The following is a 143400-nucleotide window of genomic DNA, read 5'->3' as shown; positions in this document are numbered from 1 at the left end:
AAAAACTTAATAAATGGCGAAATCAATATGAATATACAATTATTATATTTCAAAAATACTTGCTATTTATTTTTTAGTGTCGATAAATTTTGAAAACATTTTACGAATTGGATTTTTTTTTACTTATGTTATGTATTGATGGTTAACCAAGCATTTGAAAAAAAAACAATTTGTTTGTTTTGTTATGTCTCTTCGACAATTTAAAGTGGTACGTTTCAGCTTGTAGCCTATTTTGTTGTTATTGTTCGTGGTCTAATCATGTTCTATTTTTCGTCAACTTGAACTAAAATCATACTGCTAGTGACATCTGACGGATTCAAATAGTTAGGAAAACCTCTACTAGATGGCGCTGCCTACACCAAAATAATTCCTATCTAAAATAACAAAAATGCACTTGAAATATTAAAAATTAATGAAAAAAACTTTGCAGCATTTATTAATTTATAGATAAACTTATATTTATATTTGTTAAAATTCGAAAAAAATGTATTTGTGAACAGTTTGTGATTATAATCTGTCATAGTTCGTGATTGGCACGGCAGTGTGCGCCAAGCTCTCGGTGCGGGCAGTTTCGTTAGGGAGTGTAATTTCGGCCTAAATAAAAACAAACACTACGTAACCATAAATATATGGCTTCAGTGCGGAAAAGTGTTGAAGTTTCAAAATCTGTTTGTAAAAAGTGAAAATCTAAAGGTATGGTGGCTTTTTTCTTATTTTGTCGTAAAAATATTCATAGCTTTTAATTTTATTAAATAAAAACTAGGATCAAACTTTTAGTAATTTTATAAAAATAAGTTAATTAATATTAATCAAAAAGCTAAGTTACATAATAAAATTATTGTAAATATTAGAAAGTATTTTAAAATTTATTAGGTAGGTACAGTAAAAAAAAATATATAAATCCTTTTACAAAAAAATATTATGGAGGTACCTAAGTAATCTTCTACATTAAGTACCAAAAAATATAAATGTAAAGCTTAGGTTAAATTTTTTTTCTCAGCATAATATTTTTTAATGAATTTTTAATAAGTTTATATTTTCATTGTATTTCAGTGCATTTTTCGCATGCAAAATGCTAGCAGCGCCATCTACTGTGATGTTCAACTCAAGCTGTAATGTTTCTACGTTTCAGTAAAGAACCATTTAAAAACCTTTGCACTATTGTTTTCTAAAGTTTTCATAGATGGCGCATTATAACAGCATAGAAAATTATGCCTTGACTTTGGCGGCCTAATAATAGGGTACTTTCAGCCCTTGTAAACGTATATGAACTTGTGTTGAAATGACTGTTTTTGGCGTGTAAACTACTGTAAAAGGCTTGTACAAAAAACATTAGAAATGCCACGATATGAGTAAAATAAAACAATTGTTTATTTTTTGCAGATTAAAAACGCAGGCAAAAATCATTAAAAATGGTAAGATTTAAACTTCATTAAAATGTTTTTTTTTATATAAATATTGGACCTTACAACCAAACAAAGATTGAGAGTAGACTCGAGTATTTAAGAAAACTTAATTATGGACTAATACAATTAACATAATGAAGTAACCTAATCATGATTATTCTAAAATAATGATAATAATGAATAAATAGGTTACGTGAAACATTTTAAGCAGCATAATTTTGACATAGTTTATTCATATTAGTTAAGCGTACGACAAATGCATTCCCAAGTAAATGTTCACACGACAGCGTTTTAAAACATGACGCTTTTTTCTAGCAGTGTTGCATTTTAAATTTTGGGAGTTGGAAATCGAGCTACATTTAACTTCATAATACGCTTTTTTCTAAAGCATTTTAGTTAAAAAGCATGAAATTAATGGAAGATTAACAATTTATTACAGTACGGTTTTGTAAACTATGCCTTGGAGTTGTTGGTGACAAAGACTTATGGCGAAGAAATATGGGAAAAGATCAAGTGAGTTTAAACTTAATTCGATAATAAATACACTTGTAGTAAAAGATCTGAATTAGAATTGACCTTCACCCATGGGTAGAAAGTGTTTTAAATACCTTTCAAAGCAGTGGCGTAGCGTGCTTTGGATTAAAATTAGTTGGGGGAGAGGAGAAGGTAAAAATTTCTTACAAAAGAAACCAAAATGCTTGCTTAAAGTAAATATGACAGTGACTTAACATTACACATGTACGATGTTTCCATTTTTTGGCTACAAGCAAAACCCGAAAAAAAAATATTGCTCTTTTTGAATATTTTACTTTATACTTTAAGCTTAATTACTTGCATTATTTTCTGTCTGCTAAGGTATGGTGATATAATACAAGAAAACTTATTTTTTACTATTCGAGAAAATACGCAGTCTGAAAAAATATAATTTCCATTTTCAGGAAAAAGGCAGAAGTAGCTATGGAGGGATCTTTCCTTGTACGACAGATATACGAAGACGAGATCACTTACAACCTGATCACTGCAGCTGTGGAGATTTTGGGTAAGAATCATATCAAAATCGGTTCATAAATTTTGTTTAAGAAAACTGTACGTTTTGGACGTTTTGTCACAAAAAGTTAAAGATAGGGGGTGGCTGGGTAATGAACAACGTAAGAGTTACTTTTATCCCGGAAAATCCATGGTTCCCGCGGGATTTGTGAAAAACTGAAATTCAGTATTCGTGTATTTCATTAGTGTATTATAATTTGAAGTAGAGGAAAAGCACCATGTTTCTTTAAAAATAAACATTTTTGTTGTTGCAATATCAGAAACTGCTCTTTATAGCGCGTTCTGGAGATTCGTAGTTGTTAAGTTATCCATTAGCATTCGCTTTTAAAAGAAACATAACTTTACAAGAAGAAAAATATTCTGCGTAATTTTCAGAAAAACCTGCAGATGCTATTTTAGAGCTGTTCGGAATGACATTTTTCGAATTTTGCCAAGACTCTGGCTATGACAAGATTCTTCAAGTTCTTGGTGCAACACCGCGCGACTTCTTACAGGTAAGCAAAACTATACTATATCTTTATTACTCTTTTACCTACATAAGTTCAAATTCATATAGTTTACAAGCACTTTCAAAATGTCAGGTAATCAGGTAATAATATCTATATCCACCTATCTATAACTTATAATAAAATTGGTCGAATTCTATACATTTATTCGCAATTTGAGATTTTACTTATACCATTTGTAACACCAAACACTACTGTGGCATAGAGTACCTATTAATTAACAATAAACATTTGTATACCTATTAATGGTGAAACATTGTTACCTAATACATAAGAACATCTTTGTATAACTAAATGTAATGTTTCTTGCAAATAAATGATTCTTATTCTTATCCTTCTTACCTTCTACTAGCGCCATTCTGTACATTGAAGATGTTTTGAAAATTTTTGTTGGGGGGGCATTATATAATCAATACTAAAGCTAAAAATTTTTTTTTTCCATTTTTTGTCCGTGTTTTTTGTAATTCGAGCATCACGCTAAAACTACTCAATAAAAGTGGTGAATTGAATGTTTAAATACTGTCATTACAGCAAAATATAGCATCATTGAGATATGACGTAGAAGATTAATCCTTTGTGAAAAACCTATACTAATTAAATATTGATCAACAGAACTTGGATGGTCTCCACGATCATCTGGGTACATTGTACCCTGGTATGCGGGCCCCATCGTTCCGTTGTACCGAAAGACCTGAGGACGGAGCCCTGGTGCTTCACTACTACTCCGATAGACCTGGATTGGAACATATTGTCATCGGGATTGTGAAGGTTCGTGTATATCATCATAATCATCATCATTCACCATCATCGTCATCGTCATCATAATCTTTAACCTTTGTATGACAAGGGACTGCTTTATTGGTCCATTGGTCAGGAGTCAGGACCTCATAGTTCAAAGCATAATGGGCTACCATTAGGCTTTGAATTATGCGGTCTTGACTCAGGTCAGGCTTAACAATACTGATATTTTTTTTCTACCAAAATTTTTTCAGTAAAACTTCTCAGATCGGAGAAACTATGTCAGGTTACACCCGCGTACCTCGACTATGCTGCTTCGATTGGTGGACATAGGGCTGTTGTCTCGTGTGATTCTGTTACGAGCAATCTAATTATCAACCCACATTTAGCTCACAGATGAGCACGAGTCTCCTGTTAGAATGAAACGGATTAGGCCTTAGTCCAAGTGACATGATAGGGTACTACTTTTCTATATTTCTTGATTAACAGCTACTATAATTACTAGTATTAGTAAATTGATTGAAAAGATCTTTATACTGCTAACCATGAAAATTGTATGCTTTACAGACAGTAACCAGCAAGCTTCATAAAACGGAAGTAAAGGTGGACATCTTGAAGACTAAAGAGGAGTGTGATCACGTCCAGTTCCTCATCACCGAGACATCTACTCCAGGGCGAGTTTCCGTACCTGAGATTGCTGAGATTGAGACTTTGTCACTTGGTAAGCCTATTAATCTTGCAACTCCATCTTAATTAATCCTTTTTGACGGCCTCCGTGGCGCAGTGGTATGCGCGGTGCATTTACAAGACGGAGGTTCTAGGTTCGATCCCCGGCTGGGCCGATTGAGGTTCTTTTTTGGTCCAGGTCTGGCTGGTGGGAGGCTTCAGCCTAGTTACCGACAAAGACGTAACGTCAAGTGATTTAGCGCTTCAGTACGATGTCGCGTAGAAACTGAAAAGGGTGTGGAATTTCATCCTCCTCCTAAAAATTTAGCCCACTTCCATCTTAGATCATGCATCATCATTTCAGGTGAGATTATAGTCAAGGGCTAACTTGTAAAGAATTTAAAAAAAGAATCCTAGCATACCTATTAGACAGAAGTAAAAATTAAACTAATCCTAATATATAGCTTTTTATAATTCACAGAACCGAAAGTCAGTCCCTCAACATTCTGCCGAGTTTTTCCGTTCCACCTGATGTTTGACCGCGAGCTGAACATAGTCCAGGCTGGCCGCACCGTATCGCGTCTGCTGCCTAGAGTGACACGCCCTGGATGCAAGATCACTGATGTATTGGAGACGGTAAAGCCACACCCACAGATTTCTTATACCGTCCTTAGGATATAGGTTTAGATGAAGAGTATGTACCCATATAAATATGCTTCTAATGCCGAAAGTTTACTCTCCGAAGTCCTGATGCTGGATCCCTGGAAAGAATCATGGGAAGGCGATCATTTTCTACTTTAGACTACCTAACTTGTTGGTCATTAAATAAAATAAAGAATTTTTTTGTGACTTCCAAGGTGACTCTCATGCTAAGAAAGCAGCTATCCTTAGCCTTCATTGAGATTCGGCTGCACCTTTTATATGTTTTAAACTACTCATTCTAGATTATGTACCTCCGATAAGTAACACCTGATTTTATTTTATTCATCATCTTATTTCAGGTTCGTCCGCATTTGGAAATGACATTTGCGAATGTTCTAGCACACATCAATACTGTTTATGTATTGAAGACGAAGGCAGAGGAAATGACTGTCACTGACCCTCATGAAGAAATTGCTTCTTTGCGTTTAAAGGTAGGTACTGCAAGAAGCCGTGAGCTGTCATAGCCCAGTGGATATGACCTCTGCCTCCGATTTCGGAGGGTGTGGGTTCGAATCCGGTCCGGGGCATGCACCTCCAACTTTTCAGTTGAGTGCATTTTAAGAAATTAAATATCACGTGTCTCAATCGGTGAAGGAAAACATCGTGAGGAAATCTGCATACCAGAGAACTTTCTTAATTCTCTGCGTGTGTGAAGTCTGCCAATCCGCATTGGGCCAGCGTGGTGGACTATTGGCCTAACCCCTCTCATTCTGAGAGGAGACTCAAGCTCAGCAGTGAGCCGTATATGGATTGATAACGACGACTGCATGAAAGAAAATCAGAAAAAGATTCGCAATTTCCTTTGTATGTTGATTATATTGGGTAGGTACCTGAAGAGTACCTTTATCAAGCAAAGTTATCAAGTAATGTTACAATTTAAACACTACATTCAACGACTTAATTGTAGCTACGATCGTTGCTTGTATTACATTGAAATTCTATATGTATGGGTAAGGCTTAAGCGTTTATGACTTTACTGTTCTTTTCAGGGTCAAATGTTATACATACCAGATACAGATGTGGTTGTCTTTCAATGTTACCCCAGTGTTACCAATCTTGATGATTTGACACGGTAAGTTTTTTTAACACCTTTTCTTAGTCTTTCTTTATGCCTTTTCAGCTTTGGTTTGAAAGAAAAGTAAAGTTTAGAGGAATTTGTCAGAATTTGGTATCGCCATAAAACATGTTAGTCAAATGTATACAAAATTAACAGTATGAATTTAAAGACTAGCGGCGTAGCCCGAAAAATGTTTTTAGTTTTTGATGTACCCCGTTACCTTTTGAACCAATGTAGAAATGGTACGAAAATGATTGCTGTGACAAACTACATACGATGTAATAATAGGTCGAAATATGTAGGTATGATGAAGTTGTTGCCCTATTAAAGTTCATATCTCAAATAGTCTTAGGCCTCAAAACAATTATGATTATTTGACTCAGAAGTGGTTACAAAAATAAGTAAACTAATGTCAAACAAAGGTTATGATTCACAACACTTGTCAGGACAACTTAATTAACAAATCAAACTGAAATCAAAAGACATTACAATGGCAGAGAATGACCTTGAGTGAAGTCACGCACTTGTGAACGGCATGTGTAGGGTTAAAGGCGCCATTGACTGTTAACAAACACTCCCCTTTTCCACTTAAGTCACTCTCCTCGCCTAACCCAAGTAACCCATAAAGAATTACACAACAAGAAATGTGGACGGCTCCAACGCCACGAGCACACTGAAGCCGTCCGTACTGCAAGTCGTTGCAATGCGGCGATAACAATTATCATTATCAATATCAATAAAATAAAAATTAAAGGCTTTTTTGTAGACGTGGACTATGCATTTCGGATATCCCCCTTCACGATGCTACAAGGGACCTGGTGCTGATGTCCGAGCAATTCGAAGCTGATTACAAGTTAACCCAAAACCTGGAGGTCCTCACTGATAAGCTTCAGCAAACCTTCCGAGAGTTGGAGACGGAGAAGCAAAAAACTGATAGGTGGGTATTTAAAATCTTACATATTATTTAGTTCTGACCAGTTTATCATCATCATTAGCAACCCATATTCGGCTCACTGTTGAGCATGAGTCTCCACTTAGAATGAGAGGGATCAGGCATTAGTCTGCCACGCTGGCCAAATGCGGATTGGCAGACTTCACACACGTAGAGAATTAAGAAAATTCTCAGGTATGCAGGTTTCATCACGATGTTTCACCGATTGAGACACGTGATATTTAATTTCTTAAAATGCACACAACTGAAAAGTTGGGTGTGCATACCCCGGACCGGATTCGAACCCATAATAGGTTAATCCATACAAAGCGTTGCTTTTAGCGTTAGCTGTTCTGTGTGTAATGCATCTTCATATCAAATCCCAGTCAAATAATTTCAGTAGTAGCTACACATACAAACACACACACACAAACTGTCGCTTTAATAGTATTAGTGATTAGCGAATGGCCGCGACTGCGTTTGCATGGAATTCCATTTTTCACTAATTCCGTGGTAACCATGGATATTTCCAAAATAAAAACCTATATATAAATAGTATCATGATCATAAAACATATTTTGTGATGTTTTCAGACTCCTATACTCCGTACTGCCAATCAGCGTGGCTACTGAGTTACGTCATCGCCGCCCCGTGCCAGCTCGCCGATACGACCCCGTCACGCTTCTCTTCAGTGGCATCGTGGGTTTCGCTAACTATTGCGCCAGAAACATTGACCATAAAGGCGCAATGAAGATAGTGAAGATGCTCAACGATCTATACACAGCGTTTGATGTGCTGACTGATCCGAAGCGAAACCCTGACGTTTATAAGGTTTGTGGCAATATACTCTTAGCTCATTGTAAGGTTTCGTTGGTCAAGAAGTTTTTCTATTTGGTTTTAGTACTTACACGAGATCCTTGGCCTTATTCTTGATTTGCGTTATGAAATATTGAGTATTTTTTGTCCATGAAATCTTTTTTTTTTTATTCTCTACAAGTTAGCCCTTCACTACTAACCCACCTGATGGTAAGCGATGATGCAATCTAAGATGGAAGCGGGCTAACTTGTTAAAAGTAGGATGAAATCCACACCCCTTTCGGTTTCTACACGACATCGTACTCGAACGCTAAATCGCTTGGCGATACGTCTTTGTCGGTAGGGTGGTAACTAGCCACGGCCGAAACCTCCCACTAGCCAGACCTGGATCAGTTAAGAAAACCTCAATCGACCCACCCGGGGATCGAACCCACGACCTCTGTCTTGTAAATCTGCGCCATGTTGGTTATGCCCAAAACATATTCTTTGTTTAAAAAAACAATGGTTTCAGGTGGAGACAGTTGGTGACAAATACATGGCAGTATCTGGCCTTCCGGAGTATAAAGTGGCGCATGCTAAGCACATTTCGCTCCTCGCACTTGAGATGATGGATCTGTCGCGAACCGTCACTGTGGATGATGAACCAGTGGTAAAAAAACATCCATCCATCGAACTATCACAATAATTGACTCATCATCATCATAATATCAGCCGTTGGACATCCACTGCAGGACATAGAACTTTAGTAGGAACTTCCAAACATCACGATCCTGAGCCGCCTGCATCCAACGAATCCTAGGGAGTCCCAGCGAGTCGCAGGGATTCGCTGAAATAATTGACTATCTGCGTATAATTAGATTTTACCCAGATACTACGCTCCAAATCCCCCTGTCCTATAAGAGAGATGATATCTATTTATTGTAGGAGCCTATTAAGTAAAATAATATGGTAATTAAAATACTTTTTTTTATTGCTTATATGGCGAGCAAAGACGTTTAGTGATTACCGCCATCAAGGCACTGTTACCACTTGCCTCTCTTTGAGGGAATTGTTGGCCGGCCCTTTAACTTTCATCATCATCATCACCATCATCATCATCATCATCATATCAGCCGATAGACGTACAATTCAGGACATATGCTTTTTGTAAGGACTTCCAAACATCACGATACTGAGCCACCTGCATCCAAGTAATCCCTGCGACTCGCTTGATGTCGTCAGTCCACCTGGTGGGTGGTCGACCAACACTGCCTTTTCTAGTGTGGGGTTGCTATTCCAGTACTTTGGGACCCGAACGTCCATCGGCAACTTTGTGCCCCGCCACTTTACCTTTAATAAAAATAAATCCTCTCAGGGAATAACAATCGGTATCCACTCTGGCGAGGTGGTGACTGGTGTGATTGGTCATCGCATGCCGCGCTACTGTCTTTTCGGCAACACTGTTAACCTGACGAGCCGGTGCGAGACAACTGGCGTGCCTGGCACTATCAACGTCAGCGAGGATACTTACAGGTTTGTTTTGACACTTTTTCTTAGATTTAATTACAGTCTAAGGGTGCACTAGGCGGTGACGACCACGGCTACTCGTTGGTGGTCGCAAAAGCTACAGTCTAGCTGTCGTCAAATCGACCACGACAGGTACAGAAGCGGCCAATTATTGTTGGAATACTGCAACGTGTTATTCTGCCAGCCCAATTCGGAATGGGCGCATTCAATATCACAGGCACTAACGCTTATAGCAAACTACGAGTACCAAGTACGCTACGGCCAGTCGCGCCGGTTCAGGGATTTAGAGAGGGGTAGCAATCGGTTGGCAGGAACGACTTGCGATATGAGGTGCTCGTCGTATGGTCGGCTCCATTATGCTCGTGCGTTTGAACCGTTTACAGTTCTTGTTGTGTAATTCTTTATGGGTTACTTGGGGTAGCCGGTGAGAGTGACTTGAGTGGAAAACAGGAGTGTTTGTTAACTGTCAAAGGTTAACCCAGGATTTAACCTTTGACTTTGACACTTGTGAACGTTGTGTGTAGGGTTTAAAACCCTACACACAACGTTTACACTCAAGGTCATTCTCTGCCATTCTAGTTTCTTATTTTGGTTACAGTTGGATTTGCTATTAAGCTGTCCTGCCAAAATATTGTGAATGACCTTTTGTTCAACATTGGTTTTCTTATTTTTTAAATTTTTTTTAATTTTTTTGAAGCTTCTGCTAAGAATATATTTACTCATACTTACCCATACATACAATGAGGCGTTAACTTTCAGATCTCCGAACAAGCAGTTTACGCATGTTACGTAATAACTATCTATTTTATATTAAGGATAATTATAACTATCTATTATTATAACTTTATTTTTTTTAATGTTTGCAGTTACCTGATGAGGGATGATAACTTCGATGAGCAGTTTGAGCTAACCTACCGTGGCCATGTCTCTATGAAAGGGAAGGCTGAACCGATGCAGACATGGTTCCTTACTCGGAAGAATGCATAAAAGAAGAGGGAACGTTTACTTCACAAATAACTAAATAACATTGGATGTTTATCACGTCTAATCTATATTCATAGAAAAATAAATGTCTAGATGTTTGTGGATTACCAAAAAAACTGTTAAAGACCAAAAATATATTATAGTTTTAACTAAAGTATCCTAAAAAATTGCCCCCAAAATCATTATTATTAGGTACCTACTTCTTATAATAGGAATGCTGACTCATTTACATATTTTGTTTTTTAAATATTATGTACTGTCTTTTGTTTTATATTTATATTAAAAAAATAGAAGTTTATTGATTAGTGACGTCACTAATTTAGAATTGTGAGAGTTTTAGTAAGTAAAAAATTTAGCATTGATTATTTTTAGTGATTTTTTTGACAAAAATTAAATGTTAAAAGATATATTTTATGTTTTATATATGTAAAAGGTAAAAGCAATTCCAAATTAATCAACGTCCGTACTAAGCTGCGAAAGAGCACCATAACTAGTTATATTTATTTAAATATTTTAACAGTATTGGAGAACTAAAATTTCTCAGTGTTAAAATTATAAAACAATCCAATATTACAGTTCGTCCGCTGTAGCATGGTGCAGGTGACAGTACGTTTTACTCTAGAAAGTTATCCGCGATTCACGATAATAGTGCGTATTATGAACGTCATATGGCAACTGTCATCCGCACCATGTTACAGCGCACATAGAACCGTTATCGAATACTGGCGATATTTCAGCAAACCCTTTTAAATGATACAAGAATCTAATTTATTTGCATTTAGAAATCTGTGATTTGTGTAAATTATCTGTAATAGCGCATATATAAAACTATTTTGAAGGCCTATCTATAAATCTATGGCCTAAATCTTATCGATGTTAGTAAATTAAAGATACTCGTAAATTAATACTTTAAAATATATTTCTAAAAGCAAGCGTTTATTTAAATGGTCTAATAAGTAGTGTTTGTGCTAAAATCGATCAGGTCAAACCCTCTGTAGTTGGTGCCAGATTAAGGTACCTTGACGATCTCAGTGGCGCAGTAGTATGCGAGATTTTACTAGACGGAGGTCCTGGGTTCAATCCCCGGCTGGCCCGATTGAGTTTTCCTTAATTGGTCCAGGTCTAACTGGTGGGAGGCTTCGGCCGTGGCTACCACCCTACCAGCAAAGATGTACCAAGCGATTTAGCGTTCCGGTACGCTGTCGTGTAGAAACCGAAAAGGGGTGTAGATTTTTATCCTCCTTACATGTTAGCCCGCTTCCATTTCAGACTGTTTCCTCACTTACTTACCATCAGGTGAGATTGTAGTCAAGGGCTAACTTGTAAAGAAAAAAAAAAGAAAAAGGAAAAAAGATGTTTCTAACTTAGCTACCACGGTATGTCCTACGTAAACGTAAACAATCATTCATAAACTTCGTTTACAAACGAGCAAACTCTACGTAACGTAAAAAGCTAAATATGACTCGTACTCAAGCTGCTAACGTAAACTGTAAAGTTAACGTGTAGTCGATTTATGCGACGGTGCCGTCGTCGATTTTATTTGGTAAACTCCGACTAAGCACTCTGACTAGTGGCTACCAAACAAACACACTACAAATTTGGATTCAATTTGGAAATTTGGATTTCAAAGGGGTGTGGATTTTCATCCTCCTCCTAACAAGTTAGCCCGCTTCCATCTTAGACTGCATCATCACTTACCATCAGGCGAGATTGTAGTCAAGGGCTAACTTGTAAAGAATAAAAAAAAAAAAAAAAAAAAATATCATACTAGCCGTGTTAAGTTAATTCGTACTAAAAGACCAAGTTAAATAAAAGCTTGTCACCTAATTCGAGTACCTATCTACTAAGTGACCTTTAAACTATGTTACTATTTATTGTTACGTTTGTTTCTCTAGTCATTTTGAATTTATTATTTTATATTAAAATATTATTTATTAAAAATATATATTAATCGTTGTTATAAAAGTAATTTTAAGTCTCTAAACAGTAATTAATAATCACTTTTCAAATACAAATTAAATGAATGTAGTAATTTGGTTGGTTTTATTTGTCCCCCAAACAAATTATGATAAAGGTATGCAGGTTTTCTTCACCGCTTGAGACATGTGATACTTAATAGTATTCTTCAATTCTTTTTCTTTCTACAAATATTTTAAAAATATTTATTACTAGCGGACGCCCGCCACTTCGACGTGCAATTCAGTTTTTCACAAATCCCGCGGGAACCATGAATTTTTACGGGATGAAAAGTAGCATGTGTGTTAATCTAGAGTAAAATCTATTTCCATTCCAAATTTCAGCCAAATTGGTTCAGTAGTAGCGGCGTTATGAGTAAAAAACATCCAAACAAACATCCATACAAACTTTCGCGTTTATAATATTAGTAGGCGATAACATGAAGTTTCTGATAATCTTAAATATTAAACTTTTTTTTCAAAAAGGAGGTTCTTAAGTTGATCGGTATGTTTTTTTTTAATCTTTTAATTGCAACGCCAATATTTATTTAACTTCCATCTTAAAATTACAAACTCAGGCGATGACGTCATAAAATCCCTTCCAGAAAGATGTAACACGTGTACCTGTTACTCATAAAGAGAAAGGCATTTTAGATAAATCTCGAATCGATACAATCTTGATTTTGGCGTGTTCTCGGAACGGTTTGTATCATCTCGACCGGATGGCCGAGGTCGACCGTCGACATTCCTTGCCGCTTATTTTTAGGCTTTTATGTCCAACAACCTTTTGATGGTCTTATGTGTGATTAAATAAAAGAAATATGTTATCAAAATATTTTTTAGTAAAAAAAATATTTTTAGCAGTGGCTTGCCTTGGATCCTTGGATCCTTGTATCCTTGGTTGCTTGAATCCTTGTATCCTTGGATCCTTGGCCCTGTATCAAAATTAGTTGGGGGGCCTAGTATACAAGTGGCAAATCAGGGAAATCTTTAGCTTTTATATGTTTTTTTTCTCCGAGGAGCAACAAATTAAATAAGATTGTACTCATTTTTGCTTTCACACGTGAGGGGCCTGTAGTCCGGGGGCCCCGTATCATTGATACGGCTGATAGGAGGTAGCTATTGCACCTGATTTTAAGTTAAGTTGTAACTCGTTTATTTCATACTAGCTGACGCCGCGCAGTTTCGCCCGCGTGGTTCCCATTCCCGTAGGAGTAATGGGATAATATATTATAGCATTTAGCCTTGCTTCATAAATGGGCTATCCAACACTGAAAGAGATTTTCAAATCGAACCAGTAGTTCCTGAAATTAGCGCGTTTAAACAAACATACTCTTCAGCTTTATAATATTAGTAAATATATAGATTATTTTACGAACAAAAGCAAAAAAATACTATTTTTAAAGACATTTATAGATAGAGATAAATAATATGCTTAATATAATGTCTAGCAAAAACTAAACAAACAATATCACATATACTTTTATTAAGCAAAAAGCCAAGAACAAAGTAGGTACTTACCAGTGGCGGAGGTTGGAATATTGTTGAAGGTAACCCAAATAAAAATTTTAATAAAAAAAATACAACCGACTTCAAAACCAAAAAACGTACCCAGTAAACTAAAAAGCGAAAAATAACATCATAATATGTTCTACCTGCTGATCAGTATGAAGGCGGTGCTAAGCCGGTGATGTATTAATTCAAGCCATTAAGATTTTGCAGACAGTGATGTTTCATGTGGCCCTGTCAGAAATGGCTTAAATCAAGACAACACCGGCTAAGCACCGCCTTCATACTGATCAGCAGGTAGAACATATTATGATGTTATTTTTCGCTTTTTAGTTTACTGGGTACGTTTTTTGGTTTTGAAGTCGGTTGTATTTTTTTTATTAAAATTTTTATTATTTTTCCATTTTTAGTGTAAAATTTTATCTCAAACGAACACATCAGACCCCTAATGACAGTTACAACCCATCTTGGTACAAAATTCTCAGCAATACAAATTAATCAAGCCCAAGCACAAGGTAGCTACCGTACACCGTTAAGGGGTTCCCTTAATTGACCTTGGTCTTCATCATCAGACCCCTAATGACAGTCACAACCCATCTTGGTACAAAGTTCTCAGCAATACGAATTAATCAAGGCCAAACACAAGGTAGTTACTGTAAACTGTTAAGGAGTTCCCTTAATTGTCCTTGGTCTTCATCACCAAACCCCTAAATGACAGTCACAACCTATCTATGTGGAAAGTTCTCATTAAGACGAATTAATCAAGCCCAAACACAAGGTAACTGCTGTAAATCGCCAAGGAGTTCCCTCGTCTGTTTTATGACTCCATCATCAGATCGATTTTAAACCTTCATAATTTTGTATTTCTGAAAGGCACTAAATGGAAAAGTTCACGAACACACTAGACACCCATATAATTTTCGAAAGTTCCCCTCAATTTCTCCAGGATTCCATCATCAGATCTTGTCATGATGGCAATGGGACCAAATGGGGACTATACCGTTTCGAACAAAAAAAGAATTTTTGAAATCGGTCCAGGCGTCTTTGAGTAATCGGTGTACATACATAAAAAAAAAAAAAAAAATATACCGACCGAATTGAGAACCTCCTCCTTTTTGAAGTCGGTTAATAAAAGGAAATTCATACCGCGTGACATGGTTTCTCATATTCAAATAGTAGGTATAATACTCGTACAAACAATATTCATTGCAATGTTAAATACTAGTATGTATGGATTTTTAAACGGTAACCCGACGGGAATCTGTTTATATGGAGTCTTCGCCGCTGGTACTTAGATAATAATTTGACTCAAATCCTAGACCTTAATAATGATCCGTAGCCAAGAAGGCTAACAATTTGGACTAACGAAGTAGATACCCACTTTATGTCTAAAAATTCATATCGAAATATATACCACTATAGGATTTACACATCTATGATTTCAAACGTTTAGTTTTATTAATTGTATCATGTTAATATTTATGACCTTTTAGCTAATCAGAACGTTAATTTTCACAGCAAATTATATTTTAAAATATACGGAAACCATTGCGTAGTAAAAATATACGTGACACAGATAAATACACGGACAGAGAGTCATAATAACTCACAGTTATGCAAACTAAAGGCGAACTGTACAAATGAATTTCCAAGTTACTTAAGTATTTGAGATGTCTTTACCAGGATTCTTACCTTCTAAAATTTATTTAAGTGAGAATTGAGAATGCCATCTCACCGGGCATAAAGTGATAGTGTTTAGTGTGGTGTATTTTCATCCGATTGACTTTGATGCCTTTTGTAGATAATTTCATACACAAAACCAGTGACCAGCGGCTCCTTGCGATAAGTTCAGTGTCGTCAGTGATGATATGTGGGTTTTCTTCTCCCGTAAATCAGGGGGGGGGGGGACGGGCCTCTAGGCTTTGCCTTCCTACTTACTAGTACTACTTAAACCGCGTATACTGTACGACATAGTCTTTTGTAGGGAGTTACAAACATCACGATCCTGAGCTGCCTGCATCCAGCTGCAAATGATACAATAATCTAATTTATTTGCATTTAGAAATCTGTGATTTATTTGTGTGAATTATCTGTAATAGCGCATATATAAAACTATTTTGAAGGCCTATCTATAAATCTATGGCCTAAATCTTATCGATGTTAGTAAATTAAAGATACTCGTAAATTAATACTTCAAAATATATTTCTAAAAGCAAACGTTTATTTAAATGGTCTAATAAGTAGTGTTTGTGCTAAAAACTATCAGGTCAAACCCTCTGTAGTTGGTGCCAGATTAAGGTACCTTGACGATCTCAGTGGCGCAGTAGTATGCGAGGTTTTACTAGACGGAGGTCCTGGGTTCAATCCCCGGCTGGCCCGATTGAGTTTTCCTTAATTGGTCCAGGTCTAACTGGTGGGAGGCTTCGGCCGTGGCTACCACCCTACCAGCAAAGACGTACCAAGCGATTTAGCGTTCCGGTACGCTGTCGTGTAGAAACCGAAAAGGGGTGTAGATTTTCATCCTCCTTACATGTTAGCCCGCTTCCATTTTAGACTGCATCATCACTTACCATCAGGTGAGATTGTAGTCAAGGGCTAACTTATAAAGAAAAAAAAAAAAAAAAAAAGATGTTCCTAACTTAGCTACCACGGTATGTCCTACGTAAACGTAAACAATCATTCATAAACTTCGTTTACAAACGAGCAAACTCTACGTAACGTAAAAAGCTAAATATGACTCGTACTCAAGCTGCTAACGTAAACTGTAAAGTTAACGTGTAGTCGATTTACGCGACGGTGCCGTCGTCGATTTTATTTGGTAAACTCCGACTAAGCACTCTGACTAGTGGCTACCAAACAAACACACTACAAATATCATACTAGCCGTGTTAAGTTAATTCGTACTAAAAGACCAAGTTAAATAAAAGCTTGTCACTTAATTCGAGTACCTATCTACTAAGTGACCTTTAAACTATGTTACTATTTATTGTTATGTTTGTTTCTCTAGTCATTTTGAATTTATTTTTTTATATTAAAATATTATTTATTAAAAATATATATTAAGCGTTGTTATAAAAGTAATTTTAAGTCTCTAAACAGTAATTAATAATCACTTTTCAAATACAAATTAAATGAATGTAGTAATTTGGTTGGTTTTATTTGTCCCCCAAACAAATTATGATAAAGGTATGCAGGTTTTCTTCACCGTTTGAGACATGTGATACTTAATAGTATTCTTCAATTATTTTTCTTTCTACAAAGATTTTAAAAATATTTCTTACTAGCGGACGCCCGCCACTTCGACGTGCAATTCAGTTTTTCACAAATCCCGCGGGAACCATGAATTTTTACGGGATGAAAAGTAGCATGTGTGTTAATCCAGAGTAAAATCTATTTCCATTCCAAATTTCAGCCAAATTGGTTCTGTAGTAGCGGCGTTATGAGTAAAAAACATCCAAACAAACATCCATACAAACTTTCGCGTTTATAATATTAGTAGGCGATAACATGAAGTTTCTGATAATCTTAAATATTAAACTTTTTTTTCAAAAAGGAGGTTCTTAAGTTGATCGGTATGTTTTTTTTTAATCTTTTAATTGCAACGCCAATATTTATTTAACTTCCATCTTAAAATTACAAACTCAGGCGATGACGTCATAAAATCCCTTCCAGAAAGATGTAACACGTGTACCTGTTACTCATAAAGAGAAAGGCATTTTAGATAAATCTCGAATCGATACAATCTTGATTTTGGCGTGTTCTCGGAACGGTTTGTATCATCTCGACCGGATGGCCGAGGTCGACCGTCGACATTCCTTGCCGTTTATTTTTAGGCTTTTATTTCCAACAATCTTTTGATGGTCTTATGTGTGATTAAATAAAAGAAATATGTTATACGCAAAAACGTGTTCTTATCAAAATATTTTTTAGTTAAAAAAAATTTTTAGCAGTGGCGTAGCTTGCCTTGGATCCTTGTATCCTTGGATCCTTGGATCCTTGGATCCTTTTGATACAAGTACAAGGAGTACTTGTATCTATTTTAAGTTAAATCGTAACTCGTTTATTTCATACTAGCTGACGCCGCGTGGTTCCCATTCCTGTAGGAGTACCGGGTTAATATATTATAGCCTTGCTCGATAAATGGGCTGTCTAACACTGAAAAATTACAATGTTAAATACTAGTATGTTTGGATTTTTAAACGGTAACCCAACGGGAATCTGTTTATATGGACTCTTCGCCGCTGGTACTTAGATAATAATTTGACTCAAATTCTAGAATTATGATCCGTAGCCAAGCAGGCTAACAATTGAACCATCGAAGTAGATATCCACTTTAGGACAAAAATTATGTACCATATATAGGATTTACACATCTATGATTTCAAACGTTTAATTTTATTAATTATATCATGTTAATATTTATGACCTTTTAGCTAATCAGAACGTTAATTTTCACAGCAAATTATATTTTAAAATATACGGAAACCATTGCGTAGTAAAAATATACGTGACACAGATAAATACACGGACAGAGAGTCATAATAACTCACAGTTATGCAAACTAAAGGCGAACTGTACAAATGAATTTCCAAGTTACTTAAGTATTTGAGATGTCTTTACCAGGATTCTTACCTTCTAAAATTCAAGTGAGAAGTGAGACTGCCATCTCACCGGACATAAAGTGATAGTGTTTATGATAGTGTGGTGTCATTTCATCCGATTGACATTGATGCCTTTTGTAGATAATTTCAAACACAAAACTATTTAAGCCGCCAGTGACCAGCGGCTCCCTGCGATCAATGTCGTCAGTATTGATGTGTGGGTTTACTTCTCCCGTAAAACAGGTGGGGGTACGGGCCTCGAGGCTTTGCCTTCTTACCCAGGTATATCGCGGGGGTCTTGCTGGGGAGCAAGATCCCCCGCGACATACCTGGCTACTTACTACTTAGACCTTACCGGGGGCGGTAAGGTCTAAGTACTACTAGTAAGTAGTGGCTATTCTTCTTCTTGGCGCGGTCCCACTAGGTGGGATCCAAGTTTTCGGCAGAAACTCGCCCACTTGGGCATCCAACTTCTTCTCCGACTCCGATCCGACTTCTGAGCCAGGCCTCTTCTGTCACCAGCATCTAGCCGCGGTGAAATCATTTGAAGATTTTTTTGGGAGTACGAGTCCATGGTCCAAGGGTCTCCGCGGTAAAAATAACAAATATGTAACTCTCAGTCTGAGAGGCATACTTGTGCCACTTACTGGTTCCTTTTTCTGCTGGGGCTCATCATCATCATCATCATCATCATCATCATCATCATCATCATCATCATCATCATCATCATCATCATCATATCAGCCGATAGACGTCCACTGCACTACATAGGTCTTTTATAGGGACTTATAAACATTACGATCCTGAGCCGCCTGCATCCAGCGAATCCCTGCGGCTCGTTTGCGATGTCGCGTGCGTTGTGGAACAAATAAACTCAAAAATTGATTTAAAAAAGCTACTTTATCAGGAAGTCACACAGGCTTTTTATCCCCGTATTCGCTCGGGAATGGGAACTAAGCGGATAAAACCGCGAGTCATCATCATCATATCAGCCGATGGACGTCCACTGCAGGACCTTTTGTAGGGACTTCCAAACATCATGATACTGAGCCACCTGCATCCAGCGAATCCCTGCGACTCGCTTGATGTCATCAGTCCACTTGGTGGGAGGTCGGCCAACACTGCGCTTACTAGTGCGGGGTCGCCATTCCAGCACTTTGGGACCCCAACGTCCGCGAGTATCTGCTAATAATCTATACTACATTAATACTAGTATAAGAAATCATCAACCAGTGCTTGTTTGACCACTTTTTTCTTATTAACAGTAATTCGGATAAAGTTTGTGCCGCCACCAATACCAATATTGACCTTTTGCTCATTTTTTTATCCATTGCTGATTTGTTTAACAGATTTAAGAATCAATAGAAAAGAAACGGTTCAACGTATTCAAAATAATCGTAAATAAATTTACGCGTTGAATTCTAGTATTTAATTAGTGCGTGGCTGTTTAGGTTACATGACATCATTGCCTTTTTGAATCGTCGACGCTTATCTCATATTATTTGCATGATGTTGTATGTTTTTTTTTGTTTTATTGTTGTCGATTTTGCATTTCGACGAAGGTTCGCGACCGGGCTTAATAAAAAATTCAAACGCAATTTCGGCTTATGGGTTTATGTTAGTTCTTTTTCTTATTTTGGTATTAATTCAGCAGGTATTGTGTAATAAATCTAAACAAAAATATAAAAGTGAAAAATATGCCCAAGTTCTGTACAAATGACGTAAGTACAAGAGAATTCAAAGATTTTATACTATCATCATCATCATCATCATCATCATCATCATCATCATTATCAACCCATATTATGCTCACTGCTCGAATCTCAGAATGAGAGGGGTTAGTCCACCACGCTGGCCCAATCTTTTTCTTAGCATGATCCCACTACGTGGGATCCGCTTACCAGCATAATTCCACACACTTTGCCCGATCTTTGGCGCCCGCCTCCTTAAGTTAATTCTTAAGCTGGCCCAAAGGTAAGTATAAAATGGTTGGGAGAAACAATCATATCCGAAAGTGCTCGAGAGACCGTCTATCAAATTCATTTAACACGATACGTCCTCTCAGAATGAGAGGGGTTAGGCCATTGGCCCAGCGTGGTGGACTATTGGCCTAACCCCTTGGCAGATTATCAGACCTCACACACGTAGTGATATAAGAAAATTCTCAGGTATGCAGGTTTCCTCGCGATGTTTTCTTTCACCGTTTGAGACATGTTTAATGCACACAACTGAAAAGTTGGAGGTACATGCCCCGGACTGTATTCGAACTTTCGCCCTCCGAATCGAAGGCAGAGGTCATAACCACTGTGCTATCACGTCTCCCCACGTAGAAACCGTCATGTATGGGTAAACTAAATTCTACCTCTTATGTCCGCTACCATCTTCTACCTTCATCAAGTGTGATCCCAGCTAAAGTTTAACTTATCATTTAATATCTATACTAATACTAGCGGACGCCCGCGACTTCGTCCGCGTAAATTTCTATGTCAACTTTACTACTACCCCCACTCTACCCTACCCCTACCCTACCACTACCCCAAACCTCCCCAACCCCTACATCTACCCTACACCTACCCTACCTTACCCTATCCTACCCCTACCCTACCCCAAACCTACTCCTACCCTACCCCTACCTTACCTACACCCTACACCCATTAAAGTTTAGTTGTATAAATAATGACGTAAACCTAAGTATATAAAATTAATAATTTTTAAAACACAAAAGGTACTATATCTGCTAATATATAGAAGATAGATATATGGTGTCGCGGACTTTTTTGTAGAACTTTTAAAGATACATAAAGTCTCCATACATTAATTTCAATTTTACACAATAGTTAAGGCAGCGCATTCGAATAAGTCTGTTTAAGAGGATTTCAGTCCGACCTGTATGACAAAAACTGTGATAACTCGGCTAATATATATGATACCAATATAAAATATAGCCTATAGCACTCCCCGATAATGTAGCATTCTACTGGTGAAAGAATTTTTAAAATCGGACCAGTAGTTCCGAAGATTACCCCATTTAAAAAATGTGACAAACTTACAAACTTTACCTCTTTATAATATTAGTATAGATTATAAAGCTGAAGAGTTTGTTTGTTTGATTGAACGCGCTAATCTCTGGAACTACTGGTCCGATTTGAAAAATTCTTTCAGTGTTAGATAGCACACTTATCGAGGAAGGCTATCATCCTTGTAGTCCTACGGGAACGGGAACCACGTGGGTGGAACCGCGCGGCGTCTGCTAGTTAAACAATAAAAATAATAACAATCTTATAAATCCCAGCATCTTATAGTTGGGGCGTCGAAGAGGGAATTTTTAGATGTGAAAATATTAAAATTCCCAGAAGTTTTAAGTTAGTGTGTATGTCTTAGTCATTATACGAAGTCCACCAAGCCATATTGGAGGAGCATGGTGGACCTAATTATTAAATTAGCTGATAATGTGACTGTAACTTGGTTTGTCGTGTAAATAAGATAAACTGAGTAAAAGTACATAGTGCAAGGAGACTGCCAATGGACGTTGGTGTCCCAAGGTGCTGGAATGCCGACCCCGTACTAGACAGCGCAGTGTTGGTGAACCCCCAACCAGCTGGCCTATTCACTAATTTGGTCTTCATTAACAGCCTATTACAATAAACATCAAATCAATTGAGAAATGTCATGTACCTAACTGTATGATATCCACAAACGGTTGTCAGTAAGCACCGGATGACATTTATTACATAGAATCTCGATTTCGTGTACGTCAACAGCCGCGTACTGACTGAGCGAGCAGCCTCGCGAGGCAGCCGCGCGAGGCAAATCCTCGGTCGGTCAAGACGCGCCTCGGCCGAGGCAAACGCACGCGCTGCCTCGCCCGAGCGTGCCGCGACCCGAGCCAAACGTTGTCGGTTTTTGTCCATGCTCAAAGGCGCCTCAGTACGTTTGCCGCGCGCACTCAAGACGGTCGTGTTTTGCCTCGCTTGTTCGACGAATACGGAATAGAGAACATAAGTATAATTATATTATCATGAATAGAGAACAGTGTCTCAAATTAATACATTTATATGGAGAATATAAACTACTTTGGGATGCGCAATGTCCTAATTATACCAACAGAGGACTAAGAGAAGATGCGTGGAATAACATAAATCGTGAAATGAACATTCCAATAATGGATTTAAAAAAAAAGATGGAGTCTTTGCTAGGATCCTATAGGAGGGAAAGGTCACGTGAAAAGAAAAGCCGTATCACAGGATCAGGTATGTTTATGTTTATTATTATGTTTTCGTACAGTCATTACATATTTATAGTCAGTCGTACAAATTTAATTAATTTATTATTTATTACAGGTCGTGGTGACATATATAAATCAAATTGGTACGCCTATGAAGCTTTCAGCTTCCTGGGCGATAGAAACCATCCAGGAAATACTCAAGATACTTTACCTGAAGACGTGAGTATTTACTGATAATTATTCTGCCAAGCAATTGCTCCATTTGTAATAAAATGTCTCCCTAAATGTGAACGTATTTCTTTTAAATCTGTTGGCCCTCGCCGTGGCATAGCTCGAATAGGTAGCATTGATGACATTTCTGTATCCTGCCGCCATCGCCCGGGTATTATTGTTCCTTCAGCTTCGACATCAAATGATCCCGGGGCAGTAAACCTTTGAGAGGCCTCTTGATCCCTTCGCAAGTAGTTATATAAGTATATAGTAGTTAACACGACTTTTGTAGCTTTTTCTGGTTCCAATAGTATGGGCTTCCTCAATACTCTGAACACAGAACTTAAAATGCCAAAAGCATTTTCCACAACTCTCCTTGCTCTGGACAGTCGGTAATTAAAGATCCTTTCCATTGAACCTCGATTTGGAGTACCTTCATAAGGTTTCATTGTGTACTCATCCAATGCAAATGCTTTATCGGCCAAAATAAAATACGGCACTGCAGTTTCATAAGGTATTTGTAAGATTTCTGGCGGAGGAATATTAAGTTCCCTTCTTTCAAGTTTTTTATATAAATTGGTATTTTTAAACACACCGCCATCTGATATACGACCTTTGCTACCAACATCTACATACAGGAATTTATAATTGGCGTCAACTAAAGCAAATAGGACTATACTGGGAAACAATTTGTAACAATCGAAATCATTGCCACTATTTATAGGCGATTGTAATATAACATGTTTCCCATCCATTGCTGCAATAGCATGCGGAAAATTCCATTTTGTCTCAAATTCTCTTGCTATAGTAAGCCACTCTTCTTCGGATGATGGTATCTGTAATTAAAATTATGATTTTTCACCCTACAGAATGCATGTCACAGTGAAATTCAAAATGATGGAAGTCAAAGTAAAACTCGAAATGATGGCAGTGAAAATGAAACTCAAAATAGTGGCAGTCAAAGTGAAACTCAAAATCAAGTCGGTAATGAAAATACAGTTAAAGAAACCAGAAATGAATATACGAGAGCAAAGAAGAGAACTAAAAGAACTGAGCCAAATGATTTAACTGATAATGCTATATCAGAAGCCTTAACACTATTACAACAGTGTGCAAGTGATAGTGCTGCTTCGGAAAAACATGACTCCTACGATGTTTATGGGCAATATGTCGCAAATGAGTTGCGAAAATATGACGCTTTTACTTTAGCACATGTAAAGCATGCTATAAATAAAATTATTTTCGAAGCGGACATGGGAGCATACCCATCATACACTGGTTATTATACTCAATCATACAGTGGGCTAAACAGTTCCAATAATACGTCTTGTCTTTCTTCCTCACCGATGCCTCCTCAATCACCGATGCCTCCTCAATCACAGATGCCTCCTACCTCACCGATGCCTCCTACCTCACCGATGCCTCCTACCCCACCGATCCCTCCTACCTCACCGATGCCCCCTCCGCCTCCTCATCCTCATTGTTAGATAAGTACTTGTTTAATTAAGCGTTTCATATTAATTGTCTTTTTGTCTATTTGTCATGTTGTAATAATTAATAAAAATGTACGAAAAATGGAATAAAATTATTTTATTTTACCTTAACATAATCCCTTAGCACATCGATTAACGCATCACAAACTTCATGAACGATTACTGATATTCTTTGTTTTGATATACGAAACAGATACTGCAAACTGGTATAAGAATCTCCCGTGGCCAAAAATCTTAACGTAACCAACAATCTTTCCCTTGCGGTTATTGCTTCTCGAAAATTTGTGTCCTTCTTGCTTATTTTGGCGTTTATAAGAGAGTACAGATGTTCAAATTCAATTTTATTCATTCTAGTGAAATTGCTTTCTGCGTCATCAAAGCACAGCTCTTCAAATATTCTGTTTCCAGCTTGAAATCTGTTTTTGTATAACGTTTTTATCCAAAAATGTTTAGATTTTTTTCTTTTCTTTTTTTGTACAAGTTGATGAATCAGTATAAAGGCAGTGGTGGCGATAGCCTTCCGAACGCACGGCCTCATGATAATCTTAATCTAAACTGAATATGCGCTACTCGCGCGTGGCTTCTGTTCGACTTGTGAGTAACTACTGAGCGTTCGAGTCTTTTGCTCAGCCTCGGTCTGGCTCGGCTTTGCCGCGCGCGGCAGTCTCATGTGTATTAAATTACAGAATGAGGCTGCCTCGCGCGGCAAACGTTGCGAGGCAAACGTCCGAGGCTGCCTCGCGAAGCTGCTCGCTCAGTCAGTACGCGGCCAACTAGCATACGGTAAAGTTAGTGAATCAGCCTGCGGGTGGACTGGAGACATTAATGGGGATGATGACTAGATATGAATATATTGATTTTTATGATACATTCGGGTAAATAAGGTCAATGTTAACTAATTAATATATAAAAAGCAAAGATTGACTGGATATTTGCAAAATAAATGAGATTTTAAAATTTCTAAATCTATTAAAAATCTTTTGTCGTAATTAGATGAAAATTCATACAGTTTTAGCTTCCTTACATTAAATGTGACATTTTTTAATAAATGAACTATAAGCATAAACGCACAAATAACAAAGATATTAGTAATTTTGTTTGAACGCGCATACAAATCTAACGATCATTACATTGCTTATGACGTCATTATTTAGAGCCATTTTGTATGGGGCGTTTTTCAGGGATCCGCGGCAGCGCCGCAAATCTGACTCTTTAAATCTCTGTAGCTCCGAAAGTAATGATCGCAGATACCCTGTTCCTTTTACAAAATTGCTTTACTATTAGTATACTCTTAATTTATGTACAATTTAAAAAACTGTCATCATCCCTATTAAGCGAGTCACAGAGATTCGCTAGATGCATGCGGCTCAAGATCGTGATATTTAGTGATGGTTGGTGAAGACCCTACAAAAGGCATATGTCCTGCAGTAGACGTCCATCGGCTGCTATGATGATGATGATGATGATGATGATGATGATGAGTATAAAAGCATTATGTATAGTACAGCTAAACCATATTACAAAATGAATATTTAATTCTACTTTACAGTAGATTAAGTAATTGCATAATTATCATAGCAAATTTATGCCATTATTCATATCTCCCGTCATGTACTGATTAGCTAATGCATTCTTAAAATTGTAGCTATCTCTTATTTAAATACATTCGACTTGGGCTGCGTTGCAAAATTTTATCTCCACCATTCTGGTCCTAACTAACGTAGAAAAAAACGGACAAGTGCGATTCTGACTTGCTTACCGAGGATTCCGCACTTTGAAGGTACATATTTGCTTAACTTCTATGGTTGATTACTTTAAATAGGTATGTTTCCTGTGAATTGTATACTTTTTAGATATTTTCCTATATTTCTAGTATAGTATGATGGTATATCTTGGCATATAATGATTTATTTATTTTGCTATCATCCGCGAAAATTCGGCGAACCCATGCGACAACGTCACCCAGGTCCGACAAAATACTCTCTACGTACGTTTCACCCCGAAACCGGAGCATCCTCAGGAGATGTTGACTCTACAACGTGCAATTGCAAAGTGTCGTTTTCGACCTTTGCTTCGTCTTTTATAGACCAAAAAGTAGGTGGGGCAAGAGGTGGGCGTTGCCAAGATACTCATAATATAAGCGATTTATCTTGCATCGCATTCAAACATTTTTATTAATGGTGACTTCGATAACTCTATTTGTTCATTTAATAGGGTAATTCCTGACTTATTATGTTTTACTATTTCTAATTGTTCCAAAACGCATAGTCGTAGGCCTTTATTGCAAGTGTGTAAAATGTCATACATATGATTATCTGCCAGCTTATGACCAGTATCTAGGAGATGCTTTGCAAAGTGCGACCTTTGTGGACGGTCATTTCGAACAGCGGATATGTGTTCCTTGTAACGTGTATCAAAATTCCGACCGGTTTGACCAATATATGTTGCATTACATTCAGAACATTGCAATTTATATACTCCCGATTTATGTTGCTTTTCTAGTTTATCTTTACCATTGCAAATATTTTTAAGAGAGTTATTTGTTCTGAAAGCCACATTTATATCATGCTTTCTAAGTGTTTTTGCAATACGTTCCGACACTGGACCAAAGTATGTTAGACTAGCTTTAAATTTTTTAGGTTTTTCTAATGGAATGCCATAAAGTTCTTTTCTAATCAACACCAATTGTTTCTTATTGATTATTCTATTCACAATATTCGGGTTGTATCCATTCGAAATGGCCATGCGATATATTATATTTAATTCCTTGTTATACTGATCCCTAGTTAGAGGAATGGACATCAGTCTATGAACATAACTATGGAAAGCTGCTAATTTATGTTGCCATGGATGACAAGATGAAGCTGGTATGGTTATATCTGTATAAGTTGGCTTACGATAAATCCCAAAGTGATGTCTATTATTAACTCTAGTGATTGTTACATCAAGGAAATTTAAAGAATTATTCTGTTCTATTTCTAATTTAAATTTAATTTTTGGGTGCAAATTGTTTAATTTATCTACAAAGACATCCAATTGTCTGTCCGTTCCAGTCCAGCATATAATTATATCGTCTACATATCGATAGTAATATAAAATGTGATTATTTTTAACAATATTTTTATTTTCAAAGTCATCCATAAATATGTCAGCCATTAAGGGACTCAAAGGTGATCCCATAGCTAGCCCTTCATTTTGCTGATAGTAATCATTATTAAATCTAAAATAATTTTGTTCCATACATATATGTGTTAACTCAATCAACTCTGCCATTTCAGTAGGATGCGTTTTATTTATTTCTAACAATTTATTTAAAATGTCCAGTGTTTCGTTTACTGGAACATTAGTAAATAAGCTATCGACATCTAATGATATTAATTTACAACAGTTAGGTAAATCTATATCCTTGATTTTGGTGACTAGTTCAACAGTGTTTTTAAGTGCAAATACTGGCCGAAAAGAGGTTTTTAGTTTAATTATATTATTTAATTGCTTTGCTAGTTCATATGCTGGCGCTCCAATATAGGAGACAACTGGACGCATTGGGATGTTATCCTTGTGAATTTTAGGTAAGCCATACAAAAGTGGGGCATGAGTATTCATTACAATAGCCTTTTGTTTAGATGTACATTTGGGGAATATAAATTCTGATTTATTTATAGCTAGTCTAACTATTGCAGCAAACTTTTTAGTTGGATCTGTTGATAATTGATGGAATTCGTCTCCAAGAAGTATATCTTTTACTTTATCCACATACTCGTCCCGTTTCATTATTATAACTGTATTACCTTTATCAGCTTTAGAAATTACAATATTATCTCGTGCAATAGTGCTCTGTAACGATTTCAATATTTTCATGTCCTGATTAGGTATTGTGAGAGTGTGAGTGTTATTTATATCGTGCGCTATAATATTTTTAACAATGTCCCCTTTCTTATGAAGTGTTATAGCTAATTCTGTATCTACTGCTAGTGTTTCAAGCGATTTTTTAGAGTTTACAGTTGGGATATTGAATTTTAAACCTTTCTCTAAAAGTGTCATCTCATGCTTTGAAAAAACCGTATCAGTAAGATTTTTAACACGAGGATAGAAATCGTGATCAGTGTTGTCAGTAACTGCATTGTCATCTATTACTAGTTGGGATCTAGAGGAACTAGTTTGTAAGAATTGTAATTTCTTTTGCTGAGTAATGTATTTTTTGTGGCATTCTATTGAGGCAAAATCCCTTGCTTTGCTATCTAACAGATCAAATTCTACGTTATGTAATTTGTATGTGAGTTCAGAGTACAATATTTTTAAATGTAGCTTCAAATTATCTCTAATTGTGAACCAACTACGTGATTCTTCATTAAGCCAAATTTTTTGAGCTTTTTTAATAGCAATATCGGCTGATCGGCTATGCATATTAGTTGAAATATTAATATATTTTGGTACTAAATTTAACTGTTTACATTGTTGATTAAACCAAACATTTTGGACTGCAAGTCGATGTAATTTGGTTAATTTTATATAGAGTCGTGCCTGCGTGGTTAAGCTAACCTCTTTTAAATATTGGATAGAAGCAGGCGTTACTTTGCGGAAGTTCATCATGATTATATAATGATTTATTTATTTTGCTATCATCCGCGAAAATTCGGCGAACCCATGCGACAACGTCACCCAGGTCCGACAAAATACTCTCTACGTACGTTTCACCCCGAAACCGGAGCATCCTCAGGAGATGTTGACTCTACAACGTGCAATTGCAAAGTGTCGTTTTCGACCTTTGCTTCGTCTTTTATAGACCAAAAAGTAGGTGGGGCAAGAGGTGGGCGTTGCCAAGATACTCATAATATAAGCGATTTATCTTGCATCGCATTCAAACATTTTTATTAATGGTGACTTCGATAACTCTATTTGTTCATTTAATAGGGTAATTCCTGACTTATTATGTTTTACTATTTCTAATTGTTCCAAAACGCATAGTCGTAGGCCTTTATTGCAAGTGTGTAAAATGTCATACATATGATTATCTGCCAGCTTATGACCAGTATCTAGGAGATGCTTTGCAAAGTGCGACCTTTGTGGACGGTCATTTCGAACAGCGGATATGTGTTCCTTGTAACGTGTATCAAAATTCCGACCGGTTTGACCAATATATGTTGCATTACATTCAGAACATTGCAATTTATATACTCCCGATTTATGTTGCTTTTCTAGTTTATCTTTACCATTGCAAATATTTTTAAGAGAGTTATTTGTTCTGAAAGCCACATTTATATCATGCTTTCTAAGTGTTTTTGCAATACGTTCCGACACTGGACCAAAGTATGTTAGACTAGCTTTAAATTTTTTAGGTTTTTCTAATGGAATGCCATAAAGTTCTTTTCTAATCAACACCAATTGTTTCTTATTGATTATTCTATTCACAATATTCGGGTTGTATCCATTCGAAATGGCCATGCGATATATTATATTTAATTCCTTGTTATACTGATCCCTAGTTAGAGGAATGGACATCAGTCTATGAACATAACTATGGAAAGCTGCTAATTTATGTTGCCATGGATGACAAGATGAAGCTGGTATGGTTATATCTGTATAAGTTGGCTTACGATAAATCCCAAAGTGATGTCTATTATTAACTCTAGTGATTGTTACATCAAGGAAATTTAAAGAATTATTCTGTTCTATTTCTAATTTAAATTTAATTTTTGGGTGCAAATTGTTTAATTTATCTACAAAGACATCCAATTGTCTGTCCGTTCCAGTCCAGCATATAATTATATCGTCTACATATCGATAGTAATATAAAATGTGATTATTTTTAACAATATTTTTATTTTCAAAGTCATCCATAAATATGTCAGCCATTAAGGGACTCAAAGGTGATCCCATAGCTAGCCCTTCATTTTGCTGATAGTAATCATTATTAAATCTAAAATAATTTTGTTCCATACATATATGTGTTAACTCAATCAACTCTGCCATTTCAGTAGGATGCGTTTTATTTATTTCTAACAATTTATTTAAAATGTCCAGTGTTTCGTTTACTGGAACATTAGTAAATAAGCTATCGACATCTAATGATATTAATTTACAACAGTTAGGTAAATCTATATCCTTGATTTTGGTGACTAGTTCAACAGTGTTTTTAAGTGCAAATACTGGCCGAAAAGAGGTTTTTAGTTTAATTATATTATTTAATTGCTTTGCTAGTTCATATGCTGGCGCTCCAATATAGGAGACAACTGGACGCATTGGGATGTTATCCTTGTGAATTTTAGGTAAGCCATACAAAAGTGGGGCATGAGTATTCATTACAATAGCCTTTTGTTTAGATGTACATTTGGGGAATATAAATTCTGATTTATTTATAGCTAGTCTAACTATTGCAGCAAACTTTTTAGTTGGATCTGTTGATAATTGATGGAATTCGTCTCCAAGAAGTATATCTTTTACTTTATCCACATACTCGTTCCGTTTCATTATTATAACTGTATTACCTTTATCAGCTTTAGAAATTACAATATTATCTCGTGCAATAGTGCTCTGTAACGATTTCAATATTTTCATGTCCTGATTAGGTATTGTGAGAGTGTGAGTGTTATTTATATCGTGCGCTATAATATTTTTAACAATGTCCCCTTTCTTATGAAGTGTTATAGCTAATTCTGTATCTACTGCTAGTGTTTCAAGCGATTTTTTAGAGTTTACAGTTGGGATATTGAATTTTAAACCTTTCTCTAAAAGTGTCATCTCATGCTTTGAAAAAACCGTATCAGTAAGATTTTTAACACGAGGATAGAAATCGTGATCAGTGTTGTCAGTAACTGCATTGTCATCTATTACTAGTTGGGATCTAGAGGAACTAGTTTGTAAGAATTGTAATTTCTTTTGCTGAGTAATGTATTTTTTGTGGCATTCTATTGAGGCAAAATCCCTTGCTTTGCTATCTAACAGATCAAATTCTACGTTATGTAATTTGTATGTGAGTTCAGAGTACAATATTTTTAAATGTAGCTTCAAATTATCTCTAATTGTGAACCAACTACGTGATTCTTCATTAAGCCAAATTTTTTGAGCTTTTTTAATAGCAATATCGGCTGATCGGCTATGCATATTAGTTGAAATATTAATATATTTTGGTACTAAATTTAACTGTTTACATTGTTGATTAAACCAAACATTTTGGACTGCAAGTCGATGTAATTTGGTTAATTTTATATAGAGTCGTGCCTGCGTGGTTAAGCTAACCTCTTTTAAATATTGGATAGAAGCAGGCGTTACTTTGCGGAAGTTCATCATGATTATATAATGATTTATTTATTTTGCTATCATCCGCGAAAATTCGGCGAACCCATGCGACAACGTCACCCAGGTCCGACAAAATACTCTCTACGTACGTTTCACCCCGAAACCGGAGCATCCTCAGGAGATGTTGACTCTACAACGTGCAATTGCAAAGTGTCGTTTTCGACCTTTGCTTCGTCTTTTATAGACCAAAAAGTAGGTGGGGCAAGAGGTGGGCGTTGCCAAGATACTCATAATATAAGCGATTTATCTTGCATCGCATTCAAACATTTTTATTAATGGTGACTTCGATAACTCTATTTGTTCATTTAATAGGGTAATTCCTGACTTATTATGTTTTACTATTTCTAATTGTTCCAAAACGCATAGTCGTAGGCCTTTATTGCAAGTGTGTAAAATGTCATACATATGATTATCTGCCAGCTTATGACCAGTATCTAGGAGATGCTTTGCAAAGTGCGACCTTTGTGGACGGTCATTTCGAACAGCGGATATGTGTTCCTTGTAACGTGTATCAAAATTCCGACCGGTTTGACCAATATATGTTGCATTACATTCAGAACATTGCAATTTATATACTCCCGATTTATGTTGCTTTTCTAGTTTATCTTTACCATTGCAAATATTTTTAAGAGAGTTATTTGTTCTGAAAGCCACATTTATATCATGCTTTCTAAGTGTTTTTGCAATACGTTCCGACACTGGACCAAAGTATGTTAGACTAGCTTTAAATTTTTTAGGTTTTTCTAATGGAATGCCATAAAGTTCTTTTCTAATCAACACCAATTGTTTCTTATTGATTATTCTATTCACAATATTCGGGTTGTATCCATTCGAAATGGCCATGCGATATATTATATTTAATTCCTTGTTATACTGATCCCTAGTTAGAGGAATGGACATCAGTCTATGAACATAACTATGGAAAGCTGCTAATTTATGTTGCCATGGATGACAAGATGAAGCTGGTATGGTTATATCTGTATAAGTTGGCTTACGATAAATCCCAAAGTGATGTCTATTATTAACTCCAGTGATTGTTACATCAAGGAAATTTAAAGAATTATTCTGTTCTATTTCTAATTTAAATTTAATTTTTGGGTGCAAATTGTTTAATTTATCTACAAAGACATCCAATTGTCTGTCCGTTCCAGTCCAGCATATAATTATATCGTCTACATATCGATAGTAATATAAAATGTGATTATTTTTAACAATATTTTTATTTTCAAAGTCATCCATAAATATGTCAGCCATTAAGGGACTCAAAGGTGATCCCATAGCTAGCCCTTCATTTTGCTGATAGTAATCATTATTAAATCTAAAATAATTTTGTTCCATACATATATGTGTTAACTCAATCAACTCTGCCATTTCAGTAGGATGCGTTTTATTTATTTCTAACAATTTATTTAAAATGTCCAGTGTTTCGTTTACTGGAACATTAGTAAATAAGCTATCGACATCTAATGATATTAATTTACAACAGTTAGGTAAATCTATATCCTTGATTTTGGTGACTAGTTCAACAGTGTTTTTAAGTGCAAATACTGGCCGAAAAGAGGTTTTTAGTTTAATTATATTATTTAATTGCTTTGCTAGTTCATATGCTGGCGCTCCAATATAGGAGACAACTGGACGCATTGGGATGTTATCCTTGTGAATTTTAGGTAAGCCATACAAAAGTGGGGCATGAGTATTCATTACAATAGCCTTTTGTTTAGATGTACATTTGGGGAATATAAATTCTGATTTATTTATAGCTAGTCTAACTATTGCAGCAAACTTTTTAGTTGGATCTGTTGATAATTGATGGAATTCGTCTCCAAGAAGTATATCTTTTACTTTATCCACATACTCGTTCCGTTTCATTATTATAACTGTATTACCTTTATCAGCTTTAGAAATTACAATATTATCTCGTGCAATAGTGCTCTGTAACGATTTCAATATTTTCATGTCCTGATTAGGTATTGTGAGAGTGTGAGTGTTATTTATATCGTGCGCTATAATATTTTTAACAATGTCCCCTTTCTTATGAAGTGTTATAGCTAATTCTGTATCTACTGCTAGTGTTTCAAGCGATTTTTTAGAGTTTACAGTTGGGATATTGAATTTTAAACCTTTCTCTAAAAGTGTCATCTCATGCTTTGAAAAAACCGTATCAGTAAGATTTTTAACACGAGGATAGAAATCGTGATCAGTGTTGTCAGTAACTGCATTGTCATCTATTACTAGTTGGGATCTAGAGGAACTAGTTTGTAAGAATTGTAATTTCTTTTGCTGAGTAATGTATTTTTTGTGGCATTCTATTGAGGCAAAATCCCTTGCTTTGCTATCTAACAGATCAAATTCTACGTTATGTAATTTGTATGTGAGTTCAGAGTACAATATTTTTAAATGTAGCTTCAAATTATCTCTAATTGTGAACCAACTACGTGATTCTTCATTAAGCCAAATTTTTTGAGCTTTTTTAATAGCAATATCGGCTGATCGGCTATGCATATTAGTTGAAATATTAATATATTTTGGTACTAAATTTAACTGTTTACATTGTTGATTAAACCAAACATTTTGGACTGCAAGTCGATGTAATTTGGTTAATTTTATATAGAGTCGTGCCTGCGTGGTTAAGCTAACCTCTTTTAAATATTGGATAGAAGCAGGCGTTACTTTGCGGAAGTTCATCATGATTATATAATGATTTATTTATTTTGCTATCATCCGCGAAAATTCGGCGAACCCATGCAATCTATCCAATATATCTTGGCAGTTATGTGCATTTTTCAAGAAATTAAATATCACACGGTGAAGGAAAAACATCGTGAGGAAACTTGCATACCTGAGAATTTTCTCAATAATTCTCCTAAATCCCTCATTCTGAGATGTGACTAGTCAGCCGAATATGGGTTGATAATGACGACTTGTCAAATTTCACAGTTATAGGTCAACGTAAAGTACCGTAAATTTTTAGAGTGTAGAAATATAAAGTAGATATGTTTTTTCAGCTTTATTTTGACGTTAATTTAGAAGTTATTTCTTTTTTGACATGCAGACGGACTATGAAGTGATCCTAAGGATACCGTTTATTCCTTTTTTAACACGGAACCCTAAAAACTGAACCTATTTATTGTAAAAAAAAATCAACTCGTGCGCATATGAAGGCGACCCAGGTGGCACTTATTTCGCATGATTGAACGTCTCAAGGGACGATTTTACGCTCTGTATAATTGCGTTTGTCACGAAGCACGAAGGTCTATAATAGCTTGGCATGTCACAGTCACTTGTCGATTTGAATGGAGAAGGTGCGGTTTCAACTTAATCGTCACTTAAGAAACTACCTCAGGCAGTCAGTTTGCGTTCGTCACCTGCGCACGTCGCACGCGCATTCCATTGGCGGATTCGAAATTTAAACGATTTAAACGAGCCAATTGCGTTCGATTTCTTATTCGCGACTTTTACATTACATGTACAGAGTGTACCGTTAGTGTTGTGAATGTGACATTGAAAACTGTTTATGACAGTTGATTTGTGCTTTTTTAATCTGGACATTGGATGTATTTTTTATTGTTCTGGTAAGTTGTGTTTAAATGAGTTTATTTATTAGATAATTAATATTAATTTTAATACCTTTTAGTTCCATAGATTTTTATGTCTCCGAAGAAACGTCCATATGTTTCATCAATATATGAATCTACCTGTTTTATAATAGTGAAAATCTGTTAAGTACTTACAGAAATTAGAGTACCTACTCTATTTTTTGCATTCTGTAATTTTTTTTATGTCATCTGAATATTTGTTAATTAAAAATTAATTAATGTACCTCAATAAGTACGTCTACACAACAGTCGGACGGTTACTATTTTATTATTACAGTCTTTAAATAATAAAATTAATAAAAGCCGCATTTATATAATTATACATGTAATTATGCATTTAAAAGATTTATTATAGCGCAATCACGTTCAAGAATAATTACGGAATACAGTCATCGATATAAATATGTTACCTATAACCCGTGCGCATTAACTTGACATTGGCTACCAAACACAACCATACAAACTCAGTACAAACATAACTCGAGCCAGGTGTCAAGCTAATTTGCACGAGCTGTACCTACGTTTTAAGATACATTGACTCAAGCTAGGTGGATCCGGTTACCCGACATTTGCAAAAACTTAATTTTAAAATCAGACGCATTATTTAGCATCATAATAAGGAAAATCTTAATAATCTTAATATAGGAGTTTTAATTCAACCAGCGAAGAAGATTAAAGCATTTTTCCTTGCCACGTAAAACTACATAATGGGAAGTTAGTAAAATAATTAACACATTTGAAAATTTTCTATCTACCCTACCTACTAGATAACAAGGCAATAAATAAAGAGTAGGTTCGAAAGAGTAGGTTCCTATGAAACCACTATGTTGTGTAGTGTACTCTATAAAACACAAGTGCAAAAAAGCAACCTTTGCAATTGTGTTCAGTAAAGAAATATTTTTTTTTAATTCAATAATTTGTACTTTTTTAAATAGGACAATGTTAACAAGGCAATGCTCCTCTGCAAAGAGTAGATTCCTATATAACCACTGTTCTAGTCCTCTAGAGGATGCATTAACTCCAAAAAACACAAGTGCAAAAAAGCAACCTTTGCATTTGTGTTCAGTATAGAGATATTTTTAAAATAATAAAAAAAAAATATTCTTATTTAGGTCCTTACGTGCCTACCTCTCGTATTACTTGTATTACTTTAATATATCTTCGACAACTACGTATTTAAAAATTGGTCAATTGGTTGCAAAAGTGTATAAGAATAGTTTATTCTACAATTTTTGCTCAACAAAACACAATCACTAATAAGATTCTTCGCAACCGTGTCAAGATTTTGTTTAAATATGTATAAAACCTGTAAATCGCTAACACGCCGAGAGAATCTTTGCATTCCTAAGTAGGCCTAAGTTAGTGGCACAAACATTTAACATAAACTCGGTATGTGCCACTTCAAGCTATTTTCACTACCTGCCAAGACAGTAGACACGCTCTGTTAGACACAGAAGATTCCATTTCATTATGGGAAATCATTATTCAATCATAACATGATTGTGTTAGATGAAGTGTAAATACCATTTAGATCTAGTCTTTGATTATTATCTATTGATTAATAATTCATCAGTAAATCTTTCTTGAATTCTACTTTATACTTAATAGACGTGTGCTTGTATATTTTTTTTTATTATTCAAGTAGGCTCAGTTTACAAGCACTTTGGATACGTCACTTGTAAACATTCTACCACCGGTTCGGAAGGCAGGCATTTTTCTTGTACGTCATCTAAAATTAAATTTGTTTTTATTACTAATTGTTAAGAAATAGCCATCATATAATAGTAGGAGTTGTTATCAACCATTGAGATCAATAATTTTATTACAACAGTTGTCTTCAAATTACAAAAGTTGTATCACTTTTGGTTCACTTGTTTTTGCGTGATGCCTACACACAAACAGATGAACAATTAAAGTTTTATTACTCATGAGAGACATGCCTTAAAAAGTTATTTTTCCCAACACCATTAAATTAATCTTCATAGAAAGTGGTGTTTGGCTTTAGACTGATTTTAATGTCAGTTGTAAAGTCATTTAACAGTGAAAGTTTAGAACCTCTTAAAATCTGGTAACTAGCAGTTAAAATTAAATAACATGCAACTTTGATTAACTCTGGCTTAGATTGTTGTATAGCTATAGTTAAAATGCGTTGTTTTATTTTAAAATTAATTCAGAATTCAAAATCAAAAATCATTTATTTCAAGTAGGCTCAGTTTACAAGCACTTTTGACACGTCAGTTGACTATTTGTAAAGATTCTACCACCGGTTCGGAAGGCAGGTTCTGCTGAGAAGATACCGGCAAGAAACTCAACAGTTGCTCTTTTGAAAAAGTCAATTTGTAACTAGTTCACGTCCCCGTGGGAATATGGGAATAAAATAAAGCTTACTAGCGGACGCCGGCGACTTTGTCCGCGAGGAATTTAGTTTTTCCACAAATCCCGCGGGAACTATGGATTTTTCCGGGATGAAAAATAGCTTATGTGTTAATCCAGACTAAAATCTATTTCTATTTCAAATTTCAGCCAAATTCAGTAGTTGCTGCGTTAAAGAGTAACAAACATCCAAACAAACATCCATCCATAAAAAAAAAAACAAATATCCATACAAATTTTCGTGTTTATAATATTAATAGGATGATACTCACAAATACCGTGGCTTTTTAAATGTAAAATAATTTACAAAATCGGTTTGAGAGATTGCCCCTAAAACCTCACATACTAAAAAAATAACAATATTTACCTCTTTATAATATAATAATAATAAGTATACTTTTAGATTCAATATTGACATATTATAATTTATCTAGGTACCTCTATTTTGACATCATAATTTGATATCCTATTTGTAGCTTGTAGCTTTCATTTAATAAAAATCATTATTTTCCATTTTTACTCTACCACGAACGGTTCAGAGATTGGTTGGATCGATTAAAACAAGAATTAGAAAAGAAGTTACAGATACTATTTCATCTAAAGATACTAATATTATAAAGATATAAAGTTTATGGTATTGTAGGAAATCTTTGAATCTTCTCAAAAGCTTTAAAAAATTCTTTCACCAATAGTAAACTACGTTATTTGTGAGTGTCATAGTCTATATTTTATCCTGGTACTCCAGTGGGAATAGGAACCATGCAGGTAAAACAGTGGCGTGTCTGCTAGTTAGTTATAATAGCTTAAAGTTAAGTCAGCAAGTCATTATGCTAGTCACTCACCATCAGAGTCAAAGTCAAAGTCAAAATTCATTTATTTCAAATAGGCTTAGTTTACAAGCTCTTTCGAAACGTCAGGTAATAATAATAAATTTAAGATAATAATCATTCGAAAACTTAAAATTAAAGTTACGAGGGTTCCAAACGCACCTTGGTCCGAGAAGAGCCCACAAAAAACTCAGCCAAGGTTTATTTTTTTTTTATTTATCACCATTTTACAAACTTATTAAAAACTAAGCACACAGTCGTATAATACAGTTTAACACCAAGTTTTTTTATCATTTAAATACTCGTTGACACTATAATAAGACTTTACTAAAAGCTTGCGTTTAATAAAATAACAATATTTACCTCCAATAGGTTTCATATTTTTTATTTATTTATCATGTGACCAACACACGATCAGTTTAGAGGATGTTCTGCTGTTATAAGTCGTACAGATAACTTTAAATAAATAAATAAAATAAATAAAATCTTTATTCACCAAAAAAATATACAAAAAACCATAACATTGCCTGTGGTCTCCACACTAGATTGATCTGTATCGTGGAGACCAGGTAGGATTTTCTAATGCTTTCCGTTGGACTAGGACTAATTACAAAAATTACAATAAATAGGACTACATTACAAAAAGAAAAACATTACAAAAAAGAAAAGTAAAGTAAAACACTAAGCAGAAACATTAGATGGTGTACACAATTATTTTAGCTTATTTCATATTTGCATTGAGTAATTCTTCAGTGTCTGTATAAGTTAAACTTTAGTATTTTAGTCGAATACGAACCATATTTGAAATACTAAAGTATCTAGTCAGAACTTTATTTCAGCCTTTCTTGATGAGTACTGTTTACCAACAAAGAATTTAGAAATGAAGGTAGAAAACGCATGTCATTTCATAACTTATTTATTTAAAATCATGTCATGTCAATTTAGTTATTTCATAACTTATTTATTTAAAAAATCATGTCATGTCAATTTAGTTATGGTTTGATAATAAAATATATTAACCATATTTAATTGTTCTAAGCTTACTTATAAAATTAATTTTCATTAAATTAAGAATTATATATTATTATTTATTTAAAATCATTTCACGTCAATTTAGTTATGGTTTGTTTATTAAATATATTAACCATATCTAGTTTTTCTAAGCTTACTTATAAAATTTAAGAATTAAGTTAATTATAATTATTATTCGGTGTGAATTATCTAGTTATTTATACCCTCATTTTTAATTTATTTGTTGGTGAACAGTACCCATCAAAAAAGGCTGTAGTATAGGTCTTAGCGCTGCAGGCACGTGGACTTATTGGACGGTGAGTGGCTAGCATTAATGATACCTAAAACACTACTACTAGTATGTAGCTACGTATGTCGCATTTATCACGTTTTGTTGTGACACTATCACATATTGTACACACTGACACAAATACACATGGTCATTTTACTTGTAAGCAATTGTGATTCCGTAAAAACAGCGAATACCTACTCTGCGCCAATCACTGACAGTTGCTAAACAAAGAACATTGCTATATGAAGGCTGTATGCGTGACTACTTTATTATAAAAATACGACATACAAATATATAAATTGACATATAAATCTACCTGTATCCTCGTTTAAAGTAGGTATAATATCTTTAAAAATGAATAAATTGAAAATAAAAGGCAAAGTTGTTAGATGGGATTTAGAGAAGTTGAATAAAAGGACTGAAATTACTTACATTAATTAGTGGGGTAATAAGGCGAACGTTAATGGAACACGAAACTAGGATAAGTAAACAATTCATTCATTAAAAGCCATTAAATTGAGAGGTCATGAATTAATAGAATATGAAAGTACATACAGGGGCTTTTTAAACCGGAGAAGAACTATCGCCATGTATCTATCACTAGCTGACGCCTCGCGGTTTCACTTGCGTGGCTCCCGTTCCTGTAAGAATATGGGGATAACATATAGCCTATAGCCTTCCTCGATAAATTGGCTATCTAACACTGAAAGAAATTTTCAAATAGAACCACTAGTTCCTGAGATTAGCGCGTTCAATCAAACAAACTCTTCAGCTTTATAATATTAGTATAGATTCCATTTAGCGTTCCGGCATGATGTCGTGTAGAAACCGAAAAGGGCTGTGGATTTCATCCTACTCCTAACAAGTTAGATTGCATCACCACTTACCATCAGGTGAGATTGTAGTCAAGAGCAAAAAAAAACAAGTTCATAATTCGAATAATCTATTCATACAGTTCGTGAGTTTAGTCACTTATACTATCACCTTATAAGTATGAGTACATAGGGCACTTAGCCAAGTACATAATAAAACGAATAAATATGTATGAAAATGTATGTCTGTATGCATGAGGTCAGTCATACGGCTCTCACAGGTTAGGTGCGCGCGCGCATACCCGAGTGGAAAGTGTTATTATGGCCGCAATTTGAATAAATTAATAAAATAGTAAGTACGAATTATTAGGAAGATGTTTCATGATACTTTAGGTCCACTTGGAACTAACTCAACTGCATTCTACTTCTAGTTCCTGCTACAAAGATCAATTTATTTTGGCATTGCCCAAATAAGTTGATCTTTTTGGAATAATCTTATTATATGTATAATAATATGCTTATTGGTCAGGAAAGTAAGGCCAAAGAAGAGATGGCTGGAGTGTGTGAAAGAGGACATGTGTGTAGAGAGTGTATGATGAGTTGTCGAGTATCAAATGAGATGGTCCAAAATTGTATAGAGCCCAGGATCAGTCATTGTACCCTGGCGGAAATAAAAGAAAATTTTTTTTAAACTATTTTTGTTTAGACAAATCTACGAACTTACTTTAATTCTTTAGAAATAATATTCATTCTTTCCCAAGAAATGCAACACCAATATTGGGTATGATTGGCGGATTGATGACGTTTTCAATGCAGTAGTCGATTTGACGTTTGCTTTCGATTGTCATGTCATAGTTGCCATATGGGCGCCATCTTGATATAACTCAAAAACGTGAGTTTTCATTTTATTTATTTCTTTTTATTTAGTTACATTTATTCACTTATTTCAGTAAAATCCTTTTATTTTTTAAATTTTAATGATACGGGGTACCAGAGTGGACCTGAAATGTACTATGTCCTTTTATCAAGAACGTAATTGAGATATAAACTTTCGACCATGTAAATGTTTGTTCGATTTATAAAAAAAATATATAAAATTAGTCGTCACTAATGAGTTGGGCTCGCGCTGAAAGATCATCATCATCATCTCCATTCCGGAAAAATATTTTCCATTCGTACTTAAAAAATGTTAGGTGTTGCGTGCGGGTCTATAGGTTATTAGTCTAAGTCTTTAGATGTTATCATTCCACTTTGACGAATGTGGGACACTACTCGCTTTCAGACGGCAGTTTCGTTTTATTGTTGTGAGCAGTGAAATTTTATACTATCGCGGTAAACTTTTTGCTGATTCTAGCGAAAGTGTAGTCAAATGCTTACTACGGTGTTTAAATTCTGTGAATAGTTGTTACGTCATTGTTCATACAGTATTATTGATATTCATCCAAAATTGTATATTCAAATTCGTTCTTAAGTAGGCTTAGTTTACAAGCACTCTATTACCGGTTCGAAAGGCAGATTTCATTGAGAAGAAGCCAATACGAAACTGAGAAGTTTCTCTTTGTAATTATTAGTTATTTGTAATTACACATAATCTTTTGAGTACAAAGACTTCTTACTTACAGAGCTAGTTGACCAGACAAACGTCTTGTTACAAATATCTATAAATCTATAAGTTTGTATATGCCTTGAATGTAGATATATTTTGGAATCTTAGGGCGAATTGGATCTTCTTTGAAATATTTGAAACGGGACAGAAAATTGGGATTAATTGTATTTCGATAAGTTTTAATTTTGGAATGCTGCTACCTAAAAAAAATTGTAGGTATATGGCGTTGCAAGTAAAAAATAAAAAGATTTATGTTTTTTTTTTGGGTAAAATAAATCAAAGAGTGCTTTGTTGCCCAGATTGACTAGTTGAAGGGGAATGGGAATATTGGTCATATTATAAAAATAAATATATGGCAAATATTGTTTTAAGAAAAAAAAATTTGAGTCACAAACAAAATTACGAATTTTATAATAATTATTTAATCTACCTTATCGGTTTTGTCAATTTTTTTTAAACCACCTCTGTTTCAGAGTATACAAACCTTACAAAGAAAATTAAACCACTTAAGATTTTGTGAGATTTTTGATAGATAATTATCTTATAAATCGTAATCCCAATTATAATTGGGATCATTGATCGTGAAACGATTTAAACGTTTTCTAGAGCTGTTTAATAAGCCGTTATCACCATTCAGGGTAAAATCTAAACATCCTGTATAACAACGTATCATCTTGCGCCTAATAGCACTATGTCAATATTACAGTAAAACCGATCCATAATGACTTGTGTTTCACAAACGAGGTGAGATAGTAGCCTAGTTCATAATAATTGTAGTAATACACTAACCTAACCACCTGTATCTAGAGCATAGTTCTATATTAACTAGGATGTTGGAATATATTATTATAAGTTTGCGGTCGACTACAGTAAATCTTTTCCCTGTTTTTAAAGGAAGCAACAACCAACCTTATAAAATAAAAAAATTATATTAACCTCAGAGCCGAATTTTGCAAAATGGATAAAGAAATATATTTAAAATCAAGTAAACTTGACTGCCAATTTCTACTGGACGTAATATATGTAATCAAATGCACCGAAGTCTGGAACAGACAGACGTCTGTCTGTCTTCAGACAATAATTTTAAATAAGCTAAATAAGCTTGATTGTGTTAAATCATATAAAGTATCGTGTAAATAACTTTATAACACTGATATTTAGAACACACAGACACTTCAATTTTATTTATGTTTATTGAAGAAATAATAAAAATGATGAAGAAATGATGGAATTATTTCATTTTTCATAAGAAAATGTTCGTTTTTCTAAAATACAGTTTAATAATCTTCATAAACCTGAATTTACTTTATTTCTTGTAAAAAAGTTGGCAACCCTAGAACGAGGAAACGACGCATGACGTCATCATTTTTCGAGTGTGCCGCAATCGAATTATAAGACGTTGTCACGTCAAAAATGAAGTTTTGTCACTTTTTTATAATATATCGGAAATTAACTACAAAATTCTGAGAAAACCGTCCATGCATTACTACAAAACAAAAAGCTATAATAACTCAAAACAAATCATGTAAAATCAACTATAGGTACAAGTAAGAATAATTTAAAATTCCTCTTTGGATTATGGGTTTAAAAGCTTTACCACCGTCTCGCTTGAACCATTACGTGTAAGGTTTCGATGGGAACTTGAGAAAAAATAAAAAGAAAGAAAGGATACGCGCCACCGCCTTTTCTTGTTCCATACAGTGGAGTTAGGGTGAGAAGTAACGATGGATACGGTAGGGACGAATATCGATGTATTGTTTTTACTGTTTTACTTGGAACTGTACTATATTTTAAATTACTTGATTTCGTCTTGTTTTTTTACATTCAGTATATATGTTTATCTATATATTGCTTATACGAGTATTTATATAAATGTTACTTACTTTCTCTTTATAAGTGTACAGCCGTCGCTATTGTATTTATTTTCTATTTTTTTTGTAGTCTGGAAGATATCGCTCATTAGCGATAAGGCCGCCAATTGTACATTAGTTTTAAGTTAATTTCTTGCCATTTATTTCTTATTTTTGGTATATCATCATCATCATCATTATCAACCCATATTCGTCTCACTACTGAGCTCTCCTCTCAGAACGAGAGAGGTCAGGCCAAGAGCCCAATTGGCAGAATTCACACACGCAGAGAATTAAGAAAATTCTCTGGTATGCAGGTTTCCTCACGATGTTGTCCTTCACAGTTCGAGACACGTTATATTTAATTTCTTAAAATGCACACAACTGAAAAGTTGGAGGTGCATGCCTCGATGTATATCATTATGTAGGTGCTAATACATTGGTAGAACTCCAGGCCAATAATACGCAGATAAACCAGCTTAAACTTTATACTCTGTGGTATAAACAGTACCTAGATAATTTTAATGAACGAGAAATATACCATTTGCATTTCGCTAAATGCAAGACGCATCGTTTAATCAAGATGTCAGTTAGATTACACTGACCGAGCAGGCTGCATGTCAACAACCTGACTGAATATGATTATAGGATTACTAGTCCAGTGCGCTCTTTACTGGGTAAGGGAGTGTCTGCACCATAGATCATTAAACACTTTAGAAGTGCTATCTATGATACGTCTGATATTTAACCTCAGAAGAACTATCTTCTTTTTTTGAGAAAGAAACAACAATTAAGATTCTTTTTCTATGCTTTCTCAATAATTATGAAAAAGAATTTATTTTTAAGTCAAAGTAAGTTATCCTAATAATTATACAAATCATGGTATGATTTAATAAGTACTATCTTGTAATAAAGTCACTTACATTTTATAAATTCTTTGACGGTAGGTACTTGGCTAAGCGAACTAAGCGAAGATGCAACCTAGATAAAATACGCTAGCCTACAAGATGCTTATTACCTCTTGATACCCATATTACAGGTAATGGGGAAAATTATATATACATGGATTTTTCCCGGATAAAAATTCTTTGTTGTTTGAATGTAAACCCAGCGTGTGATTTATTTCTATTTCCATTCCAAGTTTCAATCAAATCAGTTCATACTTGCATCGTCGACAACCCACCGCCTTTATAATATTGGTGCCATTAAAAACGTTTTAGAGGTGTTTGATGACGATTTTATACTACATAATAGGTACAAAAACACAACCCTCCTTTATAAGTTGGGTAAAAGTAAGTCAGGGTAGTACAAGTTATTCGGATTCAAGGCGTGGAATGCAATTATCATATCCATCTTGGGCGGCAAATTTATGCATCGACGGAGGTTCAAAGTTATGACTTCGGAACCTGTTTGAGGCTCCAGGGTCCAGCGGAATCAAGGACAGCTATATATTTCAACATTTCTCGATGTGATTTGCAAAATTTAAATCTTGTTTCGTTGTATATGTTTAACATAATATTGAATATTCAATAATATGAATTCGAAGCGAAAAATATATTTTGTTATACTTTTTGGGGTTTTATTACAACATGGTGTCCCGCTGTTTCATCTGTGGGTATATCGAAATAAAGTAGCCTATCTAAACTTATATTAGAAGAGGTAGGATTTAATTGGTTGTGTGTTTGTTAGGATTTAACTCAATAAGTACTCAACAAAATTAAAAAAAAAAAAAACTCCATTAGAGAGCTACATTTTCAATGTGTAACATAGGCTAGACTTCATCTCGGTATTTCTACGGTAATGGGATCTACACGGGTAAAATCGCGAGGCGTCTGCTAATGTGTAATAGTAGCCACCCACCATCCAACAAACCCACATGCCTGCACGTGAAAACTGATCATGTGATGGTCACGATCTGCATAATGTCAAGCATATCGCGACCAACACACCGTCAGTTTATCGGATGTCAAGCCATTAGCGCTGTAGGTAAGTGAGCTTATTGGAAGATTGGTGGCTAGTATAAAACAAATTGGATCTATAGTTTTTGAGAAATACACTGTGACATATAAATATATTATATACCTAGAGCGATTACAGAATCTATTAAGTAACTTTAGTTATATAAAGGTGTAATTACATCTATACTTATATTATAAAGCTGAAGAGTTTGTTTGTTTGTTTGATTGAACGCGCTAATCTCAGGAACTACTAGTCCGATTTGAAAAATTCATTCTGTTTTAGATAGCTCATTTATTGAGGAAGGCTCTAAGCTATATAATATAATATATTATCCCCGTATTCCTACGGGAACAGGAACCACGCGGGTAAAACCGCGCGGCGTCAGCTAGTTCTGGATATCGATGATAGATCATATCTAATACCAAACTTTATCCCCCGGTTTGATTACATTACGAGTAGTCTTTGAATTGCTATCCTGTAAAAGCAATTTTTAAGATGTATTCACGTCAAAAACGTTTCAATTTACTATACTAGTAAATAACACAATTTCTCCAATAATAACAAAATTGAATCAATAAATAATCGAGACAACCCTAAGCTTAACTCATAACTTTAACGTTCCAGACACTCGCGTCTGAACTGCAATTGCTTATTTTGAACGTTTAACTTTAGATAGGTGTTTACTGTTATAAACCTATCATTGTTCAATATATATACATTTTTAATATCTCGTAGGATAGCTAATAGGACACACTTCTTTTTAAACTGCTATGCTGATAAAGTTGCTAGGTATTTTTTTTTAAATATGCTTGCAATGAGTCATAGGATACAGAAAATAATTTAAAAGTATTTAGATTCTCTAAGAAATAATTTAAGAACAGTACTACTTTTGTGTTCTTTTTTATGTTATTATGTAATAGGTTAATAAGAATCTAAAAACACAAAATAACCACTAAATACGTGAGTTTTATTTTATAATCCACTTTGAAGTAGAGTATTCATAGACTATAATCTATTAAATAGACTCACATTTCTTAAAAAAAGATAAAAGCCTCTTTTTTTTCGAAAACGGTACATTTTTGCCCCCTGTAACCTAATTCTAGCTAATAATCCCTACTGTTTATGAAAATTAAAAACTATCATGTAGTTTATGTCAATAACATACCAATTATTCTTTCTCAATAAAAAAATATATCTGCTTAAAAAAATAACTAGAGTTTAGCTAATAAAAGTAGAGACTGAAATCGCCCGCCAAATTAAAAAAAATTCGGAGTAAATTCACAGAATTATAGTGCAAATATTGGAATAACTGAGTTTATTACATATAGTATAGACTAGTAATGTATTCACAAACAATAACATAACTCAAACAAATTATGAAAAATCATGTTTTTTTTAATGTTATTCCATAGCATCGCAAATTAACACTTCGTGCTTCATCACTCTCACCATCCTTCTAGTGTCCATAAAGAGCTTATATGGAGCTTAGACACACCATGCTGCTCCAATGCAGGTTGATGGGTATAGCAAAGTTTCTTTATTACTTTATTTGTTATTTTCCGTACAATAGAATGACGAGTAAAATATATAAATTAAATGATTTTTTTTTAAATTTGGCTGGCGATTTCAGTCTGTACTTTCATTAGCTAAACTCTATCATGATATTTAAGTTAATGACATAGTTGCCAATTATTCAACCGAGGCCAATTCTCGTAATCAAAGTATTTAACCATTAAATAGAGCAAACAATAGGAAGAGAATACCATAGAAAATTTCACTCGCGCCGGTCGATCGGTCGTGCGATTGTCGAAATTTTATCCGACCGCACCTCGACCACCGACCATTGTGTGTGTTTCCCAAACCATTGCGTGCATGTCGTTTGGTAATAAAAGAACGTATTGTTGCCTTTTATACCTACACAATATTTATGTAAAAGCAGAACAAGTTTAATTGAATTAAAAAATGGCGGCTGTTCTTTTATTTGTGCGCGGGAAAATAGATAACTTAGGGTCCAGTTGTACTTTCTTATACATAATATGATAATGAGAGGGGTTAGGCCAATAGTCCACCACGCTGGCCCAATGCGGATTGACAGACTTCACACACGTAAAGAATTAAGAAAATTCTCAGGTATGCAGGTTTCCTCACGATGTTTTTCCTTCACCGTTTGAGACACGTGATATTTAATTTCTTATAATGCACATATTGAAAGTTGGAGGTGCATCCCCAGGATTCGAAGCCGTGCCCTCCGGAATCGAAGGCAGAGGTCATATCCATTGGGCTATCACGGCTTAAACATAGGTCTTTTATCAAATATGAAAATACGATTAAAGGTTTAATTGGTTTTACGAAATTATATATTTTTTTATTCGCTGTACCTATAGGTACTTTATACCTACCTACCTACCTTTAATTTTTTAATAACTCGAAAAGACTACTACTACTAGTAGGTAGAGGTACTAATATTTTGAATACGAATGTAAGTCTGTCTGTCTGTTACCTTGTATCAGCTAGACTACTGAACCTATTTGAACGAAATTTGGTATAGAGATAAAATGCACCTTGGAGCAGAACATTGACTACTTTTTTCCCGGAATAAAAAAAAACAGATTTTACGCAAGCGAAGTTGCGAGCGTCTGCTAGTAGCTAAATTGCTTTAAGGATAAACAAGTAATTTTCTCACCATTCTTATTTATTAACAACAAAAAATATCTTATAGGACAAAAAAATCTTTTTTAACTCAATATATTTTGCTTTGAAACCTTCAAAAACACCACATAACTTGCTCAAGCCAGTTTATTACAGCAGATTGTATAAAAGCTGGACTGGTCCCAACAGGTTCCCAGGTTGTTGACCTTAGGCATCCTGGACTTTCTTTTGCCTCCGTAATTTTAAATTAAGGGTCCGATAACAAAAAACTGGTCATGTAACGATCCGACGTTAACGTCCTAAGGAATGGATGCGGCATTATTTTGTAATGCAGTTTAGCTATAGACTAGCTGACGCCTCGCGGTTTTACCGGCGTGGTTCCCGTTCCCGTAGGAATATGGAGATAATATATAGCCTATAGTCTTCCTCGATAGATGAGCTATCTAACACTGAAATAATTTTTCAATCAAACAAACAAACAAACTCTTCTGCTTTATAATATTAGTATACATAGTAGATACCATAATTGGCACTTATAGTAAAATTTCAACTATTTTTCACATCTTTCAGACTACATGAACCATTTCTTCTATACCTACTTAAAAGTTTAAAATAAAAAAATAATGTCAATTTTTACTTATTATCATAATTGTTTTCTTTTAAACTTAACTAACATTATAAAGGTAAGATTTAATTAATTAGATTTGTGATGATTTAACTCAAAAAAAGAGAGACATAATAGCCTAGTGAATATGACCTCTGCTTCCGATTCCGGAGGGCGTGGGTTCGAATCCGGTCCGGTGCGTGCACCTCTAACTTTTAAGTTAAATGCATTTTAAGGAATAAAATATCACTTGTCTCAAACGGTAAAGGAAACACATTGTAAGGAAACCTGCATACCTGAGAATTTTCTCAATTCTTTGCGTGGGTGAAGTCTGCCTATTTGGGCCCGTGGTGCACTAAGACCACTAAGAAAATCGTGCTCACTAGTGAGCCGAATATTGGTTGTTAATGATAAACTCGAAGTTTACTAGACCGATTTAAAAAATCTTTCAACATTAGAAAGCCGATCGAATAACATAGGCTATATTATCCCCGTGTTTTATCGGAAACGAGAATTAGGTGGGCTAAGTCGGGGTCTGGTAATATCAGATCAGACTAAATACATAAGGACTAATATCGCACCCAAATTAACAAACAAAATTTTCTGCCATTTTCTAAGGAAATCGAGCTTAAATTTCATACATAACTTATACTAAACTAGCAGTTTTTGTTCGTTTTTTACACCATTTAACTACACAAAAAGGTATTTTTACGGAGGTTTCCAACATACAGAGACGATTGTAAACTATGAAACATCGATTCTATAGAGACTGTTTATAATCGCATAAGATCGTTGATCATATACTTTGACAGAAAAATAATGTCTTGTGAGGCAGGTCTTTATCTAATTAGTCTGAGGGTAATATAAAACGTTTCATTTTAAATTCTATCAAGCACAGGTATGCCACGAACTCACCGTTCAAGTTAAATCCCAAGCCAATCATTATGTTAATCATGTCCACATGGAATGGTGCCAAGAATGCTGTTTTTCGACGCTAAATAGGTAATCGCTAAATCCTCCGAAATGACTTTATTAGAGCACAGCCTTTGTGTTACGAAACCTGTCACACGGCATTATTGAGCATTGCTGAGTTTCGGAACTAACAAAGATATTAAACCGAAAGAGCTAGTAGACGATTAATTAAAACAAACGAACTAACAAGAGGTTTCACTAGAGACACTTCTTCGATGTGGTATGGTTATAAATGACTAGCTGACGTCGCGCGGTTTTACCCGCGTGGTTCCCGTTCCCGTAGGAAAATAGGGATAATTTATAGCCTTCCTCGTCAAATGGGCTATCTAACACTGAAAGAATTTTTTAAATCGGACCAGTAGTTCTTGATATTAGCGCGTTCAATCAAACATAACAAACTCTTCAGCTTTATATATTAGTATAGATATAAATTTTTCTTAAAATAATTAGATATTAATAAACAATTTTAGAATTTAAACTATCGTGAGTGTTATTCATTGATTATGAAACACGGCTGGAACGTGATACAACGTCGGAGTATGCTTGACTAGTTTCAAACCCACACGGAGCCCTTAGTCATGAGCTGGTTCTTGCAACGCGGCACGATCCAAGCCGATTGGGGTCGGGTTGTATCACGTGAGTTTTTAATTGTTTCATAATCAATTAATTATTAGCCAAATAAATAAACATTTTTTCAAATATGACTTGAAAGGTCCCCCGGAGGTATCAACGCTGTGAATCCTCCCAGAGGGTATGCCGCCCTCACTAGTCTAGAACAAGAATACCCACTAAAACCCAGCATCCTAGTGATAGTCCAGGATCCGGGAAGCATTTATACAATTGATTCAGTTCAGTTTAATTTTCCGTGAGCAGCTTAATATTGATGAGACGCTCAACTTTTATAAATATGTTTTTTTTTACTGTTGCTTAATTAATAGTATTTCGTAAATATAAAAGTTGAGCGTCTCATTAAGATGAAGCTATTCACGGAACTATTAACTTGTTAGTAAACAATAATTTGTATAATGCTCCCCGGATCTTTACTGGATCCTCTGGACTATGATCGTTCATAAAAATAACCTAAAATATTGTTTTGTAAAAGAAATAAACACGACAGATAAAAAAGAGAACATTATAAACTTAGTAAAAGTATAAAAAATAATGTGTCTGTAACTACAAATGAAACAATCTTTAAGTTTTGATGATACTTATCACTTCATTACTCAACTTTATCAAAATAAGTTACATAAACACTGAACATAGATTAATATCTTCCATTTTATTCATATAACAAAAACTAAAAATCGCAGAATTGTTTTGCCCACAAAAACTTTAAACAGTAACAGACATTTCTTTTGAACGACAAAACGAAATCTTTTCGTTTTAATTCTGTTATAGTTATATATAGTTATATATAGTTATTATATTGTTTTAGTTATAGTTCTGGAGTTATGACATCCATGTTAGCGAAACAATAAATCTATTTCTGTTTTATCCGGCAATTACTAACATAATACTTGGTTATTACGTCGTATGATACATTCACATAATTTGTAGCCTATTTGTCGGCTATTCTATTAGGCCGAGAGCACAAGAATGGTAGATTGTTTGTACAAATTTTGAATACGAATAACGTACACTAGAAAACGTCAAGTACTTCATTAATCTCTAATATATAAAATTCTCGTGTCGCGGTGTTCGACATTGAACTCCTCCGAAACGGCTCGACCGATTTTGATGAAATTTTTTGTGCATACTCAGTAGGTCTGAGAATCGGCCAACATCTATTTTTCAAACCCCTAAATCCTAGGATAGGGTAGTGGTAGGGTAGGGGTAGGGTAGGGGTAGGGTAGTGGTAGGGTAGTTGTAGGGTAGGGTAGGGTAGAGTAGAGGTAGGGTAGGGGTAGGGTAGGGGTAGGGGTAGGGAAGAAGTGCAAAAAAATAAATTAATAAGTCAAAGCGAAGCTTGAGCGAGTCCGCTAGTATTTTTATATTATTAACCAAGTAGCGCAGTGGATAGTTATCCTACGTTCTTCATCCAAGTTGAGGGTTCAATTCCCAAAACTGGAAAAATATATTTTGTGAGATGTATGTGATGAGATGAGAACCGTGATAGCCCAGTGGATATATGACCTCTGCCTCTGATTCCGGATGGCATAGGTTCGAATCGGGCATAAAATATAGCCTGTAGCCTTCCTCTTTATATGGGCTGTCTAACACTAAAAGAGTTTTTCAAATCGGACTAGTAGTTCCAGAGATTAGCGCGTTCAAACAAACAAACAAACTCTTCAGCTTTATAATATTAGTATAGATTACTAAGTCTTATACAGTCGAGTAAATATTAGTGAATACCAAGCCTAATTTGCTCAGTTACGCACCAGCTGGCGGCTCAAAATTCTCGTTTTATTATTCGTTTCTTCAGTGAAAGTAGTCTGTTTGTCATTTTAAAACTTTGTTTACGTGTCTTGTTTACCAAAGGAATGACCACTTTTTGTCACCATAATTGCCTTATGAATATTAATTGCGGAAAGTTTTTCTTTTCACACTCGTTTGTAACGATGTCCCTTGCAGTTGCATACTAGAATGGAGATGCTATTAATGTGAATAAAAATGCAGTTGTACGTAATAAGGAAGTCGTTGTCTATAATTATTATACATGTCCTTACAAAGAATGAACGTCTACATACTCCTTATTGCCAGTAAAGTTTTTTTTTAATATTATGACCAACTAGCCCGCGTGGAATTCAGTTTATCACAAATCACGCGGAAACCATGGATTTTTCCGGGATGAACAGTATGTGTTAATCCAGAGTAAAATCTATTTCCACTCCAAATTTCAGACAAATCACTTCAGTAGCCGCAGCGTAAAAGAGGAACAAACATACTTACACACTTACACACAAACTTACGCCTTTATAATATTAGTGTGAGTGTTATAAGATTAAAAAAACTTCCTTTCAATTACTCGAAAAGACTGTCATAGGGATAGGGCAATTAGTCCAGCGAGTTTGGGTTTTGAAATTTTTTTTCTTTAATTTTTTATCTCAACTTAGTATTTGTTTGTTTGTTTGCTTGGACGCGTTAATCTCAGGATCCTCTGGTCCGATTTCAAAAATTCTTTGAGTGTTAGATAGCCCATTTATCAAGGAAGGCTATAGGCTATATATATATAATATATAGGCTATATATATATATATATATATTATCCCCGTATTCCTACGGGAACGGGAACCAATCGGGTGAAACCGCGCGGTGTCAGCTTGTGTAAGCATAAAATTTCATCCAAATACATAGTTAGCCTAGCTATTTATAGAGAAAATTATTACTTTCGAATCGACCCACAAAATTATCCGTTGCTATTTGCTAGAAATAGACGAATAATTCAATACGTATGATTAGAATTTCCGTCGCGTAACTAGAACAGGCAAATAAATTAATTATTCATAGATTTATGTTTATTGTTATTAAACTATATTGCGAACACTTTCTTTTGATTACTTCCTATGTCCGGTGATTTTAATAATGGCGCAATATAAGTACCTACTTATTTTGCAAACATGTATGTTGTATTTTTATATGAATAAAGTCACCATGATTACACTTTCACACTTCCATCTTCGGTCTCATAGACAGGATAGCGATTTTTTAAGCAAGCGCGTTTCATCTTCGGCCTCACAGATAGGATAGCGATTTTCTTAGCAAACGCGTTTCATCTTCGGCCTCATAGACACGATAGCGATTTTCTAAGCAAGCGCGTTCCATCTTCGGCCTCATAGACAGGATAGCGATTTTCTAAGCAAACGCTTTTCATCGTCGGCTTCATAGACACGATAGTGATTTTCTAAGCAAGCGCGTTTCGTCTTCGGTCTCATAGACAGGACAGCAATTTTCTAAGCAAACGCGTTTCATCTTCGGCTTCATAGACACGATAGTGATTTTCTAAGCAAGCGCGTTTTATCTACAGCCTCATAGATAGGATAACGATTTTCTAAGCAAACGCGTTTCATCTTCGGCTTCATAGACACGATAGTGATTTCCTAAGCAAGCGAGTTTTATTTTTAGCCTCATATACTTACACGATAGCGATTTTCTGAGCAAGCGCGTTCCATCTTCGGCCTCATAGACAATTACAATCCGAAGACGGAACGTGCTTGATTAGAAAATCGCTCGTTCTAAAGACATTAATGTCATGATTATACAAGGATTTATTCTAGTCAGGTATAAAGGTGGAATTTTCAACCTACGGTGAATAGTCCCGAGGATTTCTAGGTATAACGTTTTGTCTGATCTTGATAAGTGCAGGGCTAAGGTCTGAAATACCCTACCGAGGCCTGTTTTTCCTGATTCTTCCAACTTTGCAAAAGTAAATGGGCACTTTTGACGGCCTCCGTGGCGCAGTGGTAAGCGCGGTGGATTTACAAGACGGAGGTCCTGGGTTCGATCCCTGGCTGGGCCGATTGAGGTTCAGGTCTGTCTGGTGGGAGGCTGCGGCCGTGGCTAGTTACCCTTACCGGCAAAGACGTACCTCCAAGTGATTTAGCGTTCCGGTACGATTTCGTGTAGATACCGAAAAGGGTGTGGATTTTCATCCTCCTCCTTACAAGTTATCCCGCTTCCATCTTAGATTGCATCATCACTTACCATCAGGTGAGATTGTAGTCAAGGGCTAAGTTGTAAAGAATAAAAAAAAACTTCATTTTAATTTAAGTACGCGCATAGATTTACACTTACCATCAAGTGAGATAAAAATGAACCTCCACCTCACCCCTATTTGATACCGATTGCGTGACTCATACTATACAGTTAGGTACAGGTAAGTAGAAAAAGTCCCAAATTTGTTATGTGCCAATATTGTTTGCGCAAAAGTGTGAACGACCTGTCGTTGACCGACATGAGACTGTGAAATGAATGCTTCTTTGTCACGATATTATGATCTTATTGTCTCCTTTGTTACTTTTTATTTCTGTAAAATCTTCAACTGGTCGTTATAGCCATCGAGCTCGTTACGAGTTAATAATGAATGAAGCCGATTTATTGCTGTACATAACAATATCTATTAATATTATAATGATAGCGTATAATGCGTGGATGTGTTTACGCGAACGCCGCGCGAAGTAGGCGCGAACCCTTTGTCGCGGGACAAAATACCGACTCCAATCGGGGAACAGGCGTGAACCTCTGGAAAACCGTCGACATTCACGTTCGCGCCTGGAGGCCTATTCTGTAATGATGTTTAGTAGAACTCGCAAGTGCGAGTTTCGAATTTACCTCTATCTCTCTCTGTCTAACACGGTACTATACAAAGAGAAAGGTAGATGTGCATTCGAAACTCGCACTTGCGAGTTATACGAAACATCCTTACAGAATACCCCTCCTGTTCACGGAGCTTCACGGCACTAATGTGGTGCTGGCATAAAGGTTCTGTAACGCCATATCGTAGTTGTCTGGTAAGACCACCGTTAAGTCGGCCACTGACGGTCAAGCGCTGCAGGTATATGAGCTTACTTGATCGTCAGTGGATGAATTTAAAAATTTTGATCGGTTCTATTATTCACTTGACAGCTCAAAATAATTTTTATAGACCCTGATACCCAAAATTCAGTCCACAAATCCCGCGGGAACCATAAACTTTGTGGTACAGGAACTACGCGGAAACCGCAGACGCCTCCGCTAGAATAAATTAGGTTCATAAGCCAACAAGTATACTGTCTAAATGAATAATTTAACTAGACAACGATTTTTTGTGGCATCATTTAATTTACGTATGTTATTGTTCGCAAAAAAACAATATACGAGTAGCGTTTTGGAGTGACAATATCTATGCATAATTCCGGCATTTATATAATACGGTCCATTGCTCTCTTTATGGTAGAATGTTTAGTTGAAAATTTGTCAGGATTTTACTCTGGATTTACACATATTTACATCTCGGAAAAATCTATGGTTCCGCGATTTAACCGGGTGAAACCGCGCGACGTTTGCTAGTAGGTCTACATATGTTATATTAGGTACATGGGAACGGCTGGGGAGGAAGTTTTTCGCTCTGCCACGCGACGTGCTCGCTCCCTGCATGTTGAATCCATGGAATGCTATGATATTCGTCTCTCTCTTTAAAACTTCCATAGGATTCACTATCTTGTGAAAACCCAGTGAAAATCCGTTCAGCAGGTTTCGAATATATCAAACAAACAAACTGACATAGTTTAATAATATGCATAGATATGGTAAAACAAAAACTGACATCCACGGTCTACACAGTTTTTTTGACATGCCAACATGACAACATATCCGCAAATCGGTTACGTTTGATCACCCGTCGCTGCTCACGACTTTAGAAGGCTAACGATTATTATCATGTGTGTTTTTATTATAACAAATCAATTAAAACTTTTATTTTCATCGCAATGTACTTTTTGTATGAAGAACACGTCAATACATGACGCGGTGTGATATAGCCTTATGTCGAGTTCCACTTCCTTGGTTTAATGTGCTTAATAAAAAGTAATGGCTGTTTGGATCTTCAAGTTCATGTACAATACGATGTTTATGAATACTTATTGTCTTGGACTATTTTATTGGAAGTTATAAGTTTATTGCATGTACCTTTGACGGCTTCCACGCGGAATGGGGATGATGACTAGGTTTGAATATACTGATTTTTATGATACATTCGGGTAAATAGGGTCAATGTTAACTAATTTATACATAAAAAGCAAAGATTGTCTGGATATTTACAAAATAAATGAGATTATAAAATTTCAAAATCTATTAAAAATCTTTTATCGTAATTAGATGAAAATTCATACAGTTTTAGCTTCCTTACATTAAATGTTACATTTTTTAATAAAGAACTATAAATATAAACTCAAAAATAACAAAGATATTAGTAATTTTGTTTGAACGCACATACAAATCTAACGATCATTATATTACCTACGACGTAGTTCGTACCATTATGTATGGGGCGTTTTTCAGGGATGCGCGGCAGCGCCGCAAATCTGAAAGTAGCTTCCCTGTAGCTTCGAAAGTAATGATCGCAGATACCCTGTTGTTTTTACAAAATTGCTTTACTATTAGCATACTCTTATTTATATACAATTTAAAAAACTGTCATCATCCCTATTATACTGGAACTGCAGTCGTCGTCGCGTCGGTAGCAGATGCTGCTCGTGTAAATGAACACTTATAAGTACTTATGTAAGTGTCATTGGTTACTTATGTCGGTATTCCCACGGGAAAGGGAAATATAGAGATGTGTGCTAGGTTTGGGTAAATATCGTAGCTTTAATACAATGAAGAAGGTCTAATCATCACAGGCTCATACTCCATAACTGCATTTGCCAATCACTGACTGGCGGTAAATCACAATAAGTGTACATTGTGCAACGTACCATTAATGAGGCATAATTACGAAGTGTGTCATTAATGGCTCCCCCAAGCTTGTCGATGTTGTATAACCGATTTCTTTATCGAGTTTTCGGTGAGTTTTTGAAGAGAAAGCCGATGGTACTTCAGATGCGGTTCATTGGGACATAGCACGCAAAGTTTTGTTAAGAACATATCCATTGGAAAATTGTTCTTTTAATATTGATTGATTTGATTTTTAAATGTCTTTATTATATAATATATTGTAACAGTGTTGTTAGAACAATAGACTTATAAATATTTCTTATTGCTAACATGCTATGGTCATTTGTTTGTACAGGCTTACACACCTTTATAAACATTTAGAATAATGGCAGGAAAAACAATTGGGACATAATTTACAAAGTAATAAACTAATATTAACTTGAGACATGCAGGTACCAACCTACCACTGCTAAGCGCCCGTTTGTTGCAAGCACTTATAATACATGTACATTTCTATTAATTATATTATTACACAGAAGTAATTTTACAGATGGTAACTTATTCTACTATGGTATTTATTGTATATTATTGAAATGAACTTAATTTTTTTTTTTTTTTTTTTTTTCTTTTAATATTAGAGGATCCCAATATAAGACAACGAACACCGAGCTGGTTACTGTATGAAAAGTTTTTCACACCTATTAAATTTTTAATTTTACTAATATTTTATACATATAGACAATTAACAAATTAAATACTTAACGTTTATCTAACAGTGTTTTTTTTTTAATATGGTGATGATATACCATTTTGAAATCCTCATGATTAACCCTTGAATTTGATATCCATATTGCAATATTCGTATTCATATTGAAAATAATTTTTTTTTTTCACCTCAAGTCCCAAAGTCACCGTGTTGGTTTTTTTTAACTTCACCTATCTAAGAACACTCGGGTTATTAAGATAAGATAAGAAAATAAAGAATATTACATACATACTAACACTCGTACAAACAAGATACGCGCGAAAAACAAAACCCTTCTTGCAGTCGGGTAAAAGTTAGGAGAGAAGAAAAGGGGATCGTGAACGGCAATGATTATTTTATACTATAGATATGTAACGTGCCTACAATATCACTGCAAAAAGTGATCCGAATTTAGCTACACCACTGAGCGCACACACGCACAAGTTTGTCTTTAATTCCATTATATATTTATGTATACCTACATGTATAGCTCTTACCCTTCCTGAAAACACAACTCGACATTGTAGACGAGATTTAGCTTTTAAATAACGTTCGTTGTTTAATAACGCAACTAAATGAAATTAAGACAATTATACACATCTGTCCCCTCAGTTTTGATCGCTAGTGCCCTATCTCTAGTAATAAAATTTTATTGGGTATGAATTGTGTTTGAAGATGTATCAGACTTCATATTTGGATACTTTAGATAAGCTCAAATGATTGTTATTAAATACAAACGTACCAACTATTATGCATCTATAACGACGGTCAAAACAAGTTTGAAAAAATCATTGATTACAAAGTTCCGTGCCGTTATCAACTCATATTTGGCTCACTGCTGAGTTCGAGTCTCCTCTCAGAATTAAAAGAAGGTTCCGTGCCAACCAACGAATTAAAGGGAGGTTATAAGGGCCGACGTAGGTATACCTGTCGAGACGAAGTTCATTGTACAATCGATTATTATAATAAATACCTCAGCCTTCTTTGAAGTCGGGAATGTATAAAAATATACCGAATCGTAGAAAAAAATACTCGTACCAAATCGTAAAATCCCAATGATGATTCAAAATTTATTGTCTGGATCCCATGTTTTTGTTGGATAAGTACAGCTGGCGAAATAGATCTGTCTGTTTATAATAAGCTAAACAATTTTGATATTACTGTCGTACGCAATATGGGTGAAATTAGCTTAATATCAGGCGTAATGAAGAGACGTTGTGCAGTGTTGTTCGTAACAATGTCCTGGGAAGCACGGACGGCTCAGGTAGCATTTCCGGTCCATTATTCATTGGTCAGGTGAATACCTTTTGAGTGTAGTAAGCAATTTGGATTTTACTTCGAAGCTAATCATTTAATTTGCTTTAACTTGATGTTAAAGAATTATGAAGAATGAATCATCGATTCATTTTGATGACGTGACAAAAAAATGTATAGGTACGTCTCAAGATGCTCGACAGTGATAACTAACAGTTCGTTTCATGTAGGATGGTGCGGGTGACAGTTCGTTTCACTCTAGATAGTTTGTCGCGATTCACGATAAATGTACCTACGTAATATGAACGTCATACGGGCGACCGTTATTTGAAAAACACTTTAAATGTACCTTATGCGTTAGATAAAGGGACAGAGTGGCGCCGTAACGCGTTACGTTACAAAGCGTTTTACCCTCCCATAAGAAGTTATCACTTCAAAAATAGTATGAGGATTTAAGAAATCAAATATCACGTGTCACAAACAGTGAAGGAAAAACATCGTGAGAACATACCTGAGAATTTTCTTAATTCTCTGCCTGTGTGAAGTTTACCAATCCGCATTGAGCCAGTGTGGATGACTATTGGCATAACCCCTCTCAGTCTGAGAGAAGACTCTTGCTCAACAGTGAGCTGAAAATGGGTTGCTATTGACTTCAAAAATAATCTGCGAAGTGTAGCTCTGACAGACAAATTCTATAAGAGCTACACTTCGCAGATTATTTTTAGCAACCCATATTCGGCTCACATTAATTTATGGCAGCAAAGTTTATTTAATTTACTTGTCTAGGGTTTTCTTTGATCTGTGGTGTTACACGTGAAATTCAGAAAACACAAATCTCTTACCAAAATATATAAAAAATCGGTTACCAAAAAATATGTTGTTGTTTTAAAAATATGTGTCGAAAAGTGAATGTAAATAAAAAAATAACCTTTCCGTTTAAAAACGTGTTTGTCGTGTCCTTATAATGTCGTTGAAACCTGTCAAATGTAACGATTTTATTGTTAAGCGACAGAGCATATTATTATTTAGTTTGAATTGTTAAGGTTAGCTATGAAATTATCTAATTGTTCCTAATTTTCTTATCTATTATCTTGTGAGACTCGTCCCTATCACGATAATATAGAATAGATAGAGACGAATTCGAAACTTACACAGTCAAAATTGTAACCACAGAGTAGCAATACAGATTAAAGTCCTGACAGCTTCTTTTTTCATTATTTACATGTTAGCCCTTGACTACAATCTCACCTGATGGTAAGTGATGATGCAATCTAAGATGGAAGCGGGCTAACTTGTTAGGAGGAGGATGAAAATCCACACTCCCGTCGATTTCAACACAACATCGTACCGGAACGCTAAATCGCTTGGCGGTTTGCTTTGCCGGTAAAGCGGTAACTAGCCACGGCCAAAGCCTCCCACCAGCCAGCCTACAGCCTCCGTGACTGTATTAAAATATGATAAAACCATTTTTCAATACTTATTAACTTCGCCACATAGCTACAGTAAAATAAATAAATAACATCCAGTTCTAGAATAATACTAAAAAACCCGTATGGCAAAACCAGTAACCGTAAACAAGTAAACAGAAACTTATTAATTTTCTTAAAACTGGTCGAAAGCCTTGTTCGCAGCCTTCGTGTACTAAACTTGTTCTGTCGCTTGTCGTTAAGATATTTGTAGCGCTAAAAATATGTTTTAAGCGCAGATGCCTACTTGTTAGCACGTAAGCATTGACAAGTAATATATAACGCTTATTAAAATATCAGCTTCTTCTTCGACAGGAGACTCGAGCTCAGCACTGAGCCGAATATGGGGTGATAATAACGACGATAAATTTCGATCTCGATTTACTAATGAACATCTCCAGAAATGAATGTCAATAGCTTGCACCAATTTTACTTCAAACTTCAGAAAGATAATCAGCAACAAAAAATGTCACTGTTCTCATTGATAAGTAATTAAATTCCTTTGTAATTTCCGTAATTACCTTCGTTCCATAAATATTTTTTTTATAAAAGGTGTGGACCACCTAACTCATTTCATTTCATAAAATGGACCCCGAGCGAAACTAATTAGTAAACCCTGATATAGACCTTCTTCAAATAGTTTCCTTTGCAGATTTTATATTTTATTTTATACTTAAGCAGGTAATGCGATATCGTAAAATTTCGAGATTATGTATTCCAATTTGTGATATATCTACAAAAATAAATAACCTATAAGTACTTATAATAAATCTGTAGAGAGGTCAACTCTATGAAATTATTAATGAAATATATCATCTTAAATGAAATATATTTCCAAAATAACTATCAGGGGGTAATTAGTGATCGACACTGATGCCAAAAATGCAATCAGTAAAATTTTTGTCTGTCTGTCTGTATGTACTTTATAGAAACAAAAAGTACTCGACGGATTTTAACGGACTTGGTACTATTATTCTTCATACTCCTGGGCAGGTTATAGTATACTTTCATCACGCTACGATCAATAGGAGCAGAGCAGTGAAGGGAAATGTTGGGAAAACGGGAGAAGTTACTCCATTTTACAGCGATGCTACTGTAAGGGCTGGATTAAAAAGGTCAGAGGGCGGATAAAGTCGAGAAGTTCTATAACCAAACCACAACGTCATTCAATTTTCAACGGATCCTATTGCAATACAAATCTACTAAATATACCTTTCGTAAGTGATGCGGCATACATTATTACATACATAGATTTCGGCAATTGATTTTAATTTGTGTAGATTACATACAACATACATGTAGAGTTAAATGATTAAACGAAAGCGACATATGGACAAATTGATTGCCAATCACCTTTAATAAGAGATTCGATTCAATAAGCAGTCACGACTTTAATACTTATTGCCGTTTTTGGACCAATAATTTGAACCTTAAATCAATTGTCATAAGTGTCACACTCCAATGACAAAGATCAACATGTATTCTAATGAAACATTGTAAGCTAACTCGAAACGTACAAGCAATTAAATTCCTCCTAACAACTTGTATCTACTCTATTAACGAAATTATGATTCGTCATCAACCCTTATTCGGCTCACTGCTGAGCTCGAGTCTCCTCTCAGAATGAGAGGGGTTAGGCCAATAGTCCACCACGCTGGCCCAATGCGGATTGTCAGACTTCACACACGCAGAGAATGAAGATAATTCTCTGGTATGCAGGTTTCATCACGATGTTTTCCTTCACCGATTGATTCACCGAAATTATGATTAAGTAGGTAAAATACATTTCAAGTAGTGTATAAAGTCATGCTAAAATACAATTTCGTAATTTTTGAAATGTGAAAAAGAAGCTAAGTTCGACGTAAACTTTTTTAGACTTAAAGACGTCAATTTTTAAAGGTCTTGTTTTTAGTATTTTTTTTCAAGGAAAAGGAATATTCTATTAATAAAGGATCCCATTAGTTAGAGTCCACATTAGAGGACCTTTACCCATCTGTTTACTGGATGAAAAGTATTTAATATCAAATTAAATATCTCTATAAATATATAGTCAATGATTTGTCTAATAAAGTTCCGTCTAGAATATGTGTATTAATTATTAATTTCATTTATTTTTTTAAATTTCTAATGGCTTGGTTAAAGTACATTAAAGCTAGTGAACTAGCTCATAAATATATTTCGTATGGTTTGTTTCGGTTAGGTCAATATATAGCAGGAATAATTTTAATTTTTAGAACAATTCTTAAAATTATGATAGGCGTAAAAACGTCAGACGCTCGCCGAGTAATTAATTGGAGCATTTTGACATTTATTAACGACAACTTGGGGCTCAATTTTTGGAAAATTGTGCTCAATGAGTAGTTTGAGATTTGACTTGATACTTTACATTCTGAGATGTGGAGAATACGATTTACAAATGAACGTACATAACGATGTATGTAGAGCCTTAAATATTTATGTATTGTCTTGTGACAGATACAATTTGATATTTTATAAGAATACCCAAAGAGTAAGTGGAATGAATAAAAGTGCTGTAAAGTATATGTTGCCGACACAGCACCTGTCATAGTCATAGTCATAGTCATAGTCATAGTCATAGTCATAGTCATAGTGAATAAACTGTCATCAATAAGTACCATTACATAAACCATTGCGTAGAGTCACAAGAACATAATACATTAACCTATTAATGTTTCATAATCGCATTAGTAATTTGATACTTCTTAATATACTCAACTAGTTGTGTTTAAGCCGAGTTCATATAACGAGACATGCTCGACGAGCATGACGGGAATATTGAATGGTGCGTTACATAATATAAAATCTATTAAGATATACCTTTTTTAAGCTAACTTAGCCTAATCACTGTACAAATCATGCCCACGTGGAATGGTGGCAAGAATACTGGCTGCATTTCCGCGCTGGACAGCCAGGCTGATCCTTTGCGCAAAAAATGAGCCAGCCCTTCTTTCACCAGGCGAGGCAACAAGCCGCGGTGAAATGAATCGGTGAATGTTTTTGGCACTGCGACTCCATGGCCCAAGGGTCTCCACGGCAAAAGGTACAAATATGTAACTCTCTGTCAGAGAAGCATACTTGAGCCACTTACCGGTTTCAGCTTTTTCTGCTGCGGCTCCCGGTCTTGATTCTGTCTCCCTGATATGACACGGTGCTAATATGTCAACGCATGTAGCGTCCCACATTCACTTCACTTCAGATATAAAATATTTGAAGACATAGCAAACTTCATATTTGAACATTTTAGATAAGCTCAGAGGATTGTTAATAAAATCAAAGTTACCAACTATTGCATATTATATGCATGTATACGACGGTCAAAACAAGTTTGAAAAAATATGTTAATATTTCCATTCGATTTTTATGCTTTTATACAAATACAAACTAAACGTAATATTAGGACAACAGTACAAACACAACTTATTACAAATTTTAAATAAGGTAGGTTTTAAATAAATGTTGGTGTAAAAATGGTTCATTCTAGTGTGCTATAATGTCAAAATCACGTATAAATTTAATAATTTTTGACCTAAAATGACTAATCATTTGTCTATTTCCGTCTCTGTCTACGTGATGAAAAACACAAAAATCGACAACTGCATTATGTTTTGTATCTCCCTACTGATATGCAATTACAAGCAAGCATAATAAAGGATATCAAAAACATTTGTACTGTCCATCGATAAGTTTTATTGTCACTATGCCGAGCATGTTCGCTCGTCTAGATGCCATTAGGCTCCGTGGAAAAACAAGTTGACAATAAACTACGTATGTAAAAATTCTTGTGACCAGTTTCTTTATGACTAAGATACGCAATAAATTGTATGTTTATTAAGCTGCTGCTTATATTATGAAAGCCTTAAAAGCTCGATTCCTGTTTCGTTTAATTTTTTGTCATCTAATGTTTATTATCGGACAAATAGGGCTTTCTTAAAATTTTTACTCTAAATATAAGACATGTATGACTTTCGATAAATATGTTTAAACGAGTACTTTTTAAAGTATTATTTTTTTTTAATTTCGGAAGGTTCTACATCCTAGAGCCTTAAAGAGTAAATTAAGCTTCAGATACTTATTTTAAAATAATTCATTATGAGAGTTAGTCAACAAAATGTTCATAGATTGTGAGGCATTTTCATGACTCAGTCTTATCACCAAGCATCTTTTTTTTAGTTCGAAGGTATTTTTATGATAAAGCATACCTATCCTATCATTATGAATATCAAATCATGAGTAAGACAGTGGTAATTGCGGTGAGTTGTCAAATTAAAAAAAAAACTCAAAATACGTTAAAAAATGTGGAATTATAAAAAAAAAATCGTAATTAGGCATCCGTGTGACTTGACCTTTCCGCTAAATGGGTATTATAATAATATAATCATGCCTTTTTATACTCATCGCGTGTCTAAGTAGGTATTAAAGTAGGTATGTCCTTGGCGTGTTTCAAACATTCGTAATCAAATAATGACTTGCTTGAAAGACGTGGAAACTATATTATATTTAGAAATACAAAAATCCTACGTCTACTACAAAAAATATATAAAAAAAAAAATAAAGTCCTGGTCAGATTTGATATATTTCGCACTGAATTTCGAGTATTCACTTTAAGCACGTATGTGTTTTTCCATGTGGTAACGAAAAATAAAATAATAATAAAGAATTTAGACAAAAAAATCTATAAGTATATAAAAAATCATTTAAAATCACAAAGCCATTCAACTTTTGGTTACTATAAGGCTTTATAAAAGGCTCATTTATTTCCTTGAAAGTCTGACTATGTACTAGTATAATCCATTGAAGGACTTTGATGGTTTGATCCATTATCTACTATCTAATACATTAGAACAATAAGACGGAAGAACTTGTTTATTTTTACGCTAATTTTCAAAAATATCCATTTACTGCCCGCGAGTATTTTATCGAAAATCCCGTCTGCGTTGAAGAAGCCGACAGTCAAGGAATGCAGTTTTAATCTACCGTTGTGAGCCATTTAAAAATCTTTATATATTCCTCTATCGCGCGGAGCATGATACTGTGCTCGCCTATTGCCCTTAGTTTACTTTATATTTTTTTACATGTCACGTAACGGATACGGTGGGCGACCGGTCGTCCATTTAGGAGTGGATATTAAGCAAATTTTCGTTCCTTTCATTGTTTATTTAAGCATTGCTGATATCATAGGCTTTCTTTCATTAAGATTGCACTTTATCATTATCAACCCTTATTCGGCTCACTGCTGAGTTCGAGTCTCCTCTCAGAATTTTGTACAGGGTTAGGCTAAGTCCACCACGCTGACCCAATGTGGATTGGCAGACTTCACACACGCAGAGAATTAAGAAAGTTCTTTGGGATGCAGGTTTCCTCACGATGTTTTTCCTTCACCGTTTGAGATACGTGATATTTAATAATTTCTTAAAATGCACACAATTGAAAAGTTGGAGGTGCATGCCCCGGACCGGATTCCAACCCACACCCTCCGGAATCGGAGGCAGAGGCCATATCCACTGGGCTATATGATTTTGCAGATTATGCATCTGTTTTTATACCTGTTAGTGTAAAAGCTGAAAATGATAGTAAATTGCTAGATCAATAAATAGACTGATTATAATCGAGCAAATATCTACCCGTTATAGGATCATTCATACAACCATGTTTCTATACATCCATATACGTAAATAAAAGCTAATAGAAAACTTGTAAACACTCTATATATAGAAACTGGTACATCCGATACGTCCGTACGAAGCAATATGTTAAGGTCGTCTCACATTAGTCGATTTGTCTTTTTATACGTTGTTTTTGTATACAACCTTTTATAGAGCCTTATAAAGAACCTTTCAATACTGTGTATCGTTCACACAGATCTTTTACCTGGAGATGTTTTTTGTAGTACGATTTTGTACTGTTGTTTTTTTTTTATTAATAAGTTTTTATTCTGCTACATGTTTAATAAGTTTTTGTTGAATATTCGCATACAGAATACAATATGGAATATTTTATACACATCCATGGATTGTCTGTAAATGTAGTTTTTGCAAAATAACAAAAAAATATTATTAAAGCAGATAATAGGCACAATTAACTCCAGGTATTAATGGACTTCCAAATAAAAAAAAACACGATGTATTATTTAAAGCATGTGTTTTCCTAAAACGATAATGGCTTTACTTATTAGGTAAATGAAAAAAAAATAATCTTGAAAATTCTTCTTTTTTTGTTTGTATGGAAAAATCAAAATCATAGACTACAGTTAGTATATACATTTTTGCATTAATCTATACTAATATTATGAAGAGGAAAGGATTGTTTGTTTGTTTGCATTGAATAGGCTCTGAAACACTGAACGGATTCGAAAAAATTTTTCACTTTTGGGAAGCTACACTATCTCCAAGTACTATAGGCTATATTTTACCACCGTATTCCTACGGGAACGGGAACCACGCGGTTGAAACCGCACGGCGTCTGCTAGTGATGAATATAATCACATCACACTAATATTTTTAAGGCGAAAAATTGTGAGTGTGTGTAAGTGACTTACTGAAGCGATTTCGCTGAAATTTGGAATGGAAATAGATTTTACTCTGGATTCCTTTCGTCCCGGAAAAATCTATGGTTTCCTTGAGATTCGTGAAAAACTGAATTCTAAGCAGACGTTTAGTTACATATAAATAACGTTAGTATTATTTGTAAAACCTTCTTTTAACTCTAAACAGTATAGCATTGGGCTAAATCATGCATACATGATCACCTTCAAATGACCAAGAGTGATACGATTTCCTTTTAATAGACGCAATTGCGCAACTCAATTTCAATCAATACAACTAGATTCGTCAATGGTTATAAGATTAAAAATATATATTGAGTTGTTGGTAATAATAGTCATTGTGGCTTATTACTGGCAAATTACTGGCAAATGAGGAGGTTGACGAGCGAAAGCGAATGGATACATTGTTAGACACATAGGCGTGCCTTGGAAGATACGGTATTACGCAAAGGTACTGACTTATAATGGTTGTTAACCATAACATAAATTGGGACTTGTTATGTCATTCCAGTAATATTAATACTATCAAACATAAATGTGAATATGGAAACCAAATTTATTATCACAAATGATACCAAATTTCAACTAGGTATCTAGAGGTCATCTAAAATTGGGTAAAAATTTCAATTTATCTATAGGTTGTAACGTTTCAGATAGCCGTGAAAGCCTACTGGATATGACCTCTGCCTCCGATTCCGCAGGGTGTGGGTTCGAATCCGGTCTGGGGCATGCACCTCCAACTTTTCAGTTGTGTGCATTTTAAGAAATTAAATACCACGTGTCTCAAACGGTGAAGGAAAACATCGTGAGGAAACCTACATACCAGATAATTTTCTTAATTATCTGCGTGTGTGAAGTCTGCCAATCCGCATCAAGCTGGCGTGGTAGACAAAGGCCTAATCCCTCTCATTCTGAGAGGAGACTCGAGCTCAGCAGTGAGCCGAATATGGGTTGATAACGAAAGACGACGAATAAAATTTGGTGTTCTAGATAAACTTAAACTTTGTAGTCGTTCTCTCTAATTTGGCTGACACCCTTTAACACCTTTAACAAGCTTATTAGATAATTGCACAATTACAAATATTATCACTTATTTAACAAAAATAACAAATTTTGTCTCGGAAATCTATTACATCAAAATGAAAAAAAAAATGTTAATGTATTCGTATTTGCGTATGCAATTATCGTTAATTAGCTATTTATTCTTATTACCTATTCAACTGACCAGAAAATTAATTAAAGTTCACTTGATTATTTATCATAAAAGTATCTACTTTGTAAGTTGTAACAGAGATCGTCTGTGGTGCTGATTACTATCGCATAACAGCGTTCTTTAGCCATCTCCTATTCAGCTAAAGAGAGGATATAATTTTGGAGTTTAGACCCACCACGCTGCTCGACAGGCAGAAAATTTCTTAGCACAAACCAGCACGGCTATTTTCTAACGATCTTTTATATAACTCGCAAGTGCGAGTTTCAAATTCGCCGCTATCTTTCTCATTCTATAGTATCGGTTTAAACAGAGAGAGATAGAGGTGAATTCGAAACTCGGACTTGCGAGTAATAAAAATATCGTAAGAAATCGCTACTAAGCGATGCCGATCTCTTCTTAATATGTTTTTATTGCACTTGTATTTGTCTTTGTAGTGTGCAAATAAAGTATATCTATCTATATAATATCTAAGCAATCCACTTGACCAATAAAGCAGTAGTAAGACAAATAAATAAATCAAGTCGCAAGGATCATATACCAGTACATTACCGGCCTTGACTCGGTGACTTTTGACGCACCAAAATGCCGGGATCGCTTCGCAAAGGTCACGGTGATTATCATCTCATCACAATAATTATACGGAATACGATCTTGGAATGATGCGACCACATTAGACACCTGTTATAATGTCATTATTCAATTTATGATTATTCACTACCTGATCCATACAAACTGCATTTATATTTGTATAATAATATACAGATTATTAAATAGTTTTAACATAATTAAATAATCATAGTCAATAGTCATTCAAATCTGTAAATTATATAATTGTTTACTGGAAATTTGGGTGCCATATTTACCCAGAAATACGTTGTTTTAATCAACCTGCAGTTGCGGTTACCGATTATAGGACAGTTTAAGTATTGACTTTCTTGAAAAAATAAAATCGTATTATTTCGATTTGGACGCGATTTTAGTAAATTTCTTTAGTTTGTGATTAAGATGTAATATTTTGATCATTTCATTTTTGATTGTTTGACCAATCGAATTTAGATTTTTTTGGCAAATCATATTCTAACATAACTATCATAGTTTTTAAAAACGAAACACTTATATTAATAGATTTTGAGAAATGCAGACATACATTCCAATACAGAACCTCCTTTTTCGATGTCGGGCTATCGAATCGTCATTTCTTATATACAATATTATCTAAGCAAACAATTTCCTTCACAACTAAACAAACAAAACATTGAGGTTATCTCATAATCTCAGCTATCTCACCAGATCTGACCTACATTTCTCCAAGATTATGATAAGTTGATCATCCAGTGAAAATATCTTATCAGGTATTTTCCCATACCTATACAAATACCATCGTTCTATATTATTAAAATTACACTTTAGGCAGGCTACCTACCTAGTTATATGTACTATAGATGTTTTTTCAGCATCTTTATTTCATTTACTCATTAATCGCTTACAGATTATAATCGTTCACAGACTTTCATTTAATAGGCGTTTATATAACCGGCCCGTCAAATATTAAACGTAGTTTAAGCAAGGAGCGTTTTTTTTCCTGTTTCCTGTGCGCTTTTTGACTCTGGTTAGTAAACCGAGCGCTTGAGAATGGCAAGTGAACGATCGAACAATTTATTTATTATCTAGACATCATAGCCGACTTGCGAGGATATCCGCAAATGATGGGAATTTTTTGAGGAATTGAGATAGTTTCCGTTTCGATTTGTGTCCTTAACCGGCATATGGGCTGTATTGAACAGGAAAATTGGACTAAACAGCGTTTAACTTATTTAAACAGTTGATTACTTGTCAGTGAACTCGGACCTTACTCAATCAAACTCTATCACAAAGTTGGTACTCAACTGCTACATGTGAGTATATAGTTTCATTAACAAATTCTTCATCATCATCATCAGCCATCATATATCCACTTCTGGACATAGGCCTCTTTTAAGTAGCGCCAGCCGGATCTATCTTTGCTTTGCTTTTTGCATCCAATCGATGCCTGCCACCTTCCGGAGGTTATCGCTCCACCTAGTGGGGGGACGCCCCACACTTCGCTTACCGAGACGCGGTCTCCACTCAAGGACCTTACGACTCCAACGACCATCAGTCGTCCGAGAGACATGACCAGCCCACTGCCACTTCAATGTACTAGCTACTAGCCCTGAGAGCTATGTCGGTAACTTTCGTTCTTTGTCGAATCACTTCGTTCCGGATTTTATCCCTCAAAGAGAAGAGCATAGCTCTCTCCGTAGCACGCTGAGTGACTTGGAGTTTGTGGACTAGTCTCGCTGTCAGTGTCCATGTTTCGGCACCGTAAGTCATGACAGGCAGAACGCACTGCTGAAAGACTTAACTAACAAATTCTTATTCGATTAGCAATTCGAGCAATATATCAACTAAAATCACGCGAGTCCCTACGTCAAAAGTTTAAAGAAATAGGCATTTTAACAGTAGCCTGTCAGTATATATATAACAGTATAGTTTATGTGAGACAAAATATTAATTTGTACAAACGAAAAGGAGATCTAAACCCACGTCTTACTAGACACGGGCATAAGTTAGTTATTTCTGCATATCGTCTCCAAAGAGTTAAAAAATCTTTTGTGGGTTTGGGTGTACTCTTCTATAACAAGATCCCCAAGACTGTGATGGACTTGCCAATGCACAACTTTAAGCAATGTGTTAAAAAACATTTACTTAGTCGAGGTTACTACACTATTGATGAGTTCCTTAACGACAAAGGTGCTTGGAGGCCATTGGATCAGCTTCCACCTTCACACAGGAAATAAAACTATAAGAAATTGTAATTTAATTGTTATCAAATGTAAATTGTAATACTGTATGACTTTTTCAAAAGAGCAACTGTTGAGTTTCTTGCCGGTATCTTCTCAGCAGAACCTGCCTTCCGAACCGGTGGTAGAATCTTTACAAATAGTCAACTGACGTGTCAAAAGTGCTTGTAAACTGAGCCTACTTGAAATAAATGAATTTTGAATTTGAATTTGAATTTAACTTTGTATTATTAAAAATCTTAATAGCTCTAACAACTCGTAAGTTACATTTTCAAGCTAGCATGTTAATTGCAACAACATTGCCGTAACAACCTTAAACAGCTCAAAGTGACCTTAACATTCTTAACGGCATTCCTTGTGCTATGCATGGTGATTATTATTTGCTAATGTAATTGATCGATTAGATGATTGTTGTATTACTATTGCAAAAGTGTCTCTATTGTCTGCAATTGTCTAATTATTTTGTTTCTAGCGGATGACCTGCGGTTTCGCCCGTGTATTACCGTTATATGATCACGTGAATATAATATAGCCTATGTTACTTTGTGAAGATTGAGCTTTCTAATAGTGAAAGAATTTTCAAAATTGGCTATGTAGTTTTTGACTTAAATCATAACAAACAAAGCATAACATCAAGAATATTAGTTCGTTATCAAATTTTCCATTTTATACAATACTAGCTGACGCCGTGCGGTTTTACCTGCGTGGTTCCCGTTCCCGTAGGAATATGGGGATAATATATAGCCTATAGCCTTCCTCGATAAACGGGCTATCTAACACAGAAAGAATTTTTTAAATCGGACCAGTAGTTCCTGAGATTAGCGCGTTCAATCAAACAAACAAACAAACAAACAAACAAACTCTTCAGCTTTATTATATTAGTATAGATTTACGTATAATGCTTACCCTAGTAAAAAAACCTTGTGCGCGCCGCTAGCGTATAGTCTTAAATAAAACGACAGAGGTCTGACTGTCACATGCTCTCTCTATCACCACCATATTATAGCTTGGCAAATTCGTTCGCAACACTGCCAATGGTCCGCGGGGCGTCGGGAGGGGGGTAGCGATGCCCCGCGCAGTACAGTCCTTCCCCTCCCGTCACCCGCATATCATGGGAGTCTCATCAACGAACTTGCCAAGATATACATATATACCGAAAAGGGTGTGGATTTTCATCCTCCTCCTAACAAGTTAGCCCGCTTCCATTTTAGACTGCATCATCACTTACCATCAGGTGAGATTGTAGTCAAGGGCTAACTTGTAGAGAATAAAAAAAAAGATATCAACATGTTAGTAACAAGTTGAAATATGGAATCTATTCATGGATAGTGAACTCGATATCGTGTCTTATACGCGTTACAATAAATCAGTTTAAAAAAAATGCACATTGGTAATACAGTCATGGCCGTGAATGATAATAAAAACATTTTATTGACATTTTGCATGTCTGTTCGTAGATTTCCCTTCGTATTTTGTTATTGTTTAGACATATACACTAATTCAGCGCATATGGACTAGGATTTTTTGGTGACATCACTCTTGGAAGACGGATTTTTTTTTAATTTAAGTTCACTTTATAAGAGTAGTGTTGCAAATTGTCTATTATCATCATCATCATCAACCCATATTCGGCTCACTGCTGAGCTAGAGTTTCCTCTCAGAATGAAAGGGGTTAGGCCGATAGTCCACCACGCTGGCCCAATGCGGATTGGCAGACTTAACATACGCAGAGAATTAAGAATATTTTCTGGTATGCAGGTTTCCTCACGATGTTCTTCCTTCACCGTTTGAGACACGTGATATTTAATTTCTTAAAATGCACACAACTGAAAAGTTGGAGGTGCATGCCCCGGACCGGATCCGGACCCATACCCTTCGGAATCGGATGCAGAGGTCATATCCACTGGTCTATCATGTATCTAAAATTGTCTATCCTTTGCAACTACTAATGAGTATGTATAAAAATCAAAACTTTATATTTCAACTTATTAATAGTATTTATTATGCTTTTCATCTCAAATCAGAGACCACATTCTTGTACTAACGGAATATTGATTTACTCGTACATGTTAAAATAGTTGATTTGTACAAAATATACCTTTAAGTATATAAATGTTGAAATTAGAATTCTTATTTGTGTTTTGTGACCGCTGAAAAATCTTTCACTTGATGGGTCTTCAAAATAATTAAAACTTATGAAAATGTAAACCTAGCTATAATTTGGAACTCAATGAGTGGGCTAATTTCATGGACGACGCATAAAAAACATAAATTTGAAGTAAAAATTATTATTTTCACAATTCATATTATGATTTATGACTAGATAGTCTGACACTTGACATAAGACACTTACTAGAAATCGCACTCAGTCCTCAGTGTCGCAACATACAGCTACGAGCTCTAATAGCCAGTGAAAGTGCAATTGTCAGCACAGCCCTATCTAATGTGTAAACAAAGGTAAAAAGTATCTACAACTACATGTTCTATATAAATGCGAAAGGTCATTCATCACGAAATCTCGAAAACAAATAAATGTACAAAGCTGAAATTTGCCAGGAAGTAGTTTATAGTTATCCACTAAGAACGGATTTTGCGATAGAGCCGGATTAAAGAGGTCTAAGAATGGACGAACTTGCGGGTGTCCGCTAGTCCATACTAATATTATAAAGCTGAAGAGTTTGTTTGTTTGTTTGATTGAACGCGCTAATCTCAGGAACTACTGGTCCGATTTGAAAAATTGTTTCAGTGTTAGATAGCCCATTTATCGACAAAGGCTATAGGCTATATATTATCCCGGTATTCCTACGAAAACGGGAACCACGCGGGTGATACCGCGCGGCATCAGCTAGTACTTAATATAGGAAAAGTTATTTATGCCACTGCCATGTAATGAGAGCCATTGTAGCATGAGTTATTTTTATGCAATGAGTTTTATATTAGATAATTTACGAAATAGGAGTAGAAAAACGTAATTGTCATACCATACCATCCCAGGCTATTAAGCGCACTTTGGGGATAAATAGTGATGTCTGAATTTAGTATATTTATTTATATTATTTATTCAATCACTGGCAGTACATACCTACGTAGTTTTCCTTACTTTTATGTCAGAGAAAATATTATTTCCATTATATAAAAAAAAATTGCTGACAATTTCTGTAGACGCTTTGCGGTTTAACCCGCGAAAGTATACCGTTTCCGGGGAATACGGGGATAAATATAGCCTTTGTTACTCGCTGATATCTGTAGCTGAAATAATTTTTTTCAGTTTTGTACCCTATTAAACGTAATTTTTTAGGGTTTTTTTATCTCAAAATGATGATATGATGCAACCCTTTTTGGATAACTTTGCTTTCAGTTTGTCTGTCAATACCTGAATCTCTGGTAAGAGTGGAGGTATCAAAAAAAAATTCTTAACTTTTTAATGTACAGCACAAACGACAGACAGAGTTATTCCCGTTTATATCTTAAATAATAAATAAATAAATATACTTAAACAATACACATCACTATCTAGCCCCAAAGTAAGCATACAGAGTAGCTTGTGTTTGTGTTATAGTTACTAAGAAAGTTGATATTATAATATTCATATACATTTATATACTACATATAAATACTTATATAATGCATAAATACACACAGACACTGGAAAACACCCATGCTCATCACACAAAGAAATCAATCATTCAAAATTATGTTTTTGCTACAATTTTTATTCGCGGTGTGGCATCTTAATAAATATTACGTAAATTTTATAGCGATTAATTGGAACTTATTAAAGACAAGAAATTAAGAGCTGAGCATTTGACGCAATCAGTTACAACATTTATCTAAAATGATGTCCGCAAAAATACGTTGTTGTACAGTCCTGTACAAAACTGCTACAAGCATTAACATTTAGCAATTTTTAATTTTGGTTAAAGAGCTCTCGCAAATGTAATGTAACAACTAACCGACCGGTAGACCGACTATTGAAGGATTAAATTGCGTACTTTTAGATTTTTGCTGTACACCTCTTTAATTGTGTGGATTTGAAGGCGAAATTCTGATTGGATAGGTGTCCAGTTTAGATGATTTACTTGCGGAACATGTTATTGGCTATCATATATAACTATACCTTTACAGCCATATTTATAAACATGGAGATTTAAACCTCAGTTTTCTCCACGTGACCTTTTAGTAGTAGTGATTAAGTTCAATTTGCTTTGAAAAAAATTGAAGTTTAAATCTTAATCCATGTTTATTTATATGGCAGTCAAACGAATAGGCCTCAGCAAGTTAATCGGCCAAAAATTTCTCTACTACTTTTGCCATGCTTATTACTGCAGCTGCTAAACGACATTGTTTACGACCTAAGGAGTTTGTTTGATGGTGTAATTACAGGCGTGTGAGTTTAATACCTTTGCCTCAGATCGACAGACGTACGACGCGATTGCGATGTCCACCATCCAGTGGGCTATCTGTTTTTTTCTGTCAATTATTACTGCGAAAGAGAGACGTTGGAGCTAGTAGTTAACTAGCTCAAGATATACCATTTTGTACGCGACGATACTTCGTTTACAAGTTTGGTAATTTCATTGGGGCGTATCGTTACAATTTATTGCATATTTCGGCTATTCGGTAATTAATTATAGCTTGAGGCGAATCTTCACTTGCGTGGTCACACACCTGTGCAAGGTCGGAGAAATATTACCTTCTATTTTATGAGAACTTGTGCTGAGGCGATAATTTATGCTTACCTCAATTTTGTGTTAAGCAAACAGATTTGCATTTATTAATAAATATACCTAATTTTTATTTTATATGTGTAATTGTGTGTTATATTATGAAATCATACCGGAAATGGCTTTCGTTAGTACATGCCTTTAGGCTTTGATTAATATTAGACGATTAGTAGCAATATTAATCCAATTTAGCGTATCCGAGTTACGAAATTTTCACTCTCTTTTTTTTCTATACCTTTTAAATTTTTGCATTTTGTATGATATTGTATATAGAAGTACAATAATTAAATCGATTGAATTCCAATTTCAAATATTAGTGCAATCATGTAGACAATTACAAATTTGTGTTTTGAATTCTTACAGCCAGTTTCTTCATGTAAAGCAAAAGTAACAGTAAAAGTAGTAAGTAGTAAAGAAGACTTTGTTTTCCAGTGAATAAGATCGTCACTTTTGATTTATGACGTTACTTTAACTGTTACTTGCGATGAAGAAACTGGCCGTTAATAGCCGTTTTATTATTTTGTTTTTCTGGTATGTTTTAATATATTTTATGTTTGTCGTGTTGAATTTTTTAGTGGTTTTAGGTGTAGATATTCATTGACACTAATTTGTATCTAAACTAAAAAGGTATTTGGTGTGTTGTAGTAGTAATCTTTGGAATTACTGAACCTTGAAAATTCTTTTACCACTAGAAGGCTACATTATTTATGAGAGTATCGCCCTAGAGGTTTTATAGTTTGGTATAATATTATAAGGCGATTTGGTATATTGATTTATTATTTCACTGATTTATAAATAGTAAAAGAATATAAAATAAAAGGACTATCAAATAGATGATGCGGTGTGGAATGGTGAGCTGACAATCGTGTAATGAAATGGGCAAAACAATTTATCTACGCATGCGCGTTTTACAGCATTCTAAATCTATATATATAAAAGAATGTCGTGTTAGTTACTCAACTGATTTAGCTGAAAATTGGCAGGGAGGTAGTTTAGAGCCAGGAGAAGGACATAGGATACTTTTTTTATATTTTTTTTCGCTAGTATGAAATAAATATGGAATGTGAATGTTGATGTAGATGGCCAAACCTAAAGTGGGCGAACGAAAGAGTTCGTTTGCCACTAGTGTGGCTATATTTATGTGTGATAAAACGCGGAGTATCGGCTAGTCTGCATACATATCCACACCACCATTATCAACCCATATTCAGCTCACTGCTGAGCTCGAGTCTCCTCTCAGAATGAGAGGGGTTAGACCAATAGTCCACCACGCTGGCCCAATGCGGATTGGCAGACTTCACACACGCAGAGAATTAAGATAATTCTCTGGTATGCAGGTTTCCTCACGATCTTTTTCCTTGACCGATTGAGACACGTGATATTTAATTTCTTAAATACATACATATCGAAATTAATGAAATATTTTTCTTGCAGGTAAATAAATAGCGCACAAGAGAAGCAGGGCAGGCGTGCGGATCGCTGACCCACTCTTACCTGCCACCGGAACCATTATGCCTTATACATCGGCCACGATCTAACCGATACACCTGACTCGAATAACTACCGGAAGAACCGTTACTTAATTATGCCAATTTATTAATCAACATGATGGAGGAGGTGACCACTCGCCCCAATGTCGAGTACATCCCCCCTCTGCAGCATACAGCCAAGCAGAGGACTGGATCGACTACTTTTACGCAGATAACTAGCGATGATGCTAGCCTCCGAGTGAATGGATTCGATAGCCGGTCCAACATGGACTCTCTAAGTTCGATGCACTCTCTTGTCCTTAATTCTAAGACACCGACCACAACGGTATTTGTAGCGGCGACCCAGCCAGAGCGATCTGTGAACACGCCCAACGCAGACGCGACGAACGGTCCACACGTGGTGACTATCAGAATAAACACTGACGCCGACAAGCCGAAGGCACCGAAAATATCGAGCGTTCACCTAAAAAGTGACGTCGACTTCGACACTTTCAAATTGACTGAGTCAGCCAAGAAGAGCAGCTTAGTCAGAATAAACGTCGACGAAACGGATGGACGACCGAAAGTTTTAGACAATGAGGAGCTATCTAATAAACCTCCGTACATTTACTGTAACTCGTACGTGAATACAATATCTAGTATGGTAATGTCGAGCGGCCAGTGCTCTCCGAGCGACACTTTGGACTCAGGGACGTGTAGCGACCTTGATGGCACGCCGCCGCCTCTCCCAAAAAAGAAGACATCAAAATCCAGCTCTGCGAAGAAAGCCGTTTCCGTCACGGTAATTAGCTCGACACGGAATCAAAGCGAGGTCGATTTCGAAGATAACGACTCGAACATATCGTGCGACTCGCTAAATAGTAGCGAGTTAAATGGAAGCGTGCATGCCGACGAAAGTCACAGCGACGATGCGAGTAAAAAAGAAAAGAAACAGTCTTCCGAGGCGTTAGCCAAAGCGAACAATAAAGACAGTAGCTTTCTACCTCAAGGTCTACTGCAAGACATTAGAGATCGCTCAGCGAAACTCAACACGGTCGAAACCGAGAGTGAGTTGCAGATTGAGCGGAATGGGGAAGCGAGCCCGACTATCAATGTAAATGCTAATTTATCACAAGAAAGCACACAGCTAACGTCATTCCGTTTAGTTTCTCAGCTCAATAATGAAGTGAAGAAACTTGGTGGCGAATCGAAAAGCGGTGCTGAGAGTCTGAAAAATAGTGTCGAGTCTTTATACAGTGGATCCGTGTCTCTACCAGGTACTCTGAGTAAAACACCTCTAATCAGTGAGAGTACATACGAGGAACGTAAACAAATGGACAAAATGAAAGAACAACAGTTGTGTTACAGCAGCCACTATTTCGATACGGACAAATTTTACGATTTTCACCTGAATGAAAAGGAATTCGATGATGTGTCAGTGAAAAGTGTAAGTGAAAACAAAAGTGTGTGCAACGACCTCACGGAGATGGAGTATTTCGCGGGAATAAAAGACTATAAAAACGAAGAGTTGCCGTCTACGATAAAAAGTTCAAAAGGGACAATTCGCGGTGTAAAAAACCGCGTTCGCGCCGGCATTGCGACATTCCTGCAAATACAAAGCACGACAAAGGTATTTATGCAACTTTGTTCTCCTACTTTTATAACTTCTCTTTTAATTTCTTGGAAAAAGAGATATCCACGAGTGTTTATATATACTGATGCAAGTGCATAATCTTATATTAAAGGTATTCGTTCGTTATCAACCCATATTCGGCTCACTGCTGAACTCGAGTCTCCTCTCAGAATGAGAGGGAAATTAAATACCACTTTTCTCACACGGTGAAGGAAAACATCATGAGGAAACCTGCATACCTGAGAATTTTCTTAATTCTTTGTGTGTGAAGTCTTTCAAATTTTCTTAATTCTCTGTGTCTGTGGATTACTGGCCTAACCCCTGAGAGCAGACTCGTGCTCAGCAGTAAGCCGAATATGGGTTGCTAATGATGAGGGATGAAACAAACATAACAATGACAACATAGTAGTTAGTTCTAGTCTCCAATTTGGATTTGTAGAGCGAATAACAATTTCAGGTTAACCAGTAAATGATTACGAATCTGAAAGTTCTTGTCGACTGTCGCTAGGTTCATTATACACGTACTGATTTTAGAGGTCACAGTCATGCGTTTGAAAGTATTTGCACGTACACATTTTAATGGCTTTCGGGTGCAATAACATTGTAGCGAGTAAGTGTTAGAGTTACATTAATAGTTTTTTAATTCTTACTAGTCATTGATTTTTGTAGTAATAGGTAGAAGATGATCCATCGCAACCATTTGCAAAACCATCATGGTTTCTGTCCAGTGTGCACAGTTGCAGATTTTTTTTTTATTCTTTACAAGTTAGCTCTTGACTACAATCTCACCTGATGGTAAGTGATGATGCAATCTAAGATGGAAGCGGGCTAACTTGTTAGGAAGAGGAGTAGAATCTCAATCTGGCAGATAAAGGCAAAAGTGCCTTTATTGTTTAAAAACATATAATCTTTCTCTATTCCTTAAAGTAACGTGACGGGAAACAGCGACAGTGATTGTACAATTATTATTATTTTTTACGGTCTTTGTGAAAAACAGAGTTTCAAGCGAACAGTGTTGCGGGCTTCTCCTAGTATTACTTTATAATGTAAATAGAGAGAACACTCTAATTAAATAATATGTTAATGATTACGTAAACGACAAAATTGCTTGGAAATTAAATGTATTACATGACAGGGTACTTATATACTGCTATTGTTAAATGGTGATAAACTAAAAAAGGATAATTCTGGCTGAGTTTGTTGTGGGCTTTTCTCGGACCTAGGCGCATTTGGAACCCTCGTAATTTTAATTTTAAGTTTTCTTATAATTATTATCACCATTAACTTAACTTTAATATTATTACCTGACGTTTCGAAAGAGCTTGTAAACAAAGCCTATTTGAAATAAATGAATTTTGATTTTGATTTTTTTTTTTTATTTTTAAACCGTGTGTCAACACTCTTACCAGTTGAACCATAGTTTGACCTTGTCTATGTTATTCCCAGTTTTGAAACGTGAGTTGTAAACCTTCACGGTTGATCTAAAACAATGCTACAAACTATGTACTAATGACAAGAATACAGCAGCTAAATTACATTTATAATTATGTACGGGTGATCTGGTTATTACCAAAGGCGGCAAAACAAAGGCCGATTGTCGGTCTAAGGGCGAATGTAGGCGAACGATTTTATTTCTGTTCATAGTGGAATCCCGCGACTTTACTTAAATTCAGTTTTTCACAAATCCCGCGGGAACTATTAATATTTCGTAGATAAATAAAAGCCTATATGTTGGTCAGTAACCTTTGGAATTGGAAATCTTCCAGTGAAAGTTTCCAAAGATTAGCTCACAACAACAGATAGATAGACACACAGACAGCCAAAATAAAAAAGAATATATGAGACTTAGACTAATAATCTTATAGACCTGCACAAATAATATGTGAATATGTGAGCGTAATTGCCCTCGCCGACACACACACAAGCGTACTTGTCATAGCGTAGAGATGTGTCAAGGGCTCCCATTTCGGGCCACATATAACGGTTTACGAATCCTGTTATAAATCAATGACATATGAATTATGCTTCTGTGTGTAAAAGAAAGCCGATCCCATTGACTCCAAGTAATATTATAAAGAGGTAAAGTTTGTGATGTTGTAGGGAGTAATCTCTGGATCTACTAAACCAATTTCGAAAATTCTTTTTCCAATAGAAAGCCACATTGAGAGTATCGTAAGCTATGTTTTATCCCCGTATTCACACGGAAACGGGAACAACACGGGTGAAACCGGGAGGCATCGACAAGTCGATCCTAAGATACAGCTATGATCCTAAAGTTTAAGTAAGTAAAATAACATTGAAGTTCTTGAAATTTTTGCTGTCAACCATATTAGATCCAATCAGCAAGTATTTGCAAACAAAATTTTGATTGTTGCCTTTTGGCTCGTTACTCGAATAATACCATGTAATTTGCTTGAAAGCAATCAGCTTCGCATACAATGAGGAAAGAAGGTAATCTCTTCAATTATATTGAAAAGCGTAACCGAGAATTTTCTGGGCGGCTTTTTTTCCGGTAAAATTAACATTCTGCAATTCGGATGTGGTAACTTTATCTAAAGACAGTTTCGAACAGTTCAAATATAGGTACTATTTCATTGATTTTTAAATAATTAAAATGTCTTTGTAGATCTTTACGTATAAAATCGCTTCCCGCGTTTGTCTATACGCTTATAGATATTTTAAACTACGCAACGAATTTTTATGTAGTTTTAACTATAGTGTCGTCATCAACCCATATTTGGCTCACTGCTGAGCTCGAGTCTCCTCTCAGAATGAGAGGGGTTAGGCCAATAGTCCACCACGCTGGCCCAATGCGGATTGGCAGACTTCACACACGCAGAGAATTATGATAATTCTCTGGTATGCAGGTTTCCTCACGATGTTTTCCTTCACCGATTGAGACACGTGATATTTAATTTCTTAAAATGCACACAACTGAAAAGTTGGAGGTGCATGCCCCTGACCGGATTCGAACCCACACCCTCCGGAATCGGAGGCAGAGGTCATATCCACTGGGCTATCACGGCTTTACTATAGTGTAGCTGACTCATATTAAATATAATATAATTTAGCATAAAACATGGACCAAGGTTCCGAAATATTATCGATATTAATTAATAAGTTAAGGATTTCTAATAAAACCTAATTTAATGACGTCCATTTTATAACGTCACAATGTTACTTAATGTACTAAACGTCAAACTAATTGTCAAACGCTCCTTTTATATCGTTCGTTATAGTGACGTCATTAAACAGTTTAAAATATACCTAGACCATAATCATGGCTGACAGGTGTTTTGGCTCGTATTGTCAAAAACATATTTAAAAATCGGCTGTCTGTAAAGTTGATTTAATGGCGATAGTTGAACGGGACAACGTCATAAGAAAATACTGATGGTTTTTTTTTTTCGATTTTCGTTTTTCTAAAATACTGTTTAATAAACTTCATAGACCAGAATATACTTTATTTCTTGTAAAAAAAGTTGGCAACCCTAGAGTTAGGGAACGACGCATGACGTCATCTTTTTTCGAGTGTGCAGCCGGCTCCATCGAATTATAAGACGAAATACTAAAATTTTTGTGTAATCACGTCTCAAAAAAATATGAATATATTTTTTTTCAATCTAATGGAACGATAATGAATTATTTAAGACCATTTAAAAATAAAGTGTCAACTAGCCTATTGATAGAGTGGTTCGAGAAAAAGTTTACGTGTAGAACGATAAACAATCCGTGGTTCAGTGTACCCGTCGGCACCGGCATAGTGGTAATGTTTGTGGGGTTGTAGGGGTAATCTCTGGATCAACTTAACTGATTTTGAAAAATCTTATACCAAAAGACAGCTCCATTTTCTATAGCTTAATCGTATTTACACAGAACTACGCGGGTGAAACCACGAGACGTCTGCCTGTATGCAATAAGTTCATAACATTTAATTTAGTATTACGCGGTCTTACAGTAAACCTAATGTAGGATTTAATAACAAGAAATGCCAGTAATACCGCTTTATAAATAATAATTTACTGATAAACTACCATAAAAGATAGCCCAGTATTACAGAGAGCACGTAATGTACTTACGTGGCTCCGTTTGGATAACTTTACCAATAACCGTTACTAATTGATGCAAATGTACGAAAATAATATACATTATCGACATGTAATTTGATTGACGACCTCTGGTTCAGTAAAGTGAGTATTGGCTTATAAATAGAGAATGAGAGGGTTACTAAGGCATACTTAGTCCACCACGCTGGCCCAATGCGGATTGGCAGGCTTCACACACGCATAGAATTAAGAATATTCTCAGGCATGCAGGCTTCCCGCGATGTTTTTCCTTCATAATTTGAGACACGTGATATTTAATTTCTTAAAATGCACTTATCGGAAAAGTTATAGGTGCATGCCACGGACCAAATTCGAACATACACCCTCTGAGTTGACAGATGTCATACCAAAACCTTTACACACTAAATGTATGTTTTGTAGTGATGAGAAAAAGAATAATGTAGGCAAGCGCGCTCCAACTTAGACTTCATAACAATTGCTTCTTATCAGGCATTGCAATTAAGCGCAAGCTATAATTCAGTTTAAACAAGGCACAATAAAAATAAATCGGAACCAAATTATCGAAAAAACTCTGACACTTTAATAACGTACGTTGACAAATTGTTGCGGAATTAATTTTCTCTTCAGCAATTAATTCTTGATGGTTGACATCCTCAAATAAGCTTGCAAGCTTATAATCAGCGTAATTATATATCACGGCGGAGGAAGCTTGATTTTTCTCGTCTCCAAGTGCATCAATTAAAGTAAAAGTTCACTTCCTCTAGTGAAGGTCCCACGAAGTGAATCGGAAGATCCAATGCCTCGTTTGAACACGGGAAAGTTGGAATAAAAAATGTTTGTCTTAGAAACCGTAGGGTATAATTAACTTGCTCTATTTATGGGTATTGGATTGTGTCAGCTATCGATTTGTATGGAGCAAAAAGTCAATGACAATAGCCTTTTTCTTTTGTTTCGTTTGTGCCGGCTAGTCATCAGTTACAAAATTTTATTAGATTTTAATTCGTTTGTTTTGAATAGGTTTACTCTAGCAAGAATAAGAAGAATTATTTATTTTTTTGTAAATTCCTGTTTGTAGATACTACAGCCGCTACTTAAAAAATATGGAAATTTAATTTCGTGGATTCGCCCGTGTTCCAATGAGAACATCAGGATAAAAAGTAACAATGTGCAATGCCAGATTATAATCTAAAAGTAGATGCCGCACGGTTTCACCCGCGTGGTTCCCATTCCCGTAGGAATATAGGTAGAAATTATGGCCTATAGCCTTCCTTGATAAATGGGCTATCTAACACTGAAAGAATTTTTCAAATCAGACTAGTAGTTCCTGAGAAACAAACAGACAAAAAAACAAACAGACTCTTCAGCTTTATAATACTAGTATACATTATTTTGTCATCCAAATGTCAAAAGTTTTGGAGTAAAAACGCGACTTTCCAACCATACATAGTTACTCGTATACTAGGTATCTGTACTCTATTTACTAAACCGATTTTAAAAAGTCCTTTGCCAAAAGAAAGTATCTATCTAGTAATCTACTATTTTTTATTCCCATAGTATATTTAACCCGAGATAAATTTACAAGAATTTATCGTTAAATATAGGTAAGTTTATTAAAGTTACCGCTTGACTTTCTTTAACATGACGCGACGCAAATAAAGACGTAACTTACTTCTTGCTTCAACAAAATTTTCCGTGGCTTATTCATATTTTACAATGTTATTTCATGTCAGGTTTCTTCCAACAGTTTCTCAGGAAATCCAAATTTTATTTACTTAGTAGTTTCGAGTTACTTTTTCCTGTTACCTATCAGTATGTAGTCGAACTATTTGTAGGGTAAAACGGTATTGGTAGCCTATGTACCTAGGGAAGTCCAATGACTTCCCTAGGTACATAGGTCTTAAGGGCCAATGCCCTTAAGACACGGGCTTATCTAGTTTAAGGGTCAGGACATCATTGTAATTCTGTACTGAGTATTTCAAATAAACAATTCTTATTCTATGTTTTAGATAGTTCGATTTTAAATAATTCCATAACTAGTTCCCGTTCCTTCTGGAGTACGGGGATAAAACTCAAAATTAATTTATTTGAATTAGGCATAGTTCTACAAACACTTTTGAAACGTCATGTTATGTCATGATTTAATGGTGATTAAAAGTCGAAAACCGAAGGTCGAGGGCCGTGATATGACCTCTGCCTTCGTTTTCGGAGGGTGTGAGTCGGAATCCGGTCCGGGGCATGCACCACAAAGTTTTCAGTTGTGTGCATTTTAAGTAATTAAATATCACGTGTCTCAATCGGTGAAGGAAAACATGTGAGGAAACCTGCATACCAGAGAGTTTTCTTAATTCTCTACGTGTGGGAATGACTGAAATCATAACTGAAAAGTGGGAGGTGCATGCCCCGGACCAAAATCGAACCCACACCCTCCGGAATCGCAGGAACAGGTCATTTCCACGGGGCTATGACGGCTCTTAAATAATAATTACCTACTCATAATAGATAATAATGGTATAGATAATCGATTTTAAGTATCGATATAATCAACTGAGATTCCAATATCGATGTTGATGAGTATCGAGAAATCGTCCCCGTGAAACGTCGTTAGCGCAATCGACCGAGCTCGTAGTTTCTACTACTTTATGACTTAATCTGTAACAAATGACTAGCTTTTTGCTTGCTACTTCGCTTATTATCGGCAATTTGTTATGTTGAGTTTGATTGATGATGTTACATCTGTTTTCTATAGCACCGTTAGTAGTTTGTTTGTACCAAATGTGGTGCCTATGTTTGTCTTTATTTCGTTATACTTAAATCTTCTTTTACTACTGTATTGTATCGAATAATCATAACTTACTAACTTAATAATGTTTTTAAATACATTCATCATCATCATCATCATCATCATCATCATGAACAGCCGATGGACTTCTACTGCTGGACATAGGACTCTTGCATGGACTTCCAAAACGGTATCGAGCTGCCAGCATCCAGCGGATCCTTGCAAACCGATCGATTTACTCGGTCCACCTAGTGTGGGGTCGACCAACACTGCGTCTTCCGGTGCAGGATCGCCATTCCAGCACCTTGGGACCCCAAGGTCCATCCGCCGAAATGAATCGAACTATGTGTCCTACCCTGCAGAAGAACCAAAGTCACCGACATAGCTCAACGAGTTGCGAAGCTGAAGTGGCAATGGGCGGGGCACATAGTGCGAAGAGCCGATGGACGTTGGGGTCCCAAAGTGCTGGAATGGCGACCCCGCACTAGTAAGCGCAGTGTTGGCCGACCCCCCACCAGGTGGACTGACGACATCAAGCGAGTCGCAGGGATTCGCTGGATGCAGGTGGCTCAGTATCGTGATGTTTGGAAGTCCCTACAAAAGGCCTATGTCCTGCAGTGGACGTCCATCGGCTGATATGATGATGATGATGATGATGTGCCCTACCCATTGCCACTTCAGTTTCGCGACTTTACTTGACTAACTCGTTGAGCTATGTCAATGACTTTAAAATGCATTATTATTCTAAAATATATCATTATACTTACTAATATAACAAAAATTAATAATTTAAATGTAAACTAATCACTGCTCAGATTTAAAAAATGATTTCCCTTTTGATAGAACAGCCATTGAGGATTAAAATAAGCAAATACTGTATCTATATTATAATCGTTTTTATTTGTATGATTTAAGTATGCTTATACAATTTAAAATCACAAATTATTCTATGAGGTTAGACTTGGAAAAGTACAAAACGTACAACTTGTTTTTTCACCTATCCCAAACCGAATGCTTCGTTTATCCCAAAGATCGTTTGTCTACCAAAAACAACAAACCGAGTGCTTTAGCAATAAGGCTGCCTTTTCATATTTATGTATTCTTCATTCCTTTGTAATGTATTTTTATTTTATTTTCTTGTTAATGTGCAATAAATAAATACAAAATAAATAATTCCTTAAGTCCCATAAAACAATATTACATTGGTTGACATTCTACGCTATAGCGCAAAAAGATATGAACTTTGAAGTACATAATAAAAACTAAACCTTCCGTAGAACAACCTTGGTACAAATTCTCGGTGCCTTTCCCATTCACCCTAATAAAAAAGGCGATCAATACAGATAGTGTAAATTCAAGTATATATATCTGTCTGTACACATGTTCCTTAATTATATAGAAAATCCTTTTCTTTTTATGATTAAAAGCATTATTCTAAGCTCTATCACTCTTTTAACCAAATAATAAAAAATATTTTCCAAATTAGAACCGTTTATATTTTATAATAGCTGACGATGCGTGGTTTCACCCGCGTGGTTCTCGTACCCGTAGGAATATGAGGATAATATATAATCTGTAGCCTTCCTCGATAAATGGGCTATCTAACACTGAAAGAATTTTTCAAATCGGACCAGTAATTCCTGAGATTAGCGCGTTCAATCAAACAAACAAACTCTTCAGCTTTATATTAGTATAGACTAGAGGACGCCTCGCGGTTTGACCCGCGTAATTTCCTATGGGAATATTTATTTTGGAAGGACAGGTCACGTGATCAAGTTGTCTATCGCATCTGACATTTCTAAAAATTTGTTAGTTTCGAAGCGTTAGCGTTTGTAGAAAGAATCGACGTGCCACTTGACTAAAGCCCCTGGTCATACCTATTGAGCTTATCTTCTAAAAAATTATTAGTTAAAATTCTTAGTCTGAAAAGTTGAGAAGTTGATAGTATTCCACCACTAAACTTCAACATAATATGATTTTTTTTTAATTTGTTTTATCTTTTTAAATATGACCAATATTCCCATTTCCCTCCAACTAGTCGGGAAATACTGTATTAGGAGTGGGTACGACATTAGACCAATGGGGCGGGTTGCGAACCACTAACCCTCGGTGATGAGTCCAACCGCTCTTACCGTTGAGCTATTGAGGCTTTAATAATAATATTAAATCAGTTCTTAAAAATGTATGCCATATTAAAAAGATATATGCAATTACAGTTTCCTTAATATAATTTACACGTAATGTACTTAACTTAAATTGAGAAGCAATGTTTGTTACAGATTTTAATCGGTCAAGGCGACGATTTGCGCGTGATTGCGAAAATTATTCCGCTTCAAATAAAAGTCATGTTTCTAATTAAGTAGGTATATACTTACAATCATATTTTTTATTAAGACTGGGTTGTTATTTACAATCCTACAACCACTAAAGGCATGTGTGTGGAATTGAAGGAACGTCATATAAAACAAAAACATAATTATTTATTTTATCCTCATTAGCCTATTTTAACCTCTGCCTTCGATTAGGTCATAGGTTCGAATGCGCTCCGGGGCATGGACCTCCAACTTTTCAGTTGTGTGCAGTTTAAGAAATTAAATATCACGTGTCTGAGCATTTTCTTAATTCTCTACATGTGTAAAGCGTGGTGCACTTGGCCTAACCCCCCTCATTCTGAGAGGAGACTCGTGCTCAACTATGAGCTGAATATGGGTTGTGTAAGTTCCCTTGTCCTTACTGTAATAGCAGTAAGTCACCGTCTCACCACTACACTATTATACACTATAATGGTCAGCTGCCTCCTCTCGATGCCAGAAACAGACTGCCCACTTTCTCCCACTACCTGTGTATATTATATACACAAACACTATATCCACCATAGGGTTAGCAAAATATTACGTTACCTAAACATTTCCATTACTATTTCTCTCCTATTACTAGGTGCGATGTTACTCGTATGATTCATAACTTTCCATCTAAAAAGCAAAAACCTGTTAGGTACCCATCTCGCATAATATTAAAAATCTCCATAAAACTTTTTACATCTTCATAAAGCAAATAAATTGTGTTATATCACTTTTAAAAAGCTAAATTTCACTTTCTATTCAAACACAGTCTTCATTATAATGTTTTAGACATTACAGCTCAGAAGTTAGAATTAAAATTAATGACCCGAGCAAGCTTGTTAGCCGTTGTGCCCGGAACGAATTTAAGTGCTTCCGATATGAAATTAATAGAGATATTTATAACATTACACTTTGAAAATATTTTCTCCCATTTGAGAGCCGTGATATCCCAGTGGATATGACCTCTGCCTCCGATTCCGGAGGGTGTGGGGCATCCACGTCCAACTTTTCAGTTGTGTGCATTTTAAGAATTTAAGTATTCCGTGTCGCAAAAGGTGAAGGAAAACATCATGACTCGAGCTCAGTAGTGAGCTGAATATGGGTTGATGACAACGACTGAAAATATTTTTACCGGGAGCCGTGATATCCCAGTGGATATGACCTCTGCGTCCGATTCCGTGGGGGGGGGGGGGTTTAAATTTTAAGAAATTAAATATCACGTGTCTCAAAAGGTGCAGGAAAACATCGTAAGGAAACCTGCATACCAGAGAATTTTCTTCATTCTCTGCGTGTGTGAAGTCTGCCAATCCGCATGGGCCAGTGTGGTGGACTATTGGCCTAACCTCTCTCATTTTGAGAGGAAACTCGAGCTCAGCAGCGAGCCGAATATGGGTTGATGACGACAAGAGATTCGATGCATTTTTAAAAAGTTATATTTTTAAGTTTTTGAGAAAACTCGGCAGTTATGAATGCTACAACTACTTTTAATTATGAAGATCTTTCCATCTTAATAGAAAAAAAACGCCGATATCTTCAGATTGGATTGTCGGATATAAGTCAATGTTTCTTTAATCATTACGAACATTTCTTCATTTTGAATCATCATGATACATTTGTTATTGATTTTTCTAATAATATGGAGATAAGTACCTAAGGAATACTTGAAATTAAAGTTACTAGAGTTCCTTGGTCTGAAGCCGCCTTGATCCTAGAAGAAACCACAACAAAATTCATAAAATAGTAATTATTTCAATAATTAAGTAGGTTATTTTTAAGCACAGAACATTATATTATTGTTAAGAAAATGGTTAAGGTGCTTTGTAAAAAAATAATTATCATTGTGTTTAAACGGATCAACTTAATTAACTTAATTTTGAAATAGATTGATACTTTTCCTTGTACTTATTAGCATTATGTTTTAGATTTTTGTTTATTGCCGTGTCTACTTTGTCATAATACACATGATGTTTGCGGAACTTTAATGGTAACCTTGATATTTATGCACACTTTCGTTCCCCGAACGAAAAATGTCGATTTGCATAATAAGTACGCTATACGCGCCTGGTATGTTTGCATACAGACTGTAAGACCGTTTTCTCTATCTATTATATATAAGTAAATTCTTTTATTACGTGTCTATGAATTAACGCAAGAGTTTTGGTTTGACCTCAGGAGTTGAGACGGCAAAATAAATCCTTGGCTATATATTATATTTGTTTGTCAACAAACTTAAACAATTTTTTTATAAAAAGTTTGTTTTTGTGTCGTAATTAAGCATACATTTTGAAATCACTTATAGATACTTGAATTTTATTTATATGTATCTAATTATATTGAACTAGCTGACGCCGCGCGGCTTCACCCGCGTGGTTCCCGTTCCCGTAGGAATACGGAGATAATAAATAGCCTTCCTCGATAAATGGGCTATCTAACACTGAAAGAATTTTTCAAATCGGACCAGTAGTTCCTCAGATTAGCGCGTTCAATCAAACAAACAAACTCTTTAGCTTTATAATATTATTATAGATTTGTCTCACAACAAACTTTTAAACAATTTTTTTTAAAAGTTTGTTTTTGTATCGTAATGTCGTAATTAAGCATACATTTTGAAATCACTTATAGATATTTGAATTTTATATATATGTTTATAATTATATTGAACTAGCTGACGCCGCGCGGCTTCACCCACGTAGTTACCGTTCCCTTATAAATTCGGGGATAATATATAGCCTATAGCCTTCCTCGATAAATGGGCTATCTAACACTGAAGTATTTTTTCAAATCGGACCAGTAGTTCCTGAGATTAGCGAGTTCAATCAATCAAACAAACAAATCTCTAGCTTCATTATATAGTATAGATTGTAAGACGTTACCAAGCGTAAAAATTTCTCACTGATAAAAAAATCGCTTTCACATGAACCATATAAAGATCTAATCCACGCGTTTGTCATGAATATTAACAAACAGTAAATAATCCAAAGTTATTAAAAAAAATGTTTTACGCAGTCATTATAAATCGCAAAAGCAAATGGCGTGACTGTACCACGATGGTACACCTGTTTATATTACGAGAATGGCATTAATAGGGTGACCATATTGAAGATTAAAGCGGTACATTCTCTACTCAATTAAATAAAGATACGGCAAATAAAAATATTCTTTTTTTAATCAATTGATGTTCCGTATTATGTAAGCGAGCGATTCTCATTTCATTATTAATTGGAATCCTTGATTGCACAATTGGCAGTTATTGTTATATTTGCTTGTAGTAGGGCTTTTTTGACAGAAGTCATCACTCATCCGGGGTTCCGGGGCTCAGCAACTATTTCACTCTGATTTTTTTTTTTTAATTTTCCGGTAAAATTACAAGAAAGATAATGTTTAGAGTAAATATTAAGTTTAATAGTGCACAGTAATTTTACTACATCTTTCTCCAAAACAAATTAGGTCAGTCTTTAATTAGGGTAATTTTGGGACTAATGGATTTTACTAATCTGTATTTATCCGTATTAGTAACATTTATTATTATAATGTGATTTTCTACTTGTTAGAAGTTAGGCAGTTCGCTTGTAGTATCTTTTTACGTCTTGGTTTCTCAAAGTGTCAGTAAATCGAGAATGTCCTGTAAAATACAAAAGATATGGCTACTGTAGATATCAATAATTTCACCACCACTTCTCCGGAACAAATATGCGTAAATTAGCATGATGTTAGGTAAAAAACGTTGTAAACTAATGGATTTAATTGATGCGGAATTTAGAATATTGCCTAGAGTTACATACTGGTAAATAGCCTGTCGGTTAATATACGGAATCATTACATTACTTGTACATATGAATAGAGCAATAATAATTCCTTTTCTCCTTACTACAACACTATGGTGGCGGCAGATCGTTCATTTTACAGGTTGACTCGTATTAATTATTGTTTGATTTTCCTTGTTAATCTAGTTTCCCATAAATGTTAATTTTGTTATTTTATTAATCTGTTCGTTCTTGTTTCATTATTTTATTTTACTTTGTATTCATGTATAAGTTTTAAGTTAAGACACGTCCGTGAACTCACAAGGTTTCACCTGAAAACCAGCGCCACAGCTCGCTGTGGCATCGTGCTGAGGTGGATACCTGTTTTGTCCACGACCAGATATTTGTATGTTCTGTTTGTTTATTTTATTTTATTACTCGTGTGTGGACAAATAAGATATATTCTATTCTATTCTATTCAATGCTGACTAATAACGTTGGACGATTTTTATAAGCTTATTCTTCCTTGTCTATGGCACTTTCAACTGTATTTTATTATTCGCTAGTGTTTTTCCTGCGACAATGACCACCTCAATTTAATTATTGCATGTACATTACTATACATATTTAGAAACACGTCAAATTCGAAGTATAGAGACATAAATTTTGGTACTTAGATAAAAAATAAAACGTGTTACTTTTTTGTGCAATTGTCGCTTAAACATAGATCGACCGATTTTCATGTGGTTTTCACGTAGGTAATTCGAGTAAGAAGACTTTGTTTATGTAAGATTACCTAAACTTAAGGAAAATGAGTTGTGAGACGATCAGTCTTACCGGCTTCCACGGTGCTTAGTTACTAGCAAAGACATACCGCCAAGTAATTTACAGCTGCGATATGATACAGCCTAAAGAACAACAACATACAAGAAATATGAAAAATGCTCTTCCAGCTTCCGTTTTCCCCACCACCTACAATATGGGTATTTGCAGTTATTTTTCCCAATAAACTGCTAATGTATCTTTTGAATATGATCTAGGATCATTCTAAAAAAAATCTTTCAAAAAGACTGTATTAGGAATGGGTACAACAAGGGCTGGGATAGAAGTTAAAACCCATGACCTCTCGAAGCACTTCATAAATGCAACAAGGCACTGCCTCTCTTGAAGAATCATTACGAATCTGTATACCTATAGTAGAAGGAATTTCACATTCTGTACAGTTTGTACCTATGTATTGTGATGCCCTAGTTAAAAACCTGAAGCACGCCACTGCTCTCAGTATTGAATTCGGTCCCTTAATCGCGGAGTAGTTTTAGCTTACTTTTTTTGTGATAATTGTAACCAAGCAAACTATAATTTATCGTGTAACCAGTAAATTTTCCTGTTAATGTCACAACACCAAAAGAAACCATCGCAGCGGTGAAAGTTAATCGAGTTACAAGCATTACTGTGTATTGTGTCAATGATGATCAATGGAACAATCGCGCTAGGAAGCGTGGCGAATGTCGATAATTCTTCCTATTGCCACAAAAACGTGATGATAACGTTCCGTTCCAGTGCCTTGTTCAGACATGATGGAATACTTCGAACACGTATATTTTTTTTTATGTGCGGTTTCCAATGATATTTTATACCTACTAGAGATGGGGCGCATCAAAACTTTACCACAAAGAAAACAGTGTGAAACGCAGTTAGCCCCAACTGCGGTTTTGTGAAAGCCTTCCTAAAATAAGGTAGGTATATTATTTACCTGACTAGAAATCTCACCTACATATTTCCAATACCGAAGTCAGTATTATACGAATAATGTTAACAGCTTTTAATAATAATTAAGTACTTGTTACATTATCATTAATAATAACCCATGGTATAATATTATATTTACTCTTTCGTTCAAAAAACAAGACAGACAGTAGTAAAAAAAAATTTATTATTTAACAAGCAACCCAAAATAACAAGGCTTAATACTAAAATATCGTTGCCGCTTTTAACAAAAATCTATTATATCCTATCCTACTAATATTATAAATGCGAAAGTTTGTATGGATGTTTGGATGTATGTTTGGATGTTTGTTACTCTATAACGCCGCAACTACTGAAGGGTTTTAGCTAAAATTTGGAATGGAAATAGATTTTACTCTAGATTAACACATAGGCTTTTTATCCCGAAAAAATCAATAAAATTGATGATGTGAATGTTTGTTACTCTTTCACGACTCAACTACTGAACCGAATTAGCTGAAATTTGGTATTAAGATATATTATAGGCTGGATTAACACATAGACAACTTTTTATCCCGAAAAAATCCATGGTTCCCGTGGGATTTAGGAAAAACTAAATTCCACGCGGACGAAGTCGCGGGCGTCGGCTAGTTATAAATATAAGATCAATAAACAAAAATATAGCAAGAGCTATGTGGTTACTCGTATTACAAACCTTACATCTGACAAGACGTATCTAGAAACAAATCTAAAGCAAACGCTGCTGTGTTATATTACAAGCATACGGTGTTCCATATGTGGCGAACGTCTGAGATAATTAACGACCCCGGTGGCGGATTACCTAACGGTGGCCGGTGACCATTCCGTCTACGGAATGTTATCATTGAATGGGCCCATCACTGTGGGCGGCTCAAGGTGAGCTCTTACATAAGCGTGTGGCATTCTAGTCCAACTTACTCGTACTTGTTATATGAGAAAAAACTGGACAAGTGCAAGTCGCACTCGCTAAGGGTTCCGTCATTATTATTTAACAGCCTCAATAACTCAACGGTGGTCGGCCTCCTGAGGGGGGGGGGGGGGCATAATATTGGGCATATTAAAAAATATATATATGGCGAGTATTCTATTATAAATATAAAGATATAAATAAAAATGAATTGCTGTTCGTTAGTCTCGCTAAAACTCGAGAACGGCTTAACGGATTTATCTTATCTTGGTCTTGAAATGTTCGTGGAGGTATAGGGATGGTTTAAAAGGTGAGAAAAAATCAAATAATTTCCGGGAAAACTCTAAAAACTGCCCTTTTCTATTTCCCATAAAAACGTTTAAGAGTCAAGCGGTAGGGGTAGGGTAGGTATAGAAGGGTAGAGTAGGGATAGAGAATAAGTGCACTTATGTCAAAACGAAGCTTGACCGGGTCCGCTAGTAAAGATATAAATATTTATCGGCTCTCTAAAGTGCCATTCCGTATGACCTCATCATCATTATTTATCGGTCCACTACAAGTGCCAGGCCTCCATCCTTATAGTAGAGTGCACCACACTGCTCCAATGCAAAACCGCATATGATGCGGTACGCACTATATCAACGTGGTAGTTAGCAACGAGCGTTTCGTCGCGAGTATTAAATACGCAATTTTGAAACAGCGCCATCTAATGGCACTACTGCACAACTGTTTCAATTCCTTAGAAATTCGCGTTTACGGTTGCGCGATAGTACTATGCACACAGTTTTAATGGATTGATTAAGAGCTTTGATATTTTCACGAAGTTAATACCCTTCAAAGTCACCTAAAGCTGAAGTGGCAATGGGCGATGCACATAGTTCGAAGAGCCGATGGACGTTGTGGTCCCAAGGTGCTGGAATGGCAGTGTTGGTCGACACCCACCAGGTGGACTGACGACATCAAGCGAGTCGCAGGGATTCGCTGGATGCAGGTGGCTCAGGATTGTGATGTTTGGAAGTCCCTACAAAAGACCTGTGTCCTGCAGTGGACGTCTATTGGCTGATATGATTATGATGATGATGAATATCATATGCATATTGCTTAGAACAAAGAGACTGACTGAGCGGTCTCTCGATTTAGGCTTCTATATTTTTGTTTCAAAGTGCTGAACCCTAAAAATAATCCCGATATGTTTACTTGAGTTACGGTTTTAGTTTTCATTTTGTGTTGTGACCGTTTTGTTTTCCTTCATATCGGGACAATACTTATTTTTTTAATCGTATAAAACTTACAGAGAAAAATAATTAATTTGGATAATTCTTTTACCACAAGAAAAAACTAATACGTTATTTGTGAATTTCATAGGCTATATTAATTTATCTTTTTGTATTGTTATTATTATTAATGTTTGTTTTACACTGGGTTTTTACCTTTAAATAAACTATTATTATTATTATTATTATTATCTCCGTATACCCATCAGTATGGGGAACACCACGCTGCCGCTGCCAGAGCGTTCATAATTATTCTATAATAAGCGGCTCAAGTTTATGTTTGTCGCCGAGAGCTGGCTGATTGCTTGCATAACTGTACTAGCCAATGGGGTAAAGTTAGGGTAGGTTAGAATAGCGGTAGGGTAGGGGTTAGGGGGTTAGAGAAGAAGTAAGAGCACAGAAATCCAAGCGAAGCATGACTGAGTCCACTAGTTACTGTAGCTTGGCAACTTCGTTCGTAACACTCCCGATGGTCCGCGCGGGCCGGAGGGTGTGTAGCAATGAATGAAAAAACCCACGACTGATGCACCTCACTTCCCCGTGCGCACGATTTCACACCCGCGCAGTCTTTCCCCCGTCGCCCGCATATCATAGGAGAGTCATCAACGAACTTGCCAGACTATATTATAGTTGATGGATTATTATTCTAATATTATAATTTTAATGGACGGCTTAATACATTCGGTCTGGTACTCTACATAGTAATTTATAATCATGGTTACTTATTAATTTTGAATACAAACTAGGGAAGGCAGGCTGAAAGCGTGGGAAGGTTGGCCTTACACCATTGTGTTGTCATTACAGCCATAACTTAGCTACAATTTATTGACTCACAACCACCTTGCAGGCTGCAGCTATCCGTTGAATCGCAATTTGTATTCGATTGATATATTTTATTAAGGCCTACATACCAATTAAGTAAGAAACAAAATCAATATCTGCAGGGTTATTGTTATGTAGTTATTATCTCGTTCTCGGTGTGTTCAGATAGTGGGTCACTATGTCGTTTTTCATCGTATTTTAGTTTTTTTAGTCGAAATATCGACATTAAAATTTTCGTCGTTTTATCGTGATATGTACCCGTTTAAATAATATTCATAATAGAAAAATCTGTGTTATTAATTTCTCAAGTAAATATATAAATAAATGATATTTTGTTTTCAACGAAATTATATAATTATAATTCACTTTTCAGTAATTTTACGTAAAGTGACAATAGTATAATAGAGGTAGTAGAAAGTAGTAACGTTATTTTTAAATACAGTTATTTACGTAATTTCGTTGAAATAATCGTGTTAGATGATCGTCGAAAACAAAAAAATCACTAAAACTTGATCTAAAATGGTGAAATTGAGGTAATTTCATTGAAACAACTATGTTAGATGCGCACAAGAACGAAAATTCTACGAAAAGTCAACCAAGTGGACATAGAATACATACTCACCATAGGATAGACGAAAAATTTATCTTCATTTTGCATATAGGGAAGGAATCCCATTTTTTTTTCTACTAGTAATAATCACTGCGCTAAACCGCGGACGGACGGACGGACAGACAGACGAACATGGTGAAATTATAAGGGTTCCTTGTAGACTATGAAATTGTAAAAAACTATGTTTGTAAACTCATTATTTGAATGGTCCACCGAAATACATAATAAAATAGGCCCACAGATTGTATAAAACAAAATATATAGGTGATTTTTTTTATATTGGTCCAGTGTATTCGTTACAATAAAAAAATATAAATATTTCCTGTTTGTAATAACTCAATGGAAAACCTGCACACCAAAATTCTCTGCGTGTGTGAAGTCTGCCAATCCGCATTGGGCCAGCGTGGTGAACTATTGGCCTAACCCTTATCATTCTGAGAGGAGACGCGGGCTCAGCAGTGAGCCGAATATGGGTTAATAATTATGAATAACTCAATACCAAACGGACGAAATCGTGGGTAACAGGTAGTTATTAGTAAGTAGATACGAATTACCTCTAATTACAGAATGCATTATCATTAAGCAATACAGCATTACAAAGATATTGCCTTCAAGTTAATGTATTGCAATACATTAATACATTTTATATCCTTGATGAATATTCAGACGTACGATTAATGTGACCACTTCCTTTTAAGTTGTGACCAAGTCGTGGTATCGAGGTAATTACTGCAGTCGTAATAAAGAAGGCAGAAGAGCCGTGATAGCCCAGTGGATATGACCTCTGCCTCCGATTCCGGAAGGAGTGGGTTCGAATCCGGTCAGGGGCATGCACCTCCAACTTTTCAGTTGTGTGCATTTTAAGAAATTAAATATCACGTGTCTCAAACGGTGAAGGAAAACATCGTGAGGAAACCTACACATCAGAAAATTTCTTAATTCTCTGCGTGTGTGAAGTCTGCCAATCCGCATTGGGCCAGCGTGGTGGACTATTGGCCTAACCCCTCTCATTCTGAGAGGAGACTCGAGCTTAGCAGTGAGCCGTATATGGGTTGATAACGACGAATAAAGAAGATTCGTGTTGAATAGAAACAGGTGCTACTTTGAGAAAGTTTATTAGCAAATCTGTATAACCTGCTTTATTCTTATTATCTGCAAAAGCCGATAAATATAAGTGGTGGACTTTGGTTCACAAAGCCCTGTGTTGTGAAATACTGAACTTTTATTTTTTGTTGTTAGTTTTTTTAATTCAGTAAAAATTAGTAGTGGCACACCCCCGTCATCATCGTCATATTTTTTTTATTTTTTATTCTTTACAAGTTAGTCCTTGACTACAATCTCACCTGATGGTAAGTGATGATGTAATCTAAGATGGAAGCGGGCTAACTTGTTAGGAGGAGGATGAAAATCCACACTCCTTTCGGTTTCTATACGACATCGAACCGGAACGCTAAATCGCTTGGCAGTACGTTAGAAGATTCTTTCACCACTAGAAAGCTACGTTATTTGTGAGTGTCTTAGGGTATTTAATCCCCGTATCCTACAAGAACTGAAATTATTCAGATGAAACCACGAGGCGTCTGCTAGTGATAAATAAAACCGACTATACGAGTAGCTCACTGGTTTTAACTATTAATCAACATGTTTTAAAGCGAGATATGCGTATTTTAAAGCCGTATTGAAACGATTTAACGCAACAAGGAACCGATTCAATTAAGAGCTAGCTAGCGTTATTTATTTCTTTATTAAATAATATACGACCGGTGCGACCGTTGTCTGATCACGACGTCGGTCGACCTTGTAAGGCGAGCAAGGCGCCCCGACCGGTTCTGTGGAGCCTGCAACGATTCATAGACGGTCCGGGCCTTAGCCATGTGGCACGTCGAGTCTCTTTCTACAAACGTTAACGCTTACAGAACTAACGAAATGCATGAGAATGTCAGATCAGTGTGCCTAGTGGGAGTTTTCAATATTTTCATACTGTTACTATCACGTTGACGTTTACGCAAATTTATATTGAATTGAAACAGTTGTGCAGTAGTGCCGCTAGATGGCGCTGTTTCAATTCCTTAGAAATTCGCGTTTACGTTACGTGACAGTAACAGTATTAAACTGCCACTAGGCACACTGATCGACAATTTGATCACATGACCTGTCGATAGTGAATGTAGTTAGAGTCCTTTACATGAAAGGTACCGCGGCTAAAACCTGAACTAAAATTGACAGCGCCTTACACAAATGACAATAGACCGCCATTACTAAATGAAAATGAGCACCATTAAGACATTAGCGCCCCGTCTGAGGGACTTCTTTAATGAAAATGACTTAACCATAGCTAAATTTAGTTAGTTTTCAAACGTTAGCGTTTTTAGAAAGAAAATCGACGGCCCGCATGGCTACAAGCCCAGAACCTAATTTAAAATAAAAAAATAAAACGTAATTTTTCTTGTAGCTTCAATCTTCCAACATAGTGCGATTTGTGCATAACAAAGCGGTATAATCGTGGATTTGAGTAACTGTAACGATGAGTACCGTGCAACTTGCAAGTGTTTTACAAGCGCCTTTATAATATACGATACGATACGATCGATACGATACGATCGGTCTGGTGGTACGCTTTGGCTGTGGCGAGTTGTTAGTTACCACTTTACCTGTAAAGCCATACCGACAAGCAATCAAGCGTTAAGGTATGATGCCATTTAGTCAGAGGTATAGGTAGCATTAACTTAAACCTCTTCCAAGTTAGCCCGCTACGATTCTCTACGCTACGATATTCTTATCATAAAGAGACATGGTAATCAAAAGCTAACTTATCATACAAAATTTGTTTGAGCAAACAGTTGTTTAAATGAATTCACAATCACTTATTATCAAGTGAGATTGTAGTTAAGGGCTAACTTGTGCCAAGCCAGTGACGTATTAATTAAAGCCGTTTCTGAAAGAACTGTCTTTGAATCCTAAAACTGTATGATTTAATCGGCTTAAGTTAATGCAACACTGTGTTGGCACCGCCTTCATAGTGATCAGAAGGTAGCACATACGATGCCATTTTTCGCTTCTTAGTTTATTTTTTGTGATTTTGAAGTCGGTTGAATTTTATTGTTAATAAGATTTTATTTTTCTGTTTTTAGTGTGTCCTAGCAAAACTACTAAACCGATTTTCATGAAAATAAAATGGGAATGAAAATGATCTGGAAGTATATTTCCAAAATCGGTTAAGAAATTACGAAGTTATGAGGTAACAGACATTAAAAAAACATACACGTCGAATTGTGAACCTCCTCCTTTATTTTGAAAAAATCATGGTGGCACTATTTCCCCATAACAGCTCCCTAAGTACCACTTCTTTGGCTTACTTATAGTATCCGATCGTACCTATATCTGATACGATTTAACTGCTGGTGTAAATGCCTCTTTCCCCTAATGACATAGTCAACTAATGCCTACGTACATTGATTAGGAATAACTGGAGTATGCACGTTTAACGGTTGAGTGCTACAAGTTAATCACCTACCGCAAAGAGTGATGAATGCTACATACGTGTCTAAAGTAAAAATTAGTCTTATCCCACGAGCTAATTTAGTACTTACTTACGGCTGTTTTCAATAACCTATCTATTAAGCGTTATAGCGATTTAGCGTTCCGTTACAATGTCGTGTAGAAACCGAATACGATGTGGATTTTCATCCTCCTCCTAACAAGTTAGGAGTCTAAATAACCCGATTCCTAGCGGCTAACCTTTTAAAAATCCATACATATTAATAATTATTCAACCACAGCATTTCTACAATCTGTACAATAAACGCCTGGGCGTATGACTGAAAAACCATGACCGGGTTACCTATTACAAAATTTCAGCCTTCAGTACTGGTAACTAGCCACAGCCGCTGAGAGAGAGAGAGAGCTTTCTGACGAAAGAAAAATACTCCTTTTTCAGAATTTTATTCCGTCTCTAATGAGCTATTTATACTAATATTAGAAAGAGATAAAGTTTGTGAGGTTGTAGGTAATCTTTGTCTCTACTGAAGCAATTTTGAAAATTCCTTTACCATTAGAAAACCACGTTACTAACTAACTAACTAAGGGCTAACTTGCCCTTGACTACAATCTCACCTGATGGTAAGTGACGATGCGATCTAAGATGGAAGCGGGCTAATTGTTAGGAGTAGTATCCATACTCCTTTCGGTTTCTACACGACATCATACCGGAACGCTAAATCGCTTAGTCTTGCGACTTTGTCGATAGGGTGGTAACAAGCCACGGCCGAAGCCTCCCACCAGCCAGACCTGGACCAATTAGGAAAACCTCAACCGGCTCAGCCGGGGATCGAACCCGGGACCTCCGTCTTGTAAATCCACCGCACATATTCTCACGGGAACGGGTACTATGCGCGTGAAACTCCGTGGCGTCGGCCATCCGGTTATAATTGTCCTTCCATTAACAACTTTTGCAAGTTTTCACTTCCCAAAATATTTATCGTCAATTTACATACTTATGCAATAGTCTAGAGTACATAGAGCCTAAGCAGGATCAAATAGTAGGTAAATTACGCAAATGTGTACCTACGCAATAGGTGCGAATTTGCGGTCTAGCGACAAATGCGTTTTAGCCAACTGACCCAGTAAACAAGATTGCTGTAACAGCAGATAATATGTACAAGTGAGATTGTTTACCGTGAGACAGCCGCGTGGCGCAGTGGGCAGTGACCCTGCTTTCTGCATCCACGGCCGTGGGTTCGATTCCCACAACTGGAAAATATTTGTGTGATGAGCATGGGTGTTTTCCAGTGTCTGTGTGTATTTATTCATTATATAAGTATTTATATGTAGTATATAAATGTATATTAATATTATAATATCAACTATCTTAGCACCCATAACACAAGCTACTCTGTATGCTTACTTTGGGGCTAGATGGTGATGTGTATTGTTTAAGTATATTTATTATTTATTTATTTATTTACCTTACATTTTGTAAATACTAGTCGTACATCCATAATACAATTTTATGAATGTACATATTTAGTATATTTTTCTTAATTGGTTTAAGTCTGGCTGTGGCTGGTGGGAGGCTTCGGCCGCGGCTCGTTACCACCCTACCGATAAAGACAGCCGCGTGGCGCAGTGGGTAGTGACCCTGCTTTCTGCATCCACGGCCGTGGGTTCGATTCCCACAACTGGAAAATATTTGTGTGATGAGCATGGCTGTTTTCCAGTGTCTGTGTGTATTTATACATTATATAAGTATTTATATGTAGTATATAATTGTATATTAATATTATAATATCAACTATCTTAGCACCCATAACACAAGCTACTCTGTATGCTTACTTTGGGGCTAGATAGTGATGTGTATTGTTTAAGTATATTTATTTGTTTATTTTAAAGACGCACCGCCAAGCGATTTAGCGTTCCGAAAGAAGTGTGGATTTTAATCCTCCACCGAACCCCTGCTTCCATCTAAGATTGCATCATCACTTACCATCACGTGAGATAGTAGTCAAGGGTATAAATGACATGTAAAGAATATAAATAGTATATTATAAATGCCAAAGTTAATCTGTCTGTGTTTTACCTTTGTACGCTTAGTCACTGAACTTATTTAAAAAAATTTTTGGTATACAGATAAATTGGAATATTTTTTGTTGAAAAAGTGTAAAATGAAAGGGGTGAAACAAGGATTGAAAGTTTGTAAAAAAACTTATTCATTTTTCAAATCATATTTATGAAAATTGATGAATAGATCATAATCTTAATATATAAAACAAATTGTGTTTTAAGAATTTGGAAAGTTTTACAACTCCGGGATAAAACAGGTGTTGTTTTTTTTCTGAAAGTCTGCAATTTTGCAAATTATATTCACGGTAATAGACTGTCGTTAAAGGAGATGGTCCAAATAATGTGGAGCCCAGGATCAGTCATTGTATGTACTCTGGCGGAAATAAAAGAAAATATATTTTTTAACCATTTTTGATTATACAAATCTAGGAATTTACTTTAATTCTTTCGAATTAATATTCAATTTCTCCCAAGAAATGCAACACTAACATGGGTAATAATGGCGGTTTGATGACGTTTTCAATGTAGTAGGTTAGGTGGTCGATTTGACGTTTGCTGTCAATTGTCATGTCATAGTTGCTTTATGGGCGCCATCTTGATTTATCTCAAAATTTGTGGTTTTAATTTTGTTTATTTCTTTTCATTTAGTTACATTTATTCATTTATTTAGATTTTAATAAAATCCTTGTATTTTTTAAATTTGAATGATACGGGGTACAAGAGTGGACCTGAAATGGACCATCTCCTTTAAAATGTAATGGGGCTTAAATGGGGGATGCAGTTGCTGTTAGTGGTGTATTTTTTTAAAATATTATCTGGGTCTTAAACCTAGTTAAAACAGGACAATGTATCGCCATCTGTAATCAATTCATACAGTTAGCGAAGCTGGTGCGTTACATGTTTCATTGTAACCCTATCTTACCATTCACCTTCATTTAGTTCTCAATTTTCAGACCAGATGGAGCTTTATGGAAAACCCTTACAGAGTCAGAACCCTAGATTATTATTTTGAATTTCATTATTTACCCTATTACCCTTTCAAATAAATATGAAATCGCTGATATGAAAACTATTAATCTCTAATAGATTATGAAAAAATGAAACATCCATAGGAACCACTTATTACGTTCATATTTAAAAGGTCTCAACAGCTCAAAGGTAAGAGCGGTTGGACTCATCTTCGAGGGGTGGTGGTTCGATCCTCATCCTGTTGGTCTATTGTTGTACCCACTATTAGCACAGTCTTTCCCGTCTAGTTGGAGGGGAATTAGAATATTGGTCATATTACAAAAAATATGGCTAATATTCTTTTTCAAAAAAAAAATATATATTGATCTACGTACCTACAAAGCCTTAGGTTGTTATTACAAGTAAGCAATTTAACAAATCGGTAATAACATTAGCTTATTTTGTTAAAAAGACGTATATACTCGTTATAACGCATGTTTATTTTATAAATAATTGAAAGTTAAATGTGTATTTAACTCGTATGTTAAATAAAGAGCCACGCTAGGTTACGGTTAAATTTCTAAAACAAGTATCTACTAATCGCTTTCGATTAAAGATTTTATATCTTACTCCAATCAGAGATCAAAAATTTATACGTAAGAAATTTAAACGATAATTAAAGTTTCCAGAAACATTATTTCCTTCAATTTCAGTTAACTGAATGTTATGAAAACTTTTTTCAGTAGTTTTATTTGGCGAATTAAAAAAAAATACCGAATGTTTTTTTAATACTTTAAAGTTAATCGTGCCAAAGAGTCTCGCTTGGCTTAGTTGTACGTATAAAACCTTAGGATGATATTACAAGTTACCAGTTTACGTACCATTAACCACTTGCGGTTATCCTCGACTATCGGCTTACTTATTTAATGGCCAATAAACCTGTAAATTGGCATAGTTTTAGCTTCATAGTCCTGAACTCGGGGATAGACAACAGTTTAAAATCTAGGCTTGAAGTAACATAATTATTATTTGTTTAGCTTAAACTGCTATCTGAAAAATCACACTAATATTATAAGTGTGTATGTATGTTTGTTCCTTTGACTTTTCAAGTGTGAATGTTCTAGAAAAGTCACGGATATACAACGATTGAATTTTTATTATTTTACGGTACATCGAATATGGGTTGATAACTATTCATATTTGTCTCACTACTAAGCTCGAGTCTCCTCTCAGAATGAGAGGGGTTAGGCCAATAGTCCACCACGCTGGCGCAATGCGCATTGGTAGACTTCAGACACGCCGAGAATTAAGAAAATTCTGTGGTATGCAGGTTTCCTCACGATGTATTCCTTCACCGTTTGAGACACGTGATATTTAATTTCTTAAAAAGCACACAGCTGAAAAGTTAGAGGAGCATGCCCCGGACATTTTACGTACAAACAATAATAATTAATTTATATACTAAGTACGTAGTGTAAATAATTTTTACGAGTATTGTATTGTTATTGGTTTTGTTATATTTCTTTTATTTCTTTTTTACTATTTTATTAATATCACATTAAATGGTTAATAATACTTTTTACGCTGCGCAACCTTCGGGCAAGAGAGAGCGATGATTGCCATGATGACAAGATGACATTGTGTTCCGATTGACTCTATTACATCCCTCTCTCTTCTTCAAAAAAAACTATTAAGTACAAGTATATCATACGAAAGTGCCTTGATAAAGTAATATTTATGAATTTTTACCATCAACAAACAACAACAATTTGTTGATCAAAATGTCACACCTGCAACAACTAACAAACATTTCCTCTTACAGAGTTACAAAGAAAAAGACGCCGGCAAAGTGGTACTGTATACCACGACAATGGGAGTGGTGCGCAGTACGTACCAAAGGTGCCTTCTGGTCAAGAAGGTGCTGAGGAACCTGCTGGTGAAGTACGAGGAGCGTGACGTCTTCATGAGCACCGAATACCAGGATGAGATCAGGGATAGGATGAGGAGTGACCAGATCCTGGTGCCGCAGCTGTTCATTGACGGACAACACGTTGGGGTGAGTGAACTTCATCATTATCAGCCTCAGACCAAATTGTTGCCTCTATAGCTCAACGGTAAGAGCGGTCGGACTCATCACCGACGGGTGGTGGTTCGATCCCCGCCCCGTTGGTCTATTGTCGTACCCACTCATAATACAGTCTTTACCGACTAGTTGGAGGGGAAGGTAAACATTTGTCATATTGAAAAATATTGAAAATATCCTTTTTTTTTAATAAAAAAACCTTACCTGGACTTGTTTCGCACCCAAATTCACAATTTTATGTCGTTTTTAACAACTATTACGTAAAGTGTTACAAATATACACAGTATGTTGATTATTATATTATCAATAATTGCTAATAAAAAAATACTCCATTTTTTTTTTTAGATTTTGTGAACAATTTTTAAAATATTTAAAAACATTAGATGTCAATAATATTGAAAATTACTGATGCGACGCTTAATGTAGAACTGACTTGAGAATGTATTCGTTTTTCAATTTTGTATTCGGAATAACTACGACGCCGTCGTCACGCTCTATCTGCCTATTATTCTTTAATCTGTGCACAGAAGCATCAACGAGGAACCACATTACCTTCGACCAAAAATATATCGTTCGATATAATACGTGGGACCTTTCTCATTATCCTGAAACGTTCCAAAAAAAACTTCCAAACCTCTAGGTACACTAGTAATACATCACTCCCCATTGGATGTGACTGCTGTAAAGGCAAAATATATCGCATGGAACTTTGAAACCTTCACAGAAATTGTACTCAATAAATCCACTTAACCGAAGTAGTCCTGTGCATTGGGATATCTGCAATTTCGTTATAACCTTATTCGGAAGATGAATATGCTAAATAACTGTAAAGCTGGTCGCATATCTCCGCATTCTTTGAATGATCAGCATCAGTGATGACGTCATTAACCTTTTACGAGTAGGACCTGTAGCCATGTGGCACGGCGAATCTCTTTCTACAAACATTGACGCTTCTTATCGAAAATTAATAAACTCTTTTTAACAAAAAAAATTAACCGATTTAAAATCACAAAAATAAACTAAAAAGCGAAAAATAACATCGTATGTCCTACCTTCTGATCACTTTGAAGGCGGAGTCAAGCCAGTGACGTATAAATTAAAGCCGTTTCTGAAAGAACCACGATCTTTAAATCCTAAAAGTTTATGATTTACTTGGCTTTAGTTAATGCATGATCTCTCATGAGTGCGTGTCATGCGTGATCGAATCAGAAATGAGGAGATACGCAGAAGAACCAATGTCACCGACATAGCTCAACGAGTTGCGAAGCTGAAGTGGCAATGGGCAGGGCACATAGTTCGAAGAGCCGATGGACGTTGGGGTCCCAAAGTGCTGGAATGGCAACCCCGCACCAGTAAGCGCAGTGGTCCACCAGGTGGACTGACGACATCAAGCGAGTCACAGGGATTCGCTTGATGGCTCAGTATCGTGATGTTTGGAAGTCCTTACAAAAGGCCTATGTCCTGCAGTGGAAGCTCAACGGCTGATATGATGATGGATGATGATGAGTTAATGCATCACTGTGTTTTTAAAATTGGTTAAGAAATGACGTCGAATTGAGAACCTCCACCTTTTTTTTGAAGTCGGTTAAAAAGTATAGATATGGGAATGACATTTGCTATCGACAGGTCACGTGATCAAGTTGTCGATTGGATCTATCATTCCCATACATTTTGTTATTTTTCGAAGCGTTAGAGTTTGTAGAAAGAGAACTGATGTGGCTAAGGCCGTAGGACTGAGTCCTTGGTCCAGTGACTATGTGGTTTTGAGGTGCCGAGTTTTGGGTTGGACTTCGCAAGTACAGAGTTTTCTTTATTCTCGAATCACGACGTCTTTAATTCGAGTCCTGGGTTGGGCTATGCAAGTACGAGGCAATAAAGCTTTTCTTTATCCTAAGTAATTTTGAGTGACAATTCTCAGTCCGTAGTTCTCACAATATTCCCTGTTCTACTACTTGTAGAACTGGGAATATCCCATGGAACGAACGAACGAAACGAGTAAAAAAAAATAAAAAGTTTTTTTTTTAGTCGTTTTTCAGTTTTATTCGTAGTTGATCTGAAACAACAATCGGTGCGCAGTTTGCAACGAACATAAAGAAACTCTATATTTTTGTTACATTATATCATATCATAGCATAGCATCAGCATAGCTCGTTTTATCGCCCGCTGACTGACTCTGAGCCTTCTTATGAGGCCCATAATCAATGACAAAGTCCCGGAACCATCAAGTCATCATTGGCAACACGCACTGTTCGTCTTTTGTCTTCAGTAACTTAGGAAAAGATATCGCGGAGTTTCCCGAATGCTACCCAGACTAGTAGGATTCGGCGGTTCACCTCTTTCTCGAAATTGGACCTACCTAACTAGACCATGTGTCCTAGGTATATGTATTCGTCTGCAATTTTGAGTGCAGCGTTCTCATAACCGAGTGGTGTGATACATTTATTAGGTACAATTACTTACCCCTTATTAAAATTTTGTGATGTAATTTCATTTAAGGTAAGGTTTAATAACACAAAAACCTAGAATTTGTCATCAAAATGGGGTAAAGGTAATGAAATTCCTCAGATACCACCTCCTTCTATTTTCTACAGACAAAAGCCAACTCGAGTACTACAAATATTATTATATTTCAGGATTGTAGGACAAAGGAGTGTCTAGACTGCAAAGACAACTTTATTTTTCTTATTCTCAAACTTTTATAACCTTAGTACCAGTATGTACCATTTACGAAGTACAGAAAATGTGCATTGGAAATTTATCCTTACGGTCATTATGTTTAAGTTCAAAATTGATTTGTTTTGTACGTACTTGGCATTTTAAAATGCCTTTCTACATTCGTCAGTTTTTAATCTCAATTGTTACTATTTTAAAAAGTACGATAAACATTTTAACTACTTTGGTATCTTAATTGCTCCTTTACATGAAGTCATTATAATTAATGATGTAGAAAAGAGGAGCTGTGATCTTGGGTGCAATTCTTAACTGTGTTTATCTCAATTTATTTTTCCATTTTCCATCTGTTCTGTAACGATGTTTTTACAACTCAACATAGTGAGTTTCTAATTTTCCTCTATTTTTCTTTCTAACAGTAGATTTACTATACAGGGTGCTCGGGAGTATGCCCCCTAAACTACATATATAACTATCGGGAGTATAAACGTCAGGGTATTAATGAGACCACTTATAGGAACCGAATTGCATGACTAATATTTTATTAACTACAAAATAATATGTTTTCATACAAAGTAATTCAAATAATATCCATGTAAACACGCCTTTTGGTAACAACACGGCAACGTTTTTTTTTTTTTTTATTTTGAATCATTGTGGGGAAAACTGAAGCTGGGAGAGCATTCCACATCTTTGCAGTGCGTATAAGGAAAGAGGAACTAAACCGCTTAGTACGCGTCCGAGGGATTTCGACAACGTAGCGGTGCAGATCTGTGCGATGCCTAGCAGTCCTGTGGTAAAATGTTTAAAATATCACATCATTATTATAAGGTTGCGTTTATGGGACACTTTAAGATTTGCAAAAGAAATATTATTTACTCCGAAAATATCCATTTTAGAACACATGTTCCTTGAACATTTAGAATTTTTTTTTTTTGTTAAAGAACATTACCCCAGAGTTGTGGCAAATGCTCCCGAGCACCCTGTAGCGACTCAGCGATTTACTACACAGTAAAAAATAAATAAAATATATAAAAACAAAAGCCTTTATTGCTGTTTTGGTTGTTTTTACATCTTATTTTAATTTGGCCAAGTTAATTAAAAGTCAGCAAACGTATAATAGTTATAAAAACATCGTTAAAAAATAGTTTAAACCTACGTTATCATTAACTTGATAAGAGCCAATCGGCTATTTGTGTATTTTTGATACCTGTCTCTCTGTTTTTCCTGTAGCTTTTAGTTCAATCCTTTTGTTTCAGTTAAATATAACAGTAGATAGAGAATATAATAAAATAATTAACAATATTAAACTCCGCAATAAAACGGGTGTTTTACACGAAATTGAAAGACAATAATGGCAACATTATTCCTCTGCAATTATCTCAGTATAAGACTCCTGTTATTTTATATAACCCCGGTATTGTCTTGTCGAGCAATAAACTAGGGTTGTCAACTATTGGTTTATTTATCCGACTGCTAAAACAAAGTAATGATTCTCGAAAATGAGAATAGATTAGAGGGTACCCTGATTAAATGTGTCTAAAAAGGTAGATTAGCCGTTTTATTTACAGGGAAATGTTATTATAATAATTATTATTATTGCTTACCTAAGTTTTTAGTAAAACATCGTATTATATTTGATTGTTATAGATTCATTCTCTTTTGTGGTACAGATAAAAATACATTCATCATACTAAACACAATATGTTTTAACTTTTGAAAGAGAATTATGATTTTCGAGATTTTTGAAAACTGAAATGCTACAAAAGACTATGCTGACAGGGGTGTAAAATGAAAATAAGTCGTTTTATCTCAGTTTTGTACTGTCAGAACCTTCTATCGCAATAACGTTTCATTATTACCTAAAACAAACAAAAACCGATCTTATTCAAACCCAGACAAGACCTGAGTTAATTTGAAATATAGGTAGGTACGTAAGTAGTTAAATTGAACGGACCTGATATTCTAACTTAGGCCGTCTCCGCTGTAAGTTAAAGCATACCTTATCAGCCGATAGACGTCCACTGCTGGACATAGGCCTCTTGCATGGACCTCCAAGTACAACGGTCTCGAGCCGCCAGCATCCAGCGGCTACCTGCAACCCGCTTGATATCCTCGGTTCACCTAAGCTAAGGCATATCTATCTGTATCTCTCGTCTACGTTTTAAACAACACAAGAGATGTCTTTAACAGTTTGTACAACCCTAGTCATACTTTGCGGTAAGGCACCCGGCTAGCATTCCACGGTCGCATAACGCTTCAATGCAATTTATAGGACGGCTAGGCTAGGCCTTGTACATATCCTTTGACAATATTTTACATTCAATATATTGCGTCAATATTCCTGATCTACATTATAGTTGACCAACAAGTTCATAAAATTATGATCATTAGGCCTATTTATGTACTATACTAGTACAGTATATAGGAATAGGTACTATACCAGTACTCGCTCCTCATGCGGTCCTGGTATCAGGAGCGCTATTCTGTAACTATGTTTTACAACTCCCTAGTGCGAGTTTCGAATTTACTTATATATCTCTCTGTTTAATAGGATATGATAGAAAGAGAAAGATAGAGTTGAATTCGATATTCGAACTTGCGAGTTATGCAAAACATCGTTTCAGAATAGTCCACTTGGTAACGAAGGCACACCGGGGGGTTTTAATCGGTAAGAGTCCGGATCGGAGTCCGTCCTTGCCTCCCTGAGTGAAGAAGGTATTCATAAGGATTTTCCTATGAGAAAGTGGTTTCTTTGAAATAAAGTTCAAATGCAGTTTGTCAAAATCTTTAGTGGAATATTAGAGCTTTTTGATGCAGGCAGTATTAGGCCTTTAGGAAGTTACTACAGAAGCCTTACTGTGGCCTACGTCCAGCAATGGACGTCCATCGCCTGATAATGATTATTTTGATAAAAAAAAATTTTATTTTATTCTTTACAAGTTAGCCCTTGACTACAATCTCACCTGATGGTAAGTGATGATGCAATCTAAGATGGAAGTGGGCTCACTTGTTATGAGGAGGATAAAAATCCACGCCTCTTTCGGTTTCTACACAACATCGTACCGGAACGCTAAATCGCTTTGTACGTCTTTGTCGGTAGGATGGTAACTAGCCTCGACTAAGCCTCCCACCAATTAAGAAAACCTCAATTGGCCCAGCAGGGGATGGAACCCAGAAAATCGTCTTGTAAATCCACCGCCTCACCACTGCACCACGGAGACCGTCAAACTTTGTGTACTTTACTTTATACCATAAAACTAGCTGATGCCGCGCGGTTTTAACCGCGTGGTTCCCGTTGCCGTAGGAAAACGGCGATAATATATAGCATATAGCCTTCCTCAATAAATGGGTTATCTAACACTGAAAGAATTTTTCAAATCGGACCATTAGTTCCTGAGATTAGCGCGTTCAATCAAACAAACTATTCAGCTTTATATGTTAGTATAGATATAGATATGTACTATATTTTATGATATAAAGTAAAGTAAAGAAAGTACACAGTACCTACTATGTAGTCTACAAATACTTTAAACTCCAGACGGTTCTAGAGAGCGCAATAACACTGCATCTGTGCAAACAGGGCCTAAGCTTTTACGACAAATCGATAACCCCACCTGTTGATACTAGCACGCGTCTACCCACACACAGGCCTTCACTAACACAATCAAACGTAACGCAAATGTATAGTTGTATCAACTTCTCAATAGACGGGCTATACGACGGATAATGAAAATAATTCTATATTGCTGCAGCTCCCCTAGCCAAGTGGCTCGTCGATTCTCTTTCTACGATCGCTGACGCTTCGAAAATAGCTAGAAAAATGTATGGGAATGACAGATCTTGATCACGTGACCTGTCGATAGCAAATGTCATTTCCATACATATTTCTAGTTTTCGAAGCGTTAGCGATCGTAGAAAGAGAATCGATATCGATCAGGCTCCTTAATGGGACTACAGCAATTTAGGCATTAGGGGGATCGTAGAAGTTCTGGTAAGGGGTAGAAGAATGTGGGTGGATTGAACGATTGCGAGACTCATACCTTGTCTATAGCGAAATAACTATACCCATTAATGAGATCTGTGGGAGGGAAAGTTATTAATATAATCTGTGGTTATATTAATACCATTATATCGTCGTTATCAACCCATATACGGCTCACTGCTGAGCTCGAGTCTCCTCTCAGAATGAGAGGGTTTAGGCCAATAGTCCACCACGCTGGCCCAATGCGGATTGGCAGACTTCACACACGCAGAGAATTAAGAAATTCTCTGGTATGCAGGTTTCCTCACGATGTTTCCCTTCACCGATTGAGACACGTGATATTTAATTTCTTAAAATGCACACAACTGAAAAGTTGGAGGTGCATGCCCCGGACCGGATTCGAACCCACACCCTCCGAAATCGGAGGCAGAGGTCATATCCACTGGGCTATCACGCCACATTATATATTATATATATAAAAGGCATTAATATAATCTGTGGTTATATTAATACCATTATATATATAAAAGTTATAAAATTAATATAACCACCATCCCTCTAAAATTCAGTTTCTTTCGATTTTTTTTCTATATGTAGCAAAACTTTCAAGACATCGCTTTCAATCTGACATACTGACTCGGGTATGAACTTTTGAACATTTTTATAAATAAGTATTATTTTATAAGTACTTTATAATGTGCTTTTTAATGTGTCTTAATTAAATATATGGTAAAATTGAATAGTACTATCGTGAAAATATAATATATTTATATATTTTTTTAAAGAAAACCAACCATTGAAGTCGTCATTACTATAAACTGGGCCTGTAGCCATGTGGCACGTTTTTCTGTGATCGCAAACGCTTCGAAAATTAATGAATGAGAATGACATTCGGTATTGACAGGCCACGTGATCAAGTTATCGATTGCTAAGCGTTAGCGATTGTAGAAAGAGTATTGAGGTGCCACATGGCTATAGACCCTGAGCGGAGATAAAGTGATTGCGTAGATTAAAAGTTACAGAAGTATGCTGGATGTAGGCTCTATACTATTTGAGGCACTAATGGTAGTATCACTTTTAACTTTTCATTGCAATTTTTGTCAACACCAGCTACACAATTGCGTCTAGACATTGCCGTAAAATTAGCTCGTTTACTACCATCTTACCTAGCTAGAATAATTGCCAATGTGACCGGATAGTCGGACTAAATTGTGACTTGAATACGAAAGCTTAGCCTAATCGAAAGTAATGGGAATGTGAATGTGAGTTTGTTTGTTTGTTACGCATTAACTACTCGACCATTCTACATGAAACTTTGCATACACGTCATCTGGAGTAGATACACTTCAGGGTAAAGCCTCCCTTCTTATTGGAGAGGGGACTTAGAGCTTAGACCCACCATGCTCTTAATGCGAATTGGCTGACTATTGGTGATGTTATTAACTATTTAAGGGCTTTTGACGGTTACCCAGTGGCTATTTCATAGATGTGCCTACATCTGGAGACCAACAGAGTCCGTTGTAAACAAGAAAAATTAAAATTCGTCAGTAATAATTTATAAACTTCTGGATTCTGAGTTATAAACATGGGTTAAAAACCTCAATTTTGTTCATAGTAAAGTAGACTTAATCAGTACTCTTTCACTAAAGTTCACTTTACTTTGAAAAATGAGGTTTAAATCTTAATCCGTGTTTATAAAAATTACCGTGATGTCTAATGCATTCTCTAGTTAGAAAACCTGTACACGCCACTGCGGTGACCTATTAATGATAAAGACCGTTACTTAACGTACTCTCAAAGGCAAGGGGGTTTAACATCTCAATTTCGGGCAAATAATTTTAACGAGAATTTCTTGGAAGAAAAGGTCATTATTTATCTTATTATATACTTTGACCCAGGCTTCGAACCCACGATCCAATGATCCGAAACAATATACAGTTACTAGACCAATGAAGTAACTGAAGTGTTTTTTAGATAGCATGGGTACGGTGACCGTTGCCTGTATAACTTTCATAATACGTACTATTAACGTTATTCTCGGCAAACTTTCAAGAGTGAAACGAACTGTCACCCGCACCATCCTACATTAAACTAATAAATAAGATAGTAATTAGAATAATAAAAAGTATGTAGACTTCCTTTTTGCGACGGAAGTAAAGTTAATTAGCATTTGCCATTTTTTTACAAAGAAAGCTCATTCAAGCAAGCTTTTTAAAATGCACATCTAATGAAGAACGGATGATATATAATAACTTTAAAACCATACGAATGTACACCTTATTGTCCAAGTAATAAGTAGCAATCGAGTGCAAATTTATATTGGTCGTGTAATAGTAAATTAATGCAATATGAAAGTCATTATACACGTCATCAAACGTGCATCGCATCTCAAAGTGAAAAGAGCAAAAACTGATCGCCATTTCCTACTTGGAGCTTTTTTATATCGGACGACAACGATACGACTATTGCGCAACGCAACGATATTTTACTAATCTATATCTTCTATACTTAAAATAAATCTGTAGAGAAATCAATTCTGTACATGAAATATATTTCCAAAATACCTCGTCGTCATCAACCCATATTCGGCTCACTGCTGAGCTCGAGTCTCCTCTCAGAATGAGAGGGGTTAGGCCAATAGTCCACCACGCTGGCCCAATGCGGATTGGCAGACTTCACACACGCAGAGAATGAAGATAATTCTCTGGTATGCAGGTTTCCTCACGATGTTTTTCCTTCACCGATTGAGACACGTGATATTTAATTTCTTAAAATGCACACAACTGAAAAGTTGGAGGTGCATGCCCCGGACAGGATTCGAACCCACACCCTCCGGAATCGGAGGCAGAGGTCATATCCACTGGGCTATCACAAAATACTTATCAGGCGGTAATTAGTGATCGATACTGATGCCAAAAATGCAATCAGTAAAATTTGTGTCTGTCTGTATGTTCGATACGAAACTTGGTACAATTATTCTTCATACTCCTGGGCAGGTTACAGTACACTTTTCATCACGCTACGATCAATAGGAGCAGAACAGTGAAAAGAAATGTTGGAATAACGGGAGAAGTTACTCCATTTTTACAGCGATACTAGTGGAAGGGCTGGATTAAAGAGGTTTAAGGGTGGATGCAGTCGCGTCCGCTAGTGGATGCTAAAACATATACACTGAAACAGAAATTGTTTACTTGAAATTGTTTTTTTTAAGAATTTAAAATTTAGAAGAATTTAGCCATATCTTTTAAATATGACCAATATTCTCAAGACACTAAGACTGTATTAGGAGTGGGTACGACATTTGTCCAGTGGGGTGGGGATCGGGGAACATTTTGAGAGCAACAGCATTCCAAAGCGCAAGCCATTCCAAGGCGTCGGTTTATCGGTTTAAGCGGCTTATCCTCCCATAAGAAGATTAAAAAAAAGATGTACTTAAAAGTGTTATCGCCGCGTTGCAACGACTTGCGGTACGGACGGCTTTCAGAGTGCTCGTGGCGTTCGAGCCGTCCACATCTCTTGTTGTGTAATTCTTTATGGTTTATTTGGGTTAGGCGGGTAGAGTGACTTGAGTGGAAAAGGGGAGTGTTTGTTAACAGTCAATGGATTCTTTAACCCTACACATAACGTTCACAAGTGCGTGACATCACTCAAGGTCATTCTCTGCCAATCTAGGGTCTTATTTTGGTTACAGTTGGATTTGTTAATTAAGTCGTCCTGACAAATGTTGTGAATCATAACCTTTGTTCGACATTAGTTTTCTTATTTTAGTAATCACGCCTGAGTCTGCTAAAAAAGAAGTCGTACATTATGTTTGTCTTAAAGTGTAAAAGTATTATCTAAGCCAAGCACGCTTCCACCTAGACACCAGCCATACTGCATACGAATAACGAGCGGTGTAATGTCTGTCATTTTATAAAGGAATTTCAATCACTTCCACTAAATGTAAGTTGACTCCATCGTTGGTTCAGTAGTTAGCTTAGGTAGCTTCGTGTCTCAAGGTCTTGGGTTAGATTTGACGGCCTCCATGGCGCAGTGGTATGTGTGGTAGATTTACAAGACGGAGGTCCTGGGTTTAAGCCCCGGCTGCGCCGATTGAGATTTTCTTAATTAGTCCAGGCCTGGCTGGCGAAAGGCTTCAGCCATAACTAGTTACCACCCTATCAAGTGATTTAACTTTCCGGTTAGTTAGCTTAAGTTCCTTATATTTCAAATAAAAAAAAGATGCATTACTCTAAAAAGCGAAAAATAACATCGTACTTGTCCTTTCTATTGATCAATTTGAAGGTGGTGGCAAAAATATTTTTTTTTTTAATTCTTTACAAGTTAAGCCTTGACTGCAATCTCACATGATGGTAAGTGATGTTGCAATCTAAGATGGAAGCAGGCTAACTTGTTAGGAGGAGGATAAAAATCCACACCGGTTTCTACACGACATCGTACCGGAACGCTATGGTGGTACGTGATGGTAGTTTGGTAACTAGCCACGGCCGAAGCCTTTCACCAGCTAGACCTGGACCAAATAAAAAAACCTCAATCGGTCCAGTTGGAGATCGAACCCAGGACCTCCGTCTTGTAAATCCACCACTGCGCCACGGAGGCCGTCAAAATTTTTTGAAGTCAGTTATTAACGGCAGTTAAAATATCTGTATGTATGAGTTAAATAAAAACACATTTAACTTGAAATATTTTCCACATAACCCTTGTTAAATAACATAAAGGTCTCGACGAGGCTGAAGGCTCTAACTACATACTAATAAGCGACTCCTCGTTAATTACAGCCTTTAGGTTAGGTGGGGCGATTATAGCACCTTAGCTATATGACTTAAATTATAATAACTGTTTGTTTACCTATGGAGCGAAAGCCTGTGGTAGCTAGATCTTCGGCAGTTTTTTTTTATAACATCACTTTTCTCCCGCTTTCCCATTCCCGTGGGAATAAAATATAGCCTACGTTAGATAATAATTAGTGAAAGGATTTTTCAAATCGATTCAGTAGTTTCAGAGACTATTCAATGCAAACAATCAAATTTTTTCTGTTTATAATATTAGTATAGACTAGCGGACGCCCGCGACTTCGTCCGCCCTTAGACCTCTTTCATTCAGCCCTTACAGTACTTAGAATTGTTGGAAAAATGTAGTATATTCCCGTTTTCCCAACATTTCCCTTAACTGCTCTGCTCCTATTGATCCTAGCGTGATGAAAAGTATACTATAACCTGCCCAGGAGTATGAAAAATAATTATAGGAAGTTTCGTTAAAATCATTCGAGTAGCTTTTGTTTCTATAAAGAACATACAGACAGACAGACAAAAATTTTGCTGATTGCATTTTTGGCATCGGTATCGATCACTAATCACCACCTGATAGTTATTTTGTAAATATATTTCATGTACAGAATTGACCTCTCTACAGATTTATTATAAGTATAGAAGATAGATGACGAAGTTCTGACTTTCTCAGCAACTTGGATCAATATTGTAATGGTAATATTGTAGAGTTGCTAATTAAGATTGCCCACCCAACCTGATAATTTATACTCGTACAAAGAAACACCTAGATCAAGTTTATATTACCCTAGTAATTATATTATTGTCTTGACAATAACTCACTACTGAAATTCGCTACAGTTACCGAATCTTAAAAAAAATGACCACTACCTAAAACCTTTAAGATGATTTTAGGTAGTAACAAGATAGCCGCTTGACTTTGATCTCACTTGATATTATAATACAGTCTGAGATAGAAACGGACTTACTTGGAAGAGTCACAAGTACTCATACTTTATAGTAACTCTAAATCTCTTGGCGGTACGTCATTGATAACTACCCACTTCCGATGCCTTAGAAATTATAAAATCCCAAGTCAACCCGAGCAGGGAATCCAAGAATCTCTCTGTTGAGAACCACAGAAAATGGTGACACTAAAAGTTTTGCACTTCCAGCTAATCGGAACTATTTGAATTTCGAATGTTATATTTGTTGAAACGTTGCAACCTTGTAAGTAATAAAAAAAAATGGCGTGCCAATTGGTCATATGGCGAAATTTTAACCGCATATGCTGAACTAGGAATATTGTTTTTAAGTTACGCAAAAATTCATGTTTTTTTTTTATTTAGGGTTCCAAACGTACATAGTACAAAAACGGAACCCTCATTTTTTAAGTTACGCAAAACTTATAGTGTGACAACTGCGTCAGAGTAGTCTTCGAAAACAATTTGACAGAACCGGATCGGGAAAGTACTAACATAGTTGACTTGATATGGGTAACTAATGAACAGACATTCCTAGCACATTTTCGCTTTGTTAATTTAATTAATATACTACTTAACCCATTTATCACTTTGCCGGGTCTATGGTAAACATGATATTACACCTCACAAGTATGGTGGGACCTTGACAATCAACTAACGTAATATAAATACTATTGCGACAAGCGAAATAGTACTTTATTTCAAGGGTTTAAAGTACATTTTCTTACTACGTTCAAAGTTGTCTATCTAGTGTGTGAGTATAGCTACAAATAATCGTAGTACATTCGCACTCGATATCATATTCTATTTGAGTAAGTCTATTTCGAAAAGGTACATATTCTTAGGTCTGCCTTCTAAATCCGTTGTAGAGTCATAAAGACAAATTACAGCTTTCAAAGTGATCTCAAACTAAACCTACTTTAAGTAAAACATATACTTATAAAATGTAATGATGAGGATTTTCAAAATGAACCAAAAATTGTTTCTCTGAAAATACAATTTTTATATAATTTTAATTTTACGAGTAGCTTAACTGAATTTTTAATTTTATCAACATAGTTCTATCTTTTAATCGCAAAAATGAAAACATTATCATCTGCCATGATAAAACATTTGATGACGGACGACAACTTATAGATCAGAGGGTCCTGTGGTTGTGCACTCGCAGGTTACTCAGGGCCTTTGGTATTGGAGCTCATTACAATAGGCTTGTGTCCAATATTGAATGATTACAGGTTGACATAATGATGACGAAAGTGACATTAATTTACGCCAATATTTTAACATTTCACTGATGTAAACTTTTCATAGAATTATTTATCAATCCTTCTCCCAAATAAATAAGAAAAAAAATAGAAATTGGTTTTTTTTTGTAAAAATACAACACGAAAATAACCTAAAATAATGCAAATGTGTCATTTGTTTAATATTTTATGAACAATTTGTATTTCATCCGAACATGTGTGAATAGTCCCTTACGGTTTCAAAGGATGTCGTTTATACACAATGAAGAAAGAAGATATATTACTTTATTTACTTGTGAAGGGCAAAGGATCTTTGGGGGCAGCAACTAGGGATTTTATTTACTTACATTATTCTGTATTCTACTTAACAAGTATTAGAACACGTTTATCGGATAGTTATTCTGAAAATTGGTTTACTATTTGATATATTTTAAAACATTTATTATAAAACATATACAGATACACGGTGGCTGTCATGATGTCATGATGTTTTTATTTATTTCAATATTCAAATATTACACTATATTAAGAAAACATACATACAGCCGAACATAGAACCTCCTCCTTTTTGGAAGTCGGTTAAAAACTACACTCAAAGCAATAGAAAGAAAAATAACAAGCTGACTCGTTCTGCTATATTAAATTCTTTCATAGAGTATTTTAGTATTCAGTTTTTTTTAGTATCCTGTATTTTTTACTATCCTGTATTGGTGGTAGGAGGATGAAATACTGTACGACCTATTTTTATACCTTCGAAATATACTGAAGCATTTCATTAAAATTGGTCGAGCCGTGTCGGAGGAATGCTCCACCGTTTTTTTTTTTTTGTATATTTGATTTTGGCACTTTTACTATTTATTACTAGTATTACTATTTAACAGCTTGTCTTATGTAACTCTGTTTCATTTTTAAAATTTTATTGGCTTTCTTCTTGTCCAACAATTTTCATAGTTATCAAGTAGCAAGAGATAATATTATGACGCTCCTGAGAGTACCATGAAGATACTCATAACTATTGCAAGAAGTTAGCTATTGATTTAATTTTATATTCAAATGAATTCAGAACTTCTCGGAAAGCAATGAAACTAGCGTGCATGTAAACATTAAATTTGCACGTTTTAGATTTAGATGTTGAACATAAAATGATTATAAGCCAAACATCATGTACACTTCGTGGCATAAAATCTGGAGACCGTCAACTAGCGTATTTTATTTTTAATTAGCATAAGTTGCATTCTAATATTTTTTATTTTATTTAGCATGTTGGTTTATATATACATTATCTTAATAATACTATTAGTTTATATTTCATTATGTTCAATATGTTTTTTGTAATACCAAAGTTGCGAGGCACAAAAATCTTTTCTGCAACAATCCGAACAAACCTTGTTTTTTTTTACTGACATGTACTTTCTGGTATATGGCCGTCATTTCACTTTATACTAACTAAACTATGAGTGAGCTGTGATAGCTCAGTGGATATGACCTCTGCCTCTGTTTCTGGAGGGTGTGGGTTCGAATCCTTTTCACAACTTTCACAACTTTTCAGTTGTGTGCATTTTAAGAAATTAAATATCACGTGTCTCAAACTGCGAAGGAAAGCATCGTGCGGTAACCTGCATACCTGAGAATTTTCTTAGTTCTCTGTGTGTGTGAAGTCTGCCAATCCGCATTGGGCCAGCGTGGACTATTTGGCCTAATCCCTCTCATTCTAAGAGGAGACTCGAGCTCAGCAGTGAGTCGCATAACCTCATCAACGAATTACTGAAAAATCAAAATAGAGCAAATATAAATGTCTCACGCCTCAGTTCAGATATAAAAACACTTCAATTGGTTGTTGCACCCAAAACAATCTTCCCTTGCGAAATCTCCGCAAATTAAAAACGATTGAGTACTACCTAAGTGCGCACGAAAAAATGTTTAGCGAAATCCGACACGCCTTGGCGTTCCCAGCGAATATTTTGAAACTAGGAGACAAACAATCACCATTCCAAAAAGATCCTTCATGCCCATCACAGGTGTTGTGTCATCAAAGGTCATTTATAATTGGTCATTTGTTATGACTGTACCTACATTACGAAATTACAATAGTAACTTTAACTTGTCTATTAAAGAAATATGTGCTTTATAGCTACGTAATAAGAATGATGGTGTACTTTTTTTTGTTTATAATAACTTTGTATTTATGATGTCATATTTTGTATGGGAATGGAATTTTACCTGTTATGTTTGAAAGGTGTGTCTCACAATTTCGCGGTTAATGTCACAGTTTAACAATTACAATAGTTGGGTAATGCTTCTTTTAGTGGTCCACTAACACACTCTCCCTAATTCACGCTGGATATATACTTAGACTAACCTAGTTTGACGAATGGCCTGCATGTGTTACATTTCAATGCAGTCATAAGCATCTTGTGATTATTTAATACCATTGTAATCCAATGTAATAAAAAAATTAGGTAAAAAAAAATAACAAAAAACTGAAACTTGAACTTTTGCATTATCTGTAACACAATTAGATTTGTATAAATTGTTTTTTCTTCCTTTTAAACTTCTCCTATTAGGTCTTTTATAAAAATGACATACTTATTTCTTATTTATATTTTTTTGTTATTCTTTGTTTATGACAAGGTCCAAGCAATTAAGGAACTAAGTAAAACTAATCGCGTTCGATCGCCTTTTTGCGTCAAGACCACCTTTGCGCATTTTACTTTTCTTATTGAATCTTTATTTTTTGTTTAATAAAAACTTATTTTATTCTACTAAATAATCAATAATTCTGTAAACAAAATTAGTTATATTATCAAATTTTTAATATGTAATCTATTCCCAAAATGCAATACATATTACATTATATAGTTACTTTTCTTCGATTCTATAAATGACTTCATATTAAAGCTGTGTGGAAACACCACAGCAGAAAGTTAGCTGTTTATTTTATCTCGTGCTGAAAACTCGTTCACTCCTAAACCTAAACTGTGGCTAATAATATAATGTTGGCACTTTATTGAGCAAGCAGTGTACAAGGGGTGGGGTGTTTAACTTTTCCTGACTTGTTTCACTAATGTGTGCTCAGCAAACTACAAAATAGTGCAAATACGCCTTCACATTATAACCTGGCTGGACAAGTGTTTGTTTTAACCCAGTTTTGCATTTTAAATGGGCATTTGTGTAAAATCCACTCACGGATTCAAAGTGTGTCTGAAAAGCCTTTATAGCCTTTATACGGCGTTTGAAGCTTATTTAACAAGTTTTCAAGCTGACTTCAATAAAGAAAACGAAGTAATTTGTTGCAAAGAAAAAACAAAGTTAAAAGTAAGAATAGGCAAAAAAGGCATCCTTATCGCTACATGCAATCTTATACAGGCAATATCTGATGACAAGTCTGAGTTCTGTTTTCAACCCGATGTATGTATCTGTTTAAGTATCTTAGTAAGTTTAACTTTCCTAAAACCAATTCCAAGATTTCCTTATTTGAATTTTTCAGACGAAATATATAGAATACAGTTCGATTTGAAGGGAGAATTAAGAAAATTCCCTGGTATGCAGGTTTCCTCGCGATGTTTTTCCTTCTTCGTTTGAGACACGTGATATTTAATTTCTAAAAATCCGAACCGGATTCGAACCCACACCCTCCGGAATTGGAGGCAGAGGTCATATCCATTGGGCTATCATGGCTATATAATTTTTCAATGTCCGTCTTTCCTTCCGCGATTTGGCACATGACCATTGACCAATTTCCTTTTCTCTTCTAATAAGTCCCGTTTACGACAATTGTCCATCGAGCCGGGATCGAACCCCAGGCCTCTCCGATTTAAGACCGCAACTTCAAAGTAACCTGAAGAAACTAAATACTAAGTGCTTGAGCATTTTGGAATGTTTAATTACATCTTAATATTTAAGACATGGCAGATATTTTAAAATTATGAAAACAGAGCCTTAATTTATTTGACTTTTATAAAATGTCAGAAGTCACAAAGCAAGTTGCACTCTTTTTCATAAAGAAAATACCTTTGAAAACGTACGACATCCTAATAAGCCGGCTTTTGGTGAAATTGAACTTTATTTCTCTGTGATAAAGTTCTATTTGGTTTGATAGGAGATTCTGATTATCTTCGTACTTGGTATTTGTTTTGTTCTCAATTGTGCGATTTTGTAGAATGGGGAGGTATTGCTAAATGATGACCTAGAAGAAAGCTCGTGAATTCTCGACATATCTCTTTCTATATCTGCTATACAAGGATGTATTGATTACGTTTATATAATAATATTTCATACAAAAATGCCACTTATATTAGAAACTAGCGAACATCCGCTACTTCGTTCGCGTGGAAATCAATGTAAACTTATTTATCAACAAATTTTCAAAACTGTAACTCAAAAAATTAAGGACTTTCCATACAAACTATTCACCCTTATTTCATTATATTTTTATTTTAGGGTCAAAAAGTACCTTATGTTTTGCTTCCAAGGTCCCATTTACAATTATACCAAAATTCATCTTAATCGGGTTAGCCATTTAGCCGTGAAAAGGTAACAGACAGACTTACTTTCGCATTTATAATACTAGTATAGATATGTGGTGTACCAACATACTTACATATGCTAAGTTAATTTAGATAAAATGTACTTAAATTCAAAACTTAACCCAATTTGAAAAAGGAACGTAACGTAGTACACTTTGGGACCCCAACGTCCATCGGTTCTTCGAACTATGTGCCTCGCCTATTGCCACTTCAGCTTCGCGACTCGTTGAGCTATGTCAGTGACTTTGGTCCTTCTGCGAATCTCCTCATTTCGGAATGGATCACCCAGAGATACTCCAACTATAGCTCGTTCCATTGCCCGCTGTGTGACTCTGAAGCCTTCTTATGAAGCCGATAGTTAATACCTATTAACAGTAAAGCAATTTATCAATAGTCAACACTTAAGGTATCTTGAAAGTTTATCTCAAGCGATTGAAGATCAGTTTTATAAAACGCAATGTCTGCATTTGACTTGCTTGACCTTAACCATTCTTATCTTACAAAGATAAATAAAACTTGTAAAAACAAACTTATTATAGAGTATCGTGTAAAACGCACCACAAATACACAAAACAATTGACAAAATTTTCTACGTATCATGCCATAGACAATAGAGACGGCGACATGTGGGAGAGCTACGGGATTTTTTCCCTCAACACAAATACCATCATTATAGCCACAGCATTAAGATAACTGCTCATTGTTAAACTGTATCACAGAATGAGAGGTATTAACAGTGGTTTTGTAATTGCACGCTATGTATTCAAAACTAGTGGACGCACCGTGGTTTTGCCCGCATAGTTCCCGTTCAGAATATATAGCTTACTTTACGTTACTCTCTTTTTCGTTCTATCTCCAATGTTCCGCTGTATCTTCTTAGGGTGCCTCTCCAACTAGCGAAGGTTGGTATATGTATGATGTAGTTAAGTATAGTCTGTTTGTATTATTATTATGTATTATTGCATATTATTTATGTATTTAAATTACTTAACTTTTCTTATTTTTTGTGTGCGTATACCCGAATCGGTGCTTACGTTTTTTTTTTCTCTTCCACAGTGGTTGTCTGGAAGAGATCGCTCTTTAGCGATAAGACCGCCATTTGTACATTAGTTTCTAAGTGTTATTATAAGTTATTGTTTATTTTTGTTTTTAATGTACAATAAAGTATATTTCTTCTTCTTCTTCTTCTTCTTGGTAGTAAGTTACTTGAACTCGTCTCTATCCTTCGAAGCGAAATAATTGTGCGGCGCTCGCAATCCCGGTCCACTCTCTGATGTTTCTCAGCCAAGACTTCTTCCTGCGACCAAGGCCTCTTCTACCTACAACCTTTGAAGATGTAGTTTTCAATAATCACACAAGAGAAATGCAAAATATGTCGATCATTATAGGCGCAATCGAAATTGTTACTCTCTTTTTCATTCTATCTTTAATGTTCCGCTATACGCTGTATTTTTCCAAAAAAAACCTTCGTTGAAGTGAGAGTGAAGCCTTGAAAATCTTGGGATAGTAATCATCATCATCATTAGCAACCCATCGGCTCACTGCTGAGCTCGAGTCTCCTCTCAAAATGAGAGGGGTTAGGCCAATAGTCCACCACGTTGGCCCAATGCGGATTGGCAGACTTCACATACGCAGATAATTAAGAAAAGTCTCTGGTGTGCAGGTTTCCTCACGATGTTTTTTCTTCACCGTTTGAGACACGTGATATTTAATTTCTTAAAATGCACTGAAAAGTTGGAGGTGCATACCCCGGACTGGATTCAAAACCAAAACCTTTCGGAATCGGAGTCAGTGGTCCATATCCACTGGGCTATCACGACTATCTATATATATAAGAGATAGTAATACAAATTATAAACTAGATTAGCTGGTTAAAGCTAAAAAGGATAACGTATAAAATACTTAGGACCTTGCTCTCGAGATTACCGCCACGTGGAATATTGAGTCAACTGTTACAATAGTTGTTTTAGTCAATTTTATAGAAAAAAGCTTCGACCAACACCTTATGAAGCTTTCACTTAAATTCTGGATCAAGGTACGGATACAGAAGCGATTATTGAGACGCCGCGTATAGTGAGGAGGTTCCTCACGCCGTGACCGATTGCTTTGGCACAAATGTCCTACAGCGGGAGGGACGATTTTTTTTTAATTTTTATTAAATCTCTTATTTTATTAAAATTGATAAAAAATTAAAAAAGACAAAATAAACAAATGAGAAAACAAAGTTATTAAAATATGTACTGAATTATTTGTCTTTTCACCTGGCAGGTCCTAAAGTTACCCACGCCTCTAGAACCTTTATCATTCAATTTTACATCACTCTCAAGTTACGTTATAGAGTTAGACTTTTATGATAAGATGGGTCTTTGTACCCGTACGTGTTATTTTAGACTAGTGTTATGTTACTTAAAACCTTCGTAAAAGTTTTTATGTAAATGACTACCTCATTGGTTCTGTGGTTAGCCTATGTGGCATCAGATTTTGAGGTCCTGGGTTCTTTCTTGTCGGCTCTTCACAACAAAACCTGCCTTCCGAACGTAGTTCTTGAAATTAGCGCGTTCAATCTAACAAACAAACAAACTCTTCAGCTTTATAATATTAGTATAGATTCATTCCTCACCTCGGCTACTAAGTTGAATCACCTGAAATTTGTAGCAGAGATAGATTATAGTCTAGATTAACACATAGGCTACTTTTTATCCCGGAAAAATCTATGGTTCCCGAGGGATTTGTGAAAACTAAATTCCACGCGGATGAAGTCGCGGACGCCCGATAGTAGTTAATAATGGATAATAATAGTTGCCTACTTTAAGACTGTGATGGACCTGCCAATGCATAGCTTTAAGCAATGTGTTAAAAACATTTACTTAGTCGAGGTTACTACAACATTGATGAGTTCCTTAAAGATAAAAGCGCTTGGAGGCCATTGGATCAGCTTCCACCTTCACACAGGAAATAAAACTATAAGAAATTGTAATTGTTATCAATTGTAAATTATAATACTGTATGACTTTTTCAAAAGAGCAACTGTTGAGTTTCTTGCCGGTATCTTCTCAGCAGAACCTGACTTCCGAACCGGTGGTAGAATCTTTACAAATAGTCAACTGACGTGTCAAAAGTGCTTGTAAACTGAGCCTACCTGAAATAAATGATTTTTGATTTTGATTTTTTTTTACTTGATATAAATTAATTTTGATTTTGATTTTAATTTTTGAATCCTGTTTTGGGGCATGAATTTTCTCCGAGAACAAATTCGAAACTCTCACTGTTGAGTTGTAGTGCTTCTGATCTTAAAATTAAATTAAGTACAAAATTTATGAAAATATATAAATAAAGGTGTTTATGAATTTCATTTTCTATTTTCAGGACGCAGAAACAGTGGAGAAGCTTAATGAAAGTGGTGAGCTGAGGAAAATGCTGAAACCTTACAAGGTACATATTTTTATAACATTGATAAATTATTACTACGCGCGTGGTTCCCGTTTCGATGAGTACACTAGAATTAATAAAGTGGCTTTCTATTGGTAAAATTATTTTCAAAACCTGTTTACTACATTTAGAGTTTACGCCGTACAACATCACACAGTTTACAGGTATAAAATATTAGAAAAGTTTTTATAATGCTACATCTATACTAATATTATAAAGCTGAAGAGTTTGTTTGTTTGATTGAACGCGCTAATCTCAGCAACTACTGGCCTGATTTGAAAAATTCATTCAGTGTTAGATATCCCATTTATCGAGGAAGGCTATAGGCTATATTTTATCCCAGTATTCCTTCAGAAACGGGAACCACGCGGGTGAAACCGCGTGGCGTCAGCTAGTCTAACATAAATTTTGTTGTTGCATTTGCTGTATACATAAATAAATAGTTTAAAGGTAAAAACGTTTATTATTTCGAAATAGTCTATTTTGCTAATATCTATGTCTGAAGAAAAACTAAGTCTTTGGTGATATTAACTTAAAACTAAACGAGAATTCTAAAACGCGCCTATTCATTATGTTAAATTACATACAAATATTGTAAACATTTCGCGTTAAACTTTACTAAAGACTATCTTAAACTCATTTGTCTGAGTATTGAGTTAGTGGTAGCCGAAATTTATAGATCGAAAGCCTGCAATAGCCAGACTTGCCTCATTTTATGAAAGCCGAATGTTTGAAAGCTGGTGGCTTTAAACTATAGCATAAATATTCAAGGCCCAAGGGTCCATGTCCTAAATAGTCCTAGTATAAAAGGCAAGTTTATGATGTTTTCTATGAAGGCCTTGTGTGCATTGTTGCTTTGGGTGTTCGTTTTAAGGGATCCCTTTAGAACGCAATTAAATTCACCTCCCCTGCCCGTCATGTTCTCCATGCCCACACTAAACAATTTCAATAATCATACCACAAAACATTATTGCAGAAAAATCACTAACGTGCACAGCGTGAACGCCGTCACGCTGCCTAAGAAAGAAATGAACTCTAATCATCAAAATCCTTTTATTGATACTATCATTATCGTTACTTTATACAAATATCTCTTTATACGAGTACTAACGGACGCCCGCGACTTCATCCGCGTGGAAATCAATTTAAAGGTACCCCTATATGAAATAGGGGTACCTTTAAATTGATTTCCACGCGGATGAAGTCGCGGGCGTCCCTTAAATGGAAAGGGATAGAACTTTAAAAATTCTTTAATTACATTATTTTTTATTTATGAACAAATTTTTAAAACAGTAACTCTAAAAATTAAGGACCATGCAAACTTTAAACACCTATTTCCTCTTTATTTTTATTTTAGGGTAAAAAATAACCTTATGTTTTGATCCAAGATCCCATAAACCATTAAACCAAAATTCATCTTGATCGGTTCAGCCGTGTAACAGACAGATAGACAGACTTACCTTCGCATTTATAATATTAGTATAGATAACTACCACCGTCCGTAGTCCAGGTACTCGTAGAAGTTTGTCTGGCTGTCGCAGACTCATAGTCCATTATATTACAAGTTACAAAACAGGGCGGGCTTAGTTTTAACAACGTCAAAGTTCGTAATAAATCTTTGCTAAACAATTTAGCTAACAGCGCCACACAAACTGTTCAACATTACCACTAATTGATACATATTGATTATGAATCTGCTTCTAGTACTAGTTCGATAAATATAAATGTAAGGGGATTTTGTCTGTATCAGAGATCAGAGATTTCGATAATTAGAGATTAATTCGGATTGTGTTTTTTTATGTTTGCTGACTTCTAGACACATAGGTACTCTACTTTTTATCTTGATAATCACAATATTATGAAGACACTAATATTATAAAACTGACAGTTTGTGTGTGTAAGTGTGTATGTTCCCCCTTTACTCTGCGGCTATAAAAGCGATTTTGCTGAAATTTGGAACGAAATAGATTTTATTTTATATTAACACATCATCATCATTATCAACCCATATTCGGCACACCGCTGAGCTTGAGTCTCCTCTCAGAATGAGACGGGTTAGGCCAATAGTCCCCACGCTGGCCCAATGCGGATTGACAGATTTCACACACGCAGAGAATTATGAAAATTCTCTGGTATGCAGGTTTCCTCACGATGTTTTACCATTTGAGACACGTGATATTTAATTTTTTAAAATTCACGCAACTGAAAAGTTGGAGGTGCATGCCTCGGACCGGATTCGAATCCACGCCCTCCGGAATCGGAAGCAGAGGTCATATCCACTGGGCTATCACGGCTCATACATAACATAAAGGCTACTTTTAATTTAATTTTGTGAAAAACTGAATTCCACGCGAACAAAATCGCGGGCGTTCACTGGTATTCCAATAACAATAGGATCGAAGCGGCTAAACTTGCTTGCGGCTTGCTTGCTTGCATGAAATAATAAAACAAAAATATAATAATCGAACTAAAAAGTTGCGACGTTGATTCATAGGTTCACGGACATCGGATCACGAGATACTAGGTTCGAACCCTGAGCCAGTCTATGAAATATTAAGTTTTTCTTGTTTTTAAGAAAGCAGGTAACTTTTCCGAGCTATTGCGTATTAAAAGTATACATAGATTTACCAAAAACCACCAGTTAAACTATGGGATTGAACTAGTTAATCAATAAATTTACCGAAAACCACCCGAGAAATTACGGACTTAACTTGTTAATCAATAAATGAAGTAATAATTGGCAAACGATAGATCAAGGTCGCTCCCTCAGCCCACTCTGTGTAATTGTTTCGCCGATGTATCAAGACCGATCCATCATTGTAACACAAAACCCGGTGATATCAGGTCAAGCACGTTCAGGCTGTGTAATATGTTGATCAACTTTAATAGCTAAAGAGTATTTTAGATTCTACAATAGAAAAATTGTTAAAAAACTAATATGAATATACCCTACTAGTTAGAATGGTCTAGTTATGAATTTGGTTTACGCCCCATAAACTATAAATTAAATTTTGTTTTTTAAGATATTACATTGAAAGAGATACTAGGGGATTGAGCTAGTTAATCAATAAATTTACCGAAAACCACCCGAGAAATTACGGTCTTAACTTGTTAATCAATAAATGAACTGATAATTGGCAAACAATAGATCAAGGTCGCTCCCTCAGCCCACTCTGTGTAATTGTTTCGCCGATGTATCGAGACCGATCCATCACTGTAACACAAAACCCGGTGATGTCAGGTCAGGCACGTTCGGGCTGTGTAGGTAATGTTTTGACCGACTTAATCGCAAAGAAGGATTATGTTTTACTGCAATTGCTCATATAACTGTTGTTGGAATATGCGCTACTAGTCTGGAACTCATATGGGATTCTTAGTCTTGAACTTGTTCTTACAACACGTTGTAATCCAAACTATTTGGTTTTGGAACCACGCTGTGCATGGGTTCAAAACTACTGACTGCCTTGTTGGTCCAGTGGTTAGAATACGTGGCTTCGAATCACGAGGTCTTCACTTCAAGTCCTAATATGGACATTTCTTCCAAGTAAAAAAAATCTAGGTCCGGAGTTAAGAAGTTGGTGAGGTCACACTTCCGTGCTTCGGAGAGTACGTTAAGCTTTCATTATAATTATCATCTGATAGTTATCGTTACAAAATATTAGAATAATAAAAATACCTAGCCTTTCGAACAGGCTTGTCAAAATTATAATAATTAACTACTCCAAGAGCCGTGATAGCCCATTGGATATGACTAACCCCTCTCATTCTGAGAGGAGACTCGAGCTCAGCAGTTAGCCGAATATGGGTTGATAATGATGATGATGATGAAGAAAAAAAAATTCTGTCACTTTCTCATGATATTCACTTATTTACACTTTCGATTTGATTTATTCATTATTTACGCCTTTAAGTAACTTAATGTCAGAAAAGTGAAATTTTCAACGAGCGCAATTATATGTCGATAATAATAATCAATCATTTCACAATATCAACTCTCGATTAAATGTAAAAGTTGTAAATACACTATTACAGGAGTGTAAATTGTAAACATGATTAACATTAAAAATTGCGAATTTATAACTTTATTCAAAGTAATAGACAAATTCATTAAGTGGAGTATATTATTTGTAACCAACAGACACCCTGTGGTTTCACCCACGTAATTCCCGTTCCCATGAAAATACGGGAACAAATAGCCTATGTTACTCGGTTAAGGTGTAAAGAATTTTCAAAATCGATTCAATAGATGCAGAGATTATTTCTACAATCTCAGAAACCTCTATTTATTACTAGAGATAGTTGACGGTTGATAGTACATTAAAAATCATCGCTTATACCATACGCATACCAACACTTTGCAATACAGGCAACACATTGCTCGGAACACATGCATGAAACATGCCCAGCTACCGTCAACCTCAGGCATAGGAGGATAATGGCAGGCTTCCACAGATTCAGATCGTACGGATCGAAAAGAACGGATTTTATCCACCGTAAAATTAAAAATCCGTTTGATGCGATGCGTCCGATACGTACGATGCGATCAGTGGACGCCTGCCATAAGCAAACACTCTTCACACAGAAAAACAATAATACTGTTAAAGAATCAATTAACTATGAAGATAGTACTTACCCTGAACTCTGACAACTATAAAATACTAAAATATATTTCATTTACATTATAATTCTTCGGAATATCTTATTTATTAATATTTGTTCAGTGTAGAGCAATTATTTAAGAAGTAAATTTCCTCCATTTCTGTCCTTTTTTGATGAATTAGAAATGTTACCTAAATTGTAAATCCTGTTAAATTTTTAATAAGTTTTACACATTTCTCATTTCAGAGTGCTGACGCCTGCAACACTTGTCAAATGTGCGGTGGCTTCCGTCTGCTCCCCTGTCGTATATGCAAAGGGTCCAAGAAGAGTTTACACCGAAACCATTTTACAGCCGAATTCGTCGCACTTAAATGCATGAACTGCGATGAGGTCGGCCTTGTCAGATGTGAAGCCTGCTCTTGAAATTTAATAGTGTTTTCATTTACAATTCAAGAAGACGATTTAGAGCTCGTTACGTAAAGCCTGCTTTTGAAATTCTACGGTTTTTACAATTACAATTCAAGAACATTATTTCGGCCTCCTTAGGTGTGAAACCTGCTCTTGAAATTTAACGGATTTTACTATTTCAATTCAAGGACATTCTTTCGGCCTCGTTTGATGTGAAGACTGCTCTTGAAATTTTACGATTTTTACAATTACAATTTAAGAATATGATTACGGCGTCAGTAGGTGTGGGGCCTGCTCTTGAAATTTAATGGTTTTTACAATTACAATTCAAAAATATTTTCCTAATATCACTGCTATTTACAGCGTGATGTGAAAACAGCGTCAGGTTTTCAAATAAACCGAAAATCCAACAGATATCTTGTAAAATATTTATAAGATTAATTCTCGTCGGTGCTTAATATTTCGAGAGTGTTTAATATTAATTCACTTGTAAGAAGATAAAAATTATTTTATATTTTTAAATATATTTTCTCCCAAGTACAGTTGTATTCTACTGGGATCGAAGCTAATGAGATGCGATACAAGAGGGAAAAAGGGTTCATTAATATCCAATCAGCTTAATGGAAAAGGAGAAATCTTACTTAACTATATTTTCATTATCCTGACCTTCTTTGAGTATACTCATACGTACCTAAATGACAAACTTTTTGGTGCTGGAGATGAAACTCTCTAATGTTCTTCTTTATTGTCTGTCGAGAGATTTTATTTACTTTAGAGTTAACGGCAATAAAGAATGTTTGCTAGAAGTATTATATCGCCTATAATTACAAAGTTTCATAGTTTTCAGAAGTGCTCAATAATACGGGGATAATGAATAAGGCATGGAACAAGAAACCATAGTTATAGTGTGTAAGCATTGTTATTAGTAGACTTGGAATATCTACATAATTTATTAAGCTATACGAAGTTAGATATTTGTTAACAATCGATCGCTAAAGAAACACCTTTATTGGTATAATAAACATATTTCTATAAGTAAACCTTTAGAAAATTACTTTAAATTACTGCATTACTACATTGGTACCTACATTCCGAAACCAATTAGAATCCTAAGAATTCTCTATGTAATAAATATCGGACTACTAATAAATTATGTATTTAATCCAAAGTTTATCAATAATATTATGTTAGTAAGCGTTTAATAAATATACGTTTTGTGTAATTGTAATTTTTGTTAAGACTTATCGAAAATAGTATGCCATAAATTAGATGCAATACATTACGTTTAGTTACAATAAGAAATTATTATGTAAGTTTAAATATTGTAAGTATTGCTTATGGATATTATATTTTAATAGTTTCCATGCGCAAATTGTTTTTTTTTATTGATAATATTCATATTAGGTATAATATAGTTGCCTCAAGTTACGTGCTGTTAAAAACTTCTCAATGTCAGTCGCATAACTGAAGCAACCATACTTCAGTGGTCGGGTAAATAGATAAAACTATATTCGGTGCTCTTTAATATATTTTTGAGTAAAATAAAATATAAATCAGAAGGTAATATTTTTACAACATAATGATAAATGGGTATATTTAAAGCTATTTTAAATTTTAAAATAGTATTTTAAAATCATAAATTTACAGTTTAATTTACTTATTAATAAAATATTTTACCACTGTGTAAAATTTTTTAAACGTAAAATAAAATGTGATAAAATTATAAATATTTAAGCGATTGCGTAAGTATTGTGAATAAATTTTACAAGTTAAGTTTAAGTTGTGTAAAATGATGTTAAGGTCCATTTTAAAAACATCAGTCAAAATCAATTTTTTAAGATAAATTAAGTTTAAAAAAATTACAATGTTTGTGTTATTTACATTTTTATGGAAAAAATGAATTGTAATTTAGGGCATTTTGTAAATAACATTTTCCATTTATTAGTAATAACAATATCACAAAAACATCAAGCATTTTATTTTTATTATCCTCAAAATAAAATGGCTGTAAATGATTGCACAAAAGATGGTAATGAAAAATATACCTAAAATAAAAAAATAAAGAGTATCTAGTCTAGCATGCGAACATTTCGTAAAGAAAAAAAAAGAAAAGTAAAAAATCATACGCGTCGAATGGAGAACCTCCTTTTTTTGAAGTCAGTTAAAAATGAAAAACAATGGTGTCGGAGTAGTTTCCGTTCCATCTCTTTCGTCGCAACGCAACGAAAGCGATAACGATATTTGCGGTTGTGCTGCTATTGGTTGACATTTGTCTACTTATCTTAACGAGATAGGTACATGGCGTGTTAGATCCACAGATAAATGAATGTACTGTAGAAATTAATTATTACAAATAGAAATAATGCATTCATTCAGCCATTTCGTAAACTCCCATTAAACCTCAATTGACCCAGCCGAGGATCGAACCCAGGATATCCTGGTCCTCTTGTCTTGTAATTCCGCCGCGCTACCACCGCGCGTGTAGCGGTATTCTTAAGAACCTTGGCCTCTAGTCATGTAACACGTTAATTCTATTTCTATAATCGCAAACGCTTTTAAAATGTATTGGAGTAACATTTGTTATCGTCTGTATAAAGTTATCGATCGGATCTGTCATTCCATACATTTTAATAGTTTTCGAAGCGTTGGCGTTTGTAGAAAGAGAATTCGCATGTCACATGGCTACAGGCTCTTATCTTTGATCTTTTGGACGTTCCACCTAATTCTTAGATACTCAGAAAAGTCCAAATCTAAGTAAAAGATTATCCATTAAAATACAAAGTAGAAAGGCGCTTATCCATGAAACTTAAGTACCTAGTCAAATGAAAGGTCAAATTTAAGTACATATATAAATTAATGGACCTCTTATCTTATAATAAGACGATTTATTTTTGTGAAGTAGGTAAACTTGCGGATTTTCTTGGATTTACTCTCAGTAATAATTTATATGTAGATACATTTATCTATCTATCTATCGTACAAAGATATTTTATAATAATTATATACAGGATGTCCCGTAAATATTAGAACATCCTCTAAAGGGTGATAGCTGACATCCAGGTCTACTAAAATAACGCAATATATGTTAGCCGAAATTGAACGGTTTTTAAATTTTATTGATTTTTCTACAAAATACAAAAATCACATCCTTGCGTGCAACTTAGTCGTATCTTAAGCTGAAAAATTACTTAAATATTGATTTTATACTTGCTTATTATTTTTGAGTAATTGTTTCAAGTAATTAAAGTTTAATTTTTTCTACTGCAAAGTAATTTTTTCCAAAATACAGGACTTTGTGTAAACGATTTTTTTTGTATGTATCTTTAACGGTCACAGTGAAAAAAAATCTAGCTTAAAAACATGGATTCCAAAGATGTAAGTCATTAGTACATTATATTCAAAAATTTCGTCACAATTGTTATTTTCGTTTGTAACAAACTAAACACTTGAAATGACAAAAATAACATGAACAATGTGTATATTATCAACATCATGATTAATGATAATGATGATGATGATGATGATGATGATGATGATGATGGATGATGATGATGTAATTACTATAACTATATTTACATTAAGTGCGTAATACAGCTAACGTATTTTACAAAACGAAAAACGTAAACAATATCACACACCCCCTGTAGTAACGCCTGTTGCTATGCGAGAAATCAATGTTGCAACACATACACAGTCGCCTGTTGCACGCTATCTATCTGTGAGTGTGCGTAATTACACGCCGCGTATAATTACGCACACACACAGACAAACACCTTATTGTACGGGGAAACGGAACTGAAGTACATTGATATTAAAAACTAAAGCAACACACGGTTATAAAATTTCAAAAAAAAATACAATCCTTATTTTTTTTTTTGGTATTTATCTAGGTAAACTTGTTTAAAACACATTCCTTTATAAGTGATTACATTTATATCTGATAATTAATGTGTGACGTCTTCTCTACCAAATATTTTTTTTTTTTTTTTATTCTTTACAAGTTAGCAATCTCACCTGATGGTAAGTGACGATGCAATCTAAGGTGGAAGCGGGCTAACTTATATCTACCATATACTAAATACCATAATAAGAACCAATAGCTACAATATTATATATCTTAGCACAGTCACGCGGTTTTACCCGTTTACAGTGTCCATTATAATATACAATATAGCCTATGTTACTCCTTGATAATGTAGCTTTCTAGTGGTGAAAGAATATTTAAAATCAGTCCAGTAGCTTTTGGGTTTATTCGTTACTAAAAAATACATATAATTCTTTTTTATAATATTATTTGCATTTGAATACATTTCTTTAACCTATTATACTTTTTATTTTTATATAGTGTACGTCACTAAAAATTATATAAAACTAGTAATCCATTGGCAGTAGATATGTATTTTAAAAAGATTAGTAGTAGTTTTTACGTCCTTAATAATTTGTAATTAGATGTTGTCGAGAAATTAATTTCTAAGCGTGTATGGAGTATACTATAAATAGACAATCACTGTCTTTTTGACTTTTGAATAATAATTAAATTCAGTATTTATCTTTGGTTGTATAGTATGTCAAGGCCCCACGCACACAAATACATTTCACGGTCTGGATCACGCTCACATAGAGGGATGGAAGCTGCAGCTAGGTCGCGAATGACGTCACCGCGCGCAAGGTCAATATCACCTATCCATCCCTCTTTATCTCGCAGTGTTTACAGCCCGTCTCCCTCTAACTGGCTGCTGTCTGGGCTAGGGGCTGCAAGTTTTACGCTAGTGTGCGTGTTCACGTGTACAGATGGCGTTGTAACGTGTCCTAGCAAAACAAGTAGGAACTATTCTACATCTGGATGTTTTCTTTGCGGATTGCAATGAAGGAAAAGGTTCAATTACTTAATTATTAAAACCTATTATTTAAACCTAGGCTTCATTGAATACGTCATCAATCCACCATTATTACCCACAGTAATGTTGCATAGCTTGGGAGATAATTAATATTATTTCGAAAGTCTATTCGTAGATTTGTATAACAAAAAATAGTTAAAAACTAGGGTCCTGGGTACAATGACTGATCCTGGGCCCCATACAATTTTGGACCATCTCCTTTGTATTCATGTCATCTAACAACAAAAGTGTTTATTTGAAGTCATGGACAATTTTAGTATCTATCTCTTACACTATTTCCTTTGTTTTGAAAAGGAAATCCGTTCCGCTAACAATGTAGTGTTGGATTACTTTTGTGCAGTTGGAAATCACGGAAAACTCACACCTTTGTGGATTTGAAGAGCAGTGAAGTTTCAGCGTTTATATTTCTTGTTGTTTTCGCGATTTTTATGAAAAGCATATTTTAAAAATGATATTAAAAACTGTTAGATGTGTTACTAGTGCATAAAAAATGTGGCGCTCAAAAGAGGAAATTTATAGCCAACTTAATGTTAGTTGTGGTCAACAACGAATGTTATTTAAACAAATAATGCCTAAATATCGTCTACAATGTCGAGTTGTATGTTCAGGAAGTGTAAAAACTATATATTCATAAATATATAATGGAATTAAAAACAAAATTGTGCATGTGTTGTACAGTGTTGTAGCCTATTATTCGGATCACTTTTGGTTTAGTAGGGACGTAACCGATCTATAGTATAAAATTATCATTGATGAAAAGCGCCTGGTGTGAACATTTTATGAGACGTCACTTGCGTTTAATTAATTCGTTCGTCTGATTGTCTGGCTGGAACCACTAAGCCTATTTTAATAGGTCACTGTATAAGAGGTTATTGAGTAAAGACGAAATATCTTAGCATTCAATGGATTCACCGTGCCGGCGTTGGGTCCGTCGTAGCAGCAGAGAGAAAATCCTGAGCAGATACCCGGCCTTGCAACCTATGGTGTAGGGCTAAGGATGTCCTTGTCATTTAACTAACACTCCCATTCTCCGCTCGTATTGTTCTCCCAGCCTAGCAAAATTTGGTAAGATCCTATTAGAGCAGCTTTGGATACCCTTTCTAATATACAACTTGCTGCCCTTCTAGTAAGGCCAAGGTCTACTATATAACCTACTTTTTTCCGGAAAAAATCCATAGTTTCCGTGGGATTTGTAAATGAATGAAGTCGCGTGCGTCCGTTAGTACCTTTACCTTTTTTACCTGCCTACGAGAACAGGTCTTAACCATCCCTCCCTAGTTTTCACCCTCCTACCCCCCATTTTAATCGTGATTTTAGTTGTTCGAAATAAATTTAAAAGGCAGAACACCGATTGCCTGGGCGGATAGTAATATAAAATGTCATACCCTCGTTCGAGAGAGTCGCTCCCTATAATAATGCATTTCAAAGCTTTTCATAGGTAAGTGCTATCAAGATAAGGTTTTGAATAGCAATAATGCCAACAATTCTGCTTTGTGTTTACGACGTCTCGTCTCATTCGTTTGTGTTTTGATTTTACGAGCTCATATTGTATTGTGATACTGCAGTTATCATTGAAAAGAAGAGAAGTAGTTGATAGCTATGTACCTATATATTTTGGGTAAATAAAATATTTTATAGGTACATTGTATGTATCTTTATCTATAAGTATCTACCTATATATATACTTATTACTTGTAGTAAAACTGTAACAGGTCAAATACTGTACATTGGAGATATTTTGAATATATTTGCTGGAGGGCATTATACAATCGATATTGAAGCTAAAAATATTTTTTGTCTTTGTATTTTTTGTTATCCAGGCATCACGTTGAAACTACTGAATGAATTCAAATGAAACTCAGTACGGTTTGAGACTATAATATGGAGAAGGTTATAGGATACTTTTTATTGCGAAAATAAATTAGGCAGGGGGTGAAAAGGAGGTTGTAAGTTTGTATGGAAAGTCCTTTATTTTCAGAGTTGTTCATAAATCATGAAAAAAATACGAAATATCATGTGATTCAAGTTTTTAAAATTGAAGCCTTAATGTGGTGAAATAGAGGTTGATAGTTTACATTGACTACCACGCGGACTAAGTCGCGGGCATCCGCTAGTATATTATATGTATACCTAATAGTACCTAATAGTAAACCCAGTCAAACATTTACGCAAACTTTCAAATCAAAGCTTTAAAGCGACACAACCAATCGCAGGAAATCTATTGGCGACAAACTGAGTTTTTACTCGCTTAACAAAATGATGACACATGCGTAGGTAGTATATTCTTAGTTCTATTCAATGTAAATAGATCGCTCATAGACACGTTCCACAATTTCACACAGAGCACCACGTGGTAGCGTGGCCGAGCGGTCTAAGGCGCTGGTTTAAGGCACCAGTCTCTTCGGAGGCGTGGGTTCGAATCCCACCGCTGCCAATAATCTTTTTACTTATTTTCCTAAAAATTAATAATTTGTAAAAATGATTTCAAAACACAATTTTTACAAATTATTTTTATAAATATTTTTAGGTGACCTCTCGTCATCTCTGCTGACCAGCCAGCAGAGATGACGAGATAACTTTCTGTAATTTTTTTTATCACTCACTCTTCCCGTCTTTATGACAGTGTATTTACGCTATCTCCATCCATGGTTCCCGCGGAATTTGTAGTTTTTCACCATGGATTTTTAAGCCTATGTGTTAATCCTGAGTATAATCTATTTCCATTCGAAATTTCAGTCAAATCGCTTTAGTAGTAGCGGCGATGTAGAGTAACAAACGAACATCCATACAAACTTTCATTAGTAAGTTGTCATACCGTCTTTCTAGAGAGTAATTCTACATTCTAGATTATCTAGAGTGTACTCTTACTCATTAGTTGGTTACTTTGATCTATAATTTGCTATTAATCACCCAAGACTCGATTATTTCAGCTAATTGGCTCCTTAACGCTGCGAAACACTATAATTTAATTGCCGTAAATTGCTACAATCGAAGTACAATGTTACCACGTGAGTAAACTGTGGAAGTCTCACCGCACTGGCGGGAAAATTGGTTTCAATACAGAGTAATACTGACACAGAGGTTTTTAGGTAATGGGCATTTATGGTATTGCTTTTTTATGGCCCACTTTAGGGCCAAGCCTCCTTTGTAAGAAAGCTTTTATTTAAGGAGAAAAAGACGCAGAGGTTTCTAGTGAAAGAGAACATTTCTGGAACACCAACATCTGCCTGTTTTAATGTCCCATTTCAGGCCAAGAGGAGGCTTATATGAAAGGATCTCACTACGCTGTTCCAATGCAGCTTGGTACGAGTATCATTTAAATTTGTAAAGTTCACTATAAGATGACAATAATAATGTGACCAGAGAGCCTATTTACTAATTTGGCCTTTATTAACAACTTAAAATAAACATGAAATCAAGAGAGAAAATGTCATCTACATACTGTATGATATCCATGATGGGTTGTCTGTAGCCACCGGATGACATTTGTAACATAGAATCTCAATTTCGTATATGTCAACTAACATACGTCAAAGTTAGTGAATTAGCCTGCAGATCCGACGGGTTGACAATGCTCTCCGAGGCACTGAGGTGTAACACCATTGAATATCTCGAGCCGCCAGCATCCAATGGCTCCCTGCAACCCGCTTGATGTCCTCAGTCCACCCAGTGGGGGTCGACCAACACGATTCCCGGTGTGGGGTCGCCATTCCAGCACCTTGGGACCCTAACGTCCATCGGCTCTTCGAACTATGTGGCCTGCCCATTGCCACTTCAACTTCGCGACTCGCTGAGCTATGTCAGTAACTTTGGTTCGTCTGCAGATCTCCTCATTTCTAATTCAATCACGCAGAGAAACTCCAAGCATAGCTCACTCCATCGCGCGCTGAGTGACTTTGAGCCTTCTAATAAAGCCCATAGTTCGCGACAAAGTCTCAAATCCATATATCATCACTGGCGACATGCACTGTTCGAAGACTTTCGTCTTCAGGCACTGAGGTATTTTACATAAAACAACGATAATTATAAATTGATCAAGCCGTTCTTGAGTTTAAGCGGACATTTAATTTTTTTTTTAAAGGAATATGTGCGAAATACGGACGAGACAGTGCAGCAATTCCAAACTAATCCTAATTAGCTTTTATTTCTCTATTTCTAAACTAACCTGTCCCATCTCGCCCGTTACCACCTACGCCATCACAACTCATTTGACAACTGAAATAGCTTGACGTGTTTACAAAACCAAATTGTACTCAACCTGACTCTTATTTCTTTTGCAATACGGTGGGAAATGCTCTAGCAACGACTTAAAATAAGTTTGCCGAACCACGTGGACACTATTATTTATTTAACAAATGCATTCTTTCTAAGCTTTATGAAGATAGAAATAAAGTCTCTATTCGTTTGGTTAGGTGGATTTTTGTTGTGTTCGAGTTGTTTTCCTCATTTTCCCGCTAGTGAAGATGACAGTTTCTGTCAATGTCAACAGCACATAAACGTGAGTCACGTGACGCTCTCGTGAGTGTCACGCGGTCACGTGACTAGAGGAACGGATTCCAATTTATAGAGTTCTATATTTGAACTTCTAAAAACAATCCGCGTTCAATAAAGTTATTATGTAGGTAGTTAATAATAGTTTGTAAGTTAAGTAATCAGTCGAGATTACTACACAACTGTAGATATATTTTTAGGATGTGTTTGATTAAAAGATTTGCTTTAATTGATAGATTTGATTTGATTGAAAACAATATCCTAATTTTTAATAGTGATTTTTTTTTATTTAATTTTACATTTTTAAAAAGTAGTCGTGATTGGTAAGACCGTACACATAATAAACTTCAAGCTATTAGGGATCGAAATAAAAAAAAATGGAAGCATTAAATTTTCGCCTAAAATCAAATGAGCCATTTGGTAAAACTTCATCATTGGCGCGTATTAGTCAATGTGATACCCTTATATTTACCTGTATCTTTCACTGAATAAAGTAATCGGACGTTTACGTATATAAGATTGTCCAATGGTTATAAAAAACAATTTTTTCAAAACTTAATAACATAAATAATATCGATCCATTTTATATTTTACTTCGATAAACACCAAAGGTTTTAAATTTATAACCCTTAGCATGAAGTCTCTTTGTAAGCTCTTGCCACTGATCAATACTAAACTACCTACTGTCCTCTAACGTTATAGGAAAAGAAGCTTTATATCTATTTGTATAAAGTCGTCTACGTAGTACGTACGTACCATTTTTTCAAATTTTCAGCATAGGTATTGAAACACTATAGAATTTCCATCGACTTTATCGATGAATCGTTTTAAAGTAAAAGTCAAATGAATTTCGAGTTTTTTGAGTTTTGAAGTGGCAATGGGCGAATACGTAGTTCGAAGAGTCCATTGATGTTGTCCCGAGATGCTGTAATGGCGACCCCCGTACCGCTAAGCGCAGTATTGGTCGACCCCCCACTACTACTAGTAGGTAGACCGCTTAGATCGGGGTATGGGAAGATGCTGAATGCTATGGGCTCAGACCGACTGTTTCCCAGTCCTTATAAGA

The 143400-nt window shown here is 35.5% G+C and overlaps 4 protein-coding genes and 1 non-coding gene across 6 annotated transcripts; 4 read left to right on the top strand and 1 right to left on the bottom strand.

Annotated features, from left to right (window-relative positions):
• Positions 1 to 554: 554 nt before the first annotated feature.
• Positions 555 to 12391, top strand: LOC112049773 (guanylate cyclase soluble subunit beta-1). Its single transcript, XM_024087800.2, has 15 exons — positions 555 to 693; positions 1384 to 1415; positions 1846 to 1919; positions 2345 to 2445; positions 2829 to 2947; positions 3572 to 3727; positions 4265 to 4418; positions 4845 to 4999; positions 5365 to 5496; positions 6055 to 6137; positions 6889 to 7059; positions 7647 to 7884; positions 8381 to 8518; positions 9224 to 9381; positions 10242 to 12391. The coding sequence occupies exons 2-15, from the start codon at positions 1413 to 1415 to the stop codon at positions 10360 to 10362; spliced, it is 1803 nt and encodes a 600-aa protein (XP_023943568.2). The 5' UTR covers positions 555 to 693; positions 1384 to 1412; the 3' UTR covers positions 10363 to 12391.
• Positions 12392 to 22175: 9784 nt separating this feature from the next.
• LOC128199432 (leukocyte receptor cluster member 8 homolog) lies at positions 22176 to 24444 on the top strand. 2 transcript variants are annotated; one of them, XM_052888858.1, is made up of 3 exons: positions 22176 to 22674; positions 22765 to 22868; positions 23729 to 24444. In XM_052888858.1, exons 1-3 carry the CDS (start codon positions 22443 to 22445, stop codon positions 24344 to 24346), a joined length of 954 nt encoding a protein of 317 aa, XP_052744818.1. In that variant the 5' UTR covers positions 22176 to 22442; the 3' UTR covers positions 24347 to 24444. The 2 variants fall into 2 exon arrangements, with proteins under 2 accessions (XP_052744818.1, XP_052744817.1); XM_052888857.1 differs by having other exon boundaries at positions 22176 to 22868.
• LOC128199431 (uncharacterized) lies at positions 22663 to 25119 on the bottom strand. Its single transcript, XM_052888856.1, has 2 exons — positions 24459 to 25119; positions 22663 to 23695 (listed from the first exon to the last, which is right to left on the bottom strand). Exons 1-2 carry the CDS (start codon positions 24888 to 24890, stop codon positions 22877 to 22879), a joined length of 1251 nt encoding a protein of 416 aa, XP_052744816.1. The 5' UTR covers positions 24891 to 25119; the 3' UTR covers positions 22663 to 22876.
• Positions 25120 to 34992: 9873 nt separating this feature from the next.
• LOC112049771 (glutaredoxin domain-containing cysteine-rich protein CG31559) lies at positions 34993 to 134972 on the top strand. The gene is made up of 5 exons (XM_024087799.2): positions 34993 to 35220; positions 77770 to 79434; positions 106075 to 106308; positions 127876 to 127941; positions 132784 to 134972. Exons 2-5 carry the CDS (start codon positions 77941 to 77943, stop codon positions 132958 to 132960), a joined length of 1971 nt encoding a protein of 656 aa, XP_023943567.2. The 5' UTR covers positions 34993 to 35220; positions 77770 to 77940; the 3' UTR covers positions 132961 to 134972.
• Positions 134973 to 140195: 5223 nt separating this feature from the next.
• On the top strand, positions 140196 to 140277 carry Trnal-aag (transfer RNA leucine (anticodon AAG)). The gene has a single exon. It is a non-coding gene; the product is annotated as a tRNA-Leu (tRNA).
• The last annotated feature ends 3123 nt before the right edge of the window (positions 140278 to 143400 follow it).

The sequence above is a fragment of the Bicyclus anynana genome, chromosome 23, assembly GCF_947172395.1.
Source record: "Bicyclus anynana chromosome 23, ilBicAnyn1.1, whole genome shotgun sequence".
Taxonomy (NCBI): Eukaryota; Metazoa; Arthropoda; class Insecta; order Lepidoptera; family Nymphalidae; genus Bicyclus; species Bicyclus anynana.
Note: the sequence above shows the minus strand (reverse complement) of the source record. Positions and strands in the feature narration are given on the sequence as shown.

Bases quoted from the DNA above. Each gene is read 5' to 3' on its own strand.
- LOC112049773 (XM_024087800.2), top strand. The intron at 1,920-2,344 runs GTGAGTTTAAAC...TTCCATTTTCAG, and splicing joins GAAATATGGGAAAAGATCAA to GAAAAAGGCAGAAGTAGCTA. The intron at 3,728-4,264 runs GTTCGTGTATAT...TATGCTTTACAG, and splicing joins TTGTCATCGGGATTGTGAAG to ACAGTAACCAGCAAGCTTCA.
- LOC128199432 (XM_052888857.1), top strand. From the start codon at position 22,443: ATGAATAGAGAACAGTGTCTCAAATTAATACATTTATATGGAGAATAT. The intron at 22,869-23,728 runs GTGAGTATTTAC...TTCACCCTACAG, and splicing joins AAGATACTTTACCTGAAGAC to AATGCATGTCACAGTGAAAT.
- LOC128199431 (XM_052888856.1), bottom strand. From the start codon at position 24,890: ATGAGGCCGTGCGTTCGGAAGGCTATCGCCACCACTGCCTTTATACTG. The intron at 23,696-24,458 runs GTAAAATAAAAT...TTTTAATTACAG, and splicing joins TGCTAAGGGATTATGTTAAG to ATACCATCATCCGAAGAAGA.
- LOC112049771 (XM_024087799.2), top strand. From the start codon at position 77,941: ATGATGGAGGAGGTGACCACTCGCCCCAATGTCGAGTACATCCCCCCT. The intron at 106,309-127,875 runs GTGAGTGAACTT...TTCTATTTTCAG, and splicing joins TTGACGGACAACACGTTGGG to GACGCAGAAACAGTGGAGAA. The intron at 127,942-132,783 runs GTACATATTTTT...TTCTCATTTCAG, and splicing joins AAATGCTGAAACCTTACAAG to AGTGCTGACGCCTGCAACAC.